This window comes from Notolabrus celidotus, chromosome 15 (genome assembly GCF_009762535.1).
Source record: "Notolabrus celidotus isolate fNotCel1 chromosome 15, fNotCel1.pri, whole genome shotgun sequence".
NCBI lineage: Eukaryota > Metazoa > Chordata > Actinopteri > Labriformes > Labridae > Notolabrus > Notolabrus celidotus.
The window spans coordinates 11,044,743-11,167,504 of NC_048286.1; the positions used below are offsets into that span (position 1 = coordinate 11,044,743).

General features: G+C 40.1%; 6 protein-coding genes across 15 annotated transcripts in view; 4 read left to right on the forward strand and 2 right to left on the reverse strand.

Moving 5' to 3' along the window:
- Nucleotides 1-5,670: 5,670 nt before the first annotated feature.
- arhgef18a (rho/rac guanine nucleotide exchange factor (GEF) 18a) lies at nt 5,671-23,323 on the forward strand. 2 transcript variants are annotated; one of them, XM_034703595.1, is made up of 21 exons: nt 5,671-5,798; nt 13,187-13,258; nt 13,516-13,652; nt 13,993-14,099; nt 15,130-15,270; nt 15,509-15,759; nt 17,459-17,584; nt 17,662-17,779; nt 17,902-18,153; nt 18,423-18,499; nt 18,679-18,860; nt 19,067-19,122; nt 19,226-19,405; nt 19,625-19,771; nt 20,002-20,114; nt 20,202-20,264; nt 20,360-20,407; nt 20,519-21,004; nt 21,091-21,412; nt 21,759-21,863; nt 22,451-23,323. In XM_034703595.1, exons 3-21 carry the CDS (start codon nt 13,585-13,587, stop codon nt 22,603-22,605), a joined length of 2,997 nt encoding a protein of 998 aa, XP_034559486.1. In that variant the 5' UTR covers nt 5,671-5,798; nt 13,187-13,258; nt 13,516-13,584; the 3' UTR covers nt 22,606-23,323. The 2 variants fall into 2 exon arrangements, with proteins under 2 accessions (XP_034559486.1, XP_034559484.1); XM_034703593.1 differs by having other exon boundaries at nt 5,679-5,942.
- A 1,589-nt stretch (nt 23,324-24,912) lies between these two features.
- sppl2 (signal peptide peptidase-like 2) lies at nt 24,913-37,380 on the reverse strand. 3 transcript variants are annotated; one of them, XR_004634121.1, is made up of 15 exons: nt 37,257-37,370; nt 35,364-35,480; nt 34,630-34,812; nt 34,406-34,495; nt 34,147-34,286; nt 32,609-32,751; nt 31,720-31,816; nt 31,047-31,163; nt 30,723-30,804; nt 30,525-30,599; nt 30,376-30,438; nt 30,145-30,244; nt 29,707-29,784; nt 27,655-28,089; nt 24,913-27,140 (listed from the first exon to the last, which is right to left on the reverse strand). XR_004634121.1 is itself a non-coding variant. In XM_034703423.1 (15 exons), exons 1-15 carry the CDS (start codon nt 37,302-37,304, stop codon nt 26,946-26,948), a joined length of 1,689 nt encoding a protein of 562 aa, XP_034559314.1. In that variant the 5' UTR covers nt 37,305-37,380; the 3' UTR covers nt 24,913-26,945. The 3 variants fall into 3 exon arrangements, 1 of the variants encoding a protein (XP_034559314.1); XM_034703423.1 differs by having other exon boundaries at nt 27,929-28,089; nt 37,257-37,380; XR_004634122.1 differs by having other exon boundaries at nt 27,034-27,140; nt 27,822-28,089.
- Nucleotides 37,381-42,819: 5,439 nt separating this feature from the next.
- Nucleotides 42,820-52,167, forward strand: dapk3 (death-associated protein kinase 3). The gene is made up of 9 exons (XM_034703479.1): nt 42,820-42,923; nt 43,686-43,795; nt 46,847-47,207; nt 48,577-48,706; nt 48,854-48,902; nt 49,011-49,037; nt 49,147-49,299; nt 49,395-49,440; nt 50,257-52,167. The coding sequence occupies exons 2-9, from the start codon at nt 43,734-43,736 to the stop codon at nt 50,791-50,793; spliced, it is 1,365 nt and encodes a 454-aa protein (XP_034559370.1). The 5' UTR covers nt 42,820-42,923; nt 43,686-43,733; the 3' UTR covers nt 50,794-52,167.
- Nucleotides 52,168-53,388: 1,221 nt separating this feature from the next.
- Nucleotides 53,389-66,948, reverse strand: phc3 (polyhomeotic homolog 3 (Drosophila)). Of its 7 annotated transcripts, none has more exons than XM_034704032.1 (15): nt 66,828-66,948; nt 65,037-65,251; nt 63,125-63,277; nt 62,965-63,036; nt 62,696-62,854; nt 62,433-62,522; nt 61,992-62,202; nt 60,654-61,285; nt 60,447-60,564; nt 58,729-59,009; nt 57,353-57,512; nt 57,054-57,174; nt 55,707-55,836; nt 54,992-55,265; nt 53,389-54,593 (listed from the first exon to the last, which is right to left on the reverse strand). In XM_034704032.1, the coding sequence occupies exons 1-15, from the start codon at nt 66,943-66,945 to the stop codon at nt 54,439-54,441; spliced, it is 2,889 nt and encodes a 962-aa protein (XP_034559923.1). In that variant the 5' UTR covers nt 66,946-66,948; the 3' UTR covers nt 53,389-54,438. The 7 variants fall into 7 exon arrangements, with proteins under 7 accessions (XP_034559923.1, XP_034559922.1, XP_034559921.1 ...); XM_034704031.1 differs by having other exon boundaries at nt 57,054-57,168; nt 60,441-60,564; XM_034704030.1 differs by having other exon boundaries at nt 60,441-60,564.
- Nucleotides 66,949-69,013: 2,065 nt separating this feature from the next.
- prkci (protein kinase C, iota) lies at nt 69,014-110,101 on the forward strand. The gene is made up of 18 exons (XM_034703228.1): nt 69,014-69,096; nt 83,962-84,083; nt 87,290-87,379; nt 90,099-90,149; nt 90,614-90,699; nt 91,066-91,203; nt 91,326-91,380; nt 93,313-93,365; nt 94,151-94,327; nt 97,978-98,075; nt 99,274-99,360; nt 99,561-99,696; nt 99,963-100,050; nt 102,647-102,772; nt 103,155-103,234; nt 103,572-103,661; nt 108,002-108,117; nt 108,222-110,101. Exons 1-18 carry the CDS (start codon nt 69,014-69,016, stop codon nt 108,307-108,309), a joined length of 1,764 nt encoding a protein of 587 aa, XP_034559119.1. The 3' UTR covers nt 108,310-110,101.
- A 7,793-nt stretch (nt 110,102-117,894) lies between these two features.
- The window catches only part of skila (SKI-like proto-oncogene a), a 35,586-nt gene continuing 30,718 nt past the window's right edge, over nt 117,895-122,762 (forward strand). Inside the window, exons 1-2 of the mRNA XM_034702894.1 lie at nt 117,895-118,126; nt 120,678-121,960. Coding sequence (XP_034558785.1) covers nt 120,839-121,960 — 1,122 coding nt within the window. The 5' untranslated portion in view covers nt 117,895-118,126; nt 120,678-120,838. The remainder of the gene's footprint in view (nt 118,127-120,677; nt 121,961-122,762) is intronic.

The following is a 122,762-nucleotide window of genomic DNA, read 5'->3' on the forward strand; positions in this document are numbered from 1 at the left end:
TGCTTGATGGTTGTGAACTTTATTGCAATGATGCCCCCTGCTGGACTAAAATGAAATGGAAACAACCATTTAATGTAGGCTCATGTAGTGTTATTAGAATTCAATTTTAATTATTAAATAGTGTCTTGTAAATGCAGAGAAGATGGGGTCATGCACTCAAAACATTACACCCAGTTTATCCTATAGTGATGCGAGAATTTGCAAATGGTATCAATGAGTATGTTCAGATTGAAACACAGTACTCTGATGTTGATATGTTGATACGTTGAAAAAGTCATCAGTTGCAGAGATAACTATGACACTCCTCACTCACAGCCTCAATGAAACGTATGAGGAGAAAGAAACAGTCCTTGCTCAGTGCATTCATGAGTTTTTCAAAGTTAATACAAGGCTACAGCAGCAGCCTTGGTCTTGTGTAAAAGGGTACTTTTCAAGGCTACAGTCAGTTTGATGCAGTTTTTCCTTTGAGTTTCCTTACTGGTGTTTTATGAAAAAAAGACACTCAGTTCTTAAAATTTATTTGCAAATTTGAGTCAGTTAAATGACTCTTACTTTAAAACGTCCCATCTTAATTTTACTGAAATTTAGAAGAAAATATCATAAATCTACATTTTAGATTAATTAGTTTTGGTCTCAGTGTCAAAATATTCTGGAGTGTTAACAGGAGATTTGTGGTTTAAATTTCTAAAAGTTTAAACCACAAAAACAACAATTCACAGCAGAGTTCATCAATTGCTTTTTAACTATCCTGGTAAAGCTGTCTTTTATTTTTAGTTTCTGCCTCTTTGTAACTGTGAGGATTTACAACTTGTTCGTACTCAGTCTTCATGTGTGAGCGGCTACACGCCACCTGTTACTCTCAAATACAAACACCTTCAAATGATGTAACGGCTGAATCAATATAGGGACATATTGATGGTTCAATATATGTATAACAAGGCCTATCTGAGTCCATATAAACAGTCAATACAAAAAAACTGATGAAAAGACAGATCATTTTTGATAACATGTAAGGTGCTTTTAGCAGTATCACACCATCTTCTCCAGCAGATGGAGCCACCAGGTTTTCATATAAACTAGATGTTAAATTGACCATTTCTTGAGATATTGAGGGATTTCTTGTCCATGTTGACTTGAGAAACAGTGTAAAATCATTTAAAGTGGGTCTGAGTAGCTGACAGTCTTGATGCTGGATGAGCATGTGGAATGAGCATTACTGAACCTTACGTCTGAAATAATTGGAAAAAAACCAAACTTTTTTCTCAGAAGTTTTGTGTGCTCTCTCAAGCCGGTTTGATATCTAAGTTTTTGTTTCCTCTAACATATAACACAAACTTGCCTTGTCAACAAGTGTGGTTTTATATTATGCAGAAACATAACGGTAAATGTTGGTTGTTGATAAGAACTTTTAATAAGTCACGCATTGATTGGCAATTTACTTATATATAACTTCTTATTTAGTTAAGGTTAATATTATTGCTGTTGTTCTGACTAAAAGAAAAATACACAAAGTTGTTATTTTATTTTGTATAATTCATTTAATTCAAATTTAACCTTATACACATGACACCAAAACAAATAAACAACAGTAACACAAAACAACAAACAAGCAAAAACAAGATCCACAAACAGAACAGAAAAAGAAAAAGAAAAAAGGACTTATACAGGCATTAACTCACTTCTCATACCGACAAGCTCGACCTTTGTAATTTCATAATTTTTCTTCTTTAAATAAATTTTAGCTGTTAAAAAATGTAAAAATTAAAACAGATCGAAATAACAGAAAATCTTTGATCACAAATAAAGGTTTGCACTACTCTCACTAAAACTTAGGAACTAAGTGCGTGTTATACTTTACCACATATGTTTTCAAAATGAAATATTTTGTTATTTTCGCAGGCTAATGATTTTTTCAATTTCATCGCAGTTCGTTACTCCGGTGTTTAAGTGAGTACGTGTTTGTTTAGGTTTACACTCAAACTACAACCCCAAAAAAGGCAAAAAGGTCGTAAACACACAAAGACGGGCAAACGACAAGCCAAACTCGGGAACTCCGAGCTTCACGAGTAGCACGTGAATGCATCGTTAGAGAGGGAAGGAGGCGCTGATCCAGAGAAGGCTGGGACCTGAAGGAGGCGCTGATCCAGCCGGCACCTGAAGGAGTAGTAATGACAACTTTCTCACTGCTAAATAAGGGACAGGTGCACGGTGCCATGGTGGTGTGGGCATGATGTGTGAATTCAGTGTATATTCGTATTCTGATTCACCTGGAAATGCAGAAAGTGTGTATATTCCCTTTAATCCTTACTGTATCATTATGTAACCTCATATGAATAAACCTCAAAGAAACCACAATTTGGCTCTTTACATCAAGAAACAGGCAAAAGAAAAATTAAATACAAAAGAGGAGTATGACTCAACAAATGTACTTTTTCCATGGATACTTTTTGCTGCTCTTGACTGACTCAAGCAGTCTTTAGTTCTTTTGCACAGCCAGAGAGAAGTCCTTACATGACAAGTCACAGTTTACACATATTTGAAGTTCATTTTTGATCAGCTCTGTGTTGCATCTGTTTCTTGAGTCTGACCATTTAATGGCCATGAGAGAGAAAATCCTCTCCACACTTTTTTTGGTGTTCTTTGATCCTCACAGATCATGGTTTAGTGAGGATAACTCACTCGTTTTTAATGAAAATTCATGTTAAAACTTTATGAAATGTACATTGGAAAGACTTAAATATAAATACCATAGTTTTACATGCCATAGATTTTTGTTAATTTTATTTGGAATTTGGATTTTTTATGCATTGATGTTGATACATTAACACAGACACATCTTCTGTCACATGCTGCACAGATTTCTAGGCTGTTTTTAGCTGGTTTGGATGGCATACATTGCCTAAAATGTGAAATGAACCATTTCAATTTTATATGTTGATTTCACTTATTAAGCCAAGTAGAAGAAGCTTCAAATCAAAAATCTACTTTCAGTTTTTCTCGATTGTTTACACACATTTTCTGAAAGCATGCCTCATACTCTCAGAACTGTACACACAAATCAAAAAACACACACACAATGTGCAAAACCCCCTCAGTTCTCCTGCAAAATGAAACTTTACTTTCAAAACAATGTAACTTCTTCTCAAGATGGTATTTTGTTTTAAAATCACACGCACAAACCACCATATGAATAGACATTTATAAGAACCAGTTGAACACTGATGTGCTCAATGTAAAACACTTCTTCTCCATTCATCTTAATGACTTAGGCTTTTTTTTGTTCAGTGTTACACTTACTACAGACAGTACATACATACAGTTTTTCTCAATTGTTTACACACAATTACTGGTACTTGAAGTGTGTTGTAAAATATTTTAGAATATTGTTTTTATCCTCAAAAAAAATTCCCCTCAAAAAAACAGTATACACAGTGTAAATCCCAACCAACACAAAGTTGCACATACAGTGGTCTACATACAAAACAACAGAAGAATGTACTGTATACAGTTACAGTAAATACATTTTTTTTTTAAAACTATTCTTCATCCTCTCTTCTGTTTCAGTCTGGCCACAGCACCTCATCCACATCATAAGCAATGTTTTCCCTGGCCGAGCAGCGGACGGATATAAAGCTCTGGTTGCTAATTGTAAAACTGTGTGACAGGTGCTTGCCCGTGTGATGAGTCAGTGTGCATAGTAGGGCAATTAACTTTAGATTTTGAATGACAGTGGGTTCCTTGTGAAAACAAGAGATTTTCTTCATGAAAATTGTGCCACATGCAGAGAATTGTGTGTAGTGTTTTGAAAAAAAGTGTGTTTTCGAACTGCAATTTGAGTATAAGCAGGAATTGTGCTTGTAGTTTAGCAAAATTGGTTCAGGGCGTTGGTGCATGGGTTACATGTTGTGGTCATTGTGTCTCAAGAACCAGTAATTGTGTGTAAACAATTGAGAAATATTATCTCGCACTGTGCCTCACAGTCAGACAGAAGTTGCACAGTGCACAGAGTGCGCTAAAGGCAGCTGGAAAGACAAAGTCTGGGTCCCAGAAAAGGAGGGAAAGAAAGGAGTAAGAGGAGAGAGAGAAGAAAGGGCGACAGTATGTCACCCAGTTTTTCTCCAGGAAAGGTTGGTAGTCTTTGAGTGGTTAAAATCAACCTGTTTGCTAGTTTGATGTACACAATGAGATGAGTTATAGCTAATTATACTAAATGGGTTTCCCCGCCCTCCCTACCAGACTCAGCAGCTGATATGTGAGCAGGTGCACTGTCTCCCCACAACTCCCCCCAACCCAGTGAACAAGAAGGTGAGCAACGTAACATGTCAATTAGCATTATTGAAGGGGGTCTGTGGGAATCTCTTTTTCTCTCTCTATCTGTACTATTACAAAAGCCTATAAAAACAAAGCTATAGCTAAGCTACTAAAGCTACAGCCTCTAGTCTGTTTTGGATGCTGGGCAGGTTGAAGCATTGAGTGATTTAGTCTGTTGTAATGTCACAGAGATTACTCAAATAATACCTTCAAATCAGATATTTTGATGCTGACTGAATTTTGGGAGGTCCCACAAGGGGCAATTTGTTTAAGTAGCTTTAACCTCTTAATAAATATCATTAATAAACTTGATCCGATAAACTTGAACACAATAAAGTATCAAATCTAGCGTTGCTGATACAGAACAGCATTATAGATCCATTATTCTGCATGATTCAGTACTGCTCTTTTCTGTTGTGCATTCATTTTTGGTATATTACAAGACATATATGGGGCTCAATGTGATATTTTTTCATGGGGCCCAAAATCCCTGGCGGCGCCCCTGTACGGGACAATTGAGGTCCCGTACAGGGATGTTCGGCTACTATGGGACAGTTGGCAACCCTATGAAGGAGGCACTCATCCAGAGAAGGCTGGGACCTGAACAGGGTTCCCACGCATCCTGGAAAACCTGGAAAAAAGTTGACCAGTTTTCCAGTACTGAAAAACACCTGGAAAATGGGAGAAATAGTCAAATGTTCTGGAAAATCACCGATTGTCCTGGAAAATTATTCCAACATGACTGTGTGCAACCTGACAAGGTTAAAAAAACACATCCCCATTCAACATTTGTGGCCATTTTTGACATTCAGTTCTATTTAGGTCAATTTATGCACTGATCCTCTGATTATTATTAGTATTTATTTATTTTAGTAAGGCAGCTTCCAGATTTTGTTTGCTGGCTCTTTTGTTTTTTACTTAGCTAGTTTTATATTTTTTGAGAAAAGAGAAAGCTGAGATGAGAGTTGGCCATCATTGTTACTTGGTTGCACTAATAAAGTGCTGTACATCTGTGGTTGCATTGTTCTATAATTAATTTGCCATACTTTATAAGCATGTAAGAGATGATTTCATGGATAGCCATAGACTGCACGTCTTTCAATGTAGACTTCCACTGAGAGGAACATATTAGACTATTTAGGAACTAAATTAGGAACTCAATTTAGACTGTCAAACCAGCTTGATCATCACTGAAAACGTCCTGGAAAATGATCTCTGGAAAAGAGTGGGAACCCTGCTGAAGGAGGCGCTCGTCAAGGGGAGGCTGGGACCTGAAGGAGGCGCTCGTCCAGAGAAAGCTGGGACCTGAAGGAGGCGCTCGTGCAGAGAAAGCTGGGACCTGAAGGAGGCGCTCGTCCAGAGAAGGCTGGGACCTGAAGGAGGCGCTCGTCCAGAGAAGGCTGGGACCTGAAGGAGGCGCTGATCCAGAGAAGGCTGGGACCTGAAGTTAAACACACATCCCTCCAGCACAGCTCCATGTTTTTCTGGTTCGTGCACTTGCTCCTCCTGAGGCATCCTCACTTTCTCCTCCTTATGTTAGAACTTGTTGTCAACTCCGTTCCCTGTCTTGTCCGCGCTGGGATGTAAACGCAAAGTTGTTTTTTGTCTGCTGCTGTTTGAATCGAGCACAGGTAAGATCAATTAATGTTACTGTGTTTAGTTGAGCGGACGTACGTGGGTTACGTTCGAATTGTATCTCAGTTATTTCAGTCACGTCTTGCTTTTTATCGCCAAAGAGGTGCCACAGAAATGATTGTTTTGCGTGTTATATCTCTTAACAGGAGAGGCAATGTTACTGTGACTCTGTTTAATGTGGTTATGCGATGCTTCAGTCAGTTTGTTCAGTATTAGCTTGGTAGCAAACTTCTCTATATGTCAACAAGCAGTGAACGCTGGCCTGCATGTGTTTCTGAAACCCTTACAGCCACTCCTTGCTTGACTTTTGACCTTACACCTGTTTGTTTTACTCACTGAAACTCTAATAGCACATGCATTTGATGTTTTATCTGATCTGAGAATGGTTTCATTACGCATCTGGGTCAATAACTAGAACCTTGACTTACAAAGTAGCAACTTGGCATTCCTCTCATTCCTCTTCCGCTGGATAACACGAGAAATTGGTTGCATTGTAGTCTTGCCAAGTGTATCTTTATTATCCTCTAATGATACAAAATATAAAGACTGACAGAAAAAAAGTGATAGTTGTGGAAGTGCTAGTGGAAGTGCTAAAACAAGAGTCAGTGTGTTGTATAGTTGATTGTCATTGAGTACAGCTGACATATCAGTCACAGCAAAGTGTAAGTGATCCATTTATATTGAAGTTACATAAAGGCTTATTGAAACTAATTATGATGACATTTGAAAAGTAATCAAAGACACCACTGTGTGAACTTTCAGTGACCACTCTTAGGTAGGAGACATGACAGAGCTGGTGAAGGTAAAGATCTGAGACATGAAGACTTTAAGGGTCAGTTTCCACATTTTCCACGCACCAACCTTTTTTTAATACCATAATCCATTTTAGTGAACATCAAGTCTACCATGTAGATGTATTGTTTTAAGGTTCTGCAATTCACACGGTTCTTTTGAATATGACATAAACAAGGTACTTGTGCTGAAAGAAAGGATGAGCGCTTCAGTGAAGAAACCCACCCCACTATGCCCTTTACTGATCAAGTTAGTAGCCTACCACATGGCTCCTGATGCCCCCCCAAAAGTCTGAGATAGAAAGGACAAATGGGAAGAGAGAGCCAGCATATCACAGGGGTTATAAAGTGGGCTCATCCCTAACCCTAACCCACTGTTCATCATAGCCACTAGCAGAACACACCATTTTAATAACCCAACCCATACAGCATCGCCACGTTCAATGGACCCACGCTCCGTACCTGCAAGCTCCAGGCAGTGACAACACCAATACTACCTACTCTAGCACCTGGTCCCTAGCAGCCCCCACATCCAACACACAATAAGAAGAGTCTGCAGCTAGATATCAGAAGACAGGGGAGGCAGAGCCAAGATGAGATGCCAGTCTAGGCTATTCCTCATCCCCACCGATCTAGGTTGTGTGCTCTCCCTCCCCCCTACTGAATATTTCCCTAATTCTGTTTTGGCCCCCCGACTAATATTATTCCTCTGCATCCTAAAGAATATGTGCTAGAACTGTGTAAATGAAATCCAAGAGGAACCTAAATAATGACATAATAATGTCTATACTATACCGAATGTAATGAACCTAGGGCTACCAGCTAACCAGTGGTTATAGAGTTATCGGATTCCCCTTTTGAGACAGACAAAAATTCATTGGTATGCATTTACAACAGACTACAGTAAAGATAAAACAGCCAGGATCTAAAAGTTAATGAGTAAACTGTTTGTCAAGGCTGCTTGGTGCTGCTGGACAGAGCATGCAGGCCCTGTTTCTGTTTGGAGTAAGTGATCTCAGTTATGTGTTGTTCCTGTTTTTGACAAGTTATACCTGTGTGATGATGTGAAACAAATACAGCCTGCAGGGTTTATTAGAAACAAGAGCATCACGGATCACTGGTTTCTTTTGTATCAGTCAGCTTATACAGCTAAACCTTGGGCTAATGGGTTTAGTTTCACGCCTGTTAACAGTCGTCGATGGCCTGGTTTCACTCATCTCGTCATGACAGGGCATCAGCGACTCTCACTTGTTTTTAATAGTGTTGCTGTAGTGTTGAAATGATTAGGGCCCATGTCTTCCTAAGTGACATTGCTTTCCACAAACACAGCATTTAGCACCTTTTCCTCCTCTCTCTATCCTCTGCAGCATACTCGCCAGACTCGCTGGTCTTGTTTTGTCTCTTGCGGAGAATGACCTGTATTTCATGCTTCTCTCCTCCATGTCCGCCCAGTGTTCATGAGTCATCTGAGGTGTGGCTGTCACTCACAACAAGGGGCCAAACCAAACAACCCCATATGATGTCTACTAACATACCATGAGGCTCAGAAACAAGTCTTTAAAGGAAGTAAAATGATACATGTGCCTGGGAGAAGTGTTTAGGGAAGTGGTGCTGGATTGCCTTTTTTGTTCTCTGTAAACTTGAGTAGTTACAGAAAATGTTTTTATGAGATCAGTTAAGGCAAAAGCATAGAGTTACTATTATTTTTAATTCACTTAAACTGTAAAAAAGAGGAGCAAAGGGATAAATCATGATCTGCAACAAAGACATTGTCCTCCATGATTTGGTTTAGTGGCACCTCAAGCAAAAACATCTAAATAGTTTGGATATTTTGGAGTAGACCAGAACTTCATCCACCTTCTTTTTTTAAGACCTCTTCATTCATTTAGTCCATAAAATCAGCTGATTCACTTTCTGTGAGGGTTGTCCCAGATAGTGTGTGGCATATCTATGCAGGTGACCTTGTCAGTTGCTGTGTCAATCTTTAGATCACCTGTCACTCCACCTCGTTGATCAGTCTGATATGTCTCCACCATTAAATGTCTGTTTTCTGCAGTTATCTATGGTGCCTAAAAGATTTAGTTACCCAGAGGATGGACCCTTCACCACTATCATTTCTCTCTTCATCTCCCTTTGTCCAACCCCAACTCGGTCTCAGCAGATGTCTGTCTAACATGAGTCTGGTCCTGCTCAAGGTTTCTTCCTGTTAAAGGAAGTTTGTCCTTGCCACTGTAACTTGCTAAATGCTGCAAAGTGCTCTGCTCATGGTGGATTAAGATGATATCAGACTGAGTCCTTCTGTAAGATGGCACTGGATCTTATCCTGTCTTGATGTTGGGTCTTTGTTAATAATATAACATAGAGTACGGTCTTGACCTGCTCTGTTTGTAAAAGGGTCTTGAGATAACATATGTTGTGATTTAGCACTATGTAAATAAAGATTAAATGATCCCCCCTGACCTGATGACCCCACGACTCATCATCTTGCAAGATGAGGCTCACATTAGAGACAGACTGATTAATTGGGATGACTAATTTTAATTTGAAATAATTGGCATTGGCTGCTACCTGTGCTCACGAGGCAAAATATTAAGTCTGCAGACACTGCAGACAGCCTCTTCAAATACCAGTCATTATTAATGCTATAATTATTACACTGTTGTTTTTTATCAATTGGATAAAAACAACAACAACAAAAATGTGATATCGGCATTATAAAGTTGTGCTCATAAGTTTACATACCCTGGCAGAATTTATGATTTCTTGGGTAGTTTCTGTTGTCATTATGAGTAAACACAGTTGTTTGACAATAAATGGCTTCACCCAACCACTAACCATGAGTGAAAAAAAGTTTTTCTCTTATCATTCATATTCTCAGAAAAATGGCCAAAAAAAATACTAATTCTGCCAGGGTATGTAAACTTATGAGCACAACTGTATATCAGCCGACCTGCTCTCTGATTATCGGCATTGACAAACTGATATCAGTTGACCACTAGCTAACACTTGTAGTTTCAAGAGAAACAAAGAGAAAGAGAAATAGATCATCATAACATATCCTACAAATATTTGGGATAATAAGTTGGTAATCTCTTAAAGGTGACATATCATGCAAAATTGACTTTTTAATGGTTCTTTACCTGAAATATGTGTCCCTGGCATGTCTACAAACCCCCCGAGAATGAAAAAAATCCATTCTGCCCCTGTTTTGATTTCTACACCTTTCTGTAAATGTGTGTGAAACGAGCCGTTTCAGACTTCCGTGTTTTTGTTACGTAACAACAATATCTGGTCTGTCACGGAGTCAGAGCTCGGAGCTTGTTCAGCCCATAGACTGTATAAAATAATACTGAATCCCTCCCCCGTTTTTCATTACCTGCACAAATGTGTGCTAACAAGGAGCTTAGGAGGGAGGCATGCTAGTTGTAGGCTGTCTTAATAAACACAAAGGTCGGTTTTACTCCCCACGTCTGCAGATTTGAAGATCTAGTGGATGATTTTTATTTATCATAGATAAGTGCTAGCGCTAGTTAGCATAGCTACATAGCTACATGTCGTAGCTGTAGCTGTGTAGCAAGACACACATCTACATACTGACAAATAAAACAACAAACACAGAATCTGTGACCAATCCTTCAGAAAAGGTCCCGCTGCCTTTCTGGCAGAGGTCGGTTTTACTCCCCCCGTCTGCAGATTTGAAGATCTAGTGGATGATTTTTATTTGTCATGGATAAGTCCTAGCACTAATTAGCATAGCCACATAGCTACATGTTCATGGCTGTAGCTGTAGCTGTGTACCAAGACACACGTCGACATACTGACAAATAAAACAACAAGAAACACTAAATCTGTGACCAATCCTTCATAAAAGGTCCTGCTGCCTTTCTGGCAGAGGTCGGTTTTACTCCCCACGTCTGCAGATTTGAAGATCTAGTGGATGATTTTTATTTATCATGGATAAGTGCTAGCGCTAGTTAGCATAGCCACATAGCTACATGTTCGTAGCTGTGTACCAAGACACACGTCGACATACTGACATATAAAACAACAAGAAACACTAAATCTGTGACCAATCCTTCAGAAAGGTCCTGCTACAGGCGCCTCTCCGTCAGGATCAGATTCTGGATCAGATTCAGAGGGTTGAAGTAACGCAATCTCTGAGCAGCCGTGTATATTCAGCCAAGATGTAAACATTAGATCAACGTGCTGGAGAGCCGAGGCACATCCACTTCCGGAGGGGGCGTGGTCAGAGGGAAAACAGAGTGTTCTGATGAGGACTGAAGAAGAGGGATTTTCAGGCAGGCCAAAATCTGATTTCAAAGTGTTTTTTTGAGCATAAACTTTAAAGACATGTTTTGGGGACCTCTTAGACCAATATATTGATGAAAAAAGTGTGATATGTCACCTTTAACGTTTCACCCTTTAGTTGTTCTTTGTGTTTAGTGCTAATTAGCAAATGTCAGCATGGTGGTAAACACAGAAACCATTACACCTTGTTGGCACTAACTGGTTATTAGCATTGCCATTGTGAGCGAGCCAGCATCCTGACATCAGCTTAGAGCAACACTGTTCCTGACTGCTGTCACACTGTTAGAATGTTGTTGATTCTCCTTAGCTTGACTTAAGTGATTAACGACGGTTACAAATTCTCTGTTGATTATAATATATATACTAGTTGTCTTTTTAAAAGTTTATCTCCAGGGGGTAAATGAATGAATATTTGAATATAAATTTTGATGCAGTGTTTGTGTTTTTGAGGTTGAACAAAAAGACAGATCAAAATCTCTTAGGTTACTGCTCAGACTGTTACATCCTACGTCATCATGATCCTAAATCCAGATTAGTTTTATGTTACCCTAGTCTAAAAGCCTGCAGGGTACTTACTGAGGACATATATTAAATCACATTTCTATATCTGATTGAAACTGATGTCTTTCTCTCATCAACCGTTTCATGGGATTAAAATAAAAATGATTGGAGCCCACCTTTGAAAGCATGGTGCTAGCATTGTTTTAACCAAGGGGCAACCTCTGGTCTAAAAATATGAGTCCAATGCGGAAGTGTTAAAAACTGCAGTTCATCGAGGATCCGCTTGAGGCTGGCTCTGGAAATACCAGAAACCACATACACACCAATTCAAAAAAGCAGATCTTTACAGCAGAAATAAACATGTTTAAAGCCTGGTACAAAAGACAAATGTATTCTGGATAGCTCATTTCTTGATCGGCACACACTTTGCGGGGGTGAATTTTTTTCTAATGCTGCAATTTTAAAGATATTGAGATTACGAGTCTTATGATGAGAGGAACAGCTGACTTGATTGACGGGAACACTGTAGCTGTTGGCTAGGAGGATCAAAGCCCACCTCTTTACCTCACACTAGCTTGACAGCAGTAATATGGCTTCCGCCGACAATTGGCTCAAAACAGTGCTTCAGAAACAGATGGGTGACGTCACGGATTCTACATCCATATTTTATACAGTCTGGTTTTAATCTGAGTTTAAGTCGTTCTGACTGTGGTGCCAAAATCCCACCTAAGCAGTTTGCTACAAACACACTCCTGTCTTGTGGTGTGTGTCAAACAGATGATCCAGAGTCTCACAGGAGGGCCCCTGTATGAGTTTGTGTCATAACTACTTTAGTCAAACACTGATGTTTATGTTTAAGGTGTGTCTGCCTGAGAACACCTGCTACCTCTAAAACTCTCTCTGTTGGATAAATAAACTTTGATAGAAATAGAGTGCAGTTTGCCGGAGGGGAAAAGCAGCTGTTTTTAGCTGTTGTGACTGTTTTTCCTGCCTTGTGTTTACATATTTTATTCAAGCCATTGTCTAAGTGTATTTGATCAGTATAATACAGTCACAAGCTTTGCTTCCCATGTACACAACAGTGGATCAGTCTCATTGGCCCTTAAGGCTCTCTGCTCGCGTACACACACTGCAGCCAATGAGGGTTACAGCTCTTAAACCGAGACACTCTCTGCTTTTTGTTGGGATTCAGTCAGAATGTGACGGAGTATCATCTGCATTTTCCTCCTTCCTTTTTTATTCTCTTGTTCAACCAGCTTCTCTTCACCTTTAGTGCAAGGAAACAGTTGAAGGCATAACAGAGCAAACATTAAGCAGAAGTATAAGAAGAAGGTGGTCTCAAACACCTGCATTCTGCCAAGAGGTGTATCAAGTGGAGACAGATAAAGGCATAGTTACACAACATTCATCTTGCATGTGTCTTATAAGATGAATAGGAAATGGAAATCAGTGTATTCACAAACATCCTCTGTTAATCTGTAATAAATCATGTTCCTTACAGCAGTCCTTTTTGTTGTGTCTTTGCCTGAGAGCGGGTTCCTCTTCAAGCTTTCACACTTTGTCTAACCAGTTCCTTGAGCTCACGGTTAGATTTCCATTGCAACAGTCTGTTGTTTATATGTTTTTTTTTCCTCCTGTAGGTAAACCAGTCTGTTTGAAGGCATGTGAGTCAGCAAAGTAGAGCAAAGGGCTTTCTGACACAAATCATAAAGGTGTGTTTATTTTCAATTCCTGTTGAAGAAGTAAGCTATTAATCCTTGAAATCCTTATTCACTTTCAAAGTAGAGCTGCATGATAACCTGTGCATCAAGTATCTGTTTCTCATGCTAATTAAAATGAAAGAGAAATAACAGAAAGTAGTTAGGGTTTATGATTTATCCATCAGAAGTCATTTTAGTCTCACAAGTTGTATCTCTGCCCCTGTGTCTCACCATGTTTTTTTCTATTTCTGCCTCTTTCTCTCCCACAGCGGTGAGGTGGGGAGAGTGTTCCTCCCCTGGCTTCATATGGCCCCTCTGCATGCCTCCTCAGTCCAGGCATGACTGTCACACCTACAAACCTCAGTGCTCAACCTGGTTCCTCCTCTTACAGCGACACAAGTCCCAGGTTGGTATTTTAAGAACATGGCACAACCATCAGAGCCCATAATTTCCTCATAATTGTCAAGAGATAGAAGTTCTCACACTTACTGTGTTACATATTGTTCTGTGTTTGCTGATCATCTGATTGAGGCGTTCATTAAAAAAAGTCTGACTCATGTGATGTCTTTTGTAGGTTTCACCTGTGACATCAGTGCAGTGTGTTATACTTGGCATTAGATAGATAGATTCAGGTCTGATAGAAGCTCTGATGCCACTGTAGGCCTTTTGTGTCTATGTGTGTGTGCGTGTTTGTGCGCTGACATCACTTTTACCTTCTGAGCTTTATCTCATCACATACCAACTAGATCCGGTGCAGTGCAGATGGATGAGGTCGATGCCCTGCGTTTGAAGCTCTCCACTGAGGACTCGGCGTCTCTGGCTCCCTCCTTGGCTGAGCCCATCAACCTAGAAGGTCAGCTGGTCACTTGAAATCGATATGCTGAGTTTGTATGGACAGGGTCGTGAAGTTCGCTCTTGCCCTTTGCATTTTTTGAGATTTTTTTTTATGTGTGGTATTTAGATAGGGACCATGTACATCCTCATAGTTTAACTGATTTGATGTACTCTACAATATATACCCCATAAAACAATGAGAACGTATATTATAGACCAATTATTTCATATATTTTACTGATGGCATAAAATCCAAAACTGACAAAGAATTCCCTTTAAATTCTAAAATTTTCTGTAATTTTTCTCTTTTAATGGTAAACCAATGATTTTCTAACAACGAGAGGATAGAGGTGTACATAAGCACCTAGATAATATAGGGCACCAAGGCCTCCGTGAACCTACCAGTAACTTAATTCTTCTTTTACTTACAGCTGCTTGAAGCTATGAGGGGTCACAGATCTGGAAAATCAACCCCTGGATTTGTCATTAGGCTCGAAAGGCCAACACAAGGGCATTGTTACAGACCTTCACAAATGCATAAACAAGGATTTATATAATAATTGTCTTTATTTAGACTTGCAAATCATTGAAAGCAATGCCCTCATTTACAATGCAACAAGCATATAAAAAAACATTAAAACACAAGATAAGCAAATAAAAGATATTACCTCACAAGAATGATGATCAATTAAAAAAAAGAAAGGAATTCAAAATGAATGTTAAAACAAAGTCAGTAAAAGCAGGTTCAATCAGAGGTTAAATGTTTAATTTAAGATAAACTACATTTTGTAACACTAAGCAGTTATGTCAAGAACGGAAACTGTGCTTAATAGAAAGTATTATTTTTGTGATGATGCCGTACATTTATTTTTTTTCCCAAAAAAAAAAAACCTTTTTGTTTTGATAGTCATAAAAAAAGTTTGAGAAAACTAAAACCAAGCCTCAAAAAGAAAACACAGTCAAAAATGTCTCCCATGAGACTGATAAGATCCCACTGTGATTCATACTTGCATGACCACAAAGTAGCTTTATTTCCATTTGTCATCCAGATTCCCATTATGCTCTGCTGCGAGCCGACCTCGAGTCCGATGCCCAGAACCTGGAGGTAGAGTCATGGAGCCTGGGAGTGGACCAGAACTATCAGAAGAACCTGAGCAAAGAGGCCATCAAACGACAGGATGTCATCTATGGTGGGCTGAAACAACTGACGCTGTAACTTCAAATACACAAAGATAAAAAGTCATTCAGTAACTGTATATCATCCTGTTAGTTGTGTGCATACAGGCAGAACTTTATTGTGTCAGTTACTTGTTGAAGAAGATCTAACAATGAACGATACCCGTAATACACATCTCAGGTCCAATTCAGAGCTCCATGTCCCCTTAAGCTTGTTCACCTGCATTTATGTATCCCTGTTTTTAAATACAGAGTTGATCCAGACGGAGATGCACCATGTACGCACCTTAAAGATCCTCCTCCATGTCTACATGCACGAGTTGAGGCAGTCTGCGCTGATAGAGGAGTCTAGGCTGGAGCGGCTCTTCTTAGGGGTGGAAGCTCTGCTCTTCCACCATCAGCGTTTCCTCAACCACCTTAAAATGCACCAGAGTCAGAGCCAGGAGGAAGACAGTCCAAACAACTACCAGATCACACAGCTGGGGGATATTCTTGTTTCACAGGTAGGATGAACAGACAATTATTCCAAACTATCTTAGTTATCAGAGAGAGGTTCTCCCAGGCTCTCTGGTCTAAAACCACAAGTTGTTTCATGTGCATCTTGGTTGTTTGCAAGTTGTTGTTGTTGTTTCCCAAGATGCAGCATTGACAATGTGAATAATGTGACAGACACAATCACAACAACGTCTTTGCTTCACCAATTACCTGTGATTAATGTAGGATTAAACCATTGTGCCCATTGTGCACCCCTGCTTTCTCTGCTCAGCTGCACCTAGCTCTTCATATTGTGTAGTCACCCACCTCTCTTCACCTCTGTCACTCTCTCTGAAGACTGAGTCTTCAGGTGTACGTAGGAATGGCTGGTATGTCTGAAATGAGCTGTGAGGGACTGCAGATGGGTGTGTTTGTTTCTCAAGGTCACAGAGTTCTGTCTTGTTGTCTGTGGTCGATACATTTTTGAGTGGGGTAAAATGACAATAACGTGATATCTGATTGAAGCACGGATGAACCAGGTTTATAAAGATACCCTTTGAGGTCCTGCAAGCAAACTGAGGATTCCGTTGGTCACATTTTTGGCCTCATTTACTGTCAGATGACTTTGATTATTACTAAAAATTCAGGGGATGTTGTTGTGAATCCAAAGAAGCCTGCAAGGTTTGGTCTGTCATTAAAGTAAAACTGGTAAATGTAACAAAATAATGTTAGTGAGCAGATCTAAAGAAGATGTTAGGGCTTTTTAATGATCTAATTCACTTCAGCCAATCACAATAGACTCATGTTCTGCTTCACATCACAACCTCTCCTATAAAGCTGCAATGTGTCATATTTCCCTTTTCAATTCAACTGTTTTTAGCCACAATACCTTTCTCACAGTTTAGGTTTGTGTTTGTTACACAGCTTTCATTCAATGCAGTAATTTGCAGTGAGGATCAATTCTGATCTGGTATATTCCATCTCATTTGTTTCCATTAAACATTCCATATAGACAGACATCTGCCCTGACTGAGTTAGGGTTGGAAAGAGGGTTAGAGGGAGATGAATCTACCATGAGCAGAGCACTTTGCAACATTTAGCAAGTTACAGTGGCAAGGACAAACTTCCTTTAACAGGCAGAAACCTCCAACAGGACCAGACTCATGTTACACAGACATCTGCTGAGACCAAGTTGGGGTTGGAAAGAGGGATAGAGGGATAGAGGGAGAGAGAGAGAGATGATAGTGGTGAGACAGATATTAATAGTAGTTGCAGCTAGAGTCTGGCAAGTCCACAGCAGCAGGCTGTCTACGGCAGCGACTCAGAGGACCCTACGAGACAAGGGAGCTCAGGGCCTCCAGAAAGGTCTATGGTTAATAACTTTAAAGAGACAGGTAGAGAGAGAGGGGAAAGATAGGATCCCAGTGTGTCAGACAGGACTCAGTCTGATCTCATCTTAATCCACCATGAGCAGAGCACTTTGCAGCATTTAGCAAGTTACAGTGGCAAGGACAAACTTCCTTTAAAAGGCAGAAACCTCGAGCAGAACCAGACTCGTGTTAGATGGACATCTGCTAAGACTTTGGGGATGGAAAGAGGGATACAGAGATGAACACCCTGTGATATTTTTTGATATACACATTTAAAGTAACCTCAATGCAATGTCTTGGCTTCAAATTTGTGTCCTGTTGTTGGTATTAATGTCATTTGTATTTCTTCTCCTGTTAGTTTTCAGGTGTAATAGGAGAAGGAATGATGGAGTGTTACAGCGTGTTCTGCAGTCATAGCAGTGAAGCCATCAGCTTCTACAAAGACCAGCTACAGAACAACAAGAAGCTACAGATCCTGATAAGGGTAAGAACACAGAGAGGAAACTGAATTAACTGGTGCATGTTCTAATAAAGTTAAGCTTTTCTTTTTTTTTTGCTCAGAAAATTGGTCAGCTGCCTCTGGTGAGAAGGTTGGGAATCCCTGAGTGTTTCCTGTTGGTAACTCAGCGCATCACAAAATATCCCCTCCTGGTGGAGAGAATCATCCAGAACACTGAAGGTAAAATCTTACCTCTAATCTCCATGTCAAGCTGAACTGTTTTGGTAACATGAATGCAGACCTGGGTGACTTAAACTTGTGTAAGCTCAGGCTTATCACTTTCTGCCATGTGCTTTCTACAGATGACACAGAAGAGCACCAGTCTCTGGTTAAGGGTTTGGCTCTGATCAAAGAAACCCTCTTACAGGTGAATGATCAAGTCTGTGAATATGAGAAAGCTTCTCGCCTGAGAGAGATCAGCCTTCGTCTGGAGCCCAAATCTCAGGGCCGGCTGAAGGACGGTCAGCTGTTCCGCAGGGAGGATCTGATCCAAGGAGAGAGAACGCTGCTGCACGAAGGCACAGTAACGTGGAAGACGCCTGGTAAACAGAAAGGTTTGTGACTGCTTTATTGACATATTGCTCACCTATAATGGGAAGCCTTATGCTGCATGTTTTAAACACCTGCTGAACTGGGACACACTCAAGGTCTGAGTAGTTTGCAACGTCACAACCTTGTGCTTTTTCTTGCAGTAGCCTATCTTTATGTTGTTACTGCAGTGGCAAAGATCAACTGTCCCATAGTGCAAGGTCCTTCTTTTATGGTAACTTGAGTCATACATCACACACTCATTTTGTTTTGGTTTCAATCTGTGTCCCTGCAGAGATCCAAGCTGTGCTGCTGTCAGACGTTCTCCTCCTCCTGCAGGAGAAAGATCAGAAGCTTGTGTTTGCTGCTGTGGTGAGTTCTGCCCGAGCACTAATGAGACTTTTGCAAAGACTGATAAGTCCAGTTTTTCCATAGTTGTCTCTGAGAAAGTATCAGTCTCTTTATTTTCATCATGTAATTTCATACCATATTAAAGGACCAATCATGGTCATTTTCTTACTGATAGTAACACCTGCTGTATTTTAATGCAGGAAAACAAACCTGCAGTGATCTCCCTTCAAAGGCTGATAGTCAGGGAGGTGGCTCATGAGGACAAAGCCATGTACCTTATCTGTGCGTGTACCACCAGCATGCCGGAGATGTACGAGATTCACACAAGCTCCAGAGAGGAGTGCATCACATGGACAACGATGATACGGGAAGCTGTGAACCGGTAAGCTGCAGACTTCAGGAAAGCGAGAAAGGTTGCAGTGTTAGGGTCGTGAATATACAAACAAATTGTCATTGATGTGTTAAGATGCCATGCAAAGGACTAAATCTTCAAACAGAGTAAAGCTTTGGACTGACAGATCAGAAGGAAAATGTGAACACTGTGAAACTGTGACAGACAATGCTGATTTAGATGTCTGTGTGATCCAGGTACCCAGAAGAGGAGCTGTTTCGGGAGCTGACAGCCAGACTGCAGCAATTTCAGGGTGAGAGCTGAGACTATCTTCCTCTAACTCAACCACTGTAAATTCTCTCCTCATATCCTTTCTAGTGAGACGTGTTGCTTAACCTCTGCCGTTGCTGTTTCAGATATACTAAAGATGAGAGACGACCAGATAAGACAGAGTCTGACGGAGAAGCAGCAGATCTTTGCTGCTCTATACGAGACTCTGACCGAGCAGGAAACCCCCCACAAGGGTCTGCTGCTGCGAGGAGATGCTTCTGACCTCCAGCAGGGGGAGACACTTCTCAAAGGAGCCATAGCTGAAGGTGAGAGCTGAGGGTGATTTTCTCAAAAGTGAACTGCAGCTTTATGGATCACTCTTTTCAGGATAGCAGGAATAATGAGGCAGTATTTAGTGTTAATGATTTCTGCTTGAAGTGAAATATACTCTCTTCTTTATTCCAGTTCAGCCATGCCATGAGTCAGAGTTAGGAGATGTCCTTTGAACTGGAGATTAAGAACTTGTTGTTTTCTTTTGTCTGCAGTGGAAAACCTGCAGAACCTGCTTTTCTCCAGGATTAGAGACCCAAACCTTCTGATGAATGAGAGGGAGACACAGGAGGGGCTGCCTCAGAGGAGGACTGAGACTGATGGGGTGGATGTAGATAACCCTGATGCAAGCCCCGTGACAAGTAAGCCAACCTGGTAGTGACGTTAACACCTTTTAGATGCTTGTGTCAATGTCAGTGTGTAGAGAATGACGAGGGTTAAAGGATTTACTGCATCGCTCCTCCACACATCATCCTCAATCATACCTAAAAGTCCTTTGACTAACTGTTCTAGATTAGTTCACTCATGCTGAATATGTGAGTGGTTCATTGATTGTTTGTTGAGTTTGATGTGTTATATTTCTCTTTGTCAGATGGAGCTGCAGCTGATAGTCCCGCTGACAGTGAGGACAGTCCAGGGGAGAACACTAACAACACTGGTGACCTCGAGATGCAGGAAACATATGATGAGAGTCTGGAACTGTCTGTGAGTGAGACACATCTCGCGAAAGTTTAGTTTCATTCTGGTGATTAAATACAGAGAGTTTATATTTGTTGTGCTTTCTCTGTTCAGGCTGATGACGAGACAGATTTGCAAATCCGGGGTTTAACTTCCAATCATTTCCCTGAGGCAGAGGTAACCCTTCTTACACACATTTTGTTTATTATTTTCATCTTTCATTCATCTTGATTTGCATGTAGAAACACCACTGAAACGTTTGTTTTACGCAGCTGTGTGACCGAGTGATTCTGCTAGCTCAAAGGCTCTACAGCTTACAGGTAAGACAGTTTGAATTGCTTGTAAATTTTTGTTTTTTAATCATCAAGCACCTCAGTTCTTTAAGTGTGCATGTATTGCTCATGGCTTCATTTGTGTGATTCGATATGCAGGCAGTAATCTCCCAGCAAGACAGCCAGATTGAGCTGCAGAATGCGTTTCAATCAAAGACCAAGCAGCCTGCTCGTCATTACAACAGTGTGCTGCTGGAGCAAGAGAAGCAGCGAAACCTAGAAAAGCAGAAGGAGGAACTTAACAACTTGCAGAAGCTGCGGGTGCAGCACCGAGATGAGCTGCAGCGCTGGGAGAAAGATAAGGAGAGGCAGAGGATTCAGATCGAGACTCTGGAGGCTCAGCTGCAACAGAGAGCAGAGGAGTGCGCAAAGTGGGAGGAGGAGCTCAACAAGGAGAGGGCAGAGCTGGAGAAGCAGAGGGGAGACTATCAGCAGGACCTGGAGAGACTGAGGGAGTCCACCAAATCAGTCGACAAGGACAAGGAGCGTCTGAACCAGGAGAGAGAGCGTCTGGAGCAGCTGCAGGAAAAGATAAAGAAGATCATCCCAAACCTGGGACAGTCCAACTATGATGATCCTTCACAGGTGAGGAGTAAGATCTGACTCAATGTTTATTAACAACTTGAATCAACGCAGTATGAATCAATGATCATGTCTCTTTTGTCTTCCAGTCCTGGAGTCTCTCTAGCTACCAATCGTTCAGAGGAAGCATCCTGAATGGAGGAGGAGTGAGTTTTAGCGCGCCTAAAAAACTGCAGGTCCCCACCTCCTCAGACTCAAATGACATTCCTCCAAAGGTTCCACCGCGCAGAGAGAGCATTAGCCCTCAGCCGGCCAAGCCTGAGCTCCCCATCCAGCTGATGAGCACCACCAACCAGGTGCACAAGCTTGCAGCCCTGCAGCAGCAGATCCCCACCAAGCTGGCCACTTTGTCCAAGGGAAAGGAGAAAGTCTTCAAGACGAAGAGCTCCCACCACCGAGTCCACAGTGCAGGTCAGGATACAGAGTTTCTTTAGTACAAGGGTTAAGTTGAGTTTGAAACTTTTGACTAGATCCTGTCTCTATAAAGATATATGACACTTGTTTTATAATGTGAGGGCGATGTCAGAGAACTAAACAATGCTCATCTGTCTGAATAATTTAGCTCCTGCCAACATTGTTCATCAGCAGTGACTCATTTGTTAGTATCGAAGCAGGCGAATTAGAGAAGTCCCATCAGCCTGCAGTTGTGAAACCCATTAAGATATCATTATTTAGCAATTTTACAACGGCTTCATATATGAAATTCCTCTATACTATAATCTAAAAACTGACCCCAGTCCTGTCCTCCTACATCCAGCCTCCATAGACGTGAACCAGGTGCTGCCCATCCGAGTGACCGGAAGGGATGGAGGAAGTATGAGATCCAAAAGGAACGCAAGTCCTCAGAAAACCCACCACTCAGGTACAGTCATACAGACAGGTACAACGAAAGTCTCACCACCCTCAGGAAGGAGATGATGATATTTTACAGTCTTTGTTTAGGACAAGTGTGGTCTGTTCAGGAAAGGCATTGAATAAAGAATATCAAAGAAAATCAAAGACTTTACCTGAATCTGATGCTCATCAATAGAGAAGTAGAGACAATACTGAAGGGCTAAGCAGGTCCTACAAGACCCATTTTTAGTGGACATTTACTTAGTTTTAAAAGTGGTTTCTCTTTAGATTTATTTGTAACAGTATTCGTCTATAAATATAATTGTTAACTCTGTAAAGGTGTCAGTAAAACCACAGATGTTTATTGAAGGAAATAAATCCTTCATTTCAGCTGTAAAGCCGTGTTGGTTAAGAAAATGATCTGTGAGTAGAGGCCAGGTTTATGATACTGGCCAACCAGTATTTGGCTGTACACACTTGTTTCAATTAATTCCAACTTGGATGAAATCATAATTTTCAGTTCACACTCAAAGACTAAATAGGAGCTTGCATTGCTGTAATTCTTCAAGTACCCACAGTAGCTCTGTACAGTTATTTCTCCGTTGCTTCCTTTAGGTGCCTCTAACCTGCAAGGATCCGCCCACAGCATGAAAACAACTCAGTCCTTCAGCACGCACAAGAGGAGCAGCAGCGATGCTGCACCGCCCGCACCGCCTCCTTTCCCCAAAGACATTCTCGCACCAGGCAAAGAGAAGGTGATATTTCTTTAATACTTTACTACAGACTGGAGTTTGGATGAGGACTGGTTCATCATAAAGACTTTTACACATGGAAAGACTGACAGTGCTACTGAAGACTCTGGACTTGACTTCATGCCGTTGGTTTGCGTCCTGTATGAAGAGAATTGATGCTACTGTGGGGATTAACCACTGGACACCAGCCGTCTAGGCTCACATGAACTTTGGTACAAAAAAAGACTTTTGACGCAGAGGTTGCACAAAAAATGTAAATAGTTTGATCTGTTTGTACATTTGGAAAGAGAATAGATTGAATGTAGAAGTTGCAAAAGGAAAATACTTTGCCAAAGACTCATGGGAAGTTATTTTTAGCATTTTTATTTGAAATGAAAGTAGGTTGTTTTTTAACCATTTAGCACTCATGTCTTATCTCTTATCTGTCTCTTTAAGTTTACATCTGTTGAGATGTGGGGTGCCAAGCACAGAGGTTTTATTTGGAATGAATCCGACAGTTGTGTAATGTGTTCTTTGGTCCTCACTGTGTTGTAATTAAGTTAGAGATTAATGGCTAATGGTTTGGCTGTTGATAGTAAATATTAAGATGACACTGCCTTTAAGTTAATTTTAATATTATTTCCATACCTTTCTCTTGTAATGACACATTGACCACTTCACCTTTTGTTCCATTTAAAATTCCTCTCAATCCAAACTTATGGGTCTCAGAATAAAAAGAGAATTGACTTGACACTAATGATGTTATGAATGGATTGATTTAATGAAACTAAAATAACTGTAGATAATTTAGCAAACACTAAAGAAGAAGAAATTACATCAAAGTAGATTCTGGTCCTTGCTTTTGATATCACTGTGTTATATCTAAATTATAGCAGATATACTTCACCTGTTCAGGCCACAAAGGTGAATTTATGGACCCAGAGTATATTTTCATCTTATCTTTAAAAATATCTGTATAGGAATGCCATGTGGGATTACTTATAGGATGATCCCCCTCCTCCACACAACCCTTTACTTCACTTTTCAAATGAATAGGAGTCTTAATATCAACCAATCAATCATCAATCTTTATTTATATAGCACCAAATCACCACCAAATGTTATCTGAAGACTCTTTAGAAACAGAGCAGGTCTAGACCATACTCTGTTATATTATTAACAAAGACCCAACATCAAGACAGGGTAAGATGCAGTCCTATCTTACAGGCAGGACTCAGTCTGATCTCATCTTAATTCACCATGAGCAGAGCACTTTGCAGCATTTAGTAAGTTACAGCAGCAAGGACAAACTTCCTTTAACAGGCAGAAACCTCGAGCAGAACCAGACTCATGTTAGACAGACATCTGCTGAGATCCGAGATGGGGTTGGAAATAGAGATAGAGGGAGATGAAGAGAGAGAAAGATGATAATGGTGATGCAGATAGTGGTAGTTGTAGCAGCTGGAGTCTGGCATGTCCACAGCAGCAGGCTATCTATGACAGCGACTCAGAGGAACCTACGAGACAAGGGAGCTCAGGGACTCCAGAAACATCTATGGATAGTAACTTTAATGGGACAGGAATGGTTTAAGTAAGAGATAGGCAGAGAGAGGAGAGGATGGGGAGAGATAGGATCCCAGTGAGTCAGTTCCCCAGGCAGTCTAAGTCTATAGCAGCATAACTAAGAGCTGGTCCAAGCCTGAGCAAGCTCTAACTAGAAGATTTATCTAAAAGGGAAGTTTTAAGCGTACTTTTAAAGGTAGAGAGGGTGTCTGCCTCCCAGACCCTGACGGATAGATGATTCCAAAGGAGAGGTGCCTGATAGCTGGAGGCTCAACCTCCCATGCTATTTTTAGACACTTATGGTATGATGAGCATGCCTGCATATTTGGAGCATAGTGTTCCAGAGGGGTAGTAGGGCACTATGAGCTCTTTAAGATAACATGGTTAATATTGTTTTTGATCCTACCAAACTACCGTCAGAAAACAAAAGCAAATACCTAAGCGTGGTCTTGAAAACAGGTTTGAATGTATAATCCAAACACAAATGTAGGCCCACTGTAAACCAGTCCACTTCACAGCATGTCTGTCTATCAGAGAGAGATCCAGTATGAAGAGGTCTTCACTTTGGGTGACTGAGCTGCAGCAACAAAGAGGCTCTTTGTGACACTGCTGTTCATTTCTGCAGAGCTCAACAGCAGCTGACCTTTTCACAGCTGGAGGGACTCGATGAAAAGACACATTCAGATGCAAAAAAACACTGCAGGCTGCAGAATTATGTTTGGCTTCAACGTATCTCAGAGCTGAAACAAAGAGGCACATTTAAATGAATCCAAACACACCAAATATCAGATACAATGTTTATTTATTCCATATATTCCTCCACAGAGGTATTAAAAACCACTTGGTGACAACAAACTATACTGGTGAATGAGTAATCTCCTGAAAACACTAACTGAATCAGCGAGGGTTGTTCTCATTTGACCCCTCACTTGGAGACAGAAATGTTGATCTTGGTTCAGAGGCTTCGTTAAAGACAAAGCAGGATGAATAATGTTTATATTTCTGCCTTGTTTTCTTTTTTGAAACCCTTCAAAAGAAAACATATTTACAGACATACATAGAGATGAACCGACACGTTCTGCCAGCTCCAAAATATTGTGCAAATGCATCATATCAACTAACCTAGAGGCATCTGTTACACCACCCGTCACTCGTTCTTCAGCTCACGTTTAATTGCAGCACGTCAGCATTCAGGACACAGTGCTCGTAACGTTCACACATCCTGCCTCACCCCCCTGATTCAACGATTTAAGGCAAAAACAAATTTTTAAGACAATACGAGTAACTACTGGGAGTTCAAAATCTTCAGGGGGCATCGTTTTAACTGCTGCACAACCTACAATGTAAACACTCTGCATTATAGGGTTATACACTGGCTTTATATAAAGGGTAAAAATGTAAATCATAGCATGCAAAAGAACTGACATCAAAACAGATGCAAAAACGTTAAAAAATCCACAAGCTTTGGCTCAGTCAACAACCATAGAAGCACCTCATTTTAAAGGGTATGAAACTCTTTGTCCGTCATCGTCTGGAAACAAGGAGAGCTGAAATGGTTTGTATGGTGAGTGTATTTGTATGATTTACATGAAGCTGGACCATCAAACAAACGGCATCTCAAAGCTGCCTTTACATCTTCATTCATCTGATTCACTGCATCAGGACAGCGGGCTTCAGACTCTGCTTTCCAGAGTCTTCAGTGTAATCAGCTTTTGCCTTCAGACATGGTCAGTCACTTTCAAACAGGTTTATTTCAAGCATACTCTGAGCTTTTCAGTCCAGCCACACGAGAGAGTAACAGCGGTATAGTTGCACCTAAAGGCTGGTTCACATTGAGTTGACCTGTAGAGCTATTTTATAAACTGCTCTAGTTGACCTCCAACACATCAGCGCTGGCTTCCAACCACTGATCTCTATGTTGTGTTTTGCTCTCAAAATTGAACTCCTTCTCATTTATTATTACAGAAAATACACAAGTTAGCAGGGTCATTGAGTTGATTTAGATCTAGTGTTTGTAGCACCAAAACTAACGATTAGCTCCATTATTGATTAATCTGCTTTTCATTCAACTTCAGATTCTAAATTAATGACATCTGGCTCCAAAATGCCAGAAGAAAATAGAAATGCCCGAGCTGATGTCTTCATGTGTCGATTTGTGGGATAAAAATTCCAACATATATTCAATTTACTTTCCTGAATGATACCAAAAATCTTCAAATCCTCACGTTTGGGGAAACTACTCTGGGCTAATCTTTGGTGTCTTCTGATTTAAAGAATGACTCAACTGGTTATTCAGTAATCAAATGATTGTTAGTTCTGTGGATCACTGCAGCTCTGTTGCAGATTACAACTACAGGAGCCACACCACTGACATGTTGTGATGGCTCTTAGTTAAAATATTAGAGGACTCTACTTTCCACTTATTGACATAATCTACTGTAATGAATTAATATTTTGTTTAGACATTAGTATGGCTTCAAGGCTGTGTGAAACCTCATCTTAGCATCATGGGAGTTTTTTTAGTTTGTGTAGCTTCCAGATTTGGCTTTAAAATTCCCTTTTGAAGCCCGACCGTTTGTTAGTAGACGAAGGTGTTGGAGCAGCCGTGCAGGTTCATATTTGGTGTGTTTGTCAGTTTAATGCCTCAACATTGTGTGTCTAGTCCCAGTGCCGTGCTGAACCAGCATTTCAGGAAAACGCAGACCTCTGCTGCTCTCCCCTTCGCACCAAGTGCAAATAAAACGTCCGTTGACTGAGACATGATGTAGAAACAAATCTAAACAAATAAAACATGAAATGAAATATTAAGCTCTGCACTACATGTCCTTTCGGTTGGATGTGTTTTCCTCTTCGTCATTCTCGGCTGTGGGGGTTTCCTGAGGCAGCAGCACGGGTGAGTCTTCACTCTGATTGGTGGCTTCTGGAGTTTGTGGCTCTGGTTTAGTCGAGGGTCCCTCTGTCTGTGGCGCTGCAGTTTGTGTACAGTTGATTGGTGCGAGAACTATGGCAGGCTGCAGGGGACAAAAATACGTTGGTATAAGATGGCTGAATTGTGATGTTGAAGAAAAAAAAGTAAGGATTGTAACAGAAACCGAAAGAGCTGTGGGTAACACAAAGACTATACAGTCATTCCTCTGTCCACAGGCTGATTTCAGGCTGAATTGGCAGCTTTTGTTTTGAAAAACATCCTGCTGTAACCACATTTAAAAGAGCCTTTGTGCTCATTGTCGTCAGAGGTATTCCTGTACATCGGAAATTAAAGATATGCAAAAAGAAAAGGGAAACAGAAACTCCATCAGGGCCAGTCCCACTAAACTACACACAGAACAAGAGCTAACCAGCACTATTTCAAAGATAACATGAACTAGTCTTAATCAGCATTAACACCAACAGAAAGAACATCAGATTAACCACTAGTGAAACAAACATCTACTCTTCAGGGAAAGGCAACACACAAAGAAAGCTGAAGTACGATCAGGATGTTTTAATGGTGGAGTGTGAAGGAGCAAAGCCCAGATAGAATACCTGCAGTGACATTCACAGACAGCTGAGCCCTCAGCCGCAGACTACAGCACACCCACAGTAAAATAAAGGGCAAGAGGCAGCGATGAGAGGGGAGGAAGGGAGGGAGGGGACAGCAAAACAGAAAGAGGCAGTTGGAACGGATGGAATTATTTAAAGGGGTTACTCAACTTAAAATTCTACGTTACTCTGCATGATATTTAACTAGATGTTTCTCTGTCTTTTTAAAGTCTTTTTGTTCTTCGGCAGTAGGCGGTCATATCAAACTGGTATTCACCACAAATCCACTTCCAGTCCAGAACTGGGGCAACTCCCTGCGCCACAGTGCAACAGTGAGGCTGGTGAGCAGAGTGCAAGGCACCAGGTAGAGCAGGGCCGGCTGACCCATCTGCATCACGGCGAGGGCCACGAAGGTGATCAGCAGGCCGATGCCGTACGCTGACGGAGAAGAGAGAGAAAGAGAGAGAGATGACATGAGTGAGGTTAGAGTTTAACAGCTTTGTCATTACCAGGCAACACTTGAGGATTTCACTCTGCAGCCCCATCAGACTGGATGTAGTGGTTTGAACATCATTAACACTGATCAGCCATTTGTATCTACATTTGGAGTACAACTGTTTTTGTGTTTTTACTTCAGCATGTTTTTTCTGTGAACCTGCAACAATCTAATTCCCATCAGAGAGCTACACCCAGATGTTACAACGTGGATCCCTGCAGAGAGAGCTGCTGGTTCCCCCTCTTTCCTTCATTTTCATCAGCTTAGTCTGAAATTAGATTTTTGTATGGAAATAGAGAAGACCCAAATTGTGTTGCCAAAAAAACATACAGGCTTGTTAAGGAAAATATGCTACAACAGAAAAATGAAAGCTATCAGGAGAGCAGGGGTATGAAACACTCTTTATATATATGCTAATCAAAGGTGACAGGGGAGGGGGTTGAATGTGCGCAAGCTATCCCTCAAGCTAAGCAGAGCACCCTCACAGCACCCCCAAGACATTTCTGAGATTTCATTACATTGTTAATATAGTTCTCTTTAAATGTTAGTCCTATATATTCCAATTTGAGTCAAGACATCATAAATACAGATTTGTTTTCCCCCTGAAAAAATATAATGAAAAGCTGAATCAGATTATTATTTTCAGCCAATCGCGCAGCACACATTGAACCTTTGACCTTACGTACACTTTGTGTTTGAGCACCAGTTTTCAATAGTTTAGCAACAGTTTGTATCACAATGGATCGTTTTGTCTTCATAAATGTCTGCGCAGTTCAAAACAGCAAAGGAGAGAGATGGTGGTCTAAGTAAGGCTTATTCAGGTGCTGTTTGATGAGGCTGAGGGAGATTCAGTTACTGACCGGGACTAAAAAGTCAGAGGAAGGGGACCCGGATTTTCTGTTGAGGACTCAGGCCTTGCCAAAGACACTAGCAATCATCCCCACAAGTGTCCAAGATCTTTTAAAATAAAATACTCATGCTTTCATGGTCAAACATGACATCAGACTGTTTTATTATGGAGACATCAATTGATAAGTGCATATTTTCCTGGCTGTGGTGCGTAAATTCAATGCATTTGGTGGTTGAGTCCGTTCAGTCACATGTTTAGAATTCCAAGAGGCCAACTTATTCCCATGCGTTGCTCATGAATGATTTTGCTTGATCTTTGTATCTGGGCAAAAATGAGCTTTACAGCTTGTTGCATGTATGAACTAGACCAGTTACACAGCGCGTAATTCTATATTCATAATTATGTTTGTAGACGGGCTTGTTTTCTTTCATCTTCAGCTGAAACTTCCATCTTTTGTTTTACATAGAAGGCATTATAAATGTAATGGTACATGTGTTTATGCACCAGTCTGTGAGCGACTGTGTGTGTGTGTGCATAGGTACGTTTGTGCAGAGGTGTTTTTGTGCTAGTCCTGCAGGATACCACTTCTTGTATTATTTTATCCTCTACCTCCCTTCCCTCAGAGCTACCTCCCACACTCTAATGCTCATCCTGTCTGAATGGGGCTGATCATAAACTCCCTTCACAACCCTTATGCTCATGTACGTACCGATCGTACAGGCCACAAAGTAGATCCTGGAGGATTGTGTCAGAATGTCAAACCTGTGACAGTACGCCACCAGCAGACCTGATGGATGACAAAAAGATCAAAAACAAAGACATGCATTCAAATCAGTGAGCAGAAACTTCTGAGTTCAGCAGCAGTACTCCATCCACAAGAACCAAACTGAGCCTCTTTTGTTTGTTTGATTCCTGAGATAATCTAAATTAAATTACATGTTTCAAAGAGTCAGAAATAGTGCAGTTAAACAAGGTTAAATATGTTGCCATAAACCATGTGGCTGTCCTGTTCTTTGTTTATATACCAAACAACTAAATCAGTGTTATCCGCTCTTACAGCAAAGTCTAAACAGGATGACTGCAGTCATTGTTTGTTCAATTATCATCTGGTTGTGAAATGTAAGCAGTTCCTTGTGATGTTAATTACCTGGTACTAAGATGTCACCAAAGCCCAGGAGAGAGAAGGGACGATCGCAGAGAGCCAGAGGAGAGGAGTTTAACCGCGGCACTTTGAGCACCATGGGAAGCTAGAAGAAACATACATTAGAGTTACTATCACATCCTTTAACTGTTAACGCTGCTCTCAGCTCAGAGGATGAAGATCAGGAGAAACCCGCCCCAACACAAAGGGAGTTATGAGTTTAAAAAACAAGCTCACCTTTTCATGTGTGGAGGAGTCAGAGGGTCCAGCCGCTACCTCCACCATTATACTCTCACCACTCTGTGAAGTGAAGACCATGGGTTTAATCTAAGCATGACACAGCATTACAGCGACAGAAGACATGTTTTTATGCAGTCTTGACGTACCTTTGTAAAGAAGGGTGTAATAAATACGAAGAACACATCATACACAAAAAGCACAGACAGTAACAAGGTGCAAGCCTGAAACAGAGACAGAAAAACAACAAGAAGGGAGTTTATTTACTGACAGAGTGTATCAGTCAAACATAAAAATAAAAATAAACACTTTTCATATTGTTTTAGTTCATGAAAGTGTCGACTCACCTTAAACGTGGGGAGCCGGACTGTTTTCAGCATGTAGAGACAGAAGGCGATTCCCAGGGCGTCCTGCAACACCCACGCCCACCTGGAGGACACATAACCAGACTGTGAGTCAGCCTTCACCATCATCATACAACATGTCATCATTTATCCCCATTAAAAAAAGTGTACTGTTATCTCACCACACACAACAACACACACAACATGAGAATATTAAAGCTAGACGCTGAAATTGAGTTGAAAGAAAAAACATGTTGAAAGCTTGGACTGGCTGGTTTTCTCTGTGCAGAGTCTCACTGATGCTGTCAAAACTCTCTTTGCACTTACTGGTCTTCGTTGCGAAACACCATCCAGGTGATGCTGACAGCAATGCAGAGGGCCGACAGCAGCAACATGCGAATCTGCGGCCGTTTGTGCAGGTACGGCAGGTTGTTCTCTGGAACCCTGTGGTTATGAGACACAGACGTCTACTATCAACAGACTGCAGCGTGTAGTTTTCAAGCTTAACACTGACTTAAAATAATTACACGTTAAGGTCCTAACTCTATCTTTGAACATATTAGTCAGACCCTTAAAATAGACTACAGAATTAATCCAAGTGTGCAGATATAACTTAAACCTACCCAAGTACCAGGAGAAAAAATGTTCCTTTAAATGTTTTGCTTTTGGCCACACCAGTGCAGACCAGATGACTTTTTATTATTAAATCAAAGCCAAGCAGCCCTTGTAAAAGCACTGAGCTTAGAGTCCCTGGTCCCTCTTTTTCTTTTCCTTTCACCCGTGCAATCACTCACTTCATTTTGCCAAGTCAATCTGATGTTATCCTACTCTAGAGAGGAGTATGTTCTAAATCGGGCTCTAAGATTTGACCCCAGATTTGATTACATACATGGATCTGAGGGCTGAAAGCATTCACTAAACAGATGAAGCTAGTTAGATATACTGTAAAAGAATATCCTGTTAACAGCACATAGAAATCTAGCTCTGTGACACATCTCACCTGCACTTGCAGAAGGGGAGTCTCCTGACAAAAGGCCACAGGCAGCTATGGAGGCCGACAGAGGAGGCCACACAGAAGATGGCTATGACCCAGATGGCTAGACAGAGAGGAAACGGTAGATTAAGACTTATGAATACATTAGATCTCCTCATATGCTGCTGAAAACTTGAAGTGAGGTGAAGCAATATCCATTTACTGTGTGACTGTATTGATGATGCAGAGTGACTGAACAGCTGATCAATAACATTATTAAGTCCATAAGCAGCTGCTACTTGCTCTTTTTGAGCCTTTAAGCTGTCCGCATGTCTATACAGAATTATATCTGAAATCTGCAGCCTCGTCATGCTGGTCACAGAATGTCAGATCTTAAAGCTGGAGGATCTTGACTTTACAGAGCAGCCCTGTAAATTTGGAAGTAAACATCTCACTTTGTTATCCAGGATTTGCTCAGATGGCCTGTCACAGTCATTACTTTGAACATATTTTAGTATCAGGGGACAATGCTTCATACAAACACTATATTTATCTCAGTGTTTGAAGTCTTGATGTATCAGTCAAGGTTTACAAAAAAGCAAGATGCAGCTGAAAGACCAGAAACAGTAAGTGGTCCTTGTCATTCAAAGAGATCTTTGTCAGTTATCTACACACAGCCTGCTCTATTTCAAGCAAATGCTTTATCGAGTCATAACAGACCACAGCAGAGAATTACTATTAGAGACTTTGTGAGGCTAACCCACAGCAATAAATCCTAGGCTGAAACCAGCATGAATCTATTGGTCACAGCACAGTGGATCAAATCAGAGGGCTTTCATTTACAAGAATGAAATGTGATTGTTATCTTCAGTGTGTATGTATCATGGGTGTGTGAGTTCATCCGTCTGTGTCGTACCCAGGCGGTCGTAGAAAAAGTAGAGTAGCACCAGCATGCTGCAGCACATAACCACGAACACACAGATCATGATGGGCGTGACGTCTACCGTCTCTTCGTCCTGCTTCTCTGCACCGTCGTCTCGCTTGTGCTTCATGTAGCGTCTGCAGGAGGAAAAATAGGAGAGGAATGCAGACTTGAGGGGGCAGTTTGGGAAATTTCTAAATCTAATGACACTCATTTGTTCCTGAAAGCTTGTTATCAAAAAAGGTCGCTTTTCTTTTGTCTCACATTTTTCTCCAGTGTTCACTGATGGTTGGGGACGAGCCAAAGCAGCAAGTAAGATACTCCGACCATCCTCAGTGGATATTTACTATTATTTAGCTGGCTGGCACTCGCTTCCTTCCCCTCTTCAAAACACACGCTTATTTTCCAAACAGTTATTTTGCTTTCGGGGTCTCTGACGCAGAGACCCCGTCTGACCATGCCCAGTCACCTTGGCAACTCCATCAGGAAGGATGGACTCAGACGGATCAGCTTGAGCAAGTGAGTCATTCATACAGCCTCAAATAAACTACAGTGCCCTTAGAGGAGTTCCAGTCGAAACATACAGACTTGAGAGTAGACAGATACGGATTCCTCTAAGACAAAAGACTGAGCTCAAAGTTTGTTGCCAAGCAAACAGTGACTAATTTTCCCCGGAGACCACTCCAAGGAAAAACTAACTTTGATTTAATTTTAGCAGGCAGGACTAAAAGCACGAGGTGTGCAGTCAAAAGGAAAGTTTCTGTCCTATGACGAAGCGGAAAAGACAATGTCAGGTACAGTGTGTACAACAAGCTGCATTATTAGTGAGCCTCAGACTTTATTTGAACCTAAAATAAACTAAAAAAATAAACACTTATTTAAAGACTGAAAGGGAAGCTGTGCTTCCTAAAGATATTTTGCAATATATTGACCTCGCTGTCTTGTTTTGCAGATGATTTTAACTCTTCCTGTTCCATTAAAGTTACTAACCATAGACCTTTCTGGAGTCCCTGAGCTCCCTTGTCTCGCAGGTTCCTGGGAGTTGCTGCCGTAGACGGCCTGCTTCTGTGGACATGCCAGACTCCAGCTGCTGCAACTACTACTATCCGTCTCACACTATCATCTCTCTCTCTATCCCTCCTTCCAACCCCAGCTTGGTCTCAGCAGATGGGTGTCTAACATGACTGGTTCTACTCGAGGTTTCTGCCTGTTAAAGGAAGTCTGTCTTTGCCACTGTAACTTGCTAAATACTGCAAAGTGCTCTGCTTATGGTGGATTAAGATGAGATCAGACTGAGTCCTGTCTGTAGGATGGGACTGGATCTTATCCTGTCTTGATGTTGGGTCTTTGTTAATAATATAACAGTACAGTCCAGACCTGCTCAGTTTGTAAAGCGTCTTTGGATAACATTTTTGGCGCTGTATAAATAAAGATTGATTGATTTAAACCCAGCTAAGCATTCAGAACCATAAGAGTGATTACACACTGTTACTGACAGTCTCCAAATCTCTCTCCTCATCAAGTCCACTTACTTCTTGCGGTCTCTGCTGCCAGCCCAGTAACCTCCAACAGCAACTGTTCCCACTGCCATCAGAAAAATGATCACCATGTTGTAGTCCAGCACCGGCTCATTGGGCGCATACATGGCAACCAGCCTTCCTTCCCCAAAGGTCTGCAGGAGGAAGACACAGCTGGAGGTCAGGTCAGGCTTAAGATTTGTTGGATGAGTACCTACAACATACTGCTCCAGAACATGCTCTAGTTTACATTTTGCTTGGCTTGAGAACTCACCTTGCTGATGTCCAGCATGTCAGAGTAGCTGAGCAGCGCCACAGGAATGTCGATCTCCTCATACTGAGTCTTGTTTCCTGCTGGAGGAGTCTGTCATCATAAAAAGAAAGAAACAAAAAAAGAATTAGACATACTGTAGATGTTTTTCATCAGTTTCATCTTGATGCAAAGTTATTATGAGCGGGAGTCTGAGTGAAGATATAATGAGCTCAAAGCAGGGTTACCAGTCTGTCCTTGCTGACAATGAGCAGGCCCTTGGCACCATTAATCTGGGCCAGTCTGACTTTTTCATAAAAAGTGCAGTTTCCCCTCATCACCATGGGGATGCGGTTTGGGAAACCGCCTTCTGGGACATCGGAGGCTGAGCACAGGACCGATGTTGTCAAGTCATAGATCTGGAGACGGGACTTCAAGACAAAAGGTTTGCAAGGTCAACAAGGAGTGGAGGAAAATATATTACAGTTCAACATTTAATATAAAAGTACACATTTCTCTCTCATGACAGGATTCAAATGAGAAGTATAGATCTTAGTGGGCCATATTAAATATAATAAAATATTAAACATACATCTGCTGCTAGATCACTTAAGTCCAAGAGAATCTGGTCTTTAAATATAAATGTTTGATTAAAGCTTTGTTCTTTACTTACAACCTATACACTGTCATTCAAACATTTATACCCCTTGAGTGTGTTTCTTTAACCATACATTCTGATATCAGACATTAAGAGCTCAGACATTTGCAGCAGGTTCAGAAAGTAGCTGTGAAAGTAGCTTGACTCCTAAGCAGCACTAGAAATAGAGATCAGATTTCAGAATCCTTCTCAAAGCTTCCTGGAAACATTTTATCAAAGACCTAATTTACAACCATACTTTATCCTCACCATTCTGTGTGGCTGTGATGCAGTATTTAAAACCTTTTCATGACTGTGGTACACAAAGACTTCTCTTTTACTCACTGCTTTGTTGAGGTCCTGAGGTAGACGTGCCCACTGGGAGTTGAAGAATATGCAGTAATCCTTTCCTTTGCTCTTGCCCTTGTCACTGAAATGGGCCATGCCATACTCTCCCACCACCTGCCAACACAAGGACGACGTCTCTGTCACTCCACATGTCCATGAGATGTTTGTAACTTTTTCTTTTTTTAATCATAGACTTGTGTTTGTGTGCTGATCACAAACTGCAGCCTCTAAAGTGACTATGATGTTGAATTAACACCTCTGTTAGGAAATAAAATAAGCACTTGCCAAATCCAAGGTAAATGTTGGCTGAGGCAGGTAAGAATTAAAGATCGCCTGCCTCCATCGAGAGAGTTTTTATTCTATTTATGATCAACAAGAGGAATGAGACTAGATGTACAGTTTCATATTTCTTATGACAGGTTCCAGTGTATTAAATATTAAATTCTTCTGAATAGATTTCAGTGTTGGAAGACAAAAACATTGAGATGCTGGAAGAAATGCTGGATAAAGACTTTTATATCCCAAGAATGAGGAAAGAATTGTGACATGACTGGTATTACATGAAACAGTTTGAGTCAGATGAACCTAAAAATGTTTTTCAAGATTAGGCCGATGGATTTAGGATTACCTATGTGTCAGTCTTTCTGTCTGTTTGTTTTTCGTCCTTGCTTTGTGTTTATTTATTTATTTTTCTATTAACTTATCTCATGCTATGCACCCAAGTTGAGGTACTGCATGTGAGGATGAACAATAGAAATGGTGGAGTATGATAAAAAAGTGTATGGATTTTTTTGTGTGTAATTGTCCGTACAAAACTTTAAATCGGTTTATCTGTATGCTTGATTAATCTGTCTTGTTCCTTTTTTTGTTGTTCTATTTAGGTGGTCTACTTTGTAACTGTTGTGTACAAGGGGATTACCTGCCGGAGATCAGGCAAGCCACATCCTTGTCCTATTTTAAAAACACACTTCTTTTTTTTTTTTTTTTTTCTTCAAGGCTCAGTTTTAGTACAAAGCTGATTTTTAGACAAAGATAAGTACTGTCACCCCTTCCCCCAAGCACAGAAAAAAACCCATAAAAACATAAAATAATAATAACAGACCTTTGACTCAAAAATAAATGAAACATGACAAAAAGTAAAATTAAAACACACTTTTTTAAATGTGCTTTTACTTCTTAACTCATCACTGACTTTTTAATTTCTGCATGTTTTTTTATTATTGTCTTTTACTCAACTCATTTTAGTTCTCCTAACCATTGTCATGTGCTTTTGTCTTTTTTATGTCGCAATGTCTTGCACTCACATTGGTGTAACACTTGAAAAATAAAGTTATACAAAAAGATTAGGTCGACGGTTCTGTACCGTTGACAACAGTACTCTATGTACCTGCACTGTGCAGCCTTCTCTCTGTGTAGTAACAGTCTTATTCTACTGTTACACAGACCAGAGCTACATATTTATGATTTCACTCAACAGGTCAGAGCACAACAGGTTTAAATATTTCAGTAAGGATTATAATTAAAAGAAACATATTTCCCCCTCAGGTTACACATTTCAGGCTCGTCAAGAATGATTTCTAACTGTTTCTGATGTGAGTTGTTAGTCAACATTTCCAGGTCCAATGTGTCGCAACTCAAATGCGGTCAGTCATAAAGCTCACAGTGCAGGAAATATGACTATGATGTGGTTAAAACCAGACATCGAAAAGGTGAGTGATGTTGGTTTCCAGGGCCCCGCGGTGATCTCCGCAAGCTAACAGCTATAGCATTCGAGCTAATAGTCCAGAACACGGCTGTAAGAAAACAATCTTCAGTGTCTGCCATGTGCCACAATACAACATACACACTCAGAGAAACAGCTTCCGAAGAAATACTCTCGGTCTCTCTCACCTTCTGGATGAGAAAAGCGGCCCAGATCAATATTCCAGGGACCCTCATGATGCCTAGCTTCTTGTTGTTTCCCCCATCGACCAACCATCCGCACGGATCGAGCCCTTTACAGAAGCCCCCACCAGCTGTTCTTATAACCACGCCCTCTTTTCTTAATAGGGCTTTTAATTGGCTGTTACGGTCACGAGCAAGTGAGTATGCGCCTTGATTGGTTGAAGTCGCAGTCAATCAAAATGAAAAGTAAAGATGTTGATGTTAATTCGTGAAAACGCTGAATTTAGAGAAAGTAAGAGAATATAATCTTTTATTACACGTTTTTATTTTTATTTTTTATATTTATTTTTCAACCTTTTTTATTCACCAAATAGTGTATATATATGTAGTCGAAACAGACGTACTAACAAGTACAAACATTACAAAACATGGAAGGACATATTTATACGCTTCTGTAGAGAGAAGACAAGAGAAGAGAGAGAGGGGGGGAGAGAACACCCCAAAAAACGGAGAACAAAACTAGATAAAAGAAATTTTATTAGCAATCAATAAGTGTAGTAATATGGCAATATAGTATAATAAGAGTAATCAACAAGTAAAATAACTCTAAGACCAAAGGGAATTAAGAAATAGGAATAATAATAACTCAATGTAAAAGAAGAAGAGGAAAAATAGAGTTTGAGCGAGGGAGAAGCAAAAAAAGAGTAAATACATAGAGGGTGGAATCTGTTTGGGTGCATTTCAGGAAATTCTTACAGAATGGTAAGAGGTTTAGTGTTATATAGTTTGGTTTTAATCTGGACTGGATTTGATTTGTGACATTAGTTTACCGGCAACAAGACAGATTTGAGAACAATTGGGTATGTTTTATTGAATTCTTCGAGTTGATTGTTTTGTTGAGCTGATTGTTGCTCCATTGATAGGTGCTGTGTTAAGAGGTCCAACCATTGTGAGATATTGATATTTTTCCTGCTTTTCCAGTTTTACACATGTTTTTAGGCGTGTGACAGAAATGTCAGCTGCTGCAATTATTTGAAGTTCATGAGATAAAAGTAGAAACTCTATGGTGGCCCTGAAGGACAAAACAAATTTACAAAAGATGAAACACTTTTACAAAGTTGGAGACAAATTTACATTTTGGGAAACATTTTTACATTTTATAAAACAAAATTACATCAGCAAAAAACTTTTTTTAATTTACATTTAAGAAAACAATTTACAAAAGATGAAACAAATTTACAAAAGATGACACACTTTTACCATTTCTGAAACAAATGAACATTTCATTTTTACAGAAAGGAAATGTACCAAATACCGGAAGTGATCCAGAAGTGAGGGGTCATTTAGTTTGTTTTGATGGAGAGAAACCATACGGAGCGACATGGTTTACATATTAGGATATCCTCAGGTCTCAGAGAGAGATGTAAGACCTCAGATGAAAAAGCATCATGTCTCTGGAAAAGTTCCTTCATATCTCCCCAAAACCTTCATCATGTGTCAGAATTCAGATGAAACGGCCTCAGACCACATAGCCTCAGGCTAAACGGAGTCAGACTCAACGGTAAAAGTGTTTCATCTTTTGTAAATTTGTTTTCTTAAATGTAAATTTGTTTTGGCCTACGTAAAAGTGTTTTGCGGATGTTATTTTGTTTTATAAAATGTAAAAATGTTTTCCAAAATGTAAATTTGTCTCCAACTTTGTAAAAGTGTTTCATCTTTTGTAAATTTGTTTTGTCATCAGCTCAACTCAACTCAACTCAACTCAACTCAACTCAACTCAACTCAAACTTTATTGTCATTCATCTTCTCACATGGCAGGTGCAAAGCAGTGCAAGTGCAAATAAAACGACAGACAACAATGACAGATAATATAAAAACAAGACGAAACAACAACATGAGGACAGACTAGAAAGGACTGACTATATGAGTTAAACTAACATGACTAATTATGGATAATGGAGTGAATAGATAACTAGATAAAACAGTAAGTGTGGTAGTGCAGGGTGCAAATGTTGCAATATACAGCATATATATATATATATATATATATATATATATATATATATATATATATACATATATATATATATATATATAAATATATTGGATAAATAGAACAGCTAAACTATTGAATTGAAATAATAAATAGCAGATTTCTTGTTCAATATTTGCGGAAAATAAACTCACAAAAAATACTCTGTGAAAAGAACTGTACCAAGGAGGAGGACGCAACTTAAAAATAATTGATTCATTATTTTCATTCAACAGTGTAGATATTAAATTATTTAATAGTACCAATAACCTAGGTTGAACATTAAATTACACTTAAAGTCTTTTATTTTTTTATATTTATTTTGTTGCTATTTTTTCAGTTTTCAAGTTCTTTCCAGCTGTATACAGAGTTGTGTTGCCATCACACAAAGAGCAGTTTTCATATCACTCTAAAAACCTTCACTCACCACAGTTGAAGAACCACGTGACTTGGACTCTTGAAGCCAAACTTGAGCCAACAAGGCTGGCGGGGCGGCAGCTATGCTTTCCATCCCTAACCCTGTATTTTCACTGTAATTACAGTTTACTGGACAGCCTCCAGTAAAACTACTAATCTGCAGCTTTTTGCTTTTTTACTCCCACTTCATCACAGGGTGGCGTATTGTACTTTTGTGTTCACTAAATAAATGGGTGACTGAAATTTTCTGACAGAATAAGTGCTTGCCATTTTTCATGCACACCAATAATTTCATGGCCTTGGCTTCTTGCTAAAATATGGGGACAAACTTTTGCTTTTCCTCGTCTCAAATAAAAGTCACTTAAATAATTTAGCAGTTTGGACTATTTATCAGCAGACATTCACTAACTTGATGTTTACTATTGAGAAGAGTGAATTTATCCAGAAAATATTGAGCAGATTGCCACATTGAGATAATGACAATGTTTTAAGTATAAAATAGTTAAAGATTAGTATCATCTCAACCAACTGTAATTAATAAAATGTTTTAGAAATACTCTATATACCCTGAGGGGGCATTTTTTCTGCACTAAGTGAAATTACTCCTAATTGAACCTCCTAATAAGATTTCTTGATCATATTTATAGATTTATAGTTTAAACATTTCATAACAGGGCTCTTACTCATAATAAAGCACTCCAAAGCGTGTTATTGGTACTTTTTCTAAACTACACAATGTGATTACTTCTCTTTTTGATACTTGGACATCTTTATTAGTTTGTGTTGCAAGCTGATTTAGGTCTACATTAATTTCACATTTAAGATGTCTTTAAGACGAGGGTCAGACACAGACAAGTAATACACTCAGTTGCATGAAAGCAGACATTTTTAGAAATGTACATTTAATGAGAATTACCCTAAATGGTAATAGTTGGAGCTGTGCATGCTCTACACCCTGACCTCACTTACAAATACAAAAAGGGGGTTAATATTTCTATCAATTATTATTATATAACAGTTATTCCTGAGCGTCTACCTCACATAGGCTACCCGATGTTTGGAGAATGACATCAGTCCCTCTTAACTCTTTGCTCTTGCATGCTTGATCTTGTTTATTGACGTACTGCAGCAGCTTGATTCACTCGGCATGAGGTCATTCCATATGGTCCTCCTTCTGGCGAGTCTTTACCTGCATCAAGCTACATTTCACCGGAAGTAAAGAGAGGTCTGCCTTCAGAATAAAAGAGTACGTTCGGGTGTGTACAATCATTTGTTATTTAAATACCTTTTTTTATGCATTGTATTGAGAGAATGAACTTTATACATAACTGCAATGACTAGGTGAGTCTGTGTGACTTGCTTATATTTTAATAGTCAAAAGGAGAGAAAACTTGTGAAACTGCTTCATTAAACTTGTAATATGTAGCCTATGTGTTCAAAATACAGTGGATATAGCACACTGGATCTCAAAAGGGGAGGTTTGGATGCATACTATAGTATTGCTTCAGCCCATCTTTCATTTATATCATTGTTTTTTAAAGCAAATTCATGACAGTTAAATGAATCATAAATATTCTGTAGTACCTTTCCCAGGGATTAGGTCAGATATACGCTACAATATTTATTTGTTGGTTCAGTCTGTGAAAAGAGGATGTATAGCTCTTGTGATGAAATGCAGTAGTCTTTTCAATAATCGTAAAAAAAAAAAAAAAAAAGCAAGCTAGATTTACAGAAAATGGAATTGCATGAACATCAACTACTTGTCCAAACATGGAAACAGCAATCTTAACATAACACTCACTCATCACAACATAACACAAGTTGGGACAAAGGACTCATGATAGGCAGCAGATACACTTTTTTCAAATTTGTATATAATTATTATTTTTTTAACATATTTAGCTTTTATTCCACCATTTCAATACATTCTTTTAACTTGATCTTCCCGCATGTATGTCCAAATGTATGTATCTATTGTGACACTCTAAGGTTGACAGTGTTTTGCAAAGTCAACTTTTAAGTGTTGAATATGCTATCAAATCTAGAGCATATGGAGGCTTAATTTCTGTGTTTTTGGGGAGTCATTACAGGTAGAACTAAATTTGTTTGATCAACTGCTGCATTTAGAGGATATATGTTCATAACCTTGAAGTTTATACTGTGTTTCAGAACAACTAGTTTTCTCTACAGCTGCTAAGAGTGGTGAAAATCTATATTTGGAGCCTAAACCATGGTGTTAATTATACAATTAAAGCTTCTAATATTTCATGCTTTACAATGGACCTTCAGGATAAATCCTCTCAATAATGCCTCAATAACGAAATGTATTCCTCCTTTAAAATATCAGACAATTCCCTTTATATTGGCAGCATCAGCACATTGTCAGCTAACATCAAAAAAGACAAATCATAGCATTTCCTAACTACTTCAGTCACAATGGATTATATTAAAACTAATAATACATATGAATCATCACAATCCCTGCAGGAGTAGCAACATTATTTCAAACCCGAACTGACTCTCTTGACTGCTGCTTATAATGCATAATATACTGTATTATAATTATCTTTGCCATATTATATTATGTTATATTATATTACTTTTTTAACTATAACTCATGATCATATTACATACCCATATTTATTTTTATTTATTGCTTAATTTGTTATTACCAACCATAATAACTCCATGTCAATCTGTCACTACTGAAACATTTTTAATACTGCCTGTAATTACTTCTATTTAATCTAAATGCCATTGTAACATTGTATATATCTAAATTGTATTCTAGCTTTATTTATCTATTTTTGTTTTTACTCATCTTATTTTATTTTTATTTTATTTTATTTTATTTTACGTATTGAAACATCTTCTTGATTGTACTTATGCCTGGTTTGCTGTAACAACTGAATTCCCCAACAATTTTGAATGAGTATAACTCAAAGATATGTATGCACCACTACTCATAAGCTATAGATAATATTAATGATATACCCTACCAAACTAATAAACGAAATAACAGTGCAGCTACCTCAGCCTGTTCTATTTTGCCCCACCTGAGAGCAGTCCAAAAACAAAGTATGACAAAAGATCACATTAGTCTTTTATTTTGAAGGAAACCCGGAAGTTCCGCTCTCCTCTATTGCTAGCTTGATGATTTTCAGTCTGCTAATTCACACTCAACTTCTTTGAAGAGGAATGCAGCACTCGTAGCCCACTGTACTGTAAGTATCCTGTATAACTACGACTTTACACTGTATTTCCTTTCTTTCTGTCAGTATATAAGTGAAGTTAATCTTGATAAGAGTTCTAATGAAGTAATCCTCATCATAAAGAGGGGACGCCGGTGTTTGTACAGTATGTGAACGCTAGCTTGAGAACCAGCTAAGCTAGCCGTCCTCCGTCCTCTTATTTATTCCACTTTCTCGTTAAATATCTTTATTCTCAAAGGTGTTTACATGTCGTTTATGTAACTGGTGTTACATATGTGTCTGTGGTAATAACCTCTACCCTCATGTTGTTTTAAGTTTTTATATTTCTCACGTAGAAAATCGTCCTTCTGGCTGGTTGTGTCATTTACAGTACACTACGGTATAACCAGTGTGTTATAAGCTGCCTTAAAACTGTTTCAGATTCAGGTTAATATACATAGTATAGAAGGTTTGGATGGGGAAACATACAGTTTAGTGTGGCTGAGTCCCAGAGCCTTTAATTGAGTGAGAGAGCTGGTCCAGAGCAGGACATGATGTCAGTAGGACTGGTATGCGGAGGTCTGACATCAGCCTCAAAGTGTCTGAAAAACTCAAGCTGTGCTGACTCGAGCCAAATAAGGAGGGAAGAAACTCAGGTACTCACAGCTGGAACTACTAAGTAATAACTAATTATATATCTCAGATAGAAGGTAAAGAAGCTTTGTTTTGTTTACACTAACCATTGCTAGTGATTAGTGAGTTAATTTCCTTCTCCCTCTCTCCTTTTCACTGCAGTGAATCACAAGGTGTTAATCCCATCATCATCATTCTGGTCAGCACACCATGGCTGGCTTCAGGCAAGAGGATGTCGAGCTTCATTATGAGATGGGAGAGGAGCTGGGCAGGTATGTTACGCAGATTTACTGTTCCTTATAACCCTGGAAAAACCCCTCTTATATTAAAGCCTCTGTTTGATACTCATACTTTTATACATGTGAGAACAGACAGTGTTTACACTCAAATCTTAGCATGCAGAGGCAGCTGTAAATACAAGTAAATGCATCCAAAAACACAGTTACTATGCTTCTTTTTATTATTCTTATTTATTTATTTTTATTAGCATTCACAGGACTATACAATAATGGTAACAGATACATATATGAGCGCCTTCTGTATAGTGGCATCAACAATAGACATATGATTAGATTTTTTTTTTAAAATACAAAAATCCTGTTAAAAATAATAATAATAATAATAATAATAATAATTATAATAATTATAATACATTCTATTTAAAAGTGCCTTTCTTAACACTTAAGGCTACTTTTTAGAGGGATTAAAACACAATAAATAAAATAACACAATAAAATTAATAAAAACAACAAGCAAAGTAACACCAAGTAAACAAATACCAGTAGAGATATTAGAGAAAATAATAGCTCCATTAAAATATTTGCTGATGTCGAACAGACAACATTACAAATAACAACGACCACACTTGTGACTCCAGCTTTAACATAAAACAAAAGGAAAAAAATAAAAATAAAGGTAAAAATAATAATTATGATAAAAGTGTGATAAAAATATTAATGATGAAACATATATACACATATACATACAGAAATATATATATATACATACAAACATACACACACATCCAAATTTCCCAATTGAAACAAAAAAGAAAACAGCAAACCAAACAAAAACACCAGAAGTTAAATTAAACCAAACTTTTATAATCAATAAATCAAGAGCCCATGCTGTCACATCCTACCACACTACTTACCTTCCACATTCATTTCACCTTGCTTTAACTTGGAATATCTGAAAACGTAGTACTTTGGACATATTCGAGAAAGGGGCCCCAGACCTTTACAAATGTATTGGACCTTCCTAAAAGAGAGAATCTTATTTTCTCTAATTTAAGATAAAATAGTACATCACAAAGTGTGTATGGGAGGGGGGTGTAGGAGATTTCCACCTAAAAACTCAGTTACTATGCTAAAAGTTGCATTACTTAGCTCTCAGCTAATATGCTATCAACAATTTATTTGTCCTCATAATAAGTATGATCTCAGACAGCTGCTGTGCTTCTCTTGTCATGCTTGTGTCAGTCTATGTAAAAATGACACTCCTACTTTAGCTTCTCACAAGTAATAACAAACAGGAACATAACCTGCACTAAAATCCCCCCTGTGTTATTTTTAGATGCCAAGTATGGTGTACAAACAATCATAGAAAGCCGATTTGATGAAGGTCAAAACATGAAGTAATGTTGCAGCAACACATTAAGTATCTCATTACACCGTGCCTCAGAGTTTATTGGATGAGTTGTGAAGTGTAAGCAGATAAAACTTTCTTCACTCTGCGTTTGGTTTCTGCAGTAATGCAGCAAAAGTGTTACATCACAGACTTTCAATGTGCCTTTCTACCTCTGCTGTGGTGTAGCAGAGAGGACTGCGTGTGTGTTTGTGTGTGTGTGTGTGTGTGTGTGTGTGTGTGTGTGTGCTGTGATAGAAAGTTATGCAGTTGCTGTAACAAAATTCAATTCTCTGCACCCTTGTAGAGAATGAAGCAGTCTTACTTAACCTGTACTTTGGTCTTATTGATCTGATCAGTGATGTATTTATTTCCTTTAAATCAAGTTTTAAAAACAAGTTCTGTTTCCTCTGTTTACAGTAGCAGAGACTTTTTAATGTTGTAAACCGACTGTTCCAGCATGCTAGATGAGTTTCCAAGCTAATGAAACAACTAAGAACCATGCTCATTCCAACTTTGATATTAATCTATTACCCAATACTCAGTGTTTCCAAACCGGGGGGTTAAGATCCTTTGATGGGAACCCACGATAATCCTAAAGGGAGGGGGGCAGAGATCAGAGCCAAAACCTCCTTTAGACACTTTATTGCTCTAATTAGAGTCCTGTGAGTATTCAGTGTTTCTTATAATAAATCAACTTTTTCAAGTATCAAAGATCATTTTTCCTATTAACAGTCTGCACAGAACTATTTGAATGCAGACATATTTCTAGAAAGGGCTAAGGAAAAGTTGGTTGTTTGAGAAAAAAAAATTAAGAATGTTGCTTATTTAGAATTCTTTTTGGTGACAGATGGTTTTGTTTGAGGGATGATTCTCAAACACAGTTTTTGTTTCTTAAAAAAACACTTTCACCTCCTCAATATTCATCGGGCCTTTGAAGTGAAACAATCTGGGAGTAAAATCAGGGTCTGGCAAAATAAAGTCTTTGAAGATGAATAAGGACTAAAACTTTGAGGGGTGGAAGTTTAGAAGCTCTGACTTCATCTGTAAAATGATTTTAGACATGATTACTGCGCTGATCTGAGGTTATTGTAGCTCATATTAATGTGTTGAAATGGAGATATGAGCTGAGAGTTTCTCTTGACCTGCTGGTGTCACAGCCTCACAGAGAACGACAGAAATAGTCTGAACAGTGCTGTTAGTTAACCTTGTCTTCTGAACATGCTGTTATCAGTGTGTTTCCTTTGTCCACCAGTGCGTCTGGATGTTTTACCTGTTTGTAACACTAACCGCTGTTTAACCGTTCATCCTGTCAATCAGACGGCTTAATGCTCATCAGGTTTTCTCTTGCTTTGCAGTCTGATCCGTTTATCCTTTTATAAGGACTAATCCTTCTCTCTCTTTTCAAGTCTCATCCTTTTATCTTGTTATCCAGTTTGTTTATTAATCAGCCTTTTTATTCATCAGTAAGAGTTTCATATCTTAGATCGTAGTACAAGTGTTGTCTGCATGTGTCTGTGTGTTCATGTGTTTATCTTTGAGCTGCCCAAACCAATCATCCCAAGTGGGATTAACAGAGTTGTTTGATTGATGGATTAAAAGGAATTAAATCACTCTGATGACATATGACTGAACAAAAATCACTAAAAGAGTAGCAGGTCAACATGTTTCCTATTTTCTCTCCATGCTTTCTGCAGCGGACAGTTCGCTATCGTCCGTAAGTGCAAGGAGAAGAGCTCAGGTGACGAGTACGCAGCAAAGTTCATCAAGAAACGGCGGCTGTCTTCCAGCCGGCGGGGTGTCAGCCGAGAGGAGATCGAGCGCGAGGTCAACATCCTGAGGGAGATCCAACACAGCAACATCATCACGCTGCACGACATTTTCGAAAACAAGACTGACGTGATCCTGATCCTGGAGCTGGTGTCCGGAGGAGAGCTGTTCGACTTCCTGGCGGAGAAGGAATCTCTGACGGAGGAGGAGGCCACGCAGTTTCTTAAACAGATCCTGGACGGCGTTCAGTATCTTCACTCCAAACGCATCGCTCACTTTGACCTCAAGGTGAGCGGTCTGTGTGGCTGAAGGGGGGTTTGTTTTTTAGGCTCTGGGTTGGTGAGCATAGTTTTCATGTTAGTGAGACATTCTGGGTCAGGAGGGAGGAGCTTGTGCTGGAGGATTTTTCCATCCGAAGACAGGACAGTGTTGTAGAAACACACCGCTTCATGCTTACTGCATTGGTTATTCTGACAAAAACAAAATCATCCATCATCAAAATTCATATAGAAGTTATAAGTCATGAAGTCTTCTTTTGATGGTAATGTTGGTCTAATTACTAACAATGCTACCAACATCACTTTTCTGAAGTTATATTATTTGGGGCATTTCCACCTTTAATGGATAGGACCACTGAAGAGAGACAGGAAATACAGGGAGCAGAGAGTAGAGGAAGACGTTCAGTGAGTGGTCGACGCCAGGAGTCAAACCTGCGATCGCTGCAACGAGGACTATAACCTCTGGATATGGGGCACACGCTTAGACCGCTAGGCCAACAGCGTCCCTACCAGCATCACTTTAAGCACGTGTTCAGTTTTACACATATATCTTCAGTTTCGTAGTTGCTGCAGTTGTGCTTTCTTGCTGTTGTTAAACAGAGCAGCTGACGGTATGCCTCTCATTCTACTGTGCCACATGCAAGTTCTGAGTGTTCAGTTGTTGGTGAGTAAGATACAATAAGATTAGCCTTCATTGATCTCTAAATCAGGTGTTAGAGAACAAGAAGTGAAGAAACAAGCATGTGCAAATAGAATATAATAAAGTGAGACACCCTGTGTGGTTAGCGCTGTCGCCTCAGACTTCAATTCCACAGTCCAAAGACATGCTCGTGCAGTCAGCCAGTGACTCGATTGCCTGTAGGTGTAAATGTGATTACGTCTGGTAATGTGATTACCACTGGCATCTTGGGGTTGCCACCAGCCCCCGCCGTGACCCTGAATAGGATAAGCAATATAGATAATGGATGGATGGATGATTAGTTGTGTGAAAAGAATAGAAATAAAAAGAGAGACCACATGAGAGCAGTTACACTCATAATTCAGGGGCAGGATTTAAACCCACGAACAGTATCAACGTAACAGTTTTGTACTCATCATGCAGTACATACTCTGTGGAAGTGACATATTGGTTTTAAATGGAGTGGTAGTGGTACACGTGAGAGTTATGTCATGTACAGTAACAGCAAATACCAGGATTATATAGAAAATAGTCCAGCATTTTAACATGATATGATGCACCATGTGACAGGATTTAGATTGTGAGATAAGGCGTAGAAGTACAGGATTAGATTGTGAATGTTTCATAGCTCTCCTGTTTACTTTGTTATTGAATGAGAGCGTATTTTCTCACCAAAGCTCCTCATCATCCTCTCTTCCAGCCTGAGAACATCATGCTGCTGGACAAGAACGTTCCAAACCCCAGAATCAAGCTCATCGACTTTGGGATCGCTCATCAGATTAAAGCTGGAAACGAGTTCAAGAACATCTTTGGAACACCGGAGTTTGTTGGTAAGATCGTGTTTTTTTTCTTTTGAACGTCAGAATGTTCCACTGGGCGCTCACTCAGGCTGGCAGTGCAGTGAAACCCTGTAAGTGGATGTTACAGATCTCAACATCTGGCTTGAATTAAAGCGTTCATTCCTCTGTGCTTTACAGCACCAGAAATAGTCAACTATGAGCCGCTTGGACTGGAGGCAGACATGTGGTAAGATTTCAGCTATTTTTATTTGTTTATTTGTTTATTCTATCCATCTGACGTTGCTGACCGACACAACCACCTTTCATTCACGTTCGCTTCTCCTCTTCTCTGCAGGAGTATCGGGGTTATCACATACATCCTGTGAGTAACACTGAGCATCTCAAATTAGCAGCTGTTGACATTTTCAGCAACACAGATCCCCTCACATCTTATCTCATGAATTAAATAAAGCTTATCTGTGCTCATGCAGGCTGAGCGGGGCTTCACCTTTCCTGGGTGAGACCAAACAGGAGACCCTGACCAACATTTCCGCTGTCAACTACGACTTTGATGAAGAGTATTTCAGCAACACCAGCGAGCTTGCCAAGGACTTCATTCGCCGTCTGCTGGTCAAGGACCCAAAGTACGCACTCTTTTATTTTTTCCATGCCAGGAGATGAACTCTCTTTGTGCAGACACATGAAGGATCTGACTCATGGGTTGTTTTATGTTTTGCAGGAAGAGAATGACTATTGATGACAGCCTACAGCATCCCTGGATTAAGGTGAGTGTTTTAATTCAGCATTCATATCTGCTGATGTGGTCTCACATTCAAAATCACAGCGGTGAGGGGCTGTTCGTGTTAAGGAAGTTCGATTTAATCTCCTGAAAGTGCTGAGGAATGGATCTGGATTTCATAATCTATATCATAGCTCATTGAGATAGTGCAGGCAGCACTCTGCCTAAGTGTTGGCCTCTTTCCATCAGCTGCCAGTGGATCATCAGATTCAAAGCAATCAGATTTAGAGTTTTTGCTTACACAGCTTTATAGCAGGAAGCTCCTGAACTGTTAAAGTAAAGGAAAGTCTCTACAGTGGTCAACCTCTCTCTGTCAGAATTTTAAATATTACTGAAACTTATTTTAAAATTCTTTGTTTTTGTAATTGGACAGCAGTCTGTAAAACAGCAGTGAGATATAAAAGACAGAGTTGTGTTAATTTCCTCTGCATTCCTCCATTTTTAAAGATTATTAGAACTTAGGAGAGACAATATACATTAGAGTGACCATAAATCACTCTCTCACCTGGTTCAGAACGCAACAGCTCAGCTTCTCACTGTATTTAACAGACGGCATCACATCAGTTCTGTCCTTACATCTCTCTGCTGGCTTCCTGTGCATTCTAGAATTGATTTTAAGATTTTACTGACCACTTTTAAAGCTTGTCCAGGTCTTTTTTTTACTCACGTAGAAGAGCTCACACACGTCTGTTCTTTCTTAATTATCAAGAAGAGCTAGATCAGTGTATCAGTGGATTTAGTGTGTTGCAGATGTATGTTATCAGATGGCCGATAAGTTACTAACATTACATTTCCTCTCCAGGTGATCAAGAGGAGAAATGTCCGCCAAGAGGAGAGAGACCATAAGACTGAGCGCCGCCGCCTGAAGACCACTCGTCTGAAGGAGTACACCATCAAGTCCCACTCCAGCATGCCACCCAACAACACTTATGTCAACTTTGAGCGCTTCTCCCAAGTCCTGGAGGAGATCGCCGCAGCAGAGGAGGGCCTGAGGGACCTGGAACGCAACCAGCGCTCATGCCGGGAGGATGTGGCGGCGCTGCTGTCCATCTACGAGGAGAAGGAGGGCTGGTACAAGGAAGAGAACCACAGCATCTCCAGCGACCTGAGCCACATACGTCAGGAGCTGCAGCGCACTCAGACACAGCGCAAGAAGAGTCAGGAGGAGACCCGGCTCACCATGCAGGCAGCAAGCATCCTCAAGCGCAAGTTCGGGCGTCTGGAGAACCGCTACGAGGCCCTGGCTGAGCAGGTGGCCTCCGAGGTCCGCTGGGTGGAGGAGCTGGTCAAGTCCATATCCGTGGAGAAGGATGTCCTCGGCTCAGGGAGCATGCCGTAGGCAGGGCTGAGGTCCGACACTGACTGTATGATCCTTAAGTATCCTCCTGCCCGTCTTCTCTGCACTGTGGAGTTTGAGTGGGTCAGTCGTCATCATAAGCTCCGCTGCTGCTGCTGCTGCCCATCAGGAGAAACACTCCACTCTTTTTATGTAACACTTCAGAGAACCAGCAAGACGCAGAGAGGTCAAATGTTGAACCCATTCCCTCCTGAAAAGGCTCATTCCTGTGTTTTATACATGTATTTATGATTTTACAGATTTGACGTACTGTTATTTCCCTCTTATGCCTCATCTTTATTTAGAAGTGTATCGGTCTTTTTGCAGTTTTCAGAATTGCAGATGGAACATACATTCATTTCTTTTTCATTATTAATAGCTTACTTTGGAATTTGCTGATGAAGCCATACATGTGTGCTCATTTTCTCTTGCCTCAGGTTATCAGCCAGCTATGTGAGGAGTGCTCACCGTGCACAGTGTGTAGTGTGAGGTTCATGTAGAGTTCAGGTTTAGTTAATCAGACTGGACATTTACATTTTTTGTTCATGTGTCGGGTAGGCGATAAAGAATGCAATAAACCCTCAACTGAGAAAGAAGAAAGATCATAGAGAGAAGATCATGCTTTATTTAACGGGTCTGGGATTTCCCGGAAGTAATCACAAAGTTGGTCCCAATTTCAAAAAGTGGAGAAAGTTCGAACACTCAGTGGAAAGGTAAAGAAATTCCCCCGTTCAGACTTGAAAAACTTTGCCTCTTAAGCTGAATTTCATTTACAGACTGCTACGTTTATTTACTCTAAAGTCTTGAACTGATAACTCTGTTTACATTTAATCACTACCAAACAACACGACCCTCGCCAAGAAGCTTCAGAGGAGTCTAATGAATCCCTGATTCCAGACCTGTCAAATAAAGCAGATTGACCAGATTCAGAATGTATAAACTCATATCTGCAGTGCCTGTAAACTGATCGACCATATTGCCTCTGCGAGCAATCATCCGTCATCGAGTTAATGACATTTCTATCACATTGATATCGCTAAATGTCTTAAATGCAACAATTTTTTGCACAGTAGCCTTGTAAACCAAATAGTGTGCATGGAAACCTCTGTAAAGTGTAACCCTGTTAGTGTTTTTCACCCTGCACACGTAAGAACATTCCATCAATCCGTTTCCCATCCAGGCAATACATTCCCCATGTACAGCATAGAAAGTGTATGATATAGTCAGCTGTATTTTAAAGTAGAGAGATGTACTCAATTGCACTTAAATGATTGTAGCGATGTTCCACAATATATTTTACCCCATCTCTTAGGTGTAACACAGAGCTGTAAAATTGTTGGACTAGTTTCAAATAAACAAAGTTATCAATGTAACAAAGTTGTGTGTTTTTATTGTGTGAATGTTCTAAAGCCTCATTCTTATCTTTATCTCTTCAATTATATAACACAGGTTGGGGTGCTGGCTTGCTTAGCAGTTTGTGCGCCCAATGTACAGAGGCTGTTGTGTTTGCCTGCATTTGATTCCAGCCTGTTGTCCTTTTTCCTCTATCATTCCCTACTCCCTCTCCCCAGTTTCTGGATTAATCTACTTACCTATCCTCTCCCTAAAAACTAAAAAGCCAAAAATTATTTATCTATGGATATAAAATACTAAATATTTAAATATCAGGATAGCACACAGACATTATGCTGAAAACATCATGTTAAATACACTCCTACACAGTGGCATACTCAGGCAGTTTGAGAAGCAGCGGCAAAAAAACAATAAAAAGGACATCTCGTTTAAAACCCCTGGTACTCACAGTTTTGGGTTAATATAAATGTATTAAGGGAGAGGTAACCAGATGGGGTCCTCCAGAAATTTTTGAGCATCTAACACTTAATTCCCTGCATCGTGGTGACTATTTTTGTGGCAGAAACTGAGTCATGTAAAAGGAAAACACAAAATTATTAATGTATTTCAATTTAAGTGGTTGTATCACATAATTAACATAACAGAAATTCACCAGAGGGCATCCAGAGGGGCCTTTTTTTCCATGAAATTTAACAAAAGAGCATTCACAGGGCACTTTTTCACATTATTTACTGAAAAGATCATGCAGAGAGCACTTCCTTTCACATTCAATTTACTTGATGGGCATCCAAAGGTCACTTTTGTGCAATAAGTGGAATGAGTAGGGGGCCAGAGGGCACTTTGTAACGATCTAATGATTGTAAGGGCATCCTGAGGGTACTTTTTTAGCATTTCATAGATCTGAGAGGCATCGAGAGGGCACTCTTTTTTTTTTTACATTTTATACACTGAAGGGGCATCCAGAGGGTACTTTTTTATGTTTTTCCACTGATAGGGCACCAGAGAAAGCAATTTGTTAACTTTTTACATCTTACAGTGGAATCAAGAGGGCACTTCAGCACAGTTACCTCCTGAAATTGGGAAACCCCCCACCCCACCCCCTCTGAGTACACCACAACTCCTACCTGATTATATGGACAGCTTAAGTTGTGCATTTTCCATAGCAGCAGTGGACTCCCTCTAGTGGTGATCCAGCATAATGCATTTATGACATCAATATATAAACCACAACAAACCTCAAAATACTTGTTTTTTTTTCATTTGTTTATTAATTATGATTCTTATAAATAATTCATAAATAACCTTGTCACCACTTACTTCCCAGACGTCAGTACAACTATGTGTTTCCTCATGATAAAGTTAATGACATTTCATCTGTAAGATGGTAAGTATTAATCTGTTCTGTAAACTTTGTGACTGTTCAGCATACTAAAGCTGTTCTGTCTTGTGGTGTAAAGGCAGAGTTGTTTTCTTTGTTTACAAATGTTCAGAAACACTGAGAGAAAAGCGATAAAAAAACAGTGATCCTACAGATACAGCAAAAATGTATAAATGAATGTTTAAGTTGCCTAAACGGAAAATGAAACTAAGTTAAAAAAAAAAATACAGGGGTCCAATTTCTCACCCGCCTGATTTATGACCAAAATTATCCTGTGAAACCAAAGGGTGATCATTTTTTCAGGGTTTTTTGTTTGGTTACTTTTTTCCTGTGAAAACTGGTGAATAATGAACCCCAATTAAGTCATAAATTCTTTTTTGGGTTGAAATTCAAGTTAAAAAATGTTCTACTCTTCCACTTTTATCCACAGTAAAAAAAAGACCCATTAAAACTTAACCACTGCTGCTTCCCAGTTTAAATGAAAAGGAAACATAAAAATCATTCCTAAATCTTGGATCCTTATCCTCTCCAGTCATAAACACTAGACAGAGTAGTGAATGAAGAGACTTTAAAAAGGATCACCTGGTTTTTTGTCACTTTCCTCTCTGGACATCTTCACACCTGATACAAAGAACTTTGAAAACCATTTTGAAACAAATGGATAACAGGAGTAAAACTGCTACGGTTACTACAATGGGATGATGAGAGGTGATGGAGAGATCTGCTCCTCTGTAGAAATCAGCTGTGGCAGTGTATGGACCCATCACTGGAGGCGTCAGGTATGAAACTGTGGCAGTGATCAGAGGAGAAAACTGCAGTCTGTGCGTTATCACTGCAGGAAGAAATACTGTCCTTTGTGTTTTCCATGTCAAGATCAATCAATCAATCAATCCGCTCATGGAGAGCAGGTTTATTATTTATGGGTCTTTCAGAGAGTTAATGTGAGCACAGAGTTTCAGAGCCGGTCCCAGTTTAAGGTTCATGGTGCTGACCAGGTGATCCTCTGTGAGGAGCAGCAGAGCCTGTCCATCAATTTCCTGTGAGCGAAAATCTGCAGCCACATCCTGACCACCTGAAAAGAAATGGAGCACTCTGCTTATTTTGAGTTTGGGGAGTTAGCAGGGCCTTAATAGCTCTCTGCTACTAATCATGCTTAAAAATTACAATAAAACTCCTGTGAGGACTTTTTATCTGGTTGTGAAACAGACTGAAATTAATACAGATGTCTCTGTAAGGGATGCCATTAATCATTTTCATATTGTAATTGTTAATGCCTGAAACCACTGGTGCAGGGTAGGTGTCAGACCTTCTACATACATCACTGTTTTTTAATTCCTGCTCTACAACAGAGTAACACTTAACAAGAATCTCGTGATCAAACAGGAACTTTTCATGACTTTTTTTTGTTAAAAATAAATTTGAGAGGGGTCAGGGTGGTAAATACACAAAATGCAAAGGTCACAGTCGTACCTGGCAGGGAGTTGATAAAATTGACCACTTGTTCTACGTTCCACTGAGACGGACTGCCGACGTCTTCCTCTCCGTCAGAAACACTGATCGTCTCTGTCATCCTCTGCTCCTGCTCCCTCTCCTTCTCTCTCTCCCTCTCTCGACGCGTCTCGGCCTGTTTCCGGAGCCTGGTTGTCATCGGGACAGGGAGATCATCATCCTCCTGCTCTTCATCCTGCTCTTCCTGTCTCAGAGAGCTCTGCCGGGCCTCCTCTGAACCAAACGACCTGTGAGTCTGAGGAGTACACAGGACAGCAGAGAGTGTCAGCTGAGTTTTTAGGGAGACTATGTTCTCTACAGAGGTCAACCAGGTGTTGACTTCTGTAGAGAACATTCAATATGAATGCTACATTTTTTATTTTACACAACATACAAGTGTTTCAAATTAAAAGTTTGATTTTAAAATAATTATAGGATTATACTTTTCTCTTTAAAGTTACCTGAGTTGTCTGTGTGATTCTTACTCTAAAGGTTCTTTATAAAGAGTTCAGGGTATTGCATCTTTTTGAAAACAGACTCCCATTTTGTGAAATTCACATCTCACTGCTCTCTTTCAAAGCTCTGCTGCTGTCAGACGCAGCTGTGTCCCCCGGGAGCGGCTCGTCTCAGAGGACCAGTGATCCCTGCAGCTCTTCTGCATGTTACTCCGCGCAGCAGGTCACTGACGATAACTGACCTGTCTCAGAAAATGTTCTCTGGAGGCTCCGTTGACTCTGCTGGGGGGTCGTCCTCTCCTGCCCATCGGCCTGTGACCCCAGCGCCCTGCTCTCAGCATGCTGATCCGCTTGGTGCAGCTCACATTAAACCTACACACACACACATTCAAAATATTCAGATAGATTCAAGCAGCTCTCTGTAGATCATCACATCTGTGTAGTGGGAGCTGTGCAGTCATGATGCCTTTTTAGAAAGCTCTTGGAGATTTTATTTTCTATCATGTACTCAGTACAGTTAGACTCTTTAAAGCCCTGACTCCGTTTCTAAGAGAAACCTGGTTGTGATTATACTCCTGAGACTGTCTTTTATAACCCTAAAAGGATTCCAGATGTCAGATTACATGTTTCACCACCACTGAGACAGTTTTGAAAGTCATAAACATAATGCTGAATTTTTTAAACATTATTTATACAACAGATTAGAATATTTTGTACCAAAACCCTGCATTTACATTCATTTGGTTCCAACCAATGTTTAGTGCCTTGCTCAAGGGCATGTTTAGTCACTGAGGGGTTAGAGTATTACTCATTGTTTCCACATAATGTTACACTTACACTGGGGTTAGTTTCACTGTAGGCATCAGCTTTGGATTAAAAACAAGATGAAATGCCCAGTTCAGCATCAGAGTTGCTCTTATCAGTGTTGTGTTATGTATTATAATAAATGTAGTAAAAATAAATAGTTTCGGGTTAAAAAAAACCAAATATATTATTTCCTCAAACAGTTGGGAACTGTAGTTTTAAACACGCCTTAATCAAACAAATGAAAGTAGTGCATCTGTATAGGACTATTTTCAGTGATAGATTAATATTTGTTTCGTGATCTAGAACGCATTCAATGCAACAGTGTGTATGAATGAATAATTGAATAAACACTACGCTGTGTGTGTGACTGACAGTCTCCCCTCATTAGAGTGGGGGAGTTGGGGGAGGTAGAATCTGCAGTCTAACCTGGCAGGGGTGAGCTGTAGCCTGAACAGGCTTCTCCTCCTTGAGTTACCTTCCCTGTCTTTTAGCATCTCTCTGCATACTACTCTCCCTGTTTCTTCTTTCTTCTCTCTCCCCTTCCCTCATCCTACTGTGGCTGGGAGGTGTCAGACGATATGCATATTCAAAACACTTGGCAAAAAAGCCACAACTCGAACACCTTTTTGTGGCCGTGTTGTGGTGTATGCATTTGTGTTTTTTATTAAATTGAAGGCCAGGCTGATACTTGATGCTCTGTGTGCTGATTAATTGAATTGTTGTTTGTTACTACATATCGCTGTGTGTGTGTGGGTGTGTGTGTGTGTGTGTGTGTGTTTTACCTTCTGACACACGTCATAGAGCAGAAGCGTTTGGAGCGCAGAAACGTGTGAGCGTAACCTCTGCTCCCACAAAACTCACACTGCAGCACACTGGACACCGGACTCTCCGTCAGATCTGCAACTTAACAGAACCAGCAAGTCACATATTTGCACACACTGACACAGACGCACAAATTACAAGCTTAAGGAAATGCATAAACGAATCAAGACCAATGACTAATGCAGATGCTTTCATACAAAACAAGAGTGCTCATTGAACTGTTTGATGAGAAATCAACTCAACACCCAAGCATACTAACCATCTGCAGCAGGGTCATCGTTGTCCATCTCAGAGTCAGTCGAGTCTGACAGGTCAGCTTCAAGCGGACTGTCCTCTGCTGCTGCGTCCCCATTGGTTTGAATCTCCTCAGAGTCAGGAAGTGAAGCTTGCTGGTCTGATAACAGCGTAGTTGGGACCACCTGCATTAAGAAGTCAATTTACAAGAGTAGGATTTTACACACTGGTGTGGAAAAACATGTGAGCCCAGTGTAGACAGACAAACCACACTGACATAAGTCTGGTGTTCCTAGATATATGCATGAACGCTGCACTAGTGGAAACATTTGTTCAGGAACTGTTCTTTTTATTCAATCTACTCCCAAACAGACTCATCCACTGCTGAAAGTAGTCAGATGCAGTATTTACTTGTGTGAGTGTTAAAAACTACAGCGCTAAGCTGTTTTAGGAAATTCCAGAGCCTTTGTTTGGGAGTGAGCTTATACTGTATTATGTAATTTGTCAGATTTCCTTCTTAGGGATTTGTAAGCACAGTTGGATTCAGTTTACCTGAACACAAAATAAAATGCTGACCAGTGAGGAAGAATAGGAAGTTGGAAAAAGTCAGTAAACAAGATGTCAAGTGGTGGCTCCATTTTATTAACAAGCCAGATGGTCCCTCTCCTCCTTAGAGAAGGGGATGCAGCATCCATGGTTTCCAAAAGGAATGTCAAATTTTGATTCTTCAGACCACAAGGCACTTTTCCACTTTTCCTCAGTCCATCTTAAAGGGAAGTTGCTGGTGTTTCTGCATCATGTTTATATAGTGTGTCCTCTTTGCATGGCTCAGTTTTAACCTGCATTTGTGAATGCAGCGACAAACTGTGTTCACAGACAGTGTTTTTTGTTTTCAGCCTATGCAGTGATTTCCACTACAGAATCACTCCTGTTTGTAATGTAGTGTTGCCTGAGTGCCTGAAGATCACAGCCATCCAGTCTTGGTTTTGGTCCTTGTTCCTTATGTACAGTGATGTCTCCAGGTTCTATGAATCTTTCAATGATATTATGTACTGCAGATGATGAAATCCACTAGTTCTTTGCCATTTTACTCTGAGGAACATTATTCTGAGATTGTTGAACTATATGCTCACACAGTCTCTCACAGAGTGGTGAACCTCTTCCCATTTTTACATATGAGAAACTCAGCATCTCTGGAATGCCCTTTTTAACCCCAGTCATGTTACTTACCTATTGCAAATTAATCTAATTAGAAGGAGGATGTTCCTCCTTGGATAACACAACTTTTAACCCTATCCTAACTTTTTTAAACATGTTGAATATCAGCACATAGATATTAAAAACATATTCCACGGCTGATGAGCTGACAGAGTGTTTGTAGTAAACCTACAGCAGACATACCGGGAAAGGCTCCAGGCCCTCTCTGATGACAAAACCCTCTACCAGGTGTGTGAGGATTTGGGCTGTGAGGATCCTGTCGGGGCAGACTGGGGGCCCAGCTGGGGAGGAGGGGGGTTGACTGGGGCCTCTGACTGCTGATGGCAGGATGGGAGGAGGTAGAGCAGGAGATGGAGGAGGACGGCTTCTGCTGGTGATGGTGGTGTTGCTGAGCAGGGACAGATCTTCAACAACTGGTGACCTGATGACTGAGGGACTGGATATAAGGGAGGAGGAATCCATCACTGTCAAACAAAGAGACGCAGGAAAGATTTAAAAGACTTCTGTTGCACAGTACTATCAGTTCAAAGCAGGTTTGTTCCTGTTATCAAGGTTTCATTTAATGAAAAATTGTATCCTTAAAGAAAATTTCTACACACTGGAAACTTGTACCTCTAAATATGAGTGCATTACAATCCATCAGTTACACTGGATCTTCTTCCATGCTGTTTTGTTTTTTAAAGGGTTTTTTGGGTCATTTTTGCCTCTATTTGATAGAACAGCTGAAGAGAGACTGAATGTCGAGAGTAGAGAGTGTGGGAGGACGTGCAGTAAATGGTCAAGGCTGGAATCGAACCTGCGGCCTCTGTGACAAGGGCTATGGCCTCTGTATATGGGGCGCAGGCTTAGACTGCTAGGCTGACAGCGCCCCACTGTTTTTTATTTTAAAGATCTTTTGTACAATGGCCCTGAAAGTCAACTGCACAAACATTTTATGACCACAAAAAAAAGTCACTGAAGCCTAAAAATATTTCACAAATGCTAAAATATTTGATGTAATGCAACATTTTTGCATTTTGTGATTTTTTTTTGTTTTGCAATTTTTCTTTTTAAATTTCACGATTTCTTGTACTTGAAAATTGTTTTTATGTTTTCTGAAATATTTTTGCAGCTTGTAGGATGATTTAGCTTTTCATTAAATACTTTTGCAGTTTGGGAATAGATTTTTTTGTATCATAAAAATGTTTTGCATTTTTGGAATTTATTACAAATTTTATAATCACATTTGCGGCTTATTAAATGTTTCTACTTTTCAAGAAATATTTTCTCATTTTGTGTATCAAATACGATTTTTTTTTACTTTGTGAATCGGTTAAAGATTTTCTGAATATTTTTGCATTTTGTGATATGATTTTGCTTTTAATAAAATATTTTTGCAGTTTGTGAATTATTTTTTGTATCTTAAAAATGTTTTGCATTTATTTTATGAAATATTGTTGTAGTACATGTGAACTTTTAAACTATGTAAAAAAATTGTAAACATCTTTGACCAAAAATTAGGTTGCATGGATAAGGTTAGCAGGTTTGGGTGAAAAATATTCACCCAGCAATCCAATCATTAGAAATGCATAAAGGTATTGAAACTCTATATGAACTGTATTTAGACTGTTTTATTACTTGTAATCTGAACACTAGAGAATTTACATCTTAAAAACTTTTTTAAAAAATATGGGTTTACCATGAAAGAAACTGAGGTTCATTTTAATAGTTGGTGTAAATGCATGCTGCAGCTTATTCGTCTGCTTGTTCCAGACCAGCTTTGTGATACAGGCTGATCCTGGTAACACAAACAGCTTCATCTTACAGTCCTCAGCAGTGAAGAGACTCTCAATGGGCATATATGTTTCTTATAAGTATTTGATTCTCTTTATAATTCAAGTAACATACTGTTTTACCTTTACCATTCTTCTCAGGACGCACAGTGGAGGGTGTTATGGATCTTTCTTTCAGTGAACTTAAAGAACATCCATCTTTCCTCTCCGCAGAGCTCAGCCCGTTCACCTTACATGTTTGCCTTGACTGAAATTAAAAACAAAACTTTGATGAAAATAATTCACACGGTGAACAACAAAACTGTAAAATCATGACCAAAACAAATAGTGACTCACAGATGGAGCTTCACTGCGTCTGACTGGATGCATTTTCAGATCAACAGCCACCGTTTGAGGAGGGGGAAGGTTATGATATGGCATCTGAACCAGAGCCTCAGCTACGGGCAGCTCCCGTTCAGTCAGGAGCACCTGCCCTGACTGCACGGCCAAAGCCCCGACCGAGTGCAGGGACAGCCTCTGCAGGGAGGCAGGGGGGTTCTGAGGAAGCCTGGGGAGAACCAGGGGTGGAGGGGGAGGTGGGGGCTGGTTCTGGGCTTGTGGGAATGAGGTCCGAGGCTGTGGAGCAGCCACCAGAGGAGGAGGCTGAGGCTGGACGGCTGCTGCAGGGATTGAGGCATGAGCTGATGATGCAGAAGTGGTGGTGACAGAAGCCGAAGACGAAGGGCCTGGGGTGTTGACGTTGGTTTGTGACTGGGTGCTGTTTGTGGTCAGTCTTTTGACTGACAGAGACAGAGGGGTGGAGTTGGTGTCTTGGGGTGTGACTCTGAGGGCGATGGGCTGGAGTTGGCGGTGGTGTGGAGCTCCTCCTGTGGTCTGCTGGAGGATGACGTGGTGCTGCGCTACCCGCTGGCCTGATGGACCCGACAGCTGCTGCTTAACCAGAGTGTGGGTCTGTACCGGAGAGAAGGCTGCAAGAGGAAGGATGCAAAGAAAGACATTAAAAACTAAACACATGAGTATCCTGGATTTAACACAACGTTTATATAAGATCAGTTTCTTATTAATGATGTTGTGTCTTTGACAATTCCACATCAAGCAAAGCTGTTGTTTTTGTAATAGAGTAAGAATCAAGAATCAAGAATCAAGAATCAAGAATCAAGAATCAAGAAAGCTTTAGAATCAAGATTCTGCTTTTGGAACACTAAGCATTGTGTTTTCAGCTTTACGTGTTTGCAGCCATGATCGGTAATTTTAAGGCCTTTTGTCCCTAAAACATCTGTATTATTTTAAAGCTATAATGAACTTCATGAGAATATATTGGACCTTGAACTCTTCTTTATGTATATCATTCTTGAATTAAAAGATGACCATGAAAAAACAACCGCCACAGTTAACACATCTTCAGGAATTGTCTATCAACAAACAGTCAATCTGCTCCACCTTTTTTTTTTGGGCTTATTCGGTTTGTGAGTGATTCCTGTTTCCTGTTTATTCATGTAGATGTGTTTTTAAACTTTAGGAGAAAGTCACTTTACATAGTTTATTAGAACAGTGTTCATTTCAACAGAGTTTGTGGTTTGATTTTGGTTACAGTGGCTCCTGACTTAGCCTTCAACACGTGGTCATTCTGCTAATCTTTCCTGTAATCCTCCCTCTGTGTACACATCAGCTCACCTGGGGTTATAATCTGAGGTCCTGACGACAGCCTGGACACATCAGTGGGTCCTGTTTCTGTTGAGGTGTTGCTCAGATGGTTGGTCTTCAGTGCACAGATGGATGTCTTGGATAAAGTGGCCGCTTGGGAATGGGTGGATGGCTTTAGAATCACACTGTGGGCTGTGGCCAGAGCGCCAGGCAAGTGAGCCCGCAGAGCTAGATTCTGCACCTGGTTAAACATCAATAAACAAATCATCACACAGTTTATCAAAGCCAAGTTTTGGCTCTTCTCACATGTATTACAATCCAGAAGAACATTTTTACAGATGTATTTACAGCATTTCTTTTCATCTTGAAATGTTACTCATGTTTGAGGTGTGAAATATCCTGAAATTTTTAGTTTCAGAAGTTTTTCGGTATGCCGACTTATTCTAAATTTGCTTCAGGAAAAGTTTGTACCTGAGAGGAGGTAGTTAGCGAGGAGCTGGAGGTGACAGCAGGGAGGTCTGACTGAACCGTAGCCACTGAGGCTGCAGGGGTCAATATGAGCTGACAGAGGGGAAGAAAAACAGAGAGACACATGCACATGGTTAAAAAAAATGAAGAAACTGAATCAAGTAAAATAATTTAACAAAAATTTAGTGGGGATGGAAAGCAAAAAAGCATGCAGTTTCAAAAAAACTGTGAGACAAACAGCGTGAGATACGTGAAGAGGTTTTCACCATCTGAGTGCGAAGGTACATCTGAGCCTGGCTACAGTTGGACGGTCTGTTTCCCAGGAGCATGGCCTGCTGGGATATCGAAGTTGCTGCACTGGCAGAGTTGGATGCTTGTGTTCGGCCAATCAGCTGGGCTGTTACAGGGGACGCTGGTAATGTGATCTGGACTCAGGAGAAGCATAATAAAAACATTTGTGAAAATAAAAAGATGCGTTGGTTAATGTGATCTAACAGCTGGTTAGACTGATGATGGCAGGAGCACTGATGTTTACCGATGAACCAGCAGGTTGATGAACCAAACCGCTGCTGGATGACGAAGGTGACTGCCTCTGACATACTGAAGCCTAAAAAACATTGGGCAGACATGTTTTAATGAAAAAGCTCATGATAAAATGTAAAAATGTTCAAATTCACATCGCCCATCATTCTGACCTGCTGTATGGCCAGGCTCTGCAGGTGGGGGCTTTGCTGGTGCTGCTGCAGGGCTGCTGTCTGCAGCATGAGATGCTGCTGCTGGGCTGCGTACATCTGATGCAGGTACTGGGCAGCCATGCTCTGAGGTCTGTGGATAGCATGCTGGATCACCTATTGCATTAAAAGATGGATAGCCAGCAAACGATTTTCAGGTCATTATCTGCAGCTTAGTCTTTTTAGTTAAATTAAATTTGCATTAACAAATGGAGAATTAAAGGCAGTTAGGACTTTCTGCATGCACAAAATGTAATAACCTGATGTTGGGATTAGAATATTATTTTGATAAGTATTACTATCATCATGTATATAGTGATCAATTCTAAAATAATTTACTTCAGTCTAAAAAAACTCCAGACAAATCTGGATAAACCAACCTCACAACAGTACAGAGTACTTTATTTTTCACTTAATATAATTTCCATATTCTGTACTAACTTGTAAATGTACAAAGAATCATCCATCATCTGACAACCTGTCAAGTCTAGCAATGCTAGAGGTCCAAGGTGCCATCTATAACCTGGACACATCTTAAATCAAAGAATGTATGCAGAGGTCCAATTGGGACTACCGATCCCCCAATCACCTACCTGCTGCCTTTTGTTATATGTAACAATGTAGAGAGGTCCCAGGTACCATCTATTACTCTGATTTCTTCCCATTCAAGTCACACAATGCATGCAAGGGTCCCAGGTGCCATCTATTACCTGGACTCCCTTCAAATTAGACAATGTATCCAAAGCTCACAGAAATCGTCTATTATCTGATTCACCTGTCAATCAAGTCACCAAGTGCTGCAGATGTTTAAAATGCTGTCAATTACCTGGACTGTCTGGCTGTCAAATGAAACACTGCATGTATGATTCTTAGGTACTGTGTAATTCCTGGACTCCACTCAAATGAAACAATGTTTACAGAGGACCCAAAAGATGTGTATTGCCTGGATTTCTTGTCAAATCAAGTCAGTCATTGCTGAAAATGTTTAAAACAATGTCTACTAACTTGGCTATCTTAAACCATGTAAGCAGTAGTCAAAGGTGCGGTCTATTGCCTGGGCTGTCTTTGTGTCAGGCACAGTCTATTACCAGGGTTGCCAGTCAAGTAAAATAGGTCCTGCAAGTGTCACGTATACTGTCTATTAACTGGACTCTTATTTGGCCAACAATGTCTGCAGAGGTCCTATGAAATATCCATAACTTTGATAGCATACCATTTCAGTCTATGCCTCCAGAGGTCATCGGTACAATCTATTACCTGGACTGTAGGCCTTAGCATGAAAACAATTTTGCAGAAGTCCTAGGTGCTGTGTATTATCTGTATTGGAAACCATACAAGGTACAGCTCACAGTGTCAGCAGAGAAGTCATCAGAAACCTCACTAAATCTGTTTACCAGTGACCTCTGACCCTCACTGAAAGAAAAGGAGGTTATATTGGACATTTGAAAAACACTTTAGATTTGAAATGTTTCAAAGACATTAACAGTTTTATTTTGTATACAAATGTAAAGAAAACTGTTGTTTTTGTTGAAGTGTGAATACAGTTGTAGTAAATATTATTATTTTCAATCAATAGAACGTTTAAAATGGTGCCTAGTTTTTAATTCTCACAAGTTATATGCTCTTATCACCAACTTGCATAATAATTTGGCACACTCATTTCTGCAGATTCTGCATTGATTTAAAATACAGCCAAAAAACATCATTTTAACCACACAGTTGAAGAAATATATTCACTGTCTGACTTCCTAACAAATTTTAAAAAACAACTGTTAACATAGTTTTAACAATATTCACACAAAATGCAACTTGCATAATAATTTGGAACACAGTGTACAGTGAACTTGTAATATGCATAATGGGTACTGTATATTACCTGGACTGCTTGTCTGTCCGGTGTGATGATACTGAGGGAGGTAGAGGGTGCCTGGGTGCACCTGGTGCTGCAGCTAGAGCTGACTGTTGCTATGGTTACAGCAGCTGATGTGGTGGTGGTGGTGGTGGCCACACTCCTGTTAGCATCTGGCTGTTTCTCTCCTGGGCTTTGTCTCTCCATCTCAGAGGTCACACACAGACAGAGTGATGGGGAAACTGAGGAGGTGTAATAGACACTAATTAATCACTTCTAACTTCAGCTGAAAGAGGAGGATGTAGGTACTTGTGTTAAGAAATGTTCTTAACTATCTTTGAAAAAAACATATATTTAGTTTGGAAAAAAAATGTTGAACAGCAGCTTTAATTTGTTGTGATCTTGTATGAAAAACAGTGCACACAACAAAAGGTAAAAGTGAATCTACTTCCAGGTAAAATTGAGGAAGTGTCTCCTTCCTTCTTATATTATTGACAAAAAATCTGCAAAAAAAACCAACAAAAAAATTCCATAACTGAACGGCATCGCTGTGTTCATGCTTAGAAAATATTCATATACGTGCTGTTGTGACTAAATGAGAATACTAATCCATCTGTTGTTTTTTTTTAAATGAACCAAAAGCACATTTTTATATAAAGTCACTTAAAGCTGCTGTTGGTAGGAATGGTGTCAAAACGTTACTTTTTTCTGCTAGGTAAAAAAAAAGAAGCTCATAATATCCATTGGTAGTCATCGGTAAGTGGAGCAATTTTCAGACTATTGTGAAATCTCTGCGTTTTCCAATGCCTTTGTATAAAGCAATGTTATTATTCACCTTGTTCCCGTTATGACGGACCAATCATAGCTAATCTCCAATCCTCCATCCTGGCAGCCCCACTACATCGCCCTGATTAGCTGGGAAGCCACTACTTCCTCATAGAACGAGCGCAACAATCTTTTGTGGGCAGGTTACGGGAGCAGAGAGGGGAGGGATAGTGTTGACATTCAAAATCTCTCTCTGAACTGATGTTTATATCAAGACTACCAACAGCAGCTTTAACAATAAATGTTAAAGTTATTTACTAAGATAAACAATATATATTTTTATTCATAATAATCAGTTTTTGGTAGATCTGCATTTACAAAGGGGCTGTGTTACTAAAAGGGATTATCATTTAATTTTTGGCTTCATTCTTTTGAAAATGCATATTTTAAAAAATGATGTAAATTAACTAAAAGTTTCATTTAAAAAAAATCCCAGTAAACTGAGACTCATTTATTAAATTATATAAAAAAAACAGTATTATAGATAATAATCTGCTAAATGTGTGTGATCCTTGATTTATTCTCAAAATTGGCTCCATGCTTTTTGTGCCTCCCCCACATCTGTACAAAGAGAAACATCAGACAGGTGCAACAAGCCTGCAGGTTTTTTACATTACAAATGCTCATTAATATGGACATATGTGTATGATATTTATTTGATAATCTACACAGGAAGCTTTGAAAAATAAAATGTATTTTTCTTTTGTCACATGAAGCTGGACACTGTAGTCCATCTTACTCCAGCAGCTTGAATATTGATTGCTTTTGCTGCAGAGCTGCCTCTGCCCATTTGAACGCCGGCAACATGTTCACCATAAAACCTCAAACATAACAAATTAGCTTAAATGAACAGATTACAGCTGAGGTATTACACATTGCACAAACAGTGTGTCAGTCCCTGTCTGTCTGTCTGTCTGTCTGCCTGTCTGTTCCTCCTCACACGGAGCTTTAGCCTATATGCATGCACAATCATTCACCTCTTGTCGGCGTTACCTTCCTGGTATTGGTGGACACAGGCCATCAGGAGCGGACCAAAGCCCGGCACATTGTCCCAGTCATGAAGCACACGGATGTATCGCTTCTGTGTAAAATGGAGATTAAAAATAATCATCAGTCGCTGTATAGCAGGCAATGTAAAAAAAAAAAAAAAAAAAGCCTGACACAGCAGCACCGCTTGCAGTGCGGGAGGACCTTCCACAGCCCGGGCTGCCCGCTGCGCTCCTGCTGCACGGAGGGAGCGCCCGGAGATACACGACAGGTTCCAATGTGTCCTTATACGACTTGAATTATTCTTTCTATCTGATAAAAGCTTTTGACGAAAAAATAGAGGTGGTTTTGAACTCTAGGAGCTCGTGAAGGAAGCTGGAGACGATAAATAGCTGATACCACTGAAAGTTGGCCATACTTATCGGCACAGTGATAAAATGTATGCTACTTCAAAACAAAACACCTGTGAAAATACAGAAAAAGGTTATATAATTTAATCAGAAAATGTAAATATTAGGTAATTTCATGGAGGACCTACATCAGAGGAGATTTAAACATTATGCAGTGAGGAAGTAATCTATAATTAAGATGACAAGCTTCAGAAACAAGAACATATTAATTTTAGAGAATCTAATATTTATTTAGTTCATATTTCGTTAACTATGAAGAATTGGATAGCGGATTAGAATTAACGCTGAAAGCATGGGTTAGGCTTTTGATGCCTCCAAAGTTCAAGTTCAGTTTATAGAGTATGGATGTGTGCACTTTAATGTATCATAATGTGAAAGAAAGAAAGAAAGAAAGAAAGAAAGAAAGAAAGAAAGAAAGAAAGGGGAAAAGGGAGAAAGGGAAAGAAAGAAAGAAAGAAAGAAAGAAAGAAAGAAAGAAAGAAAGAAAGAAAGAAAGAAAGTATATGAAGTAAGCAAAACAAATTTGGGGAAAACACATCAAGTTACCCCTGGACTGCATTGTCAACACGACCTGTCAAGAGTTTGTTCATGAGAGCAGAACAGTTTGGTTTTTGCTTAACCAACTCAGAAAACTAGTTGACTCACAAATATATCCCACCGCAGCATAAAAATAAAGATAGGTTTAGTGGCCGAGGCAGAAACAAGTAAGGATAGCTAAGATTATTTGAATCTCTTTAAATTTGGGTTACTGCTGTGTATTTTAAATGTAGCATAACGTTGCATTTGATAAACTCCATAAATCTAATAAATCAAAGTAATGCTAAAATGTTAAGCCAATTTTGAATTCTGTTTTACATTTTTGGCAATTTTTACGATATTTCCTTTTTACTAGCCTATTATTTACATGCCCTTTACACGTTTGATTACTCTTCATTTGACATGGCGCAAAACATTGTGCTAATTGCTCATATACTTTGTTTATTTCTTATTTTCATTCTTAATTTTTATAATTGGCTGCTTTTGCATCTTTGTTTTATGGATAATGTGTGATTTAAATAATTGTTTTGTTGTGTGGAACCCAGGAAGACTAGCAACCACTCTGTGTAAGCTAATGGGGATCCTAATAAAGAAATGAAAGAAAGAAAAATTGGTGCACTCATTTCTTAAAATAGCTCAAATGCAAAAAAGAAATTCTTTGCCTTTGTTATTGGTCAATTTTGAAGTTATTTCCGAATCAAAGCACTTGAAAGCGCGACATACCTTTAGGGTTCTTACAATGTCCGAGCTCAGATGTGTGAACATGAAGGCAGCACTCCCCCATACTAAACCATCTTTGGTACAGTCGGAATTCTGGTTAATGATGTGTTTTTAACTTTCTTTAGATTCACTCAACATTACATTGGTCTGTTTGACTTTAATAACAAAGCATTATGTGTGAAATAGTACATGTGAAAGATTTAAATGCCACTTTTTTGTCATGGAGTCTGTTTAGAAGTTGTGTGTAAGCGCCACCCCCAAACATTCCGATAATGGATTTGTCCGTCGTTAGGCCTCTGCAGAAGGGAGTTGTTTGGCGGATCCCTCAAGTTTTTCTTTACTTTACATGTTATTTTTGTTTCTCCCAAGACGAGTTAATCCATCACTTTTATCATTGATAGCCTCGTTTTTCACCCGGTGTGTCGACGGACTCTACAAACAAAGTGTTTCGGGGCGTGGTGAACATCTAGAGAGCCCGAGAAGGAAGGCAGGCATCGGGGTCTCGGACTCACCGCGGCGGAGCTTATGATGCCGACGTTGCGGGACAGCACCATGTCCCACCCCGGAGAGAACTCACACCAAGTCCGGGTGAAGGCGTATTACAAAGGGTAAGACATCCCCGGTTCCTCCTGCATGTCAGCTCTTATGTTAGAAGGCTGATTTAAGCAGTTTCAGACTGTAGAAGCTGGAGAACCACTTGGCTAACACTAGCTTAACCAGCTAACGGGCTGCTAATTTTGAGGACCAGGTTTAAGGTAAACTGGACCAGACACACAGGTGAGACTGTCCAGACTGTCAGCGCTATGCCGGACTCTTTGGGGTAGTTAAGGGATTTAAGAGCTTCATGTTGAAGCTGTCATGTGAGTTACTAGCTGTTGTTCATGCTAAAAGATTAATTCAGACAGTTTATCAGTCTCTGGAGCCAGTCTCTGCTCAGCTAGCTCACAGCAGCTAGCAGAGGTCTGAGTTGTACTTTCTGTCATTGCTGGATGAACTTAATTACCCCAATATGATGAAGTTTACAACAAGCATGGTGTGTTTTGACACAGCTTCTTTACTTAAGTCAAAGTATAGATACTCCAGGTCAAACATTACTCCAATTCAAGTGAAGTTGCTTTGTCAGATTTTTACTTGAGTTAAAGTACTGAAGTACTTGCTTTTGAAGATACTTAAGTATTCAAAGTACTTTTTAAAAAATCTCAAAATGTTGCATTTTCACAAAGCATGATGGCAATCAAGACATATGAGTACATTCTGTTACATCATGTTTATTTAGAAACCATTACTTAAAATCTCTAAAAACTATACCATGGAATAAAAACAGCAACTTATTTGGTTGGACAGTGATTTTTTGTATATATATATATATAAAGCCATTGACGCTCAGGTGGAGAATTATAGCCATCATTACCACCTCCAAATGAACTGCCTGATCTGAGTGAAATCTGCTCAGTGTTTGACATACAGGTACAGCTAAATTAGATTAGATATAATTTGACATAGAGTGGTCTAGACCTCCTATGGTTGTAAAAGCGTCTTGAGATAACGTTTGTTGTGATTTGGCGCTATACAAATACAGATTGATTGATGATTGATTGACTGAGACAAACAGAACTACACAAACACATTTTACTGTCTTAGGGGTTTTCAGAAAAGAGAAGGAAATTCATGAGCTGACTTCAAAGCAAAAGTAGTGAGTAACTAAAGCACTGATAGAAATTTTGTGGAGTAAAAAGTACAATAATTGTCTTCTGAATGTAGTGGAGTAAAAGTAATACGTTTCCCCAAAAAACAATACTCAAGTAAAGTACAGATACTCCAAAAATTTACTTAAGTCCTGTACTCAAGTAAATTTACTTTGTTACTGTCCACTACAGGTTTTTAGTCACTCATTAACATCATGTTGGCAGTTTCAATGAGTTGAAACACTGTTAAAGATGGATGTTATTGTTATAAGCGATCGGAAATCAAGCCGATTAAAGTATAATCCAAGTTTTGGTGGGGATATAAATGAGATTGGATCATTTCCTAGTGTGAGCTGAAGTGTATTCTGTGGTAATACTTGTATTATCGAGTATTTCAGACAAACTGTGATTCATATCTGCCCTCCTTTCCTCCCTTATACCTTAACCTGGACACTTAACAGGTCTGCGAAAATGTGAATGACCTAATGCTCGAACATTGTTTTCATTGAGTTGTGAAAAGTCAAATAAGTTGACCGACAGCCACTGGATCTGAGATATTTAATTTTGTTCTACAGTTTTTCACCTGGTTCAAAATCTCTACATTTTAAGTTTAAATTGTGCACTAGTAGATTAAAAAAAATGTTTTTTTTTGTAAAATAATAATTGCTCCTCATTCATTCCCCATCTTTTACAAATAACCTAATTGATTTACTGTTTCAGCTCAGTCTCAAACCAGGCCTCTCTGTAGGGCCTTGGGTTGACCTAAATGGAGTGTAATGCAAACTTGACTCAAGACAAACTGAAGATTATGAACACATTTATCAGTAGAGGGTTCACTAAGTCATACTGAGCCTGGCAGAGTCAGATCAGCTCTGTTAGTATCACTCTTGGATTTGTTGATGGAAATGATTGGTCACCAGCTGTTTGAACGCCACTCCCTGCCCCTCCGTCTCTGCTGAATGAAGCCAGTGATTGGAGCGTGGCCAAGACTTGAAAAACGTGAAGTGCAAGTCACCTCAGCCAGACCTGTTCTATTTCTCTGCGTCTCTGTGGCACACCTCAGGATCTCTGTAATGTGTGTTGATCATTAGGTGTCATCTGACAGAACAAAGCATTTCAAGTATTTATGAGGTTACTGCTGAGGAATCTCAACTATGTTGCCGAAGCGGGAAAGCAGTGAAATAGTCTTGTTGTTGAGCTATTAGGATGCATTAAGCCTGGATGTCCGAAGTGTTGTCATGAGGGGGAGACTGAATGTTAAATGTTACGTATAAATATGCCATCAAACCGGGTATCACATGCTTGAAGTGTTTCCTTACTGTTTTGAAATACAAATCAAACAAATGGACTTTAATAAACTTTGTAAATAAATATAGTTTAAATGTGTAAAACCTTATCCTAGAATAGGGCTGCAACTAACAGCTTTGCTATTCGACTAGTCATCGGTTATAAAAACGATTATTAGACTAATAAGGAAACAAATAATACAAAAACTTAAGATTCAAGATTCAAAAAAGCTTTATTGCCAATTGAGCTCGCACACACAAGGAATTTGACGTGGTGAATGGAACACTGGTACTTAACAACAAGACAGTAAGGACAATAAATATATAAACCTAAACACAAATCCAAAAATTCTTAATGAAAAAAAAAATACTATCTGTACAAATAAAGGTAAAGAAGTACTTTTAAAGACATGAAATTGACAGCTTTTAATTAGCAATCAGAGTTTAGATTTGATATTACTCTTTTAAACTCAAAACATGTTGTCAAAAATCTTCATTCAAGCCATATTCTGCTTTCAAATGTAACTAGTGTGAACAAATTCTCTCTATTCTTCTGTGTAATCATTTCTGTATTATAAACAGCAACATACATCAGCTGGAAATTAACATAATGCTTCTGGGTTTACTGTGAAAAAGTAAACAGAGAATGTAGTGGGGCCGGAAACAGGCGACCCGACTGCCAGAGAGACCATACTGCCCTCAAGCATTTCAGCGGAGTATCGCTGGGCGACACGGACACGTCCACGCACAAGTATGTAGTGCTCACGACCGCGTCAATCAATGCTGTAGGGTCGCCACAGAAGTATGAACCAGCCTCAAGACTGATGATTTTGTAGTGGCATGGTAAGGTTTGCTCCACTGTTCAGTGGTAGAAGAAGAAGAAGAAGAAAAAGAGATGAGAAGGAGACAAAAGATGAAATGTTCTAGGAGGAAGGTTTTATGGTGAGAGAAAACTCACACAGTGTGACTCTAACTTCGGACAGTTAAGTTGAAAGTCACAGTTGATGTTTGAAAGAGCTGAGATAAGAGATATTCATTTATTTGTCCCACAACAGGGAAATTTACAGTGTTACAGCAGCAGTAGATAGTGCAAACAACAAAGAGCATATAAAATAGTAATTATTAAAAGTTATTAGCAATTTAAAAAGTAAATGAGCATTTTCTAAGAAAAGTATGTACAAACTAAATAAGTAAATTTGCAATATATTTACAAAACCGGTGATACCGTAGAAAATGTGTGCATAAGTGAATAAAAAATAACGTACAGATGTAAGAATGTGGGCAGAAACGTATGGCACGTTTGGAGTGAGAGGAGTAAGAGATGCTTCTGATTAAACCCTCAAGCATTATCAACCTGCTCCTAAGATACACAAGGCCCATGTTGAGGATTTAGCAGGCAGCCCTTTCCTTTACAGCACTGAGGGTGAACTGCTCCCCAGCTTGAGAAGTTTTTGGATGAGACATTGTTGCATCAGCTGCTTTCATTCTGCCGTCTTTTATTTACCTGTCACTTCCTGCCCGCTGTTTTGCGAGTGCAACTCTTTGCAGAGATAGTGAGGATGCAAGACGGCTCATCGCTCAGCAACTCTGCTCCAGGAACAATATTGGGTACACAGTATGAGAAACATACTGTGTTTGAAACATACTGTGTTTGAAACATACTGTGTGAGAAACATACTGTGGGAGAAACATACTGTGTGATAACATAACCGCCTTATTATTGACAATTAAATTAGCCTGTAACTGAGATTGTCTTCACTTCCTGTCGACAGTGGTAACTTATAATTGCACACCTATGCCAAAGTGAAATGACACCAAAGTGAGTGTTGTTTTTAGAGCTGGAGCTCTCAGTTCATTAATTGACTAAATAATCAGACAAAAAGTAATGAGCAACAACTTAAAGCTGGGGTTGGCAGTCAGATTTAGATACACTTTTTGTTATTCTGGTTAAAATGATCTTTTTGTCCCGATGGCAATCAATACATAATGTGTTCTTAAAAAAGAGCGAAAAATAACTATATCTACAGCCGGAGTAAACCTGGGAAAACACCAACCAATGCCTGCCATCAGGAGCCAAAATATGAAACCAATGAAATCCAGTCCTGCCGTTCGGCCCGCCTCCTGCAAAGCGTACATTTCATGTTTGTTTGTGTTTTTAACTTTCACTATGTTAATGTTTTGTTGTTTTCTTACTGATGAGTGAGACATGAGTTGTAGTGCAAAACACAAATGATGTGCTGAGGACCGATTTTGAATCAGTCACGATCATATGATCAGAAATCAGCGGTGCTCGTGCATGTGAGCGGGGGCGTCCTTTTGGAGGAGCTCCGGGGGGAGGGGGTGGGGGGGTGGGTTAGACTGAGTCCTGAGGAAATGCTACATTCAAATTCATGCTAGTTTTCCGTGACTACCAATCCTTTAATGTAACTGTTTCAGAGATTATAATCAAACAAGACTAAAAGAAGCTTCACATTTTTATTTTTAATAACAAATGTGAGGATTTGTGCTTTCTCTGTCATATGTATTTGATTGAATCTCATTGAGTTTTGGACTGAAGCTAGAAAAGACAAGATATTTAAAAACATCTGTGTTGCTCCCATGGACTTTACAAATAATGGATTCAGTATCCATGACGTCACCCATCTGTTTCCGAAGAGCTGTTCTGAAGCCGATCGATGGCAGGAGACATATTGGAAATGTTGAACTCAACCTAATGTCTGCCGAGCTAGTGTGACGTAAAGAGGTGGGGTTTGAGCCTCCTAGCCAACAGCTACAGTGTCTCCGCCTGTCAATCTAGTCAGTTGAGTCTCTCATAATGGAAAACTTGTAATCTTAATATCTTCGAAATTGCTGCGTTGAAAAAATTCATCCCCCGTACAGTGTGTGCCGATCGAGGAATTAGCCAATCAGACTACACTTGTTTTTTGTACTAGGCTGTAAACATGTTTATTTCTGCTGTAAGGATTGGCTTTTTTGAATTGGTGTGTATGTTGTTTCCAGTCAGCATTGGCTTCAATTCTCGCGGCTGGAGGTTGCAGCTTGGTTGCTCCACAACGTTGTGGTATCTGAATTATTTTGTTTTCGACAAAAGCAGCAAATTAATCACTAATGAAAAAAATCATCATTAGTCGTAGCTGTTGGTTTCCACTCCTCTATCTGTGATGTGAAGCTCCAGAGTCTGCAGCTTTCTCTACCTCTCAAAGCCTCAAGCAGGGGCTCATCCCAGTTCTGTGTCTTCAAATCAGTGGAATCGCCAGTTTAGAAACTTTTCACATCCTTTGTAAAAGCTGTAAAAAACAAAATTAAATGTGGCTCTCCATGAGGCCGTACTCTGCGGTTCGGTTTCAGCTCATCTATTTTCAGTTTAGTATCGTTTCTCAGTCCATTCTGTCTTATTTGCATGTCTGTGGTCCAGCAGTAGCAGCAGCAGCAGCAGCAGACTGGTGTCAGCCTGTAGCAGTCTCAGCCTGTCACTGGCTCGTCTTCATCTTCCTCTCATTCACTTGATGGTCAATAGAGAGAGCTACATGTACACTGAGCACATGATAAGAGACTGACAGATGCTGGTACTGTACAAATCTCCATCAGAGGTATTTGTTTACAGAAGCATGAAGGAGAGAACCTCAGACTGTGACGTCAGAAGCTGGGAAGAGCAAAGGTTGGAGATTAAACATGTATCACTCATTAAAGTTGTTAAGTTTATTGTATTAGGATTAACAAATAAATTAACCAACTTATCTCTTTAGCGCCGAAGCAATGTTGAGGCCCCTGCTTTGAACCTTTAATCACACTGTTAAAAGGAAGAAGGAAACAGTCGAGTGTTTTACATACTGGTCACAGTTCAGTTTCATTTTAAGTGTAAGAGTATTTTAAATCATGTCAGGGTCACAGCGAGTACAGACTCTCTTTTGTTTTTCAAACAGCAGCTGTTCTGACTCCACAGTATTGGTTTTATGTTAATTTGTAATTCAACATCTGTTAAGTTGGATTTTTTGAATTATTTATTGCGTAACACGCCTGCTCAGCCCTCACGTATGCTGCTGTTGGTGTAAATTGCAATCATTGGGACACTAATGCTTGATGCTGAGGGTTTTGGCTCCTTCTTTAACAACATGTATAACTGGCCTCACAGCCTTTCTGTGTACTGCTTCCTAAAGTATCTGTATTAAGTCTGCTGAACTAGAGCTGGGCGATATATTTAAAATGATGTTATCATGATAAAATGTTTCATATCAGTCTATCAAAAATTATCACCATAAACATCAAATCTTTATTTCATTTAAATTTAAAGGCTGATTTTTGGTCCTGAGTGAAAGTTGAAGAAAGCAGACAGTTTTTTAGTTTGTATCTGGATTTAGTTTTCTGATGAACTTCTTGAATCACTCGTTTCTGATGGTGCCAACAGGAAGCAGGTCTTTGGTGTAAGATGAGACTTTTGTGGAGTTTTAGTTTGTAGATTCTTATTTTTCTCAGTTTGAAGATATTGGCATAATTTGATTTAATTATTCAACAAAGATACATACAATTATATTCTGTGTATCAGAGTAGTTAACGCCGAGTTCATACAGTGTCAGACTGACTACTCTGCTTTGAGCTGCTAGGATTTGCCTTTTCTTCTGTGTTGCCTGTTTCAGCTGTTTACATTCCACTTCAAACATCTTTAAGCCCCGCCTACCTCTCATCCTGCAACACGATTGGCTGTTCAATGTTATCTTCTTCTGACTAATGTTGGTGTTTAAGGCTCATTAGCGCCCCTCCCTTTCCAGTGGTTGGGGGTATAATTACAGGTATATTTATATCAAACTTTTATTGAACATTTGTCATTTTTATAGAGAAAAATTATGTTAGGATGATTATTGTTATCAAATTCAGGCCTAAGCTGAACGCTGTTATTGGTCAATAGTTGCCCTGTTAACGGACATCGTCCCTGCAGCAAATAATGTGCCATGCATTGATATCAGTAGCTGATGGTCATCTGTATCTTACTGCCTCCCCTCTTTGTTTTCATGTAATCAATGTAATGATGGAAAGCCAGTTTACCTAACTGATGGTTTTTTTTTGTCCATGAGCTTCCTGTTTGACAAACAGTTTTTTTTTCATGGTCAAACATGGAAAACCTTGTAAGATGTGTTCCAGGAACATTTCAAGAAGAGGAAGTACTAGCAACAATTTACATGCATCACATTTCCAAGCTCATTCGAAAATCAGACACACACCGGAATCAGCCCTGATTCTCACGGTCAGTACAGCTCTGATATTAAGTGTACAAACACTGGACAAAAAACAGATCAGGTCTTATAAAGACAAAAACAGGGGTCTTTATCAACCCTGATCCAGATGCTGCAATTAAACTCTTGATCTCCCAAATATAAACACTGTATTTTCTACAATGTACCAGTCATCTTTCAAAACAAGGCTGTAATTGAGTTTCACAAAGAGGGCACCTTCTGTGTTGTCGAAGAGCTAGTCAGGTTTTTAACCAAATATTTGTCTAGTCAAAAGAATGTGTTGGTGTACACTGAGGACAGCAATGTTCTGACACTTCTGTGTTTGTAATAACTGGTAAGCTGCCTGGATGCTGTTTCTTTTAGATACTGTCATACAGATTGAGATTATTTCTGAAAATAGAATAAAAACAAGATGAAAGTTATACCTTGCAGTTCTTCAATTTTATTGGTAGTTCTTGCATTTCAGTGGCCGTGTTTCACCGTGCTGTGGAAGTTGAAACAATTGTTTTGTAGACTCACCAACATCTAAAAACACAAGGCCTCTTATGTACCAGATCTACTTCAGGATTCCTGTGCGAGGCATGTTGTTTGGCAGGAAACTGGGATTACTCCGGCTCGACGAAGCAGTTCAATTATTTGACTCTTTTGAGGGGAGTTGCTTCGTCCTTTCAAAGACTCTGCCGTCTGCATCAGTGCTTAAAGGCTCGGCTTTGTTCAAAATATGGGAAGCGTTCCTCGTCTTGCCATTTACTTTTTGCTTTAAAAGCCCTTCAAGCACTGAACCACAAAGTCACACACCCCTCACCCACCCGTCCACTCTTCACCGACGATGGTAGCTAACGAGTTTGAGAATCACGGGTTCTCAGCAGCTGCGAACACATAAAGAATTGTCTGTGTGTTAGCGTTTACACACCCTGTATGTAATACAGCACAAGTGTAAGCACACACACGTCTTGTCTGTCAATATGAGCGACCTTGTCTCGGACTCAGCTTGAGTGTGTTTGGTTGGTGCTATTGTGCTGCGTGGAGTGAGACTCCCTCCTGTTTTCACCACAGGTGGGCCGTGTTGCCTGGAGACAACCGCATACTGCAATCTGTGTCTCATCCACCCTGACCTTAGTGGGGGTGGAGTGGGACGGTGCAGGTGTTCTGCGTGAAGTGGGTGTGTCTATGTGGCTGTGGGGGAATCCAGCTTGTGGATTTCTATATTTTGTTTTCAGGTGCATGTGTACGTGCTCCCATGAGATTCTGTATATCCATGTGTGCGCGGAGCTTGAACAAGGTGTTTCGGGGGGCACACCCATGCGTGGCACCGCTGACAGGGAGATGGATGGTCCTGGGTGCTCATGGAAGCTCAGAGAGGCACTCAGGCCCTCCTCCCTGCTTGAGCGCTCACCAGTGACGAATGGCTTCATGCTGGGCAGATGGGGCTGCAGAGCCTCCGCTCACAGCAGTTCAGACGCCAGGGGCACAGGCCAGCACTCCTTGCATGCTCTCCCTCCACCTCCTCCCCCTCCTCCCCCTTCTCCTCCCTCTTTAATTTAGCTGTACTGTAGGATGGTGCCGAGCAGAGGAATGCCAGGTCTGTGTGGAATGCCACTTCCTCCCAGCTACTCACCAGTGACGAGCTCCCGGTCGCTTGCTGCAGAATCCTTCTGCCTTAATCACCCTGAGGAATCCACTCAGCTCACTTTTCTTTGTCTCCTCTGTCTGAATTGAAGTTGAGATTCTTTTACAGTGTATGTAATGTCATTCATAAAGATGCTTTGGAAGGGCAGTATTCCCTCATGTATTTTTCTAGACTTCAGGAAGCAGCAGAGTAACCATCAAGACTCAAGACGAGTAGTCGTTACTTTCACTTCACCCTAGTTCAGTCATTATGAGAGCTGAAGATGAAGCAATTATTTTTGTCATCATTGTGATGTTTCTCAGGTTGTGTTTGTGCTGGGAAGACAGTGACCTTTGTTCTTTGATATCAAAGAACAACAACAAGATAACGTTATAGAAGCTGGAACCAGACAAGTTTTTCAGTTTCTCTACGAAGATGTACAGATTGCAATTTCTCTGGCCAATTCTGATGTCCTATTTTTTTAAGGTCTGACCTGATGATTCCAATCTTTTTTACAGAATCATAATTGACAGCAAAACAAATATTTTTGTCACTTTTCTGTCCATTCATGCGATAATTTATGGTAGAAGTGACTTTTTAAATCTGATGAATTTAAGAGAACTGGCTGGTCACTAAACACACATGAACGTGTTGAGAATCAGCATTCTGGTATATTTCTAAATGTTCTTTTTATCCCTATAAGATTTCCATCAGTGACCAATAGATGAACAGATTACCACTTCTCGCTCTGAACCCTTGTGTACACACTACCCAACTGACACCAGGTGACCACAGATAGAGACAGAGAGGGGGACTTCAGCATGTCTCTCCTCTTAGTACATTGATTTAGATGTTGACTTATCATGTTGAATACAAAGCTTCTCACACAGCTGCATGAACAGTGTTGTGCAGGTGGTTGCTTTTGACCTGGCTGCTTGTGCCTTGAATGAATTACCACAGATTGACTCTTCTTTATTGTGGTGTTATACTGAATAACCTATAAGTTGTTTTCTTGTGTTTACACATGATGTCCTTCTATGGTCTATTTGGGATGTGTTACTGACTGCCCCTTCTTTGGACATGTGATTTTTCACCTGTAAGTTTTATTGTGAAATTGTGAGTTACTTCCTGTATGTAAGGGGCATGTCCAGTTATGACCTGCAACGCTAAGGAAGGCTTTGTGCTGAAACACGTTTTCCTGTTTAGTGCAGCTAGTTGCTGCCAGTGTCGTTTTGTGAAATGCAACATCTTTAACAAGCCTCCTCCACCTGTGCATCACTTGTTGTTAGGGATATAAGGAAACACTCAACCCACGATTTGATTCGAATCCTGATTTTTGGTTCACTCACGATTCACTCACGATTCTCTCGATTCCAACGATTGTCAAGAAAATTGGATTGAACTCAAAATTGAAATAACTATTATTTTATTTCAATTCTCAGATATGGACAGTTGCAATATGTATTTTTTCTCTTATTTCTTTGTAAACAAAGTAATCCTTTTTAATTTTTAAGGTGTGTTGTAACTCAAATAAAACCACTGCATACTTTTTTTCAGCACCTTGCAAAAAAACTAAAAATGACAGCACAAAAATACCTTATTGGAAAATTGCAGAACAATTATAGAGAAATGGAAAGTGAACGAGTCCCAAATGAAAGTATTAAATATTAAAACAACTAAGGTAAATCTCTTTAAATTAGGGATGTAAATTTCAAGTATTCTCCTTGATCGATCTTTGGAAATGTTAACAATCAATTATCGTTTAATCATTAAAGAAACTTAAAGGTTTTCCATGTCAAAAAGAATGCCAAATGCGTTTTTCCCCCCTAAAGAAAAATTTCCTTCATGACACAATATTACTGACGGTATTTAACAGCCAAGGATCATATTGAGGTGTTCAAAATGTTAACACACTGAATATCAACGTGAGGAGCAGGCTCATAATCTCTGTGGACGCATGGTCATAGAGTGAAGACTTCAACATGTGGATTTACTGCAACAGGACAACTGAACAGAATCATATTTTGGACTCACAGTGTCCAGTTTTCTGTCTAGTTGTTCTTATTGAGAAAAATAAGCATGCGAACGTGGTCATGTGTCAGCCGAGAGCGCAAACGGGTCATAATCAGTCCAGCAGCGGAGAAAAAAAGCGCACGTGGAGACCTGTCACTCAGCTGCTGCCCCCAGCTGAGCGTCTCTGCTGTGAGCAGTCAGCTGATTCTGAAACATGCTTTAAACTTAAAACACCTCCACTCAACGAGTGACGAGAGAGCAGCGCAAGAGACTTAATGATGTTGAACAAGCGGAGTGAATTGCAGATAGCGACTTCTACTGTTTAAAATTAATATCCTGGTAAAAGTTATGTTGAATCGATTTTAATCCACCCTTATTTGTATCAATTTTTTTTACCGATTTGAGATTTATCCTTACATCCCTACTATCAAGTGCAGTGTTTCAAAATGCAGGTTGTGTCATCTGGGCATCTACAGACGTTCTGCTGATGAATTTTAGCAAAAGGTTCGACACAGAGGCAGAGAGGAACAGTAGGATGCTGTAGTGTGCCCCCCCCCCTCCCTATCACCTCCACTGACACAGGCACAGTGTCATTCTGTGGGAAAACACCCTGTTCATTTTGGAGAACTATAAAATCAATCATTTATATTTGTATATCCGCAAAACACAAACTAAACTGATCTAAAGACCCTGGAAGTCAAGAGCAGACGTGGTTCATAATCTTTAAATGAACTCTTGTTAATCAGATGCTCAAAAGAGATTCAATTTGAAATGATATAAAATACACAATCAATAGAAAGTCGGGGTAGCTTACCATAGCTTTTGTTTTCTGTTCACAACATATTATTTTCAATGTCTATCGTATTTTCCAGAATAAGATATTTAGGTAATTGCACATGACAAATAACAACAACAAACCTCACTCCCTAAAGCTGGATTTCCCAAATGTTTGTCCCCAGAAGTAACTAAGATGGTGATTTAAACATCAGTATAAATGCTGATCAATTAATTTAACTCTTAATAACAGCATTTAAAACCTAAAGTAAAAGATCCTGTGAGAGTGTCCGTGTTCCTGCTCCTAATTTATTTGTGTCACTTTAAAGTCTTCCTGTTACAGCTGCAGCCATTAGCCAAGCTTGTATCTATGTCACAGAGGATGTTGTGCGAGGCCACTGAGACGTGGCTAAACTTTAACTACAGTGTAGACTCACAGTGTTTAATGAACACCCACAGCTCGGGTCTTGTTGCATGTGACACAGTTAAAGTCACCTGCTGGGCAGTAATGTGCTGCCTGCATCGTGTGTAGTCACTGTGGGAACCTTTGGTTTCCTGTTTGTGTGTTTATGCACTGTTTATCTTTTAATGTTATCAGGGCTTTAGGAGGAAGGAGAGCTGCCACACTGGTCCTGGATCAGACTGTAGAGGAGTGTGTGTGGCTACCAGTCTCTTCCTCCCCCTCCTCACAGGCAATGATTAACACCAGCAGGATGGAGGAAGAGGGTGAGAAAATACCAGGAGGAGGAGGAGGAGGCATCAGCCTGAGCCTTACGTCAGTTTATTCTTAATCACAAAGCCTTACTCATTCTTGATGTGTGATATTCACTCCAGACAGTTAAGTACCTGCTGTGTGGAAGGGAGGAGACACCATCAAAAGCTTAGATTTTCAGACACACAACAATAATGTGTAACCCAAATATCCGACATAAATCACAGTCTGGTGCTGTGTGTGTGTGTGACCCTACAGTGACTTTACACACTGGTGTCTGTCCTTGGTCTTGTATAGTAGATGTCCTTGAAAGTGTGCACCATTTACTCCATGTGTGAGGATTTTATCATCCTGCTGTAAAGCTCTCAAGTCGATAAAAACTGGGCCCATCTTGACGACGATGGTAAAAGGAGTGATTTTCTTGTCCTTGCTTGTGGGACATGTTTTACACATTATCCCCTCTTTACTCTCCTCCTTTACCCCCCATGTTTACCGTGCTTATCCTCTCGTCTCGTCCATTCTGTCTCCACTGATCCCACACAAGAGCTCAGACCTCTGTCGCCTGCAGACCTATAAAACGTCATATGTGCACCATCTCCACCCCCCAACTGTGTAGTAAAACACAGCACTGTAGGCTGGCCAGAGGGCCTGAAAGCAGGAGACATCAATCCTTAAACGCTGCCATGAAACGACGAGCGACAGATGATCCCATCTTCAGGGGGGAGACGCTCTTGGTCACCCACCACCAGGCTCCTTATCCCAGGTCTCAGCATAATGTTGGTGTGAGCTGAGGCGCTAGTAGAGAGTGATGGAGTTGTTGATTAAGAGCAGTAAGCCAAGTGTTGAGGGGTTCTTTTTTTTCTGCTCTCCAGGAATTGATGGAGTGCAGCGGTGGACAGTGATCCTTAACCACAGCGGTCACAATACAACTACAGCCGCCATCGCTTGTGATTCATTCTGCCTCACTGTGTCTCGTTCCCCCTCAACACTTTGCAGTCTTTCTCTCCGTTTTCTTGTTCTCTTTTTCTTTCTCACACCCACAATCACGCTGTACGGATGAATACACACACTAATGTGACAGACTGAAAGACTGTGACTCACACACAGTGGTGTTTGGTTAAAGAAGGACACTCCCATACCTCCTCTCTCCCGCCAATCAAAAGCCTGTTTGAGTTTTTGCATTTGGTGCATCAGACAGTGAGAGGGACTGATGTGACTTAATATTTAAGGGAAAAAGTAAGCGCTAAAACAATGAGTGGATTCATCTGTTAGTCGTCAAACAATACCCAAACAGCACATTTTATTTTGTTCCTGATTTTGGTGTTTTTCTCCAAAAGTTTATTTTGATAAGTCAACAAGTGATCAGGAGACCTGTGATTTACATCAGTTGCAGTGCTGGTAGTCATGCCCAATATAAGCCAACATAAGCCCTGCTTTTGTGTATTCGTAGAATGTTTGTCAATATAAGCTTTTTAATTTTGATCTAAAAATAAATAGAAAAAAAATCTAAGATTAGTTAAAACTATTTGGTTGGGTAATGGCAAGTTATATTTAATTATATTATAATTGTAATTTATTTTATTGATTTTTTTTTCATATTTGTTTATTTTATATTATATTTAAATTGTTATTTTGTATAATATATTATGATTATATCATATTTGCATTATTTTATACTATATTTCTATTATAGTCATATTTCTATTATATCATATTTCTATTTTCATTATATATATCCAACATTCTCTATCATATTCCCGAACCTCCGCTTTGGATCCTCTCAGATATTGAATATCCTTTATTTTTGAAACTTAATGATGATTTAAAGGGACATCTTCACTTCATATATTAAGATCATGTTTTGATTTTTTTATGTAACAGGGCTCTGTCAATTCCAAGGCAACAACATCTTTCTTATTACATTGCATTGTGATTTTAACTTTTAATGAAAGAAAAGACAATAACACAACTTTGCTTTCCATCTATAAACGGAGTGTGGGACACATTTGAACTAAACAAAACAGAAAGAATGTTTTTACTATTTACCATGATAAAAAAATAGTTGAATTGGTTCGTTTCTAGCTCATGAGGTGAACTTAGTTGCATGTCGGTGCATCCAGAGTGAACAGGATTGTTTCATACTTGATGTATTCCTCTTCTCTGCAGGGACATCATGATCACTCATTTTGAGCCGTCCATCTCGTATGAGGGTCTGTACGGGGAGGTGAAGGACATGTGCTCCATGGACAACGACCAGCTTTTCACCATGAAGTGGATCGACGAGGAAGGTACGTCAACCTGATATCCAATATCTGCACACTTTGCTGTTCTCCTCTGCTTCAAGATGGAGACCTATAAAATGTCACTGGAAAAATCCGGTCACAAAGACGGGTGACTTCATCAAAAAGATCAAACAAATCTGTTTGTCGTGAAGTAGTGACCCTTGGTGACATGAACACATGCCCACATAAACACACGCTGCTTTCTGACTTGACTGTAAGACTCCTTTGTGTGTCAGTCAAGAGAGATTTGAACCCCCACAACTCAATTCCTTGTTGTCAGGCAGTTATTCAGGCAGCAGTAACAGTGTCACTGGAAAGATGGAGCCGTCACATTGCTCTGCTCAGGATAAGGTCAGCCTGACCAAACTCATTAGCCTCAGATCAGCTCTCACTGGTGGCCACACACAGACAATCAGCGGAGTCATTAGGCTGTCTGAGAAAGAAAAGCTGCTTGATGGTCATAATGAAGCACTGTTCAGTGGGAGCTGTCTCACCTTCTGCCCCATCCATGGAAACCACACATGCTCAGCTCCACAGTCTGAACTCAAGCCATTATCAGGATAATCACAGCATGAACTTTCATTAATTGATATTTCCTGACTGTGGTGTTATGGTGCTGAACACCAGCAACAAAATCAAAGACTTGAAAAGCAGCTCTTTCTTTAAAAGAGAGACTGTACCCCTTTACAATAGAACAAGAGCGTTACAATATAACCACGAGGATTATAACTGAACTGTGTTAGCTGGCTTTCAGTTTTATAAACAAACTTTTACTGTTAAAAAAAAAAATCAATTAGATCGTCATATTTATGTTGTACAGGTGCATCTCAATAAATTAGAATATCAAGAAATGTCTAATATTTTCTGTCAGTTAAATAAGAAAGTGAAATATAATATATCATAGTCATTACATTTAAACTAAAATATTTTAAGAATTTTTCCAATTTTTATTTTGATGATTTCAGCCTACAGCTCTAAAAATGTTAAACATAATAATTCATATGTTTTTTTTTCTAAAATGTAATTTAAAAAAATTTAAAATATTAAAATATTCCATTTCCATTACAATGTGTATGTCTCAGACTACTTTACAACATGCAAACACAATCATAGGGAAGACTGCTGATTCAACAGTTGTCCACAAGACGATCATCAACACCCCCAGCAGGGTGAGCCACACAGGGTGAGCCACACAGGGTCATTGCTGCAGAGGCTGGCTCTTCACTGAGGGCTCTATCGCAGCATGTTGATGGAAAGTCGACTGGAAGGGAAAAGTGTGGTAGGAAAAGGTGCACAAGCAACAGGGGTGACCGCAGCTTTGAGAGGATCGCCAAGAAAAGTTGATTGGAGAACTTGGGAGAGCTTCACGAGGAGTGGACTGAGGCTGGAGTCAGTCAGTGCTTCAACGGACTGTAGATAGAATAAAATAGTGTGTGCAGCTTGATGAGAAGTCTCACAAAAAAGTTTTAGTTAAAAGTTGCACTGCAAGTAAAAACTAATAAAATTAAGAGACGTTTCCCAGAAAACTGGGAATATGGGAAACATAATACTACACCTTATAAATTGAACAAGGTCTCACATGAAGCAGCATGGTGATACTTGTATCTTTTGAAAGGTGCTGATGTTGCTACTTGCATCTTGAATTTTGTAAACAATACTCAGCTGATAGGTCTTGTTTGTTATTTCTCTGTTACATATGTGAAAGTGAATTCACTCAACTTCTGAAGCCGTCAATTAAAGATAAATCAGACACAGACGCAATGGTTGCCGCATTCCACCCACGTGTACGCCTGTTATCAACTTCTGTTGTCTTAGATGTAAACTGTGTGTCACTGTCTCTGTAGAGGCTATTTATAAAGCAGCAGCTCATAGGTGTAATTGGTTAGTGTGTCAGAGAACTGAGAATAGAGTTGATGAGATCAGTGTTGCCGCACACTCTACCTGTTTGTTGTGATGCAGAGATAATGGATATACTGTTCGTCCGAGTGGTATTTAAGCGATTGCCTCTGATTGACCCATGCACAAATACACCTATGAATCATAATTCATATCGAAGTTCTATCAAATTTTTGAGTACCATGGTTCCCTTCATCAGATTTTTAAGGAAGATTTTGTGAAGGACAGCTTAATAGGAAATAAAAGACAAGAGGGGTCAAGTATGAGAGAGTCATAAGGGTATGATATCTGGGGGAAAAATGCAAGTACCCAATGAAGAGTTCAGAAAGACCCCTGACTAATCACCTAAAAAAACGGGTACTTGTTTTCAAAAGAGATTAATTAGCACAAAATGCATCCAGTGGTGTTTTAGCTTGAATTGCACAAATACAAAAAACTTGACTGACCTTTCATCAGAAACTTAAAAACACTGATAATGTTATCTGGACTGAGTTTCAGTTGTTCCTGTTACTCAGTCCTGTATGAGTAACAGGACTGAGATTAAAGCATAGAAAAGGAAAATACTTCAAAGATAGCCACATGGCCTCCATGCTAATACATGAGCACACAGAGCCATTCTATGGGTTTGCCAAAAAAGTGTGGGTATATATATATGTTATATTTTGGGGTATTTTCTGCCTTCATTGATAGGACAGCTGAATAGAGAAGGGAAATGTGGAGAGTAAAGAGTTGGGGAAGACATGCAGCTAATGGTAGGGGTCGGGAGTCAAATCAGCAACCGCTGCGACAAGTGCTACAATCTCCACACATGGGGCATGTGCCTAAACAACTAGGCCAATGGTGCCCCTGTAAAAAAAAAAAAAAAAAGTATTTTCAAAATAAAAGCTAAGATCAAAGAAATAATGAAGATAACAGGACAGAATGTTGAGTATTTAAAAAGGCTTCACATTCTCACAGATAGAAGCTAAGTCTGTAAAATATTCTGCAATTTTTTTGCTTTAAAATAAAAAGTAAAATTTTATATATTTAATTTTATATTTAAAACTGTATTTATTTTCTGAATTTTTTTTACACCTTTCTTTCATCCAAATGAAATGCTTTCTGACACTGTTATGTAGAGAGGATAATTTAATACAAGTGATTGTAGGTTTCACCAACATGAGGATAGTGCAGAGGATGTCTGATCTCCTCCTTTGTCTGATTTCTCCCACTTACCAATTTGTATCTCTGTGTGTTTACTTACTTGTTTGTGTGTTTGTTGGCTCGTGTATATATTGAATGCTGTGGTTGATTCCTGTGGTGTCCTCTCCTGTTAGGTGACCCATGCACCGTGTCGTCTCAGCTCGAGCTGGAAGAAGCTCTCCGCCTCTATGAACTCAACAAAGACTCAGAGCTCATTATCCACGGTGAGTCTCACTGCTGCTCACATTGACACTACCTCTATGAGAGTTTATAGCGTTTCAGGCTTAACCTCGCATGTTTTCATGTCCTGTGAGTCTTCCATCCATGGCAGGTTCTTGGTAGGTGTGAGGTTTGCAGAAGATGCCACAGCTAGTTCTCTGACCTCTGTGTTTAGCTGGGAGTATTAATATGTTTTCCATTTCTGGTCACTGATTCATGGTATAAAAATCCTCTGGCTGATGATAACAAATGCAACAGTACATTTGGCTGTTAAGTAGTTCACTTCCTGCCCGTGCCAGTCATAAATCTCTAATGTTCTAGAAGTAATCATACATATACAGCATGATTACAAGCATGGTTTTGCTTTCATTGAAAATATTGTAAGTAAGTTATTGTAAGAAATCATGCTCAAAAAAGCTTCATATCTCCTATTACTTTCAAATAATGCTTTAGCATAGCAGCACAAGGCATCAATAATCACAGGGTTGACTTCTGACTGGTGCAATCTCTCTTTTTGTCATCAAGCACCGTGAAACTAAAAAACAAACAAGCCTCAAAATAAGCTTTAATTCATCTTTACATCAATACAAAATAACACATTCAACAAATATTTTATATTTATAGGTCATTTTCCTTCCATTAAAAATCACATTGGCTATAACATTTTAAATCTTACTTAAATACAAAGATTTCATTTACAAATACACCACTGTACCCATCCATCCATCTATTATCTTGACCGCTAAGCCCGTTTGGGGTAACGGGGGGCTGGAGCCAATCCCAGCTCGCTTCGCACGGGAGACAGGGTACACCCTGGACAGGTCGCCAACCTATCACAGGGCTAACATTGAGATAGACAACCATTCACGCACACACTCACACCTACGGGCAATTTAGAGTGATCAATCAACGTGGTGAGCATGTTTTTGGACTGCCGGAGTACCTGGAGAGAACCCACGCATGCACGGGGAGAACATTCAAACTCCACCCATAGAGACACCTGCCTGGCCGGCGAGTCAAACCAGAAACCTTCTAGCTGTGAGGCAACAGCACTACCCACTGCACCACCACCACCACTATACCCGAGTACTTTTAATATTGCAACATCCCTTTCCGAGAAACTACACCACTGCATCCACAAACATTTAAGTGTACAGCTTACAATCTTTCTTTTACTGTGCAAACAAACAAACAAACAAACAAACCAACGTACCTGCTCCGCTTAACAAAGGTGCAAATTGTCCTCATGTCCCTGGAGACCTGTGCCAAACATCACGCTACAGTCCGAAGTTGACCCATCTTCAAAATATGCAATAAACACACAATTCTATATAAAACCATTCCCGCAAGCAAGCAATGTGAGCGAAAGACAAAGTAGAAACAGACCCTGCCAATCTCTTCAACCATACCTGCTCTGCAGTGTATCAGTTTAGCACGCAGAAGAGACGCTGCCATATATTTATGCTACTTCCGGGGCACTGGCTTCAACCCCAGAACATGAATAACGCACAAAAATGAGCGAGCACTAACGGCCACTTAACATAAAATTAATTGTTAGGGATGATGTTTCCTACTGACTTTTGTGAAGACTTAAAAGTGAAGAAGGCTCAACACTTAAGCAATGTTTGTAATATCTAAATATTGTAAACAGCCTTACAAAAAGTAAACAAGAAAACAAATTTAGACAGTTTGACTTGTGTTTTCTTCTTGTTTTCATTTCTTTTCTCTGATAAAGTGTCTCCTTGCAGTAAAACTTCAGACTAAATCAAACACAGACTCAGATGGCTTCATACTCTACATAAAAACTGTTATCCAAACATAAGCGTAATGCATCACTGACCTGTAAACACAACATTACATATTCTGTCTGTCTCTGAGCTGGTTCACGTCCTCGTCTGAGCTTAGCATTCTTTACAAATAGTCCAACAAGTTTATGAATCTGGAGGTCAGGGCTAACCCTGAAGCAGGGTTGGAGGGATGTGTGTGTGTGTGTGTGTGTGTGTGTGTGTGTGTGTGTGTGTGTGTGTGTGGGTGTGTCTGTGTGTCTGTGTGTCTGTGTGTCTGTGTGTCTGTGTCTGTGTCTGTGTCTGTGCGTGTGCCTGTGCCTGTGTCTATTGAGTTACACGGCACATTTGATTGACAGACTCTGTGTGTATAAGCATGTAACCTGAGGGTAGGGGACACGGGGGCTGTGTGGTTAATGTAAAGTTTTAATCAAATCAGAGGTGAGGGTTCAAGAGTACAGAATAACGGCAGAGGATGACTGAGGAGGTGGGTGGGGGAGGAGGGGGTGGAGGAGAGGATGTGTGACTGCCCCTGGGGGGTCACCAGGTCTTCTCGTTAACGAGCTTGTCGGCTGAAGCCCACGCCTGGCCTCTGACTCACACTGCCCCCAGTCTGGCTCGGCTCATCTCTGTCTCTCTCTCTCTCACATACACACAAATAATCTTAGTCTGCTTCTACAGGATTGAGTCTGTTCCTTCTTCACTGTATCTTACACACACACAAACCCACACACACACAGACGCTTCCTACGTCATAAAAACAACATGAGAGAATTTGATAATGAAGTGCTTGAGGCGACCCGTTTGCTGCAGGTTGTCTGAACTGCTGTCGTAATGGGAGATAGTCTGAAACATCACTCAAAGATGACTGACGTCAGATTCCCATTTTCCAGAAATAATCTGACTTTAAATGTAACTGTTTCTTTCCTTTGCTCTCCAGTTTTCCCCTGTGTACCAGAGAAACCTGGCATGCCCTGTCCGGGAGAAGACAGTGAGTCAAACCCTCCTCAGTTTTATCTGATCGCCTGTGGGGGATGAATGTGTTCCATTTTAATTCAGAGGCACTTCAACTTGCTGTGAGGAGACTTCAGCTGGATTTGAAGCAGACTTAAATTCAAACTGATGCCTCTTTATGAGCTAAGACAGAGACTGAATATACTTTTACAGTTATTTTTTGTGTCTGAAGTGTTTTAATGTTTAATAAATATTTGTTCTTCCTGGAAAATGTGAGTTTCTGAATTAAATATGTGGGAAAAAATACTGTCCAATAAAACAAATAAATCAATTTGCTCGTGAAATTATATTCATCTCAAATATTTTCTTATTTTGGGAGACAGTTGTATTATACCTATACGTTTCTATAGAAATCAAAGTGCTGTGGTTTGTATTTTCACATGATTATACAGATACACACAGACAAAGCAAGACTCAGCTCTGCTTTTACTCCTTCCACAGAGTCTATATACCGGCGTGGAGCCCGGCGCTGGAGGAAACTTTACTATGCCAGTGGTCACGCCTTTCAGGCCAAGCGCTTTAACAGGGTGAGACATGACACTTCACTTAATTAAATAGTATTTTGCACTGTAAGGTTGCTTTTTCATGTGCTAAATATAAAATGTGCATTTCCCATATTTTCCATGTTGATGTATTGAACTGGGGGAGATGTCTAGTGCACATTTAAAGTCTGGTTTCTGAACATGTATTTAAAGAAAAGTGAGGCATTCACTGCCCGTCTGTAATCTGTCTTTATATCGATTGATGGAGTGAGAGGGATGGAGGTGAAAAATGGCTCTTATTGAATCTAATCCTCAGCCAGCAGGGCTCCATCTTCAATAAGCCATCGAAGTCTCTGCAGCAATTCCTGGACAATAATGTGTGCTCTGTTTGTGATGATGGTTTTTTTCCAGAGAGCCCACTGTGCCATCTGTGCAGACAGAATCTGGGGTCTGGGAAGACAAGGCTACAAATGCATCAACTGTAAACTGCTAGTGCACAAGAAGTGCCATAAACTGGTCACAATGGAGTGTGGTCGACCGATGATTCAGGTGAGAGCTGTGACGATTAACTTGATGGTGTGAAGTGGATCATTATCATCAATGAGTCACACACTTTAAGATGGCCTTTTGTGTCTGTGATGATCCTGATAATGACTGATGATGTTGTCCAGGAACCTATGATGCCCGGCCCACCATCGAGTCCACTAGACCAACCTGAACTGCCAGGTAACACAAACACATACAGACGTGTATACACAATTTTAAAGGGGTCCATAGTTACACTGGAAGCTCTCTCCTTAATAAGATCAAATTGTTTTTGTTATGAAGCATATTAATATGATAAAGTAAATTAAGGGCCTGTGTCCACTAATGACATCTTTTGTATTTGCAGTGCTTATTTTTCATACTAACTAATGCAGGTCAGTGTTAAAAGCGCTCAGTGTCTTAGTGCAATAATGCCTTTGCACTTATTTGTATCTGCACTAGGCACTCAGTTGAAAACAGTTCAACTTTTTGAGCACTGTGACTCTCATTGTCACTTCTCTAAAACTGACAAATCAAAATCAAGAAGAGGCAGGACTTTTAAGCTTTGTCTTAAAATTATTGTTAGTGGAAACTGAGCCTTTAAATCCAAACACTGTTCATTAAATATCACACTTATTTTGATGCACAAGATGTATGAGTCCAGGATGGATAGGATGTTTTGTTTTTTTAACATCTCACTTTTGAAAGCCATCAGCCCTCTCGTCATGCTAGCTCATATTTTTCTCTTAGAACATTAAGCCGCTGACGTGCTTTTTATTGACATTGTCAACAAATCCTCTAATAAAGGACCAAAACCAGTTGTATGTTAGTGCATCTACCAATATTCTCTCACTTTCCCAGCAAATGTATGACTTAGCCTCAGGCCACTTTGTCCTTTTACAAGATTTGAATCTTTATAAACAAGTCACAAACACATTTCAATTATTGATTTTTTTTTTTATAAGAACATTTTACAAGCAATGACTGACTCTAAAAAACAGCCCCAGACAGCTATCTATATAGCTGATCTTGACTTCGAGCTGAGTGGTTCTATGTTATAAAGACAGGTAACAGGTGAAGCCTGGTGTAACTAACGTTATAATATCAGTATTTTGCACTTTAGGTTTCATTCAAACTCATCAAAGCTTGAAACCATCACAGATTGAAAACTTGGTCAGGTTGAAGGCTCATGCAATATATTTCTGTGTAATTTCTAATGTTGTAGAGACCAATATATAACAATATAAAGTAATTCTAATATGTCAGCTTGATGTACAGATGTAAAATTATAGTGATATGATCAATTAAAGACGGAAAAATGTACAGAGTCTGCAGAAGGGTTGGTTAAAATGCATGTTAAAGACGTATATGTTGGAGACTAATTTCCCTGCAGATTCGGTTCACTAATGATCAATTCAAAATAAGTGTAAGTTTCACTAAACAAAGAGTGACTCAATGATGTGTTTTCTAACGCACACATTAGGCGTGTTAGTAATTGATGACTGGTTTTATACGGTTATGGGATTTATTGACTCCAGAGAAATATAGAACATCTCCAGGCTATACTGTTCTTGCTGCGTAAACACACAGAGCTCGGGGCCTTGTTGGCATGAAGACATCAGGGGCCTCCCAGGCTAAAAGCTGCATTTGGGGTTTACCTACAGCACCAGACTTAAGTCCAGTCAGGTGGTTTTGAGGCTGACTGGAATGAAAGAGCTTAAGATTGTTGATACTATTGTTAGCGAGGCTGTTGAAACACCTTCTACTGGAGATATTTGGGGGGCAACCTCAACGATTGTATGGAAACTGTTGGGGACAAGACAATCTTTTTGAAGCCTCAAAATCAATGTTTAAAAAGAGAGGACGTGTTTCTTTTCTGCATGTTTGTTCAAATAAAAGAAATGATTCGTTTTTAAGATGTTCTGCTTTTGTTGCATTGTTGAAAAAGGTGTTTAAAAAAGGGTATTTTCTTTTCTGTCGAAGCAGAGGGGAATGACTCTGGCACCGCAGGGCTGTGAACAAAGCGTGCGACTGTCTCTCACCTCCTTTTTCTCCCTCTTCTCTCCTATTTTTTCCCTTTCCTGCCTCCCCCTCTCCTGCTGTCTGTCTGTCACTTTCTCCTCGCTCTCTCAGGCCCACATAAAGACCCCAGAGAAAGCTTGCCGTTCGAAGGAGTAGAGAAAGAGGTGAGAGAGGAATCTTTTCAAACGCTGATAATGTGTGACTCACAGTCTGTCAATCTGTCACTGTAGTCTAGATTCATGAGTGTGTGAATATGTATATTTAGAGGGTGGATTTTGAGAGAAGCATGAGATCACCTGTAATTGAAAGCAGGGTTATTTTTCTTCTTCTCCTTCCACCTGCTACGCATTTGTGATATAGGGCGCATGCAGACGTAGGCACCCTAACAGTGCTGTGTGGGTATTGATTTCCTTTGGTGGAGCTAATAAAGTAACCTTTTATCACAGCTCTTAACACCAGAGGCTGATTAATGGCCAAGGATGTAGTTTGGGGCTGCAGGAGAGGGTGAGGGGGTTGTTGGACCGAGCAGGAGAACTGAAGATGGGAAAGAAATGGATCGAGTTGGACACAGATAGACAGAGATAAAAGAGGGAGAGCAAAATGATCTTATCCAGGAGTCCATGTCTGACTCAGGGGACGGGGGTTGTCATGTGATGGGAGGTTAGATGGATAGATAGTGGGAAAGGTTCACTACAGAACAGATTACAGGAGGGGAGAAAATAGTGGAAGTGGTAGGCAGGTTTATCTAGAGGAGGAGGAATCCAGACACTGGTGGCAGCTTATTTATATTAAACATGTACAGTAAAGTTCTTACAAAGATTTACTGTGTAAACGTTCAGACTCACTCGTAAATTACAGACTGAGTTTGTGATTACTTTATATTATTTTGTTTGAATTAGTTCTTTTTTTTTTTTATATATGTCCCTCACACTGTGTTGACTGTTCGCAGGCGGGCAGCAGTCGAGACACGGGGAAATCGCCTTCCAGCCTGGGCCTGGCGGACTTCGATCTCCTGAGGGTGATCGGCAGAGGCAGCTACGCCAAGGTGCTGTTGGTACAGCTGAAAAAGACGGAGCGCATCTACGCCATGAAGGTGGTGAAGAAGGAGCTGGTCAACGACGACGAGGTAAAAAAGATAACAATGATGCCGTCGGAGTCAAAGTATTGGCGCTGCGAAAGCTAGTCTGTTCTACATACAGTGCTTTGAATGGAGTGATAGTTCAGGCTTTGCTCTGATGGCCTTGTCTAACTTGAATCAGCTCCAGTTAGAAACAGCTGCCTCGAATCTCTCATTCATAATCTCTCTCAGCTTGTCTCTGTTGCCTCTTTCTGACACTACAGGCGTCTACAAAGAAACCAAAACTGGTGAGGTATATAAAAACAAAATCTAACAAGTTGTTAACAAGACTGACTGAACCTGGTAATCTAAAGCCTACACTAAACTTATTATGACTCATCTGTTCCAAAGTCTGGGTGGACTTCAGCAAAGTCAACAAAACAATAACTTTTACAACATTCATAAAACAATTACTCACAAGGGTTAGAGTTAGAGATTTACTAGAGATGTCGATCTGAAGTATTCTCTACGATCGATTTTTGGAAACATTACCAATCAATTGTCAATCTTTACAAGTTTTTTCAGATATTCCTATGACAAAAACAAGACCAAAGGCGACTTTCCCCCAAATCATATTTTCCTCAGCAACACAGGGTATTGAATAGCTGATGGTTATTAGATATATATTCCTTATTGTCATTGTACGGTGTAACGATGACAATGTATTAGTATAGATCACATAAATGCATACAAAATGTTAACACGCTGAATATCAAACTGTGTAGCAGTCTCATAAAAAGACACCGCAGACACATAGTCAAATAAAGTGAAGGCTCAGACTGCAACGTGTGGATTTACAGCAACAAGAGAACTGAACAGAAACATGTTTCAGACTCACTCTGTCCAGTTTTCTAGCTTCTTGTTCTTATCGAGAAAACTAATCATGTGGTCAGAGAACACTCTAAGACGGCTCTGATGTTGCTGGTCTGCAAACATACTAACTTGCCAGCAACATCAGTGCCATCCCACCGGTCTGTTTGCTTTGTAACCAAAGATGGAGAATCGTCCTTTGTTAAGTTCTCAACCTTTGTGTTCGTGTCGTTGTTTCTTGTGTATGTATTGCTTCCCTGTGGAGATCTGGTGCTCGACCACAGTCCCCAGCTGAGTGTTTCCGCTGTGCACAACACCTTAGTCAGCTGATTCACACCGAAACACGCTTTACACCGAAAACTTCCCCAATAGCTGCATGAAATATGAGACCACATGATGTTTGTTCTACATGATAGAAAATCAAAATCCAAAATGTGAATTCGAGTAAGTTCTTGACAATCAATCATTCCATACATGATCAATTGTTAAGGTCCCTAGGATTTACCTCACATCCATCGTGTTTGGAAAAAGACCAGGGAGAGTTTTGATCTCAACCCGAACCTTCTGTCAACGCTCTGTGACCTGCAGCAGAGCAGGAATGAGTTCACCTTCAGCTCTCATTAAATTAATCATGAATACAGAACATCTGCAGTTTTTAAGTAGCTCTATTCGGCATTGAATAAGTAGCATTATATACTTCACAGCTTTCCACGAGGCGCAAAGCAATAGGGCTCAATTGATTAAGACATTCTGTCGCATTGTGTATCTGTTCAGGTTGTCAAGCATTTAAAAAAATCTACTAAATGATGTGCTTTGTAATTAATGTGGCTAAATAAGCTAAATCATTGCCTCACAGGTAGACTCACTCATTTTGCATTCACCCTGTTTTTTGCAGGTTATTTCATATTTCACCATTTTTGTTTTTGTGCTTGGTTCTCTCCCTTATTTGAGTTCACAAACGACTGCTTAGCCTGCTTGCAGTTCTTTTTCTCCACACACATGCACACACACTCACACTGCTCTGCTCTCTCGCTGCACACAGCTGCTTGCTCTGCCTCTCTCTCTCTCTCTCTCTCTCTCTCTCTCTCTCTCTCTCTCTCTCTCTCTCTCTCTCTCTCTCTCTCTCTCTCTCTCTCTCTCTCTGCCTCTCTCTCTCTCTCTCTGCCTCTCTCTCTCTCTCTCTCTCACCCTCTTTGCGTCTACTGTATTGGCGGACTTTATCAGTAGTATGTGTAAAAAGTAACTCCAAATACTCGACTCATTATGAAATGACCAGAGGTTTCTTTTTTACAGCAGCAGGTGAGCCTCATGATGTAGAAGCAGTCTGATTATGTGCGACCAGGGTGTAAAATTTACCTCTTTTGCCATTGGCTAGTGACCTCCAAAAATGTACCAGCCAAAAATATTTTTCACCAGCCAAATAAATAAATCATGCCTTATTTGATTTAAAATAATGTCCTTCCTTTTTTACTATGAAAATCCAACTTAAGCATCACTTAAAGAATACAGTTATGTACAGATGAAATTAGATTATTTCTACTTTATTAGGTTATACTTCATTTCAAGGTGACTGCTGCATCATCATGTTTTAGAAATATTCAAAAGTGAAACTTTTTACATTGACTGAGTGAGCCAAATGTCTGTCTCACATCTTTAACAGGAACGTTCTATTTAACCTGCAGGAAAAGGGAAAAGAATAAAAAGACATCCACCAGGACCGAGGTTGGCCAGCCTCATCAATTTTCCAGTTTTCTTTGAAACATCATATAGTGACATTACTCCGTTTAGCTGTCTGTTCCTCTTCTTGATCGTCTCCTGCCTCTTTGTTTATCCTTTTTGTTTGTGGTGGCTTCACGCCGGCAGTGTATCACCACGCCTCCCTTGAAACGTTCTTCCTGCTGTGCTTGTTCAAGCAAAGGGAATGAATAGAACTCCAGTAGCTGACGTCATGCCGTTCTCAACGTACCAAGAAAGAAATGAGAAATGGGCGAAAGTCTGAAAACAAAACTTCACATGCAATACAAAATTTTCCATCGGCCACTGGCGGATGTGTGTTTTTGTTTTACACGCCAAACAAATTTTTTACCCACCATTGGCGCTTGGCGGGGGTTAATTTTACGCCCTGTGTACGACATTTGAATACAGTCACAAAAGAACCATGCCTCAAAGTGAAACTGTCCCTTTAAGTCAGTCCAGTGTGTCACCAACACAGCGCCTCTATCTATTGAGATGTGAGAAGGTTAGTTAATAGAGCACTCATCAGTCTTCTGTCACAGCCATGTATAATTAATACAATTAGCGTAGTCAATGGAGGCTGTTATTTATAGCATAACGAACATGTGTCTCATGCTATTGAACGTTCATCTTGTTTATCTCGTCTGAAACACTTTGAGTTAAGTTGACAGACCTCGTCCAAGCCATCAGTCTTTCTAAGAAGGTGCAGATAAACCATCATGTCATCAAAAATTGATCCTGACGTACACATGTAGCAGCACAGCCACAGGCGATGGGAGTAGTTAGCCTTGATTAGACGCACTTAGCGTGATTGACAAATTGACAAGCTGCTCTCGATCAATGCCGAAGTGTTCCTCTGTCCTCTGCCCTGTCAGCGTGAGCAGCATCCGTGTCCAGACATATTATCACCCAGCCATCGATAGAGGCCGCCTCCTGCTTCTACCGGCTCAGCCCTTTTCTTCTGCACCACACCGCCGTGCACAGGCTGGAGCCTTTATGTGTGCAGGATGGTCGATAAAGCGCCATGCTTATTCAGCTTTTCTAAGTTCAAGGATACAGTGACAGTGTTATCTCTGATGTATTTTTGGGTGTGTTCTTGTGTGTTTCTCTTCCAGGACATCGACTGGGTCCAAACAGAAAAGCACGTTTTTGAGCAGGCCTCTAATCACCCCTTCCTGGTCGGCCTCCACTCCTGTTTCCAGACAGAAAGCAGGTGAGAGAGTCATCCAGGAGTCCAATATTATCTGATAATGATGCCTTTTTAACACAACTTAATATTTCTAACAATGTTAATGATGTCTGTTATGTGGGGCCACTTCTTATGGAAAACTCTCCGTCATAACAAATGAAGAAGAAGTTCTAAAGTGATAACAAAACAAGATAAATTAGTGCTTTGAGAGAGCTTTTCTTCATGTACTTCTTTGTATGTTCAAGGGTAGCATATAGGACAGTGTTTGAGAGTATCTGAGTGAGAGAAAATGCTGGAAACAAATATTAGGAAGCAATTGAGCTAATCACATAATTAACAGATAAAAATGTTAAATACAAATAATTAATTAATTAAAAGATAAATAGTTGAGTAGGTAAGTGAGAAATTGAGTAAGTTAAAATAATAATTATAATAATGATAACAAAAAAATAATATAAAAAGAATACAAATAATACTGATAATAATAATTAATTATTAAATGAATAAAATAAAAATAATAGTATTTAAACTGAAGACTTAAACCATGTTCCTGCGTGAAGACCTCCATTGCGTTCCTCATCGTGAAGTCTTAATGCAGATGTGTAGCTCTTTCAAGTAACATCTGTTAGTGCCGTGCTGCCAGCTACCTGTGTGGTAGTTGAGCACAGCCTACAGTAGCTGTGATAGCTATGAGGTACGGATTGACCCACTGCTCGCTACCAATCCGCTGAGACTCTCACCACGAGGATTGTCTTCCCCTGTTTTCTTTTAAATGCATAATTAAAAAGTCATTCAGCTAGACTGGTCCGCCTCGCCTATGTATTCAGCATGACTTGTGCATTAGAGTGGTTACCTGCTTCTTCGAGCACCATCTTCCGGGCAAAATACCATTACACTTAAGAATACCTCCGGTGTCATTTATACTGTTTTAATAGTTGCACCAGTGTATAGGGCAAAGCTTTGGATGATGAAAAATGAATACAAAGTGAGTCTTGTACACCAAATTGTTCGATATGTGTTCTACAATTTAAAAGTGAAACATGAAATCACGTTTATTGCCAAATGATCAGATGTTATCTAACTAAAGGAGAGTTGTGTTTTTCCTTTCCTGATAAACAGAAGATTATATACACAGATTGTTTTGGGGTCCATTTAAAGAAAACTGCATTACATTTTGTATTCATGCAGAAAACTTAACCTTAAAAATGTGCCTCTTTTTCAGACTCTTCTTTGTTATTGAATATGTGAACGGTGGAGATCTCATGTTCCACATGCAGAGGCAAAGAAAACTCCCAGAAGAACATGCCAGGTAAACTCCAACTCTGTCACTTTGAATGGTTTTCTGCAGTTTTCCTCTGTCACTGGGAATATGAGAATATGATTTTGATATGGGTTTAGGAGGGTTTGGCTGTTCCTTCCTGTTCCTTACAGGTGTTAATAAAATGAATAAAACTGATGTTGTGATTTGTGTTTGGAGTCTTACTAAAATCTACTCCAATCTTTTCTCAGATTCTACTCTGCAGAAATCAGCCTGGCACTAAACTACCTCCACGAGCGGGGAATCATCTACAGAGATCTGAAGCTGGACAACGTGCTGCTGGACTCCGAGGGACACATCAAACTTACAGACTACGGCATGTGCAAGGTTGGGTTTGTCGTTCACTCTGTATGATGAAGACATGATGTCATTATACACTTTGGATGACAGCAGCTGCAGAGCTGAGTTAGAGTCTGTTCTGAAATCTCACGGCTGATCATGTGGATCAAATGGACTTGAAGCACTTTGTTACCCGTACTGATCTTGTTTCCTCTTGTCTAGATCTTTGCTTGTGTTGTTCTTGTTCTCGTATGTACGTCGCTTTGGATAAAAGCGTCTGCTAAATGATATTGTAACATGTGCTTCTTTAACAGGAGGGATTGAGACCAGGAGACACAACGAGCACTTTCTGTGGTACCCCAAATTACATCGCCCCTGAAATACTGAGAGGAGAGGATTACGGTGAGAATCATGAGACGCATGCACCAAGTCATTTCATCTGCTATACAAGGCATCATTTTTTCATTTTTTCATTTTGTCATGATTATGGATGCTACTCCAGTGATACACCTGGTTTATCTGTACAATCAGAAATACCTTCCTCAAAGTGATATGAAAATAGGGGCGCTGTTGGCCTAGTGGTCTAAGCGTGCGCCCCATATACAGAGCCTGCAGCGATCGCAGGTTCGACTCCCGGCCTCAACCATTTGCTGCATATATTCCCATTCTCTCTACTCCCCACATTTCCTGTCTCCAGTTGTTCTATCAAATAAAGGCAAAAATGCCCTAAAACATAACTTGGGGGAAAAAAAAAAAAAAAAAAAAAAAAAGATATGAAAACAAACAAGGAAACGATGAAGAAACTTCAAGGAGTCACCTCTTATTACATTTTAAACGGTCATGCTTTTATTGCACTGGCATGTTAGAGAAAACCTGCAATACATGCTGAATGAAAACTATGCATGTATAAGTACGCATATGGTACATGTGTTTGACTTCAGCATCAAATTAACTTAAAATTCCCTTTTTGCCGTTCTCCTACAAAATGACTGAATTAGTAACACAAAATAACTCCAATGGTTCATCTCAGTGTTTAAAAGATCATTACTCATGTTTGTATTTTTCCAGACACATTCTAAAGATAGACAGCTTCTTTAATCTGATCTAATGACATTATTAATCTTCATCTAGTTAATCATATTGTACTGTTTTTTCCTGGATCCTGTCTGCACATTGAGGAACAATTATTGTGATTATTTAGTTTACATCAAACCAAAAGAAAAGTGAACTCTGGATGAGTTTTGTAATATATGCAATAACCCATCATCAGTAAATTAAACTTTCATCTATTTACTGATTAGTCTCATTTTTGATCTGGTTCTCTGTTGCTAGGACACTGAAGGATCTATTATCAAAACCTTTTGTTTCTACTCACACGTTGTTTTTTTTTACTGATGTAGTGATGCTCCTCTCCTTTTCAGGCTGCAGGTTCAGGCTTTGAACTTTAATTAGACTAAATGAAAAGCAGAGCGTCTTTCAGTCTTTACTGGCAAAAGCTCTTCTAAAATAAGTTGTAAATGTTAAAAAGTAAACTTTATTGTTTTTGATTATTCATCACGATGTTCAAATTTGAAAAATATGGACATTTCCTCACACTCTGTACCCTTCTATGCAGAATTTAGTTTTTAAAAATAGATCATGTGGACTCAAACAAAATGTCTTTCCATGACAAGTGAATGAACATAACTGTAATTATATATTTGTATAACTCAATAAGTTCCGGTGGTTTGCAGAGAAAAGCCATTAGCAGTAAAGAAAATAATTTGTAGTCATGTAATGAAAGCATGTAACAAAACCATGGTATGATGGTGGGAGGGGTTGCTATAGTAACACTTCTTCCCTGGTATGCTTGTTGCAGTTTTCTAAGGAGTAATTTAAAATGTACGAGGTAATGAGCATGTTTTTAACATCTCTGTCGTTAAGGTTCAGGCTTACTTTGTCTTTCTTTGAGAGCTAAGATCCGCTTTTGACCTGTCAATCATTTTCTATTGCTCTTATGAAAAACACTCAGACGCTGTCATCACTGCCTTTGTATTAACATGTTTTTAATAGTTTCAGCAGTTTATACAATTCTATTCAGCAATTCATATAATTATATTTACAACATTTTCTTCTTTTTTAAAAATTAGTTAAAGCTGTATATCAATCAATCAATCAATCAATCAATCAATCAACCTTTATTTATACTCGAGAGATCATTGAGGGGCAACCCTCATTTACAATGATATCGAGTCAGTTACAGTGACATTTAGAAATAAAGAACCAAAACAAATAAACAACGATGCTTCAGGGGTATCAAAAGTCATCGAATATGATACATTTTCTTTCTTTTTTTTGATTTGGAGTTTAAAACAATTAAAGATCAAATGAAATAATACAAATGAAAGGAGGTGTATGGGATTGACTATAAAATGCACTAAAATAAAACGGGACTGTTGATTAAAATGATACAATAAATATATACAGGTAAATCTAGCGAACACAGTTACAAAGTGGGGCTGAAAGATTGAAAATTAAATTTCTAAATTGTCCAAAAATTGTTTAAGGAAAATTAAGATAAGATAAGGTCATACTTTGTTGATCTCTAGGGGGAAATTCAGTTGTTGCAGTGACAGGGACGTTGCACCAAGTAGAACTAAAAGAAAATGATAATAGTAATAATAGTAAACAAAAAGAAATAAATGATGACACTCGTTACAAATATTTGTAATTATACAGGCATTTAGGACACGTAGTGCAGACGTGACAGATTAAGTGACAATCACATCAAATCAAATCAAATAGCCCCTCTGATGCTTTAAGTATCAGTTGTTTTGTTGAGAATCAAAAAAGGAAAATTTCAAAAAAGAAATGAGAGGAATTAAAAACAATAGAGGAGGTCTGTTCAGATGAGGGGGGATTGCTAATGCCTGTAGTGTTATAACTGAAAGGTAAGTTAGCAGACACAGATCAGATCAGAGAGAGGATATTCAACATGTGTGTGTGTATGTGTCCTCAGGGTTCAGTGTGGACTGGTGGGCGTTGGGCGTGCTCATGTTTGAGATGATGGCAGGCCGGTCGCCCTTTGACATCGTTGGGAGCTCTGACAACCCGGACCAGAACACAGAAGACTACCTCTTCCAAGGTAACACAAACACACACGCACACCGCTCAGGTTTAAGGCTGGAGGGAAAAAAAACAGCTCAGTGGAAGCATGCAACACCTTCTTATTGACACGTTTCTAATGGCCGCCTCTCCCGGCACCAGGCACATGCCATCTGCCGCAGAGACATGTGTGAGTACTGGTGTTTTAGTCTATAGATTCATTGTATATACACGTGTCAGGGTTTTCAGAACAGAGTTTAAATTATGGGAAGTAAAATGTTGCAGACTGAGTCATATTGTTAAAGACGACGATGACACGCCTGCATGCATGTTCCAAACCAGCAGGAGCATCATCTTGTCATTTTAGCCTGAGGAGGCTGCCTGTCTCACCCTCCTCCCCCCTTTTCTCTCACCTCCTGCAGTAATATTGGAAAAACAGATCAGGATCCCCCGCTCGTTGTCAGTCAAAGCTGCCAGCGTTCTCAAGGGGTTCCTCAACAAGGTAAGAAGGGGTCAGACGGGTCTGGATCAATCTTAAACACTGCTGGCTGCTGCTGGCCCATGAGAGTGACATTATTACAGCTTCTGTCAGAGTCAGCTGACATCCCTCACTCTCTTTGCATTCACTCTCTCTACACCTTTTCACCTTCCCATCATATTTCTTACTTTTCTCCCCCTCCTCCTCTGCTCTCCTCTCCTCCTTTTCACCTTTCCTGCAAATTCTCTCCTTTCTCACCTTTCTCCATCATCCTCTCCTCGCTGTCTGCCTTCTTGTCTCGTCTCATGCACCACCATCTCTCACCCTGTCTCTCACCCTCCTCTCACCCTCACTCCCACAGGATCCAAAGGAGCGTCTAGGCTGCCACCCTCAGACCGGCTTTGCTGACATCATGGGCCATCCGTTCTTCCGAAATGTCGACTGGGACCTCGTGAGTCATTCACTTGTATTCCTGCCATGTTTCTGTGCCTCTCTCTCTCCTTCCTCTTCTTAGGTTGCCTAGTTCATCACAGTTTTTCATCATGCTTTAAAATGATGGGCATCATTGCATGCTGTGCCAAATAGGTCAAAATCAATCCATATATTGATTCTGCAGGGAAGGAAAAACAGAAAGCTGCTACTAGACAGCAGAAGGTCAAATTTAAGTGCAGCAGTGCCGTCCTCTCTGTGCCGCCCTGCGGGTGCAGAAGCTCTGCCGGAGCAGACGGTTATTAGTGATGGGATCATGAGATTACAGAGAGACAGGTAGAAATAAACCAGCCAGGCAGGAGACTGACAACAGCAGGATAAGGATGGGGAAGGAGTAGAATTTTGACATTTGATTAAGAACTTTATTTGAGGTCATTTTCATTTATCTGACGGAGACGACATTTAGCTTTCACCATTGGCTGTGTGGCAAGACACCCTGTGGAAGGGTAACCTCTTTCATACGGACACTGCACTCCTGAAAATGTCCAGACATTGTCTGGATGGGCTGTATGTAAATAAAAACGCTAGACTGTTTTTCCAGGTAAATTTATTTTTATTTTTTATTTTTTTTTAACTTTGTTTATTAATTTTTACAGAGAAAAAAAAAATCACATCCGAAATTAGAGGATACAAAACAACAAATAACCCCCCTCCCCGACACATACTCCCTCCAGATTAACTCGATAGAACTCCAAAAATGGAGAACATAAGACAAATAGCAAGTATAATAAAAAAAAAAACAGATGAAAGCAATAATCTAAGCATAGTAAGATACACCATGGTGACGCTCCGTCTAAAGACATACAGCAAGCTGAGCTATTGAGATCTATGAGATAAAAAAGGGTCCCAGATTTTTTTTAAAGATATGAGCTTTGCCACTCAGGGTCAGCCTAATCTTTTCAAGTTTAAGAAAATAAAGTACACTCTTAATCCAGCTCGAATGGGTAGGTGGGACAGACGACCTCCAATTCAACAATATCAGCCTTCTGGTAAATTGTTTTCAAGAAGTCAGGTGAGCCGATGTGTGAACACTGCAGTTTGTCAGAAAAAATTACTTGAACCAACTGGGATGAGAGATTGCGTGGTCCAATTTAAGTGTCTCTGTTTCATACTCTTTACAGCTGGCCTCAGCTGTCTTTATATTGTTTTCAGCTGTAGTGTTTGTATTGTGGAAACATCCCAACACATGCTGTAGTTACAGAGTGTAAACAAACAGGAACACAAGACCTCTCCTACTCCTCCTTTTTTAAGCATAACCTAGCTGTCCTTCCTCACTTATGAACTGAGTTGTGAGAGCTCTGACACACAGGTGTGAGACACAAGTGTGAACAACAAGTTCTTTAAAAATAACAAGACCTGAAAGTCCTGAAAGGGCCACAGTGTGAATTTAGCTGCACCAACCTCTCTGAACCTTTGAGAACTTCCCGTTTTTTCTTTTTTAAGTTATATTTCTGGGTTTTTACACCTTTAATGATAGAGGAGAGGACAGTGTAGGAAACTGGGGGAGATTTGGGAAATCTGGGAAAATTTGGGAAATATATTGGTGTGCAACTTGACCATTAGGCTAATTCCCTGCCTGAAAACGTCAACATTTTTAAACATCACCCTTCCGTCATCATTCTTCTAAAGTCAGGATTAAAAGGTTATTCATGAGGTGAACAAATGCTCTTTATAAATTCACAAAATAATTCAGCATGTCTGATAACATATTTCATCACATCAACTTTCAGCATTAAAACTAGGTGAGGAGAAATGAACGTTGAGGCCAGTTTACGTTTGTCAGTCACAGGACTGAATGTAGGAATAAAGTACTGAACATAAGTTACAAGATCAACCCCACTAGTCGAACACCATGGATATAAGAAATAAACACAGACATGTAATTAAAATAAGACGTTTTTTTAAATGTGGTGTTTAAGTGGTAAGGTTGTGATACTGAGAGTGAATGTGGACGAACAAGCAGCCTCTGAGTTTCTGGATGTTTCATCATATTTTGAACACCAGTAATTGAAGGATTGTCTGATCAGACTCTGAAGTATCATCACACAAACCACAGATCATTAAGTTAAAGCTCTTTTAAAATAAAACCTTTTTTCATTTAGCTGACGAGTTGCTGCAACAAATCTTAATTACCAATTATTCATCACAAAACAGAAGAGGGGTAAAAAGTCTAATCTCTTTCATTTTAACACTGACGCCTCTTGACTCATCTTGAAGTTTGTTTCGAGTCTGGTGTGTGACTGTCTGAATCCTCCCAGAATCCTTTAAGGAATCCCCCTGAAAGTTAAACTGAGACTAAAAATATTCAGTCATTTATGGTACCTCCTGTTCTCGCTTTCAGCAATGAGTAAAAGCTGTAATTCATGAGTCAGGGACACTTCCTGTTGTGTGACATCTAAAACTGTAAATAATCCCTCTGGGTTATTTTTAGAACTTGTGGTGAGAAACTACTTACAGGCTTATCAATTACAGGCTTATCAATATCTCACCAGTTTAATAGTTAATAGTAAAAATGTATGTTGCTTTATCTTCAGGTGTGAAGTCTAAAAAAGAAAAGGAAAATTACAATCATTTCAAAGTAGACATTTGAGAATCTAAACCCAGCATCTGTTTTTAAATTACACTTCTTCCTTATAAAAAGACAAAAATGATTCAATAAGCAGAAACTTAACGATTCACTTTTGGAGGATAGACTGATTTATGTATCGTCACAATCTGAAATACAACATGTTGTGGCCAAAACTACTCAAAAAGATAACTGCCTGTTTATTTTTAGCTGGAGTCTGACAGCAAATTAATTTGATCTAACACGGCACGAGGCTCTTATTGACTAGACCGACTGGTTATTGAAATGCACTTAGCTTTCTGGGATGATAAGTGGTTAAGAACTAACAGTGCAGGGGTTAACATTTTAAGTAATCAAATATATCATCTCATTTTTTTACAGTGTGATTCTGTCTGACCCATACTAAAGTTCTGTGGTGTTGTGTCCTCTTTTAATTATCAATATATTTTAGCTTCATTATTAAATTAAACTACATTAGATTGTGAAACTGCCTAAAGTTTGAACACGTGTAAAAGATTGGACACGTTTGTACTCGGACAGGAAGACAGACGTGACCTTAACAAACGTACAGACAGACATGCACTGCTGGATAACATGACAGACAGGCAGACGGACAGACAGGGCAGCTCGCCAGGGATCTCCATGACCTCTTTTTCCCTGTTTGGTCTGGAGCAGGAACCCAGCAGCCGGTCAGGGTGTCTGGAGGATCAACTTACACCCCCCCTCCTACTCCCTCCCTCTCCAACACACAAACACACACACACACACACGTGCACGCACACACACACACACACACACACACACACACACACACACACACACACACACACACACACACACACACAAAGCTCAGAGCTTACCGCGCAGTGCACCTGTTGACCTGCAGGGGGAGCAGTTGTTGGCTGGCAGACGAGTAGTGTTAGAGTTGAGAGACAGGAGGCGCAGAGAGAAACCTCTACAGAAAGATGTGTAAACTGAGGCAGAGGTGTCTCGAAGGTTCAAGTGTTGGTTCTTATTGATTCATTTTCAGGGATGTTTGACATTCTTCTTTTAAATGGAAGCAAAATAAATATTTTCTATTTTTAAAGTTTTTATATTTGTGCTTCTAAATTTCTCTTAGTTCATAACACTCTACACACAACTTTCATTTGTTTCATTTTCAGAGAAGCTCCGTACTACTTCCTCTTTTAATGACCGTCCTTACTCGTTTATTTTAAGAGCTTGTTCCTGATATATAATTGAAGAATACACGTTTGATAGAAATGAGAAAGAAAGCAGACAAACAGAATATTCATGAAACATGATCCATTTGTAGAAAAGCAGGTAAAGTGATGGAAACAAATTATTCTTCTACTACAAGTTGTTGACTTTAATTCAAGTGAAAGATGGCATGCAAGTTTAAAACAGCATAAGTTACATTCATTAAAACATGCACGATTTAAAGTATTGTATGTATATGTATGAAAAGCTTAACCTGCAGGTATGTGACTTTCTATTCCTCTATCTGACCACAGATTCAGAGACAGATGCAGATCATGACATCCCTGTAAATCTAGTGTTGACATTATTGCTTTAAACATAATCAGTTATCCATCGATTGTCAAAGCACTGAGTGACTAACATTACATTAGTTCAGCTTCTCTCAGCCTGAACGTTGATCATGAGCGTGTGTGTTTTAATGTGAGGAAAGTAAAGTAGTGTGCCGTGTCTGATTCCCGCTCTGTGTGTTGTTCCAGCTGGAGCAGAAGCAGGTGGTCCCTCCTTTCAAGCCCAACATCTCAGGGGAATTCGGACTGGACAATTTTGACGCCCAGTTCACCAACGAGCCCATCCAGCTCACACCTGATGATGAGTGAGTTTTATTTCATATTGTATTAAAATCAATACATCCTGTTTTTGTGATAAACTCATAGTGCTCATATAATAATTGAATCTTCTGCCTTTCTTTCATCGCAGTGATGTGGTGAAGAAGATCGACCAGTCTGAGTTCGAAGGCTTCGAGTACATAAACCCGCTCCTGATGTCAGCCGAGGAGTGCGTGTGACGGGATGCAACTCCTGCACTCACACACGTACCATTCCCAAACACATACACACACAGAAATACACACACAAACACACTCTCATGCACGTGTAACGTGGCGTCTCAGTGTCTTCAAGTTGCATGGTTACGAGACAACCTGACGACATCAACCTTCTGTTTGAGGGCCGCACATGCACAGTAGAACGCTTATTTGCCAAAACCAGACTCACACTCAGCCATTTATAACCACTTGCCCTTAAGCCTACCTTCTTTCTTAATTATTTTTATATCATGTAAATCTGCACTGATATCAATCTTCTCATCGGGGCCTCTTTCTCGGTAGCCAACAAGGCTACGAAGTTCTTCCAAGGTTGCTGTACACAACGGGGGCAGGGTGGGTTGAGGCAAGGGGCCGCAGGCTGAAATCCCCCCCCAACAGATGAACTGAACATCCTCTCCTCTCAGCTGATGGGGTGTTTCCAATGCATATTTTATTTGTATATATATGAATCTGCTAAGAGGATAAACGTTAGAGAAGGCCTTTTTAGCATCAAGCCACAGTTGGACAAGAGATGACAACTGGATCATCATGAAGTCATTTTGAATTTGGCTTTGTGGCGACATCCCTTCTGTAGAGGAAAGACCAATCATAACACTAGCCTTTTAAAAAGACAAAAAGATAAAAATCTATATATTTTCTCTTTTTTTTATTTAACAACATAGCAGTCATTATATATGTTGTTCTGAGTGTTTAAATGTCCAGCCTGAGTAACAGAACCAAACAGGTTCAGGCTGTGTTGTTGTTTTAGATGAATATCAACATCTGGAAAACAGAAGGGGTCTGCGTCCAGTCCCTTCTCCCAGAATGAAGGAACGTGAACAGCAGCAGCAGCATCCAGGCGACACTAATAATGAGTTACTGCTCTCAAACTGTGAATGAAAGAGCTCGCTGTGCAGAGGAACGGGCTGGAGGAGGAGCACCTGAATGCAGGAGCACAGGTGAAGTGTTGCTGTGCAGACCGTCTATGAAATAAACACTCACACAGGACCAAAAATAAACATTTTTCTGAAAGATGTCATGCTGGTACGAACTAGAAGGTACAGTAAGGAAAATGTGCTGTTCTAAGTCATAGAATTTATATATTCAGATGTTTTTCTGCTCATTTTTAATACTATGCCTTTCTGAAAAATATGGTCTGTTTCTTTTTTTGTACTTTCTTCATTCCATGTCTGTTTTGTTGTAAATCAAAACACTAAGTGATTGTTTAAATGAGAGTTTGGTTAGAAGTCCAAAGCCATGGCGCAGTGAGGTTTTGAGCCTACAATATGGCTTTAAAAAAACTGTGTCTGTAGAGCTGCATTTTTACCACATCTAATCTACGGTTAATGATCTGAATGAGGTGTTTTGTAAAAGCACGTACAGGCTCTGCTGAGTCTCCTCCCTCTGACTGTATCGACACTGATCGATGGTGCATGACCCTCCGGACTCTCGTCCTGAAGAAGCTTCTCTCTAAAAAGATTTTGGGGCTCACATGGTGACAGGAGGGACACCTTCATCTGTTACACATTACTTTTGCTCCATTGTTACTTTTTTTTTTTTTTTTTTTGTAAATCAGAATAAATTTTGATTTTTTTTTTATCACTACATTGATTCCAAAATGTTACTGGATGAACCCAGAGGAAACACTACTTGTTGTATTGGTTGTGCTTTTGGGGTGTCCAGCACCCGGAGGACTCTGCTGACCTTTATTATTAGTGTGCAAAGAAAAAACACAGACGGCAAAATAAACATTTTATTTCTCTCCTTGTGGTAATATGTGCTTGTGTCAGTGTGTGTCTTTCACTGTGAAGGCTATCTGCTGTGTAAGGAGCAAGAATATGACCCTCGTGAATTACACTTCAGATTTTTAAGACTACAGAAAACAAAACACGGAGGGGTATGGCTCTACAGACTGCTTGCAAGAGACAGACAAGGTCTTGAATTGCATTATTGGAAATGTAGTATTCAGTGTCTTTTGAGCTTGATTGAAATGAGAGACCTTCAGGGAGGACAGCTGAGGTTTTCATCATGAAAAAATGTTTAATATTGATAGAAAAACTGTCTTTATCATCTTGTTGAGTGGATTTCTTGTTTCACAAAAAATGTATCAGGTGTTTTGTTTGGAACGTGAAGGTTTATGTGATAAAAAGAACTCTGAGGCTTTTACAAATTCAGTCACCCCCTCTAGAAACTGTTATCCTATCAAAATACAGCTCCACATGGACAAAAAACACCAAAGGTTTAACACAATTATCATCAGCAATAAAAAAAAAGCATTTATAGATACACAATTTTATCATTTATAAAATGCACCTTGAGTTTATGGCTCTATGATATGTATATATATTTTGTGTTGCTAACTTGTGTGTACATCAACTGTATACAGGGTTCAAGATTTTGTGATGAGGCTCTTAATGTTCAGTCAGAAGATCATCAAATAACCAGTATTGATTAAAGCTGCTGTTGGTAGTTGTAATATAAACATCAGTTTGGAGAGAGATTTCGAATGTCAACACTACCCCACTTTCCCCAACTTCTCGTGCTTGTTCTATGAGGAAGTAGTGCCGGCTTCCCAGCCATTCAGGACAACCTGGTAGGGGCCACTCAACCAATTGGGACAGAGGGTCGAAGAGTAGCTCTGATTGGTTCGTGATAACGGGAACGAAGGGGAACAATGACATTGTTTGATACAAAGGCATTGGAAAACAGAGATTTTGCCATAATCTCAATGAGTACAGATGGGTATTATGACTTTTTTTCCAAACCCAGCAGAAAGAAAGAATCGAAGAATCGTTTTTTACCCCATTCCTACCAACTGCAGCTTTAAATGGGAGCTGTTCATTTTTTTATAATACAAAGTTAAAGCATCCACTTATGTTGAAACATTCACTGAAAAAAAAATGAAAATCTTGTTGACGTAGAAAAGCCCTGAGATCACCAGAACCAGCAGGCTTCTGGGTTTAAAGAATGTCTGCAGAGGTTTTAATGCAATCCATCCAATAGTTGATGAAGTATTAACGGCGTCTTTATCACAAAGGTTAGTGTGGATAAATATGTATAAACAAAGTAATGGGAGGTAAAAAAGTTCAATTCATGCAAACTCGTATTTGTCTGAACAAACCGGCACCAATCAGGCCTTTACTGCCGAGAGCCGACCTGAGCTTTCAGACCCTCACGAGCGTCTGGAGAGAAGGGAATTAGGCGTGAGTCGTTAAGCTTGAGCTTTTCTACTCCAGCTGCCTGCGTGTGTGCAGGTCATGTGACTCCTGCCTGGCTCTTTTAGAAGACCCTCGGCGTGCCTGGGGGTTAAAAGGTCATTGACACCATCGCTCCCCCCTCTGCCCTCACACAGTGCTGCGCATCAAGAGGTGAAAGAAAAAGGGGTTGTGGAAATGATGATGTGTCAGAAATAATAAAACAGATTGATTTGTACGCTGCAATAACTCGCACAATGGTGGATAGAAACCCATTGTGTGAGGCTTATGTCACATCCTGCACCACTAAACCATTGTATATTGTCTCAATTGAAGCTGATTTCGTGGAAAATTACTCCCCTTGTACTTCTGCACGAGACAAGAAACAGCACTGCCGCACACAGGACGAGGATAAATGTCTTTGCATAATTCTGTATTCCCATGATGGCGTGTTTGACATTGTTCCAGTGCCCTCTGAGGTGGAGAATGGGGGGGGTATGCCTCCCAAGGCACCGTAGCTCCTCATCACCTTGTGGAAGACACAAGGAAGACCAACCTTGTATAATTAATGATGTAAAAACAGAGGAGGATCTGAAAAACATCCTGTTTTAATTGCTCTTATCTTGTTGGGTGTTTTATTCCGTCCCTAAAGGGATTAATTAAGCCGCAAGAAGAATCATACTTGCTGCTAAATGCAAGCTCTTAGTAGAATACACACTGCAGTTTGAGGTGCATCTACTTGGCCCGGTCTGCATGCTTTCACACTACATTTATCAGTGGTCTTGACTGAAGCACTGAGATAATGAGTTCTTCTGAGTGATGTCAACATAAGGAGTTGCATGTAAGTGTCCCTCTCTTTAATTTAGCTTTAAATTGGTGCGCGTTGCTTTAGTGACTGTGATTACACGTCAGAGGCGTCTTCAGACCTGAAAGATCTTTCAGTATCCTTCACTGTATAAAGAGGAGCTTACAAGTAGCATAATATTTGAATGATTGCTGTAATGAAATATATTGATTAGAACAGGAGGAAAACTCATGATTGCCTCTGACATAAACCGATTGGATTTATCGCAGGAATATCTCACTCGAGGAGATAAAAATTGGATTAAGAAATAATAAATGGAACACAAATTATACTCAATAAAATCTGCAGTGAGAAAAACCTTGAATTATTAATGCAATCTCAGCAAAAAACAGGTGATGTTTGGTTGAATGTCTGGCAGCAGTGTGTGGAAATCCCCTGTATGATGCATGGGTCTGACACATTTTGTTTTCTGCACAGGTTTAACTGCAGCAAGTGTTTTTTTTTCTTGGCACATGCTATCTGTTTTGACTACATTGTGTTTTTTCAGCAACGTACAGAATTAAAAGATTAAGCTTCACACAGTTAAATATTAATGCATAAGCTTCCCTCATGTCAAATGTACTTCCTCCTGTTCTTACTTGTTAAGATGTCTTATCTTTGTAGATAAGATCTTACAATGAATCTTTAATCCTTACTTCCAAACTTTAGAAATGAACTGTACACACTGTAACCAGTTAACCATGAAAATAAAAGATAGTGTAATGGAAATGCTGTGTAATGTAACCACAGCACTGCTTTGAAATCTTTAAAAAGTCCTATTTTTGTTTGGACATTTGAACCGATCACTGCAACTTCCATGATTTAGTGCAGCACTGTTGTAGTAGACGGTGAACCCTCTTTACAATACACATGCATATCATCTATAAATGTTATCATAGGTTCTTTACATGTGAGAACAATGCACCCTATCGTGAAGGCACTGGGATGATCATTCAAGACAAGACTGTTTCACTTTGGGGTCCTTCTCACCCTGTCTGGGTTCAATTCTGCTAAAACAACCTGCTCACTATACATCCTCTGTTAAATAAATACTAGATTATGTACACATGATCTAATACTTCATATCCGGCATGATTATTAAGGCCCAGTCCAAATCAAATGCAGCTTTTTTTTGTGGTATAAACAGTAAAATTGTTTCTGCCTTTTGCTTCTCTGGGGTCCTAAAGCTGCACCTCAATGGTGTTTTGTCATTTGTGTATCCGAATGTTTCCAGTAGAGCACCGACATCAGCTTGGTACTCAGTATTGGCAGAAACCAACTGGAGGTATCACTTTCAGGAGGGAAAATGTTGGATTGAAGAAGCTTAGAGCTTCATGCTTTCCAAACATGCGGAGAAATGCTTCCAGTTGAGAGTTTTAACGTGCCGCTAGTAGCTAAGTGTTATCTCTCTTGATCTGAGATATGATGTTTATATATGGGAGGTCAAGCCATCTACTAGTCAGGGTTCAGGAGGCAGATACCCTTTCTACTTTTTAAGAGTACGCCTCAAACTCTCCTTTTTGATAAAGCTTATAGTTAGAGCTGGCTCAGGCTTGGAGCAGCTCTTAGTTATGCTGCTATAGGCTTAGACTGACACACTGGGATCCTATCTTTCCATCCTCTGTCTGTGGTCGTACTAGACTCCAGTTGCTTCAACTACAGCTGTCCGTCTCACCACTATCATCTCTCTCTCTTCATCTCCATCTATCCCTCTCTCCACCTCGGTCTAAGCATATGGGTGTCTAACATGAGTCTGGTTCTGCTGGAGGTTTCTGCCTGTTAAAGGAAGTTTGTCCTTGCTGCTGTAACTTGCTAAATGCTACAAAGTGCTCTGCTCATGGTGGATTGGGATGAGATCAGACTGAGTCCTGTCTGTAAGATGGGACTGGATCTTATCCTGTCTTGATGTTGGATCTTTGTTAATAATTTAACATAGAGTACGGTCTAGACCTGCTCTGTTTGTAAAGAGTCTTGAGATAACATTTGTTGTGATTTGGTGTTTGTCAGTGACCTCAGACATGCTCTCCAGGAAGCATCATTACCCCAAATTACAGACGCATCCTCTGAACAACATACACACACATATTATATTTCAATATGTCTCATCAAACCCAGACAGGATGTATGAAAACGACTCTGCAAGGTGTCTCCCCCCAGGGTCCACTTAGCACTGAGTCCAATAACACTTAGACTGAGTGTGGTCTTATCAATGTGCTGTTAAATTCTGTCTGTGAACCCCAGCTAACCCCCCACACCAATGCTAATGCTAACGCTACACCTCATCTTTCAGCTATGTGCTTTAGTCCTAATGAACAATCAGTGCAGGTCACAATATGGCAGATATGAGATTAATTTAGTCCCAGCAGTACACAGAGTGATGTTATTACAGGAAAATCAATGTCCCTCTTGTTGTTCTCAGGGGCTGGACAGGGTGTACGCACATCTGCTCTCATAATACAACTGCTGACCTTGCTGTCAGAGAGCGAGAGAGAGAGAGGCTGCAGAGAAACGACCGACCGTGTTGTTTATCAAAGCTTTATCAAGCCTCTGTGCTCCCACAGACGTGCGACATCAGACTGTGGGTCAGTCAGCCAGGGTGCACTCCAGCTGAAAAAGAAGACAAACTGCAAATGCAGACAGGGCGTGATAACCTTTACACATCGAGATTCAGCAAAGAAAATAAATTATTTTAAATCCAGACTCAGGAAGATGTTACTGAGGGAATAAAGCTCCTGGAGATGAACATGTCTGATCTATAATTCATAGAATCTCATTATTGACCTCATCATACCTCGGATTTTATTAACTCTCAGCATCACTGACAGCACAATGGACAGCTGAATGACCCCCTGACCTTTTTTTTCAGAGGGTAACTCCATAAAACGAGGGAGGGGGAGGGGATGAGAGGTGGGAGGAGAAGTCCCTCCCTTTTGCCCTGTGAGTTAGTCCTAATGTCCACAAAGTTGAACGGATAAAGATGATGTCATGTCAGAACATCCTCGGACACAAGTCAACAAGAAGCATGTCAACATAAAAATGGTGGTCCGACTTCAAAAAATCTAACAAAGTACAAAGAACCAAAAGATAAAGGCTCTTATTATACAGAGAAGTCGATCTGTCATTCTTTATTGTTGGTGTATTTGTTTGATGTTGCAGGGGGGGAAAGTATGATTTTGTTTTAAGTATTTTCAACAATGACATGCAGCTTCCTCCATGATAAAATGATGTAATGTACACTGATTTATATTCTTAATTTAAAGCTCCTGAAGAACTTTCCGATTCTAATGATTTTGATGACCCCTGTGGAGGATTATTCTTCTTGCTGATGATGTCCTGCAACAACAACAATAATTTAATAATCAGTCTGCTTGCTGATGGTTTGGTTTGCTTTCTTAGGTCATGTAAAAGCAGCTGTATTTGTTGCAGGCTGTTTCAGGACCAGCCAAAAAACTTCTCACAGGTTCACATAAACTAATATCTACATATTTACATACATTGTTATTCACAGGAAGAAAAATCAAATCCAGATTTGACATTCTTTTTGGAAATTATGGACGCTGCACCCTCCGCTTTAAAGAGAGGAGGGATCAACTGGCTTGTTATCAGCGCCCAGTGCAAAAGCGAACATCCATTATGGTGTGGTGATGCATAAAAGGCCATGTCATGTGTAGCTTACACATCTTGTAGGCACCATTAATGCTGAATGACATATATTTTTGAGCAACATATGCTGTCATCCAGACAATGCCTATTTAGGGGAGACCTTTCACATTTCAGCAACCCAATGCCAAACCACATTCTGCACATATTACAACAGCATGGCTCTGTAGTAGAAGAGACTGGGTGTTGAACTGGCCTAACTGCTTGTCACTTAAAAACAATGGGGCATCATGAAAACCTGAAATCCTATATCAGGCTAGAATGGGGCAATATTTCACCTTCAAAACTTCAGAAACTGGTCTCCTCAGTTCCTAAGTGTTAACAGAGAGTTATTAAAACAAGAAGTAATGCAACACATCAGCAAACATGCCTCTGTCCCAACTGTTCGAAACATGTTTAATTTAAATCTGGCGTATATTCTTCATAAAGTAGACACATTTTCCAGTTTCAACATTTGATGTGATGTTTTTGCACTTTTCAATCAAACGTAGTGTTTAAATGATCTAATTAGCATCAAATTCTGTTTTAATGAACATTTTACACTACATCATACATTGCACATTATTTGTATTCATAAATCAAAGACAACAGGTCAGTAGGATTATTATTATTGTTAATATATAATTAACAAATAATATATATCTGCATTACAATGATGATTGGAATTAAATTGCATATATTTCGAATGGCCCATATTTTGTAAGGTTTTATATAACTGGTAACACATACTGTATATATTTGGACAGTTTTATACTTTTTATGCGGTTCATAATTGGTTATACATATTTATCAAGACTAGTCTTAGAAATTAATTTAAGTATATCTGTAAGAGCGCTGACAGGATGATAATAAACAAAAGTCTCATGAAGAAAGTATAATTTTTGTATTCATATGTTTGTTGATTTTTAAATTTTACAGGGTATTTACAAAAGGGATCAAAACATACAGAAAATACACAACACCCCCCAAATAGTGGCAGAATATTAAAACACATACAGAAAACCCACCTATTTAGAAAGGTTTTTAACCTATAATTGATTTATTTATTTATTTATTTTTTTGCTTTGCTTCCCTTTACTTACCTATTGCATAATTTATTTTTTGTAAAGTGTCTTAGAGAAACTTTTAAAGTGCTTTTTAGAAATAAAATGTGTTATTTTCATTATTATTATTATTATTATTATTATTATTATTATTATTATTATTAATATTATTATTATAATAAAAACGTTAAAAAAAGGATAAATATATAACAGTAATGCTTAAATTGTCAGAGGACATTTTCAGAAGAAGAAAGTGTATTTAACAAAATTGTACTTCTTCAAGATTCAAGATTCAAGAAAGCTTTATTGCCAAGTGAGCTTGCACACACAAGGAATTTGACGTGGTGAATGAAAGACTGGTACTTAACAACAAGAGAGTAAGGACAATAAATATATAAACCTAAACGCAAATCCAAAAATTCTAAATAAAAAGTAAAAAATACTAGTTGTACAAAGAAAGTTATAGAAGTACTTTTTTAAATCAGACTCCTTTTTTGGAAAAGTAAAATCCAAAAGTAAATCCAATTAACTCTGTCAATTTATTTTGCTTGATGCTTTTAACTGTTTGCAACTATTTATTTTTTTCTGTTTGTCTTCTACTTTGTGGTTGCATCTATTTTTTTTATACATACTCAAAATACATTTTCTAATCAAGCTGATCTTATAAAACAGCTATAATGTTTTAATTGGATCGACCTCTACAAAGTCCCAACCTTTGGCATCCTCTGCCAGCCTGCCGCTAGAACATCTATTTCCACTTCTCTGTGCTTCCTAGCTTTAACCACTGCTGTAGGAAACTAATCCCTCTCTCGGGCGGCGGTGTGAGACAGACAGACAACCCGACAGACAGACACACAGACAGGGAGGCAGGCAGACAGACGAGAGACACCCCCGCATAGTTTCCGTCAGCCGGATGACGTCTCCTCCTCTCAGCCCGTGTGCAGTGTGACGTTTCGGGCTGTAGTGGAACCTCGAGCTGCATCTTGTTGACGGTCCGCCAGGCTGTTCCAGTACGGAGAGGACCACGGGCGAGAGAGGACCTACACCGCAGCCTTCAGGCGAGTGTTTACTCCATTCAAAATATGAATGACATAGAAAGATGAAGCCTTTTCAAACAACGTTATGTTTTAATGTGTTAGTGTTATGTAGCGATTAACGGTGGAGTTTTAATTCCTGTGTTGAGCCGAGAGGAGGAGGGGGAGGAGGGGGCAGAGGCTAACATGGTGGAGCCTGCTGTGTCGCTCTCTATTGGGGGTTAGCCTCCTGGAAATGTTAGCGCTCTTGGTCCTTACAGTGAGCCAGCTTTCTCCGCCTACTAACACAGGATATCATATCTTAGTTTGGTTGCTTTTCATTGATGTTGTTACTCCTTCTGTTGGTTGATCGTCCTCATAGATGAGGTTAACTTAGCCTGCCTGAGCTGGGTGACGGTACGGACCGACCAGTTCGCCTAAACCCTGGTTCGCCAAGCTCTATCGCTCACATATTAGCTTGATTTCCGGAGTCACTTTAATTCAAAAAGCCTGTCTCTTAAAAAATGGACCACCGTTTTCTTCTACACCAATGATTGCGACATAGTGAAGGAGTAAAAAGAGACGCCGCTCCGCTCGTTGTTCGCACCGCGCCGTTATCCCAGCGTGCTTTCAACGGAGACTTGTTCGCTTGTAATACACAGTGAATGGGAGCGTATCTGTTCGCGCAGCAGTTCGCCTTCAGAGGTGTTCGCTTGCTGTGCCGTGGTACGAGCTGGACGCAGCTAAGCTAGCTAGCGCATTAGTATCACCCTTTCAAAGACAAAACAGATATTTTTCTCAAGAATGCTCACATTTAATGTTGTCGCTTTATGTTTACCTTGGTTATGATTCTCATACATCATATTACTTACGATTGAATCAATGTTTCATTCATATTCGTAATATTTTAATGTCTTTTGGGACCGATTTGACCACCGTGTTTACCAGGTGGACTACATACTCCTATGTTTGATATACTGTCATGCCCCGGTTGTAGTGAAACCAGTAAAACCCCCACCGAGTCCTCACCAGGTCGGTGTGTGCGTAAATACGTTCGACCACCTTCCCAGACCAGACTGTAGTGTAGACAGTGAATGTCATTATCAGCGCTGTCTGCATACCAGAGCCGTCGTGTCGAGCCAGCAGAGGAGGCGAGGTACAGTTCGCAGACTGGAGAGGAGGAGGAGGAGGTGGAGGTGGAGGAGGAGGAGGAGGTGGAGGAGGAGCTGTATGTGAGGATGGAGCAGAGCGGCAGCAGCAGTGTTATACGCGGTGTCCTTGTAGCAGCAGAAAAGGATACTAGACGTGAGAAATATCTCGTACAAGCTATGAATGGTTGTGAGGTGGTTCTGTAGAATACTATGTAATGCAGGAGTGCAGGTCTGGGGATTTGTGACCAAAATCAGAGCGACCCAGTTGGATGTCTTTGCAAATAAAGCAGGAGTACCCTGCAGGGAAAGTGTTGGAGAGATCTACCCCCACCTCCGGCCGCAGTATCGGCTCTGATGTGATTTTTTTTCTGTGTTTTTCCTCTTTCTTTAATCATCCCACGATGATGTTCCCCATCAAAACGCCCATTAGTCGAAGTAGAGTTCGGGGTTTGCATCGCTGCAGCTTTTCAGTCGGTGGAAAAAAAACGCTATAGAGTAATCCTCTCTCGTTCATTAATGGAATGATTTTTTTCTTTTCTTATCAGCAAATACTGCAGTTTATTGTATGTGCATGAATCAAAATGGATTGCCCTACTTAAAAAAAACACTTAGATACTAAAAATGTTCCCTTTTGAAGCCCAATCTGCCATCTCGAAGTGTCATACTGCAGCAGTGGCCATTATCATCCACAGTGCGTTTTAAATTGAGGATATCAGATTAGTGTTGTTTACCTTATACAGCCGATTTAGCAACGTAGGTGAGTGAAAATAGGGGGAAACACCTCTTTCCATACTGCTGCATGTCAAACTGTGAGAGGACTAAAAAAAGGGGAGGGGGGGGGGGGGGACTGCTGTTAAAGCTTTTATCAATTGTTTTTCATGGAGCTGATGGGGTCAGCGTGGGGTAAGCAGGCCTAGGGGAAGGCACAGTGTGGTTTGGAGGGGTACTTTCATTTGCAAAGTAAAATGTTTTTCGACCATTGTATCAGCCTTACATTAACAATGTAATGGGAGAGGGGGAGAGGGTGGTGGGGAATTTCACTTGGCTTGATATGTCTGGTCAACTGGTTTTGCTTGTTGAAGTTCTCACTTTGAGCTCGAGAGTTTGTCTCTAGAACCTTTGATGAAAACCTGAATGCGAATTTCCTTCGGGGTTCAATTACAAGGGCTGAAAAAGCCTCGTGTTTGTGTGAAGTATAGTAATGGCCATTTGGTTTAGTGGTCCATGCAAACAGCCATTGACCTCTTCAGACCCCCGGCTGGGACAGCAGCCGTAAAACATTTAAACTCCTTATGGATATTTCCCTCCAAACAACATTTTTTATGAGATCATTTTCAGTTTGTTTATTCTGCAACAGGAGAGGAATTGATTAGCTGTAGTTAAGATGTCATTGAATCATTTTCCTGCCCTCTCTGTTTTCTAATTGAATGTTTCTCCATGTTCAGGTCGTGGATCAGAACATACAGCGGATCAAAACATCAGTCTTCAACATGCACGTGTCTAATTACCAGAAGATTTGTGTTATTTGAAAAGAATTGAGGGGAAAAAAAGGACTCAGAGGAATACAAGAACTCAGTGAAAAACGACATTAACCCAGTGCTCAGACATGGCCAGCACCCAGACCAGTTTGAAAACCCCTTTCAAAGACTTGACCTCATTCAAGGGCAACATGAAACGACTTTACAGAGAGCGGCTAGAGGATGCACCAATCAAGAAGCGAATGATGGCAGAGATCAACCTGAAGCGTCGCAGCTTAGATTCCCTCCCTAAAACTCCCAAGGTGAAGAGGGAGCATATGGAGGATCTGCACCACGACTCGGACATGGATGTGGAGGGCCGGGCCGAACTGCACGTGGTGGGCTCTGCTAAAGCCCTAGACCTGAGCCCTGGGCTCAAACACACACTGGCTCAGTTCACCCTCAGCAGCCAGAGCTCCCTGGGGGGCCCAGCTGCCTTCTCAGCCCGTACCGGCCACGAGCATTCCCCGGCCGGCATGCCCCCCCTTCCTTCCCCTCCTGTTCTGGGAGGGGGCCCTCTGCTGGTTCCCTGTGACAGCTCCACTGAACTCACCCACTCACTGCTGGAAGGAGAGTCCATCTCCTGCTTTGTTGTAGGAGGAGAAAAGCGACTCTGCTTGCCCCAGGTGCTCAACTCTGTGCTCCGCGACTTCTCGCTGCAGCAGATCAACACAGTGTGCGACGAGCTCTATGTCTACTGCTCACGCTGCGATGCTGAGCAGCTGCACATCCTGAAGGTGCTGGGCATTCTGCCATTCAATGCACCTTCCTGTGGCCTCATTACACTGACAGATGCACAGCGGTTGTGCAATGCTCTTCTGCGTCCTGGAGCAGCATTGCCCGCTGACCCCAGCGGTAAGCTGTCGACCCAGGGCCTGTTGAAGGAGAGTGAAGCCAGCTTCCAGGTGGAGCACCAGTGTCTGGGAAAGTGTCAGGGTCTCTTTGTGCCCCAGTTCTACACCCAGCCAGAGGCGCCCTGCATCCAGTGCGTCGAGTGCCAGTTGCTCTTTTCACCGCAGAAGTTTGTTATGCATTCACACAAGTCACCTGATAAGCGTACCTGTCACTGGGGCTTTGACTCGGCCAAGTGGCCCTGCTACCTGCAGCTTGCCAGGAAGTACCAAGGCTCGTCTGAGGAGCCAAGGCTTAAGCAGCTGCTGGACGAGGTGAAAGAGAAGTTCCACTACAAGCTCAAGCGGTCGCTAGATAAAGTAAGAGCTCTTTTCAAATATTCCACATGTGTACGTTCATCCGTCCTTGAGATGATATGTTTTACAAAAGCCGATTGAAACTGTTTCATTCTGTGTTTTTTCAAACTCTCCTAAACTGGATGGCTTGTTTTCCCTTCTTGTCTTTCATAGTCCTGTCCCTCATTCTGCGTATTCAGCAGGTTTGACCTGGCTGCCTCATAGCTGGTGTTTTCTTAAACCAGCGTTGACCTAGTACCTAGTATGTGTGAAAGAGGCCTGGGACAGGTGGTGACATCTGCCTGGCCAGGTCTGATCAGACGAGGTTGGGCCAGCTGGCCACAGCTGAAGGGGAAGTGCATCATTTGTCCCACAGGTCATCTGGAGGTCACTGGGAATGTCACAGAACAAAAGGCCAATAAAGAGGGCTCAGGAGCAGCCTCTAACGTCTGTTTTAAATGACATGCTAACAGTTAATTATTGGTTGTTTTTTCGTCCTAGAATAAAAAACGAGTTAACAGGCAAAACTCATTAGATAGTGTAATTCCTCTGTCATAGGAGTCATTTTTACACCATGTTTCAAGTTTCTCAGCAACTTGGACGGAACACCAGAGCTTCTTTGTATAATGAAATATCCGGATGACGCTTCAGTCAGTTTCTGTATTGGAATATTAACAGAATTTATGAATGTGTTACCTCCAGGACCAACCTGAGAGTTAAAATGGCTTTATTGCATTACCAGTTGTTATCACTGACAGCCAGAATACTGCAGAGTCTTCCAAATGATTTATGGCTGATGATTAATGATTATGGCTCTTCTTTTTGT

What these genes read in the sequence shown, in the direction of transcription:
- arhgef18a (XM_034703595.1), top strand. Translation starts at nt 13,585, where the DNA reads ATGACTGTCACACCTACAAACCTCAGTGCTCAACCTGGTTCCTCCTCT. An exon ending in TACAGCGACACAAGTCCCAG is followed by an intron (nt 13,653 to 13,992) that starts GTTGGTATTTTA and finishes CATACCAACTAG; the next exon opens with ATCCGGTGCAGTGCAGATGG. An exon ending in CAGACTGCAGCAATTTCAGG is followed by an intron (nt 19,123 to 19,225) that starts GTGAGAGCTGAG and finishes TTGCTGTTTCAG; the next exon opens with ATATACTAAAGATGAGAGAC.
- sppl2 (XM_034703423.1), bottom strand. Translation starts at nt 37,304, where the DNA reads ATGAGGGTCCCTGGAATATTGATCTGGGCCGCTTTTCTCATCCAGAAG. An exon ending in CTCCCCTTCTGCAAGTGCAG is followed by an intron (nt 31,164 to 31,719) that starts GTGAGATGTGTC and finishes TCATAACCACAG; the next exon opens with GGTTCCAGAGAACAACCTGC. An exon ending in TCCGGCTCCCCACGTTTAAG is followed by an intron (nt 30,600 to 30,722) that starts GTGAGTCGACAC and finishes TCTCTGTTTCAG; the next exon opens with GCTTGCACCTTGTTACTGTC.
- dapk3 (XM_034703479.1), top strand. Translation starts at nt 43,734, where the DNA reads ATGGCTGGCTTCAGGCAAGAGGATGTCGAGCTTCATTATGAGATGGGA. An exon ending in TCGCTCACTTTGACCTCAAG is followed by an intron (nt 47,208 to 48,576) that starts GTGAGCGGTCTG and finishes CCTCTCTTCCAG; the next exon opens with CCTGAGAACATCATGCTGCT. An exon ending in GGGGTTATCACATACATCCT is followed by an intron (nt 49,038 to 49,146) that starts GTGAGTAACACT and finishes GTGCTCATGCAG; the next exon opens with GCTGAGCGGGGCTTCACCTT.
- phc3 (XM_034704030.1), bottom strand. Translation starts at nt 66,945, where the DNA reads ATGATTATTTTTAATCTCCATTTTACACAGAAGCGATACATCCGTGTG. An exon ending in GACGCAGTGAAGCTCCATCT is followed by an intron (nt 60,565 to 60,653) that starts GTGAGTCACTAT and finishes TTTTAATTTCAG; the next exon opens with TCAAGGCAAACATGTAAGGT. An exon ending in AGGGCCTGGAGCCTTTCCCG is followed by an intron (nt 57,513 to 58,728) that starts GTATGTCTGCTG and finishes TTCTTAATGCAG; the next exon opens with GTGGTCCCAACTACGCTGTT.
- prkci (XM_034703228.1), top strand. Translation starts at nt 69,014, where the DNA reads ATGATGCCGACGTTGCGGGACAGCACCATGTCCCACCCCGGAGAGAAC. An exon ending in CTCAGAGCTCATTATCCACG is followed by an intron (nt 87,380 to 90,098) that starts GTGAGTCTCACT and finishes TTTGCTCTCCAG; the next exon opens with TTTTCCCCTGTGTACCAGAG. An exon ending in AGCTGGTCAACGACGACGAG is followed by an intron (nt 94,328 to 97,977) that starts GTAAAAAAGATA and finishes TTTCTCTTCCAG; the next exon opens with GACATCGACTGGGTCCAAAC.